Source organism: Zalophus californianus, chromosome 4 (assembly GCF_009762305.2).
Source record: "Zalophus californianus isolate mZalCal1 chromosome 4, mZalCal1.pri.v2, whole genome shotgun sequence".
NCBI classification, from domain to species: domain Eukaryota; kingdom Metazoa; phylum Chordata; class Mammalia; order Carnivora; family Otariidae; genus Zalophus; species Zalophus californianus.
Genome location: NC_045598.1, coordinates 33,689,181 through 33,790,166, shown reverse-complemented (window position 1 = coordinate 33,790,166; position 100,986 = coordinate 33,689,181). Strand labels below are relative to the sequence as shown.

The 100,986-nt window shown below is 43.5% G+C and overlaps 4 protein-coding genes and 1 pseudogene across 14 annotated transcripts; 2 read left to right on the top strand and 3 right to left on the bottom strand.

Moving 5' to 3' along the window:
• Positions 1-2,361: 2,361 nt before the first annotated feature.
• On the bottom strand, positions 2,362-29,115 carry FAM183A (family with sequence similarity 183 member A). 8 transcript variants are annotated; one of them, XM_035727324.1, is made up of 9 exons: positions 28,533-29,115; positions 28,224-28,359; positions 23,778-23,971; positions 19,873-19,999; positions 19,486-19,733; positions 16,597-16,656; positions 7,240-7,343; positions 4,427-4,469; positions 2,362-4,352 (listed from the first exon to the last, which is right to left on the bottom strand). In XM_035727324.1, exons 5-9 carry the CDS (start codon positions 19,709-19,711, stop codon positions 4,336-4,338), a joined length of 450 nt encoding a protein of 149 aa, XP_035583217.1. In that variant the 5' UTR covers positions 19,712-19,733; positions 19,873-19,999; positions 23,778-23,971; positions 28,224-28,359; positions 28,533-29,115; the 3' UTR covers positions 2,362-4,335. The 8 variants fall into 8 exon arrangements, 7 of the variants coding, with proteins under 7 accessions (XP_035583217.1, XP_035583218.1, XP_027472752.1 ...); XM_027616951.1 differs by lacking the exon at positions 4,427-4,469 and having other exon boundaries at positions 2,364-4,352; positions 23,778-23,837; positions 23,925-23,971; XR_004820038.1 differs by adding an exon at positions 5,058-5,337 and having other exon boundaries at positions 4,337-4,469.
• On the top strand, positions 19,824-79,343 carry LOC113935113 (peptidyl-prolyl cis-trans isomerase A-like). Of its 4 annotated transcripts, XM_027616893.2 has the most exons (5): positions 19,824-19,959; positions 27,935-28,054; positions 35,533-35,757; positions 37,883-37,957; positions 40,894-41,641. In XM_027616893.2, the coding sequence occupies exons 3-5, from the start codon at positions 35,732-35,734 to the stop codon at positions 41,639-41,641; spliced, it is 849 nt and encodes a 282-aa protein (XP_027472694.2). In that variant the 5' UTR covers positions 19,824-19,959; positions 27,935-28,054; positions 35,533-35,731. The 4 variants fall into 4 exon arrangements, with proteins under 4 accessions (XP_027472694.2, XP_027472711.2, XP_027472702.2 ...); XM_027616910.2 differs by lacking the exon at positions 37,883-37,957; XM_027616901.2 differs by lacking the exon at positions 27,935-28,054 and having other exon boundaries at positions 19,902-19,959.
• Positions 50,327-51,265, bottom strand: LOC113935108 (annotated as a pseudogene).
• Positions 66,959-67,903, bottom strand: LOC113935099 (olfactory receptor 2A12-like). Its single transcript, XM_027616870.1, has one exon. The coding sequence runs from the start codon at positions 67,901-67,903 to the stop codon at positions 66,959-66,961; it is 945 nt and encodes a 314-aa protein (XP_027472671.1).
• A 7,070-nt stretch (positions 79,344-86,413) lies between the features above and the next one.
• Positions 86,414-87,352, top strand: LOC113910202 (olfactory receptor 2A12-like). Its single transcript, XM_027572143.1, has one exon. It carries the CDS (start codon positions 86,414-86,416, stop codon positions 87,350-87,352), a length of 939 nt encoding a protein of 312 aa, XP_027427944.1.
• Positions 87,353-100,986: the final 13,634 nt, after the last annotated feature.

The following is a 100,986-nucleotide window of genomic DNA, read 5'->3' as shown; positions in this document are numbered from 1 at the left end:
TGCCTCCTCTCTGAGAAGTTGCTGCCATTCCTTCTCTTTCTTCTCTCTGGAAGCTTTTCTTCCAGCAATCTGAAATTCCATGATGACATTCCTTGGTGTGGGCCTGTTTTTATTCTTTGGTTAGGGTATTTGGAAGGATGCTGGATCTTCAGTTCTGGCAAATTTTATTAGATAGCTTCTCCCTGTTTTCTTTGTTCTAATTCTGGAGTTTCTGTTAGTCACATTTTGAATCCCTTCTGATCATCTCAGTTTGTATTTTAGTTCCACTTTAGGGAAAAGATTTCTTTGGTTCTTTTTTCTAATCATCTAGTGAATATTTATTTTGGCTTTCATTTTCCGTTTTATCCCCTAAGAGTTCTTCATTCTGTTATCTCAGAATGTGAATTATAATTTTGGTTTTTTAAGACTTTTCTTCTGTTCCTTTCATTCTGTTTCCTTGGGTTTCCCCCGGCCCCTCCCTGTGCATTATGATCCCCCTTTTTCATGTTGAGCTGTGTGGAAGTCAAGAGCCAGACTGCTGGGTTTAACACCCGTTTCTACTGCTTACCTGCTGTTTGACCCTGGGCGTGTTAATTTTTCTGTGCTATGTCGTCTCTGTCTACTAAATAGAGTTTCTGTCAGCATTAAGTGAGTGAACATACGTAAAATGCTTAGAACATTGCCTGCCATATGGTAAGAGCTTATACCTGCTTGGAATTATTTTGCCTGGGGGCTTTTCATAATGTCTGAGCCTCGGTGGTACATATTTGAGAGGTACTCAAATGCTGGCTGGAAGCTAGGCATAGGTGGGACATGGGTGGGCAGGCCACGTTGCATGGTGGGTTTTACTCTGTGTTGATAGGGTAGGAAGTTTGTTTACCTGCTCTCCCTTTCTCCATTCCAGTTTAGAAACCATACTTTAGGGAGGCTGGAAATACCTGAGAACTGTATATTTTTAAGCAGAAAATATTATTTATTTTCACATTGTTTCCTTTCTTGTAGCATCATTGGTATATAAAATTTCTCGTTCCATATAATTCTTTCTGGTACAAAAAGAATGAGTTTAGTTTTTGTAAACTAATTTCAATTAACAAAATTCTGAGCGAACAGGTTGTGTTCAGAAGACCAAAATGTTTTACCCTGACGTATTTTTGACAATCTACAATATTAGTGGATGGGGTAATGTATAGTAATTCAAATAAGGAGCCTCAGAATCAGTTCAAGACTTTGGATTATGTGTGGAACATATTGAGAGTTTTAAGAAAGGAGAACACAGCTTAACAGTTCACACTGGTAAGGCCAAAAGTAAGTCATTATTGCTAGTACCTTTAAAGAATTTGAAAACTTGTACCTACCTTTCTTCCTTTTCTTTTTTTTTTCTTGGATAGCAAATGGAATCACTTTCCTCAATTTCAGAGATATACTTCATAGAAGTCCTTTACGTCACCTCCTCTACCATATCAGCCCACAAAGTATCATCAGGGTGCAGGCAGAATTATCCCTCCCATTGCATTATATTGCAGTCCCATGCATTGAGACGTAGGTGGGGACCGGGCAGGTCCCAGCGCCAAATGCAGGCTGTTCTTGCTTGTGGGTGGATTTCAGCTCTCAAGGTAGCAGTTTCTTGGCAACACTGTTCACATTTCAGTGACCCAAGTATTGTTAACCATGAGTAATTGCAGAAAGTAGAAACTTTGCTGCTAGCTCTACAGGCCACAAATCTCTATCTAAATAACAGGCATAATGAGCGGTGAGCAACCGTCACTGCAGGTACGTGGGTGGTGGGTCACTACACATCTTACTCCTTTCACGCGCAGATGGCAAAGAGTGCCCTTGGGTGGCCTCTTCGTCTTCTAGCCATAAACCCACATTTTACAAAAGCAGACAATTGAAAGAGAATCCACCAAGAAAGATGAAAGTAGGACGAATAAATGCAGGCGATAAGGTTGGAAGTAAAATTTGAATAGGACACAAGTGGAGCCGTAGGAGAAAAGAGGTGACAAGGGAATGGCGACACTTGCTTTCTGGAGACTCGATATGCAGCCCCAAAGGGAGTGAGAGCGAGCTTATCAGCGTGATGAGGAAGATGACAAAAAGGCTGAAGATGTCCCCGAGGAGGTGACACCGGTAGGAAAGTTCACATTAAAGGGGCCTGCGGGGGTATTCTGTAACGTTGAAAGTACAGGTGATAAAATGGTGGAAGCGAATCCAAACAGGGGGAAGACAGTTTGCCAAGGCGCAGAGAGGAAGCTTGCTCCATGTCCTGCACAAGGAGAAAGGCAAGCACTGTTTGTTTTTTTATAAGCAAAACACTTGATTCTCAATGTGTTTAATGTTTTAAATTCTAGTCTACCAAATGCTAGTTTTATTATTTTTTTCATTTTATGCATTTAACAATAGGAGCTTTTAGTACTTTGATGAACTTTAAAAAATCTCTTCATCATCTTGGATATTGCATTTCGAGAAAAGCATAAAAGGCAGACAGTTGATATGCAGAGATGTCAGGCTAATTCTGATTCTAGTATAAATTAGAAAATAGATCAGGTCCCTGGTTCTTCTTCATCACAGAGTTGTTGGCTCTGAAAGTCGTCCCTGCTCCTGCAGGTCTGTTCCTTTAAATACAGCACATTCACTTCTTCAACATAAGAGAGTAAGCCGTTACTCTGTACACTGGCAGTCCTCATTTTGCTCAGTAGTGCAGGACCAGAAAAATGAGCTGCTTGCTGAAATCATGCAAGGGGATCTTAATAAATTTTGACAAAATGTTTTAAAGGTATGGGGGTAGGGAGGGTGCTCAGAGTTTCCTTGCCTTTTTCGGGTATGATACCTTCCCAGCACCTTGATGTGTTCACTAGCCTGGAAGCTCTCCAAACCCTGAGTTTAGGGGTTTTTAATGGAGGTTTCACTATGTAGGTATGATTGATTAAGTCACTAACCACTGTTGATGGTCCATCTTCTGTCCCTCTTCCCTCCCCAGAGGTGGGGGGTGGGGCTAAACCTCCAAGTTTCTCATCAAGATTTGGTCTTTCTGGTGAGCAGCCCCCATTCTGAAGCTATCTAGAGGCTGCTAAGAGTTGCCTTGTTAGAATAAAAGGTGCCCTTATCACCTCTAAGGAAATGACATGGGATTAAGAGCTTTGTGTCAGGAACTGGGGACAAAGTCATAGATTTGTGATAGCACAGGTCACCTCCTGGTCTTTGACCACAGATCCCTTATAGCAAAAGGGCACATTTCTAGATGCCCAATCATTCATCATATTGTATGAAAATGTCTCCCGGGGCAAGGTCACTCAGATTTGCAGACTTCCATTCGATCTTGTCAGGTTCCAAAAGCAGGAGTGATCACATCAATCAATCTATGGCTTCACCCTCTCAGGCGTAACTCAGGAACAGCCAAATGCAAGAGCTACATGGAGAAAGGTGTGGGTGGGCGCAGGGCTCCCGGGTGCTACGGGGCGCTCCCCACTCCCAGCACCTCCATGCGCTCACCAGCCCGGAGTTCTGTGCCTCTTTCTCCATGGGACCTTCCAATGGTACTACACGGGGGGCTTTTCTTCAGAGCCATTTCATTTTTCCAGAGAGGAACCTGCCAGCTTCGATCCCAGGGTAGAAACGCAATGTACATGTGGGCTAGGGGTTCAGCCTTCCTTTGACAGATTTTCATTGCTTGTAGCCTCATCCCTCACTCCTACCCTGTGTTTTATTCGCTGGCCCTGAGCCCTGGGCTTTCCCTGTTTCTCCAAGAGTAGACCTCCAGTGTGGGAGATGCTCCATGCCTGGCTGGTGTGTGGGGAGAGGATCTCCCTCCCAACGTCCATTTTCAGTTCCCTGCTTCACACCCCCTCCTCTCCAAGTCCTGAACCTTTCTCCAGGGTTCTGTGGTCTGAGGTGTCCCATTCAGTGTGATCTATTTGTGGTTTCCTCACCTTCCTCCATCAGCTTTCCATCTTTGAAATATGTCTTCAGTCTTCTTGGATGCTGACGTTCCTCTCCCATTCTCTCTGTTGTGTGCTCATACGTTTTTGTCTCTTTATTGTCCTTTATTGGGGTCTGGGGAGGCAGAGGGAATATTGTATGCATCTTAACCTGAAATTCTGCCACTAGTTTATAAGATCAAGAATTTGAAGCAGTAGACATGGACAGAAAGCAGAAATGTGAGACTCAGCTAGGAAGAGTCAGACTAAGGCTTGAAAGTAGTCTTTATTCATCCGAGCAGCGCACACGTTGGGTATTAAAGACAGGGCCGTGTCAGCACTGGAAGACTATTTGTGGCGATCGTCCTCTCCCAAGCTCCACATTTTAGCCTTGTACAGCGTGATATCATTGTAGACCCTGAAGTGGTTCAGCCTGCGGTCATCACGTTCCGGGTTGACCTAGAGAGGAGAACGCAGGCATCAGAAGGAAGTCTCATCGGAGGTGGGGCGCCTGGGTTCGACATCGGATGGACCTGGGCTCGAATGTGTGGCCTCCAGTGTGTCTCCTTGCACAACCTTGTTTGGGAAATGGAAATGACAGCATTTACATCAAAATAGTTGTAACCTAGGCAGAGTTGCTGCACTTCCCTTTCCCACACCTGCCTTGGACGCCACACCTCTGGACTCTTGGTCCCCCTGGAAGGAAGCTCCAGGACGGTGGCTGTTCTATGTTTCAGTAGCTGCTTATCTCTAACACCTAGAACAGTATCCAGCACACTAGGGGTTCAGGACACATTTGTGGAATGAAAGAATGGATGCTGTTGATGTGGTTACACAGAGAACTAAGAGCAAGCACTCTGACATAAATTGTATAGAAGCTCTAAGATGAACTTACACAATTAAAGGATACATCTTCATCAGATGTTACTAGGAGAGCAGAAGCTGAGAGGTATTTGAGTGTGGCTTCCCCAGTGTCCCAATATTGGGATTGGGGTTGTCTGCTTGTCCAGGGTGAGGTTCCGCTAGGGGGCAGGGAGCCCTAAGTTAAATTTGGGCTGATCAAGCCTCTTCTGCCCCCAATCATATCACGCTGAACCTCCGGCTTAATTAACTGTTATGGTTGCACGACACCTAGATCTAACTTTGGGGGCTATACTTTCTTACTCTGCCACCAGCGCCATCTGACAGCACTGTCCCTACATTTGTGACGATGAACAGGCTTGGCGTATTCGTAGAGCCTTTGCAACTCCACAGCGATGGCTGATCTGCTGGCACACACTGTCGCTTATCTGCAAGGCTTAGGAGGGTTGGAGCAGTGCAGGGCTGGCCAGGGCACCCTCACTGGCCCTTCCTGTTACGGCCATCTGAGCCTGCCATGAGATATGCTGGTCACAGATGCATTTCCACATGCACACTCTGTACCCATGGGAGCCAGGCCTTTCCTCTTTAAGAAAATGAAGAAGAGCGAGTTAAATTATTTGTGCTTTGTAATATTTTTTGAAGTTGCTTAATTATCTACTTTGGATAATTTGTCTTTCCCTTCACAACCCTCCAGCCCCGCCCCCGTTCACTGTACGTCAGTCCCCCACCCATCCTCCTCCGTCCCTTTGAGCATTGCTCTTGTTAGACTCAGTCGCCCTGTGAGGGTGGGGCGCTCCCCCTGGACCCACTTCCTGTGTCCCAGTCTCCCAGTCCCCTCTCTCCAGGGTGATGCCCCACATCTGAAGAGGAGCTGTTGAAAAGGAGCAGCTTCTTATTGAGCCCCTGCCTTCCTCCCTCCCTCCCTGCCTCCCTCCCCCCTTCCCTCCTTACTGAGCTATTTCTTCCAATCTCCCCGCAGTAGCCCTGCGGCAGAGCCCCATGCCCCAGCCTAGAGCTGTATAAATGGGTGAGAAGGCCAGGCCCCGCAGTGGAAAGCTAAGAACCGCAGGACGTGGGCAGTTCTGGGGAAGGGTGCACGCTCAGTAGAGGACGGCAACTGAGATCAGGCCAAGGGGCCAAGAGAAGCAGGTGCTTGCTCCCCGGCTGGGCTACGAGCTCTCTTGCCTAATCCTCCGCACTGGCATCACAGTAGTCCGCAGTGATTGAGCACTCACTATGCGCTGGGCACTGCCCTAAGCAGTTTAGACACATTGTCTCAGTTAATCCCCACGACACGCCTTCAAGTGTCAGTGTTATTATTCCCATTTTAAGGTGAGTAAATGGTTGTTGAGAGGTTCAGATTCCACAGCCAGAAGGTGGTGGAGCTGGGATTTGAACTCGGCTGACTGGCTCTAGAGCCACCATGTTACACTGATCCACGGAACTGAGCTGAATGGTGCAGGTGCCGAGGCATGCGGTGCTCCAGGAGCACACTGGGAAGGTGCCCGGCTCTGCCTGGTGGGGAGTGTGCACGTCCCTTCCTGGGGCTTGATGAAGAGGTGACTCCTGGGCAGTCCTGAAGGACGAGGAGGACCTCCCCAAGGAGTATAGGTTAGGGTCAGGAGGCAGGCTGCAGGAGCAGTCTACGTAAGGATACAGGGCGTGCAAGACCCTGGTGCCTTTGAGGGAATGCAGGAAGTTCTGCTTTAGCTGAGGAAGAGCGTCTCCAACTTCCCATCAGGTGCCAAATACCCAGATGGACTAAAAGCCAAGTGTTAAGAAGATACGACAACTTGGAGAAAAATCTAAAAGGAAAGCTAGTCACTTGGCAACTCTGGATATTGAAGGTTTTCCTAAGCAAAGCACAAACCCCAGAAACCGTGATGTAAAAGGCTGGCACATCTGACTCAAAAACTAAAACGGTCTATGTAATCAGAGACGTGGACAAATTAAAAGACAAATGTGGCAGGAAGTCCTTCAAATTGTCTTCGTACCAGAAGCCTATCTCATTGTGGGGTGATAACGTGCTGATGATCACATTTCCCAGGTTCCTCACAGCTACTGGTACGTTTCCAGTCCAATGAGGGGCGTGTTGTTACCAGCGTTCCCATTTTACAGATAAGGGGGTGGAACCCTGTGAGGCTACGTGACGTGCCCAAGACCACCCTCCTAGTAACTGGCAGAGCAAACTCGGGCCGGCAGTCGCCAGTGGGCTTTGTTTGGTCCACACCTACACAGTGTCTGCTACATGTTAGGCACTGTTCGAAGCACCTTACGAACACCACCTCATTCTGTAATATCTGGACTATCTCCATGTTACACTGAGGAAACAGAGTCACGGAAGAGCTCAGTGACTTACCCAGGGTCACACAGCTTATAAGTGGCAGCCAGCGCTCAGACCCAGGCAGTCGGGCTTCATACACTGTTCTCTTAACCACACACTGTGTTTCCTCTGTGCTTCCTAAGTAAAAGGAGCCACACTTACCAAGGGCTCTGAGTCCCATCCGATTTCCTGGCTTTCAGTCTGTGTCTCTGCGTATTTCTCCCTTGGCCCATGAGCAGCACGGTGGATAAGATTTAGAAACCTGGCTGGGAGATGACGCATGAGTTATGAAAGAGGCAGGCTTTGGGACCGACAGCTCCTGTGCCCTTTACTCAGGCCACAGTCTGCCTCAGAGACACAGCCCCGGGCCTCGGGGGCCTGCCAAGGCCTTGCAACCCTCATCTTTCAACAAATATTGGTTGAGCACAAACTGCCAGGCGTTCTTCTAGACCTCAGAGGTAGAACAGCGTGTGACAGACACGGTCTCCGCTCTCCTGGAGCTTGTGGTCTAGATGGGGTGACGGCAGGCACAATACCCAAGGGGACAAACAAATCCGAGAGTGATGCCAGGTGTGAAGGAGGAAGAGGCAAAGGGGCACAAAGAAGCAGGGGTGGAGGGCGGAGCAAGATGGCGGAGGAGTAGGAGACCTAGATTTCGTCTGGTCTCAGGAATTCAGCTGAATAGGGATCAAACCATTCTGAACACCTACGAACTCAACAGGAGATCGAAGAGGAGAGTAGCAACAACTCTCTGAACAGAGAAGCGGCCACTTACTGGAAGGTAGGACGTGCGGAGAAGTGAATCTGAGGCGATATTCGGGAGGATAGACGGTGGGGGAGGGGCCTCCGCCGGCCGCTTCTGGCAAGTGCTAGAGCCGCGGAGCACAAAATCGGACCTTTTAGAAGTCGGCTCCGCTGAGGGACGTCGCTCCAGTGGCTAAGCGGGGGGTGGAATCCTCCCGGGACAGTGTGGTCTCAGGACCCTTGGGGTCACAGAAAGACCGGGGATGCCTGAGTGCGGCAGAGCTCCCAGGTATCGGAGCGGGGAAGCCGGCTGCGGAGACGGAGCCGAGGCGCGGGCTCTCAGCTCGGGGTTGCCATAACGTGTGATCCGCGGCCCAGTCGGGCCACTGCTCCTCCAGCAGGGACCCAACAAGCGGCAGAGCCGGGGAGACTCCCCTTCCTTCCCGGGGAGGAGCGGCGCGGGAGCACACCGCAGGGATCTGCTGGGTTTGGAGACTCCACACGGGGTCGGGTGCCAGAGATAGAACTGCTCAGTCACAGGCCGGGTGAGCACGGAGTGCGGCTGGAGACCGGGGACACGAGAGTGACTGCTTTTCTCTGGGGGCTCACTGAGGAGCGGGGCCCCGAGTTCTCAGCTCCTCCGGGTGGAGATTGGGAGGCCACCATTTTTGCCCTGGTCCTCCAAGGCTGTACCGAGAGCTTGCAGGGAACAAAAGCTCCCGAGATCAAACCCGAGCAGCTTCCTTAGCCCGGACCGACAAGGGCGGGGCAATTCCGCCTCCGGCAAAGACATTTGGAAACCACGGCAACAGGCCCCTCCCCCAGAAGATCAGCACCAACAGCCAGCAAGCCAAGACCAAGTTTACCGATCAAGGAGAACGGGAGAACTCCAGCACTAGGGGAATACTGCACATAGAATTCATGGCTTTTTTTTTTTTACCATGATTCATTAGTTCATCAAAGTTAATTTTTGTTAACTGTTTTTTTTTTATTTTTCTTTTTCCCTTTTTCAACCAACATCTTATCAATCCTTTTTTAAAAAAAAAACATTTTTTAGTTTTCATTTTTAGAGTCATATTTTATCCCTTCATAGTAGTTACCCTTATTTTTGGCATATATATATAAGTTGTTCTCTCTTTAAAATTTTGAGATACAGTTTCTTCTAACAGATCAAAATATAACCTAAATCACTAGTGTATGGCTTTGTTCTAGTCTCCTGCCTGATCACATTCTCTCCCTTTTTCCTTTTTTTTTTCTTAAATTTTCTTTCTTTTTTCAAACAACTTCTTATCAAGTCCTTTTATAAAATCTTTTGTAATTTTCATCTTTACAGTCATCTTCCATCCCTTCATTGTATCAACCCTTATTTTGTACATATATGTCTTTCTTCCTTTAAAATTTTAGGAGGCACTTTTTTCGAACAGACCAAAATACGCCCAAAATCTAGTGTGTGGCACTGATCTATGCACTAGCCTGATCATATTTGATCATATTCTGCTTTTTCTGTATTGTTCTGTTTTTGTTTTTATCTCTTTTTTCTTTTTTTCTCTTTCTTTTTTCTTTCTTTCCCTTTCTTTTCCCCTGGTTTCAGGTCTTTTCTGATTTGTATACAGTATATTTGCTGGGGACGTTGTAAACTTGTTAGCATTTTGTTCTCTCATTCATCTATTCTCCTCTGGACAAAATGACAAGATGAAAAAAATCACCTCAGCAAAAAGAACAAGAGGTAGTACCGTCAGCCAGGGACCTACTCAATACGGACATTAGTACGATGTCGGACCTAGAGTTCAGAATCATGACTTTAAAGATACTAGCTGGGCTTGAAAAAAGCGTGGAAGTTATTAGAGAAACCCTTTCTGGAGAAATAAAAGAACTAAAATCTAACCAAGTCGAAATCAAAAAGGCTATTGATGAAGTGCAATCAAAAATGGGGGCACTAAATGCTAGGATAAATGAGGCAGAAGAGAGAATCAGTGATATAGAAGACCAAATGATGGAAAATAAAGAGGCTGAGAAAAAGAGAGAAACAACTACAGGATCACGAGGGCAGAATTCGAGAGATCAGCGATACCATAAGATGAAACAACATTAGAATAATTGGGATCCCAGAAGAAGAAGAGAGAGAGAAGGGGGCAGAAGGTATATTGGAGCAAATAATAGCAGAAAACTTCCATAATGTGAGGAAGGAAACTGGCATCAAAATCCAGGAGGCACAGAGAACCCCTCCCAAAATCAATAAAAATAGGTCAACACCCCGATATCTAATAGTAAAACTTACGAGTCTCAGAGACAAAGAGAAAATCCTGAAAGCAGCTCAGGAGAAGAGATATGTAACCTACAATGGTAGAAACATTAGATTGGCAACAGACCTATCCACAGAGACCTGGCAGGCCAGAAAGGACTGGCAAGATATCTTCAGAGCACTAAACGAGAAAAATATGCAGCCAAGAATACTATATCCAGCTAGGCTGTCATTGAAAATAGAAGGAGAGATAAAAAGCTTCCAGAACAAACAAAAACTAAAGGAATTTGCAAACACGAAACCAGCCCTCCAAGAAATATTGAAAGGGGTCCTCTAAGCAAAGAGAGAGCCTAAAAGCAGCAAAGATCAGAAAGGAACACAGACAACATACAGTTAACAGTCACCTTACAGGCAATACAATGGCACTAAATTCATACCTTTCAATAGTTACCCTGAATGTAAATGGGCTAAATGCCCCAATCAAAAGACACAGGCTATCAGATTGGATTAAAAAACAAGACCCATCAATATGCTGTCTGCAAGAGACTCATTTTAGACCCAAAGACACCCTCAGATTGAAAGTGAGGGGGTGGAAAACCATTTACCATGCTAATGGACACCAGAAGAAAGCTGGGGTGGCAATCCTTATATCAGACAAACTAGATTTTAAAACAAAGACTGTAATAAGAGATGAGGAAGGACACTATATCCTACTTAAAGGGTCTATCCAACAAGAAGATCTAACAATTGTAAATATCTATGCCCCGAACATGGGAGCAGCCAATTATATAAGGCAATTAATAACAAAAGCAAAGAAACACATTGACAACAATACAGTAATAGTGGGGGACTTTAACACCCCCCTGACTGAAATGGACAGATCATCTAAGCAAAAGATCAACAAGGAAATAAAGACTTTAAATGACACACTGGACCAAATGGACTTCATAGACATATTCAGAACATTCCATCCCAAAGCAACGGAATACACATTCTTCTCTAGTGCCCATGGAACATTCTCCAGAATTGATCACATCCTAGGTCACAAATCAGGTCTCAACCGGTACCAAAAGATTGGGATCATTCCCTGCATATTTTCAGACCCCAGTGCTTTGAAACTAGAACTCAATCACAAGAGGAAAGTCGGAAAGAACTCAAATGCATGGAGGCTAAAGAGCATCCTACTAAAGAATGAATGGGTCAACCAGGAAATTAAAGAAGAATTTAAAAAATTCATGGAAACCAATGAAAATGAAAACACAACTGTTCAAAATCTTTGGGATACAGCAAAGGCAGTCCTGAGAGGAAAGTATATAGCAATACAAGCCTTTCTCAAGAAACAAGAAAGGTCTCAAATACACAACCTAACCCTACACCTAAAGGAGCTGGAGAAAGAACAGCAAAGAAAGCCTAAACCCAGCAGGAGAAGAGAAATCATAAAGATCAGAGCAGAAATCAATGAACTAGAAACCAAAAGAACAGTAGAACAGATCAACAAAACTAGGAGCTGGTTCTTTGAAAGAATTAACAAGATTGATAAACTCCTGGCCAGACTGATCAAAAAGAAAAGAGAAATGACCCAAATCAACAAAATCATGACTGAAAGAGGAGAGATCACAACCAACACCAAAGAAATACAAACAATTATAAGAACATATTATGAGCAACTCTATGCCAGCAAATTAGATAACCTGGAAGAAAGGGGTGCATTCCTAGAGATGTATCAACTACCAAAATTGAACCAGGAAGAAATAGAAAACCTGAATAGACCTATAACCACTAAGGAAATTGAAGCAGTCATCAAAAATCTCCCAAGAAACAAAAGCCCAGGGCCAGATGGCTTCCCAGGGGAATTCTATCAGACATTTAAAGGAAGAATTAATACCTATTCTCCTGAAACTGTTCCAAAAAATAGAAATGGAAGGAAAACTTCCGAACTCATTTTATGAGGCCACCATTACCTTGATCCCAAAACCAGACAAAGACCCCATCAAAAAGGAGAATTACAGACCAATATCCTTGATGAACATGGATGCAAAAATTCTCACCAAAATACTAGCCAATAGGATCCAACAGTACATTAAAAGGATTATTCACCACGACCAAGTGGGATTTATCCCTGGGCTGCAAGGCTGGTTCAACATCCGCAAATCAATCAACGTGATACAATACATTAACAAAAGAAAGAACAAGAATCGTATGATCCTCTCAATAGATGCAGAAAAAGCATTTGACAAAGTACAGCATCCTTTCTTGATCAAAACTCTTCAGAGTATAGGGATAGAGGGTACATACCTCAATATCATAAAAGCCATCTATGAAAAACCTACAGCGAATATCATTCTCAATGGGGAAAGGCTGAGAGCTTTTCCCCTAAGGTCAGGAACGCGGCAGGGATGTCCACTCTCACCACTGCTATTCAACATAGTATTAGAAGTCCTAGCCACAGCAATCAGACAACAAAAAGAAATCAAAGGCATCCAAATCGGCAAAGAGGTAGTCAAACTCTCACTCTTTGCAGATGATATGATACTGTATGTGGAAAACCCAAAAGACTCCACCCCAAAACTGCTAGAACTCATACAGGAATTCAGTAAAGTAGCAGGATATAAAATCAATGCACAGAAATCAGTGGCATTCCTATACACCAACAACAAGACAGAAGAGAGACAAATCAAGGAGTCGATCCCATTTACAATTGCACCCAAAACCATTAGATACCTAGGAATAAATTTAACCAAAGAGGCAAAGGATCTGTACTCAGAAAACTATAAAATACTCATGAAAGAAATTGAAGAAGACACAAAGAAATGGAAAAACATTCCATGCTCATGGATTGGGAGAACCAACATTGTGAAGATGTCAATGCTACCTAGAGCAATCTACACATTCAATGCAATCCCCATCAAAATACCATCCACTTTTTTCAAAGACATGGAACAAATCATCCTAAAATTTGTATGGAACCAGAAGAGACCCCGAATAGCCAGAGGAATATTGAAAAAGAAAAGCAAAGCTGCCGGCATCACAATTCCGGACTTCCAGCTCTATTACAAAGCTGTCATCATCAAGACAGTATGGTACTGGCACAAAAACAGACACATAGATCAATGGAACAGAATCGAGAGGCCAGAAATGGACCCTCAACTTTATGGTCAACTCATCTTTGACAAAGCAGGAAAGAATGTCCAATGGAAAAAAGACAGTCTCTTCAACAAATGGTGTTGGGAAAATTGGACAGCCACATGCAGAAGAATGAAACTGGACCATTTCCTTACACCACACACAAAAATAGACTCAAAATGGTTGAAAGACCTAAACGTGAGACAGGAGTCCATCAAAATCCTAAAGGAGAACACAGGTAGCAACCTCTTCGACCTCAGCCGCAGCAACTTCTTCCTAGACACATCGGCAAAGGCACGGGAAGCCAGGGCAAAAATGAACTATTGGGATTTCATCAAGATAAAAAGCTTTTGCACAGCAAAAGAAACAGTCCACAAAACCAAAAGACAACCAACAGAATGGGAGAAAATATTTGCAAATGACTTATCAGATAAAGGGCAAGTATCCAAAATCTATAAAGAACTTATCAAACTCAACACCCAAAGAACAAATAATCCAATCAAGAAATGGGCAGAAGACATGAACAGACATTTTTCCAAAGAAGACATCCAAATGGCCAACAGGCACATGAAAAAGTGCTCAACATCGCTCGGCATCAGGGAAATCCAAATCAAAACCTCAATGAGATACCACCTCATCCCCATCAGAATGGCTAAAATTAACAAGTCAGGGAACGACAGATGTTGGCGGGGATGTGGAGAAAGGGGAACCCTCCTACACTGTTGGTGGGAATGCAAGCTGGTGCAACCACTCTGGAAAACAGTATGGAGGTTCCTCAAACAGTTGAAATTAGAGCTACCATTCGATCCAGCAATTGCACCACTGGGTATTTACCACAAAGATACAAATGTAGGGACCCGAAGGGGTACGTGCACCCCAATGTTTATAGCAGCAATGTCCACCATAGCCAAACTGTGGAAAGAGCCAAGATGTCCATCGACAGATGAATGGATAAAGAAGAGGTGGTATATATACACAATGGAATATTATGCAGCCATCAAAAGGAATGAGATCTTGCCATTTGCAACGACGTGGATGGAACTGGAGGGTGTTATGCTGAGTGAAATAACTCAATCAGAGAAAGACATGTATCCTATGACCTCACTGATATGAGGAATTCTTAATCTCAGGAAACAAACTGAGTGTTACTGGAGTGGTGGGGGGGTGGGAGGGATGGGGTGACTGGGTGATAGACATTGGGGAGGGTATGTGCTACGGTGAGCGCTGTAAATTGTGCAAGACTGTTGGATCACAGATCTGTACTTCTGAAACAAATAACGCAACACATTTTAAGAAAAAAGAAAAAGAAGAAGATAACAGGAGAGGAAGAATGAAGGGGAGTAAGTCGGAGGGGGAGACGAACCATGAGAGATGATGGACTCTGAAAAACAAACTGAGGGTTCTAGAGGGGAGGAGGGTGGGGGGATGGGTTAGCCTGGTGATGGGTATTAAGGAGGGCACATTCTGCGTGGAGCACTGGGTGTTATGAACAAACAATGAATCATGGAACACTACATCCAAAACTAATAATGTAATATATGGTGATTAACATAACAATAAAAAAATTAAAAAAAAAAAAAAGAAGCAGGGGTGGCTACTTGAGACCAGGATCTGGATGCCAAGCAGGAGCCAGCCCTGAGACCGAGGCAAGAGGACAAGCACAGTACAGGCAGCAAGAACAAAGGCCCTGAGGCACGAGCAAGCTGGGCCAACGTGGCTGTGGCAGAGTGAGGAGGAGGGTTGTAAGCAGGCCAAACCCTCTGTACTGCTACAGGTATGGCTGCCAACCCCACGCCTAACTGTAACTCCATAGTTTGAGGACTGACAAAGGTTTCATTTTAAATTTCCACCCTGGCACCTGGGTGGCTCAGTTGGTTAAGCGACTGCCTTCAGCTCAGGTCATGATCCTGGAGTCCCGGGATTGAGTCCCGCATCGGGCTCCCTGCTCAGCGGGGAGTCTGCTTCTCCCTCTGACCCTCCCCCCTCTCATGCTCTCTCTCTCTCTCTCATTCTCTCTCTCAAATAAATAAATAAAAAAAAATCTAAAAAATAATAAATAAATTTCCACCCTATCGTGTCTCAATTTGAGAGAGGCAGTTTGACAACGGGAAGAACCTGGGCTTCCTAGTCAGACATTCCTGGCCCTTCTGCTACTAGCCTGACGGGTGGTTTAACTTCTCTGGGCCTCACTCTGCTCATCTGGAAAATGGGGAGGCCAATATCCACCTCAGCAAGATGACTGAGAATGAAGGGGGACCTGGCCCTGGGCTGAGCTTATCCATAATATAAGCAGTTAGCAATACATTCCTGGCTTGCTTTCAGGTCCCTCGCTGCCTGTTACTCTCCTTATTACTGCAAGGCCCCAGCTCCTCTCCTTTCCTCTAGCTGGGCTGGTCTCTTCACCACAGATAACACCCTTACTTCCTCAGACGATGCTCTATGAGTCTATCCACTTGTCTGTCTCTGCTATGCTCTGAGATCCTCCCTCCTCCTGCCCACCCCACCTTCCTACCCTGTCATCCTATGTAAACCCTACATCTTTCCTCCATCAAATTCTACTCTAAGGGGGTGGGGGGAGGGAGGCGACCTTTCAGGAAGGGTAGGGCTTCCATCAAATAGCTCTCTTCCGTCGGTCCTGAGCGTGGCCCACCCACCTGGATACTAGAGCCGTCCCCAACCACCTGCCTTCTTGGGCCACACTGCTGTCTCTCATTTCTGTGCCTTTCCGTATAACTCAGAATGTCCTTCTGGTCTTCTGCACCTGACCTACTCCACCTCAGCCTGTTATCACCTCCTCCAAGAAGACTTCCCAGAACTCCACAGCCTCTCTAGGGCACCTGTTTTCTCTGTTGTTGCCATCCCAATTTTACTCTCTATTTACTCGTCTGTCTCCTTCACTGTGGTATGAGGTCTCCACCTCCCCCACCCCCCGCCCCATCAGAGTGACTGTCTCATGGTAATAATGAAAGTAATAGCATTTCCTGATCGCCATGTACGATACTGTTCTATACTCTGAGTACTTGCTTTCCTTTGTTTAATCCTCACAACAACGTGAGAGACAGGTTCAGGGAGGTTAAAACTTGCCCGAAGTCACACGGTTAATGAGTGGTAGAACCAGGATTTGAACTCCATTAAAATGACTTCAGAGCCTCTGCTTGTAACAGCAAAATGTTTGATGAATGAATATATGAATGCACTGTTAAGGCCATTAGGAGCATTTTTCTTGGCTTGACAGTCAATGAGCTGGCTGTATGGTTGGATATGTCAGTCTCCTGTGAGCTTCACGAGTGTGAGTCCAGTTTTCAGATGATCAAAGTGTTGCCCCAGGGTAACACTACCCTGACAGCTCTCTCCAGCCACCTGCCTATCTGTGCTCTCTCTCAGTGGTGTTCACAAAGCCTGGGACTTACCATCTGCGGGTTCCTCTAGGTTATCGTGCCAAGACATGGGCTTTCTGGTGATTGTGTGAACTAGAGAAAAACAGCATCATAGGTTCACGTTAAAACATTAATGCCCCACCCTCTTGAAGACTTACCCTAGCCAGACACCTGCTGAGCATTTTCTGAGTGTCTGCCACCTGTCAGGTATTGTGCTGGGCACTTGGGAATAAGGCTCTCAAGGACCTCACAATCCAGAGTGACACTGTCCAGGACAGTGGCCACCAGCCACATGTGGCTACTTGAATTTGAATAGTTAAAATTAAATACACTTAGAAATCCATTCCATAGGCACACTAGCCACATTTCAAGTGCTCAGCAACCACATGGGGCTAATGGCCCCCATTTTGGACAGCACAGATACAAAACATTTCATTGTTGCAGAATGTTCTCTCAAACAGCTGGTCAGTGAGGATGCAGACAAACCAGGCAGCCAAACAAGGTTAGACACATGGTGATATATCCCCTGAAGGCTATGTGATAACAGAAGTGCAGAATCCACAGACGTCCATTCAACTCATAATTACTGATGCCCAGGAGACAGGGCTGTAAACAGAGGAGGTTCCTGTACTCCCTGAGCTTCCATTTGCGGTGACAGACAATAAACGAATAAATACTTGGGCAAAAGTAAGTGAGCTGTAGAACAATAAATCATGTTACATGGGTAGAGAGTTGATGGTGGGGTGGGAGTGGGGGTGACAGGTCCCTAAGGGCATTAGAGCAGAGTTCCAAATAAAGTGAGGGAATCCAAGAGTGAGCTTGGTGGGTTTGAGAAACATCGAGAAGGCCAGAGTAATTCCATGGAGTGAGCTAGGTGGAGGCTAGTAGGAAATGAGCAGAGGCCAGAAGGAACCAGTGGTCTCCAAGACTCCTCAGACTCCTACCAGTAAAAAATCTTCTGAGCACACACCTATAAATGTGTATTTATATGGTCTCTATGTACCATGAGTAGTATAATTTCTTTCTTTATACCTAAAAGTAAACATAAATACAAATTCTAGCAGAAATACGAGTTCTAATTCTAATACTTCCTCACTTTACCCCAATGGTTCACACTAATCATGTGCCCAAGGGACAGGAGCTGGGAGACCTAGAAAGCCTGAACATTGCCTGAAGGGATTATTTAAATTGTGGTAATGGACCAAGTTTAAACAGAATTGACTGTTAATTTGTTTTCCTGAAATTGGTTGGGAGCTCCAGAGGAAAACCAGGTTAGTTATGAGCAAAACGAAGACATTACATTTTCTGTGCCCTCACCACTACCCCCCCCCCCACACGCACACACACATACACACAGGGTAGCTCTGTGAGATGGGTATGCTACTTAGCTTGACTGTTGTAAGCATTTCACTGTATATGTATATCAAAACATCATGTTGTACATCTTAAATATATACAATTTTTATCTAGAAAGGGACGTTACATTTTCTTGTAGAGAAAATGCTGAGCTGCAGTGGACTACAGTTAATTAGGCCCAGAAATTGGGAGAGAAGTTCTGGAAGAAGAAACAATGATATTGAAGGTAACAAGATGGGGAAAGGTGTGATATATTTAGGAAATCCATTTATTTAGACATGGTGGGAGAGAAGGGAGCTCGTGCCTGGTGCAGAGTAAGCACTAAAATATTTATTAAAGGAGCAGTGTGTGGCTGGAGAGGGGAGTCCCGATGAGGCTAGGTGGGCGGCAGAGCCAGATCCACGGGGGTCTTATGTACTGAGCAGTTTAAACCTCAGTTCAGAAGCTGTGGGCCACTGAGGGTTACAGAGGGACTGGTGAGATCGTACTCACTTTTAGCAAAGCTCCAGCCAGCAGTGGTGTAAGGGACAGTGGGCTTGGAGGAAGAGGGTAGTTAGGAGCCCATCAGATCAGTACAGACCGAAGTGAGCAGGGCCCTGCTGAGGCTTGGCAGGGATGCTGCAGAGAGACGTGGACTCAGGCCCTATTTAGAGGTGGGGGGGAAGTAAGTGAGGAGAGGTGGAGATGCCTCCACATGCACCATAGTCTTTCACTGAGGTCCGAACACTGGAAGGGTCGGTGAGAAAAATGTTAATAACCAGGACTGTGACCACTTTGATGTGTGCCGTGAGGAAGAGACTGAGGATGACTGCTAGGCTTCTAACTTGGGAGAGAAAACAATTGCAGTACCTTCCGCTCAAACAAGATACTCTGGAATAGCAGCAGGTGGGGGAGAGGTGCAAGATGCCCCCAGTTTTCCAACTGGTGAGTTTAAGGTATCCATGGGTTGTCCAGGGGAAGAGAGCTGGGCGGTGGTTGGGGTGTGGGTCTGGGGCAGCTGATTTGAGACCCGGTGGCCTTCAGGGGCAGCTGATGCTACAGGACCAGATGCAACTACCCAGGGAATGTGCCAGGTGAGGAGTGGGGGCAGGGCCGTTTTATCAGGAGGGCACTATGAGCCCTGAGTCCACCACCCCTGAACTTTCCAAACATCTAAGACAGTATGAGAAGCCTGGAAAAACAAACAAACAGCTAGCTTATTAACAAACACAACTAGCTTATTAACAACAAACCAAAACACAAACAGCAAAACAAAACACAAAACCCCACAAAATATAATTATTTCGAAAGCAAAATTTTAAAAAGTATTTCAAACTTTTGACAAAAGTACTATTTAATCGCGATATGTGTGCATTTTAATATATTAAAGTATTTGATGGGATGTGGAGCGAGACCTTCCGCACCTCCCGCCGAGTCAGAGGCCTGAAATCTAGGGAGGGGGGCGAGGTCAGAGAAGGCGTCTCCTACTGTGCTCCGGCCATGCATCCCCGCCCCGCACCCCCACGGCCCCCCCTTCCCGGGGAGCGCCCACCCTGTCCCCTACCTCCGCCCCGGGGCGCCCCTCACCCTTGCGGAGGGGATTCGCGTGATACTGTGTGTAGAGTTTCTGGGTTCGAAGCTCTTTGAGGTATAATTCCCGCAGGATCTGGTTCTGGTGGACCTCATCTGGGATCACCTTCTCCTTTTGGCGTCCGGCCATGGCTTTGGCGGTGCCGGGTGCGGTCCTGCTCCTTCTCACTGCCCTCCGGACGCTGGCCCGGTTGGGGAGATGGGGGACAGGGCGGAGCGCCATCTCCAGGCAACGGCGTCCCACGCTGTCTCCCGGCAACAGCGTCCCGGATTACAGCCTCGCTTCGACCCCCTCCGGGGCCGCCCATCCCTCCCCCACTTCCAGAACCTTATTTCTTACCCCGCTTCCTTCGGAAGCCCGAAGCCTGAAGCCGGAGGACTCACCTTCCCCAGCCTCTCCAGATCCTGGTTACTAGGACGGCCCCTGCATACCACCAGGAGAGGGCACACGTCCAGCAGCTGACCCAGGAGGTAATGGACTGGATTGGACCTCACCTTGGACAGTCATTTCCTAAGAAAGATTTGGGAAGGAGTCAGAAACCTCTCCCATTTTATTTTATTTTATTTTTTATCTCTCCCTCTGATTTCATCTTTTTTTAATTATTATTTTTTTTAATTTAATTTTATTATGTTATGTTAATCACCATACATTACATCATTAGTTTTTGATGTAGTGTTCCACGCTTCATTGTTTTCATATAACACCCAGTGCTCCATGCAGTACATGCCCTCCTTAATACCCATCACCAGGCTAACCCATCCCCCCACCCTCCTCCCCTCTAGAACCCTCAGTTTGTTTCTCAGAGTCCATCGTCTCTCATGGTTCATCTCCCCTCTGATTTCCCGCCCTTCATTTTTTCCCTTCCTACTATCTTCTTTTTTTTTTTTTTAACAACATATAATGTATTATTTGTTTCAGAGGTACAGGTCTGTGATTCATCAGTCTTACACAATTCACAGCGTTCACCATAGCACATACCCTCTGCAATGGCTATCACCCAGCCACCCCATCCCTCCCACCCGCCCCCACTCCAGCAACCCTCAGTTTGTTTCCCAAGATTACGAATTCCTCATATCAGTGAGATCATATGATACATGTCTTTCTCTGACTTATTTCGCTTAGCAAAATACCCTCTAGTTCTGTCCACGTTGTTGCAAATGGCAAGATTTCGGTTTTTTTTTTCTGATGGCTGCATAATATTCCATTGTGTGTATATATATATATATATATATATATATATATATATATATATATATATATACATCACATCTTCTTTATCCATTCATCTGTTGATCGACATCTTGGCTCTTTCCATAGTTTGGCTATTGTGGACATTGCTGCTATAAACATTGGGGTGCATGTACCCCTTCGGATCCCTACATTTGTATCTTTGGGGTAAATACCCATTAGTGAGATTGCTGGGTCATAGAGTAGCTCTATTTTCAACTTTTTGAGGACCTCCATACTGTTTTCCAGAGTGGCTGCACCAGCCTGCATTCCCACCAACAGTGCAGGACAGTTCCCCTTTATCTGCTTCCTTGCCAACATCTGTCGTTTCCTGACTTGTTAATTTTAGCCATTCTGACTGGTGGGAGGTGGTATCTCATTGAGGTTTTGATTTGGATTTCTGTAACACGAGCGATGTTGAGCACTTTTTCATGTGTCTGTTGGCCATTTGGAGGTCTTCTTTGGAAAAAATATCTGTTCATATCTTCTGCCCATTTCTTGATTGGATTATTTGTAATTTGGATGTTGAGTTTGATAAATTCTTTATAGATTTTGGATACTAGCTCTTTATCCGATATGTCATTTGCAAATATCTTCTCCCATTCTGTCGGTTGTCTTTTGGTTTTGTTGACTGTTTCCTTTGCTGTGCAAAAGCTTTTTATCTTGATGAAGCCCCAATAGTTCATTTTTGCCCTTGCTTCCCTTTCCTTTGGCAATGTTTCTAGGAAGAAGTTGCTCCGGCTGAGGTCGAAGAGGTTGCTGCCTGTGTTCTCCTCTAGGATTTTGATGAACTCCTGTCTCACATTTAGGTTTTTCATCCATTTTGAGGCTATTTTTGTGGGTAGTGTAAGGAAATGGTCCAGTTTCATTCTTCTGCATGTGACTGTCCAATTTTCCCAACACCATTTGTTGAAGAGACTGTCTTTTTTCCATTGGACATTCTTTCCTGCTTTGTCAAAGATGAGTTGACCATAGAGTTGAGGGTCCATTTCTGGGCTCTCGATTCTGTTCCATTGATCTATGTGTCTGTTTTTGTGCCAGTACCATACTGTCTTGATGATGACAGTTTTGTAATAGAGCTTGAAGTCCGGAATTGTGATGCCGCCAGCTTTGCTTTTCTTTTTCAACATTCCTCTGGCTATTTGGGGTCTTTTCTGGTTCCATACAAATTTTAGGATTATTTGTTCCATTTCTTTGAAAAAAGTGGATGGTATTTTAATAGGAATTGCATTAAATATGTAGATTGCTCTAGGTAGCATTGACATCTTCACATTATTTGTTTTTCCAATCCATGAGCATGGAACGTTTTTCAATTTCTTTGTGTCTTCCTCAACTTCTTTCATGAGTATTCTATAGCTTTCTGAGTATAGATTCTTTGCCTTTTTGGTTAGATTTATTCCTAGGTATCTTATGGTTTTGGGTGCAGTTGTAAATGGGACCGACTCCTTAATTTCTCTTTCTTCTGTCTTGTTGGTGTATAGAAATGCCACTGATTTCTGTGCATTGATTTTATATCCTGCCACTTTACTGAATTCCTGTATGAGTTCTAGCAGTTTAGGGGTGGAGTCCTTTGGGTTTTCCACATAAAGTATCATATCATCTGCAAAGAGTGAGAGTTTGACTTCTTCTTTGGCGATTCGGATGCCTTTCGTTTCTTTTTGTTGTCTGATTGCTGTGGCTGGGACTTCTAGTACTATGTTGAATAGCACTGGAGATAGTGAGACCTCTTCCATTTTAAAGCAGATGACTAGAATCGAAACTCTCAATGTCTGTCTCATAAAACAGAGGACGTTTCAAATCTGACAAGTTATTCTGGCCCTTATCACCTGTGGGATAATATAGACAGAAGAACCCCTTTCCTAATATAAGTAACTTGGAGACTTTGGTAAAATACACATAGCATAAAATTTACCATCAGAAGCATTTTTAAGGATACAATTCAGTAGTGTTAAGTATATTCACACTGTGTGAGACCAATTTCCAGAATTTTTTGATATTCATTAAACAACTTTCCATGGCCCCCCTCCCCCATAGCCTCTGGCAACTACCGGTTTACTTTCTCTATGAATTTGACCACTCTAGATACCTCATATAATACAGTTTGACTCCAAAGCCCATGCTCTTTTCCACTAAGTACTTCATTGATTCATCTATCCGTTCATTCATTCAGGACATAGCATAGTTGAGGATGTGTGAACCCAGCTAGCTACTTAATGCCTCCTTGTTTTAGCTCCTACTGCTCCTTCTCCTTGGCCTGGAAGGCTCTTTTCCTTGTGTCTGCCTGGGGAACACCCATTTATAAGAAGCTCATGTACACGTGAGCTGCTTTCAAAAAGCTGCTGGACTCTATAGCCTCTAGTCCAACTTCTGTCTGTGGCATGCTCTACTCCAAATCTATAGTTACTGGAATACTTTACTAAAATTCTTTGTTTATATGTAAGTTACTTGAGAACAAGAAATATATCGGGTCCATCTCTGCATGACCAGTACCTGGCATAGTATGGACAGATATGGGTGTTTGGTAAATGTTTGCTGGCTGATTGGATGTCTGCTCAGTTAGTACTGTGATTTTCTCCTGCTTACATCATTACATAAACCCTTATGTGATTCAGAAACACAAACAGATTTATCACATCAGGGCTGAGGTAGAGAAGCACCTTTGTTACTTATTGTGAGCCATACCTGAGTCCCTTTTTCTAGCAAGGCTCAAACAGCCTCTGAAGTCTTCACTATCTTCCTAAACCTAAATAGAAATGAACCATCATTCTGCTTAGGAGCCACCTTGTTAGCTCTGGGACAACTAGCAAAGGCCGTGTTGGTCCCTTAACTGACCTTTCTTCAGCCTGGGCCCAGTGGTCCAGGAACCCTCCCTCCATACAGGCCTAGGGTTAGGAGAAGGCTCAGAAGGAAGGGAGGCGGGTGTCACTGCAGCTTCATCTTCTCTCCACTCCAGCCCCACATTATTATGTTTCTCAGGTGCCCTCACATGGGTTTTGAACACATCACAGCCCAGCCCAGGAGAGGCCAGCCCAGTGACTCTCTGGGGCTAGCTTCTGCTTACCTGGGGGACATTCCGGGCCATCAGTGTGCTTCTAAACTCTTGAGACTCTGTATTGAAAAACTGTAGAGTTGAAAAACATGATGGCCTGGTCCTCCAGCTTCTCAGCCAGTGTCTGGGGTTGCAGATTTTTCTTGAAATCTATGTTACCTCTCAATTGGGAGCAGTTGTTGAGACTCAACTAACAGGGAAATCAACTAGAAAAATATAATAGAAAATACCATTCACGTTAACAATAAACAACTATCTAGGAATTAACCTAACAAAGGATGCATGAAAATTTTATGGAGAAAAAAATTAAAACTATCCATATCATGGATACATGATATGTCTTAACTAATACGGAGATCAGCATTGTATGCTGGTGAGCTGCTGTGCAGAACTTAGAGCCACAAACTAGATGCGCTACAGCAGTGAGGGCGGATCTTAAAACAGCGGTGATTGAAAAAAACTATAAAAGCCTAAGGTTTATAATATAATACTCTTCCCTAAAACTACAAACAGACCAACTCTATATGGTACAAGATCGATTCTGCATGGTACAGAGTTAGTGTCTATTTGGGTAAGGAGATCAGAGAGGCAAAATACAGAGTAAAAAAATAAAACAAGATTTTTCCTTCTGGGCTTGCCCTCCTGCTGCAGACATTTAAGCACAGGGCCTGGGTATTGAGCAGTGCTGGACTTTTATTCCTTGAAAGAAGGGAGTCGAAGGAGATGAGCCCTACAGTTGCTCCGGATTTCTGCCTGGAGACACTTTCTGAAATATGCATGGACGAGGAACCCGAGCTAAGCAGGTGATACCTCCTGGTTGAGGTGGCTGAAAATTTGTGGAGCCCCGAGAATTGGAGGGAGGGGTGGGAGAGAGAGCGAAAGAGCACCAGAAATGTGCATGGAAACCCCTTGAGTCTTGCCTGATACTATGAAGGGAAAAACTCGGTGAAGGAATGGCTTGGGAAGCTGTGAGCTTAGCAACACCCAGAATTCATACAGGGCTGAGAGAAAGGTGAGTTCTGACCAGACAGGATAGAGAGTCCTCGTTGAAGGTGTTGGGTAGAGGCCCCCAAATTTTACACCTTAGTAATAGGACTAAGCAAACCTTAGAGAAAAGGTTGCTCTAGCCTTTCCTTAATGAAGCTTCAAAACAAGGCTCGGAAAGTATCAGATGGATCCACAAGTGGCCATTCGGCCTCCCGGAAAAATTTCCAACACCTTTCAAAGAAAGACAACAAAATCCAGCACTCAACAATGTAACATTCACAAAGGACAGCCTCAGTTAAAACTATTAGAAGAGCAGACAGTTGGAGAAGTGGGGAAATGTGGCCCATTGCCAGGAGAAAAAGCAATGTAGAAGTTTGAAAACTTAGGGGTGCCTGGGTGGCTCAGTCGGTTAAACGTCTGCCTTTGGCTCAAGTCATGATCTGAGGGCCCTGGGATCGAGCCCCTGGTCGGGCTCCCTGCTCGGCCAGGAGCCTGCTTCTCCCTCTCCCTCTGCCCCCCTCCCCCCCGCTTATGATCTCTCTCTCTCTCTCTGTCAAATAAATAAATAAAATCTTTTAAAAAAAAAAGAAGTTTGAAAACTTAGATGAAATGGGTAACTTCTGTGAAGGATAGATTTCCAGAACTGACAAAAAAAGAAAAAAAAAGAAGAAATAGAAAATCTGCATATCTTTACATCTATTTTTTTAAAAATTCAATTTGTAATTGAAAAACTTCCCACAATATACCCTCCAGGCCCAGATGGCTTCTCTGGTCAATCTGTCAAACATATAATGAAGAAGATACCGCTCCTACCCAAACTCTTTCAGAAAACAGGAGTGGAAGAAACATTTCCCAACTCATTTTTTTTTGGTTTTTATTTTTTAATTAAAAGAAAAAAGTTTTTTAAAAGTAAGCTCTACACCCACCAATGTGGGGGCTCGAACTCATGACCCTGAGATCAAGAGTCACATGCTTTGCTGACTGAGCCAGCCAGGTGTCCCATTTCCTAACTCATTTTGAGGTCAGCATTACATCAACACTAAAACCAGACAAATGATTACAAAAAAGAAAACTAAAGATAAATAACCCTCATGAACATCTATGTAAAAATCCTTAACTAAGTATTAGAAAATTATATCTAGCAATATATAAAAAGATTAGTATACATGGGGTTTGTCCAAGAGCTGTAAGGTTGGGTTGGTATTTGGAAATATCAATTCACCATATTAACAAATAAAGAGACAATATGATCGTCTCTACATTTGGTAGATGGGGAGGGGAGGTAAAAGGGGAGAGCTGTTGGGTCCTTTGTGGGAGCCCCCTGCACCCTCTGCCTGACACTACAACCAGTGAGAACTCACAGTTACAAGTTAGGGATTCTTGATAAGCACTCATGTTTAAAAATCCTAACAGAAACTTTTTATCGTGAAACATCACACATACACAAAAAAAGGGCTTTCCCGCAGAATGGGTAGCTTATACTGATTTACCACAAGAACATACGTGTAACCATCACAGAGGCCGACACTAGAACACTAACAGCACCCCAAGAGGTCTTTCTCATACCCTCACCCAAACCCTGTCTTCCCCTTTCTCCTCAAAGGTAACCCCTATCCTGACTCTTAACACCACAGATCATTTTGCCCGTTTTTTTCACTTTGTGTAAATGGAATCAGACAGTATGCATGCTTTTGCATTTGACTTCTTTTGCTCAACATTGTTTGTGAAATTCATCTATGCTGTTGTGTGTGGTTGTAGTTTCATTCCTGTGTACTGTTCACTTTTGTGACTATAACAGTTTGTTTATTCATTTTACTACTAATGGACACCGGTCTGTTTCAATATGGACTATTACAAATCATGCTGTATGCACATTTTTTGTAGATGTCTCTTGGTGCCCATGTACAAACATTTTGTTGGCTATATGCTTGGGAGTGCATCTCATTATGGTTTTAATCTGTATTTTTCTATTGACTAATGAGGTTGGCCAACTTCTTTTGTATGCTTATTGGTCGTTTGGATATCCTCTTTTGGGAAGTTCCTGTTACAAATCTTTTTCTATTTTTCTTTTGTATTGCTTGTCTTTTCTTTATCAATTTGTTGGAGTTCTTTATATATTATGGATATAATAAGCCCTTTGAGAGCTGTAACATGTCCTGCAAATTTATTTTCCCACTGTATGATTTGCCCCTTAATGGTATTGTTTTGATAACTTGAAAGACACTTTATAGTATCTTCTTCAAATTTAAATGTGGTCAAATATATCAGTTTTTCCCTTTAAGATTAGTGCTTTCTAAATGACACTGAAGACATTTTTTCTAATTGATGGTGTGATGATATTTTCTTGTATTACCTTCAAATCAGTACTGCCCAATAAAAATAGGAAGCAAGTCACACAAGCAATTTAAAATTTTCTAAAGAGCAAAAAGAAACAGATTCAGTTAATTTAAAAGATATTTTATTTAATCCAATATGTCTAAATTATCATTTCAACATTTCAATATAAATGCTGTTGAGATATCTTATTGTTTTTTCATACTGTGTTTAAAATCCAGTGCAAATTTTATACTGAATAACACATCTCAAGTGCTCAGTAGCCATGCGAGACCGGGGCAATTCTACATGATTTGTTTTTACTCTTTACAGTTAGATGTATGTTTTACCTGAAGCTGAGTGTAGTTATGAGTTTGGAATTGTTATGTAGTTTTGAGTGTAGTTATGTGCTAGGAATCTAGCTTAATTTATTTCCGTCAAAGTATCCAATGGACCAAGAACCAATTTATTGAAAAGACAGCCCATCCCCGTGGTTCTGCTATGATACTTTTGTCTTAAGTCAAGTGCCCACATATGTGGGGACCTGTGTCTGGACCCTTCTATGCCACTTGTCTCTTTGTCTATGTTAGCACTACTGCTACACTATCTTAATTACTATAATTTTTGTGACAAATCCTGGTATCTGGTAGGAAAATTGTTCCCACCAGTTCTTAAGAGAGTCTTGGCTATTCTTGGCCCTTTTGCATGTCCACCCAAATTATAATGAGTTTGTCAAGTTTCCTAAAAATATGTTAGGATTTTGATGATGATTCCACTGAATCTATGTATCGGTTTGAAGAGAGCACTTTTTTAAAAAAGTATATCATCCTATCATCTGAGTAGGATCTGGATGTGTCCTTGCCTCCTAGGCTCAGCTACCTGCCATTTTCTGGGGTACAGAAGTTCAACCTTCAGAGCTTTGATGAGAACATAATGGAAAGCCCCCCATCTTCTTGCAAGAGGCATTTCTCAAAGGCAGAAAGTCGCTGGTAAGTTTCTACAATTCTAGGATGCAGAAAAATAGAGTCTTGGAGGAACCAGACCAAAACCTTGAATCCCCATATGTCTATAATAGGGGCCTTCTGCTCTGTGTGTGAGTTCTTAGGGGTCACCCATTCTTGCACTCACTTTAATCCAGCACAGATCAATAGGACTTACCTGCCTAGAGATCAGATTAGATGTTTTCCACTCACTCTTCTCTACTTTGTGTCACTGATCTTGCTGTTTGCTCTGTGGTCACAGACCAAGTTCCATGGAGAAGCCAGTTATAAATGTAGAAGCTCATTCAGGCTGGCTAATTGGGAAAGAGGAAAGAAACAGATTTTCTAGAAAAAGGGTCTTGTTAAAGGTGTCTCTGGCATCTGAAGGGGATTTACAAGAATAAAGACAAAATATAGATAATAGATAACCAGGTTATGGCTGAAAACACCATCATGGAAAAGGGGTCCTGTAACTAACAGAGCTTACCTTCCAACCTGAATGTTGGTTGGCATTCTCTTGAATTCCCAACACTCACCAGGTCAGGCTCCTGGAGATCACAGTTCTGGCAATGCTGGATGGCATCAGAACTGTCCCACTCACAGGGAAATAATCTCTCCGGGATAAGATTTGTGAATCACAGAGGTCTAGTTGGGGTTGGCTGGAATGTTGGTGAGGACCAGACTCCAAAGATCTAGAAAGAAGGGTTGGAAGGAGGAGTAGGAGCAAAGACAAAGGACTAATAGGAAAGAGGAGCGAGATGAACAGAGCGGCAAATGGATGGTCTGGAAGGAATAGAGGAAGATTTTGACAGGGAAATCTGTAAGGTAGGGTGGCAAGAAGGGATAGCTCTAGTCAGAGGAGGGAAAGAGGTAGGGCAGTAAGCTGAGAGAGGTAGACGGTGCTGGGGAGCAGTCTGAGAGCCTTAAGAGTTAGACAGGAGAGGAAGGTGGGTTGGAAAACGAGAGCATGAGGGGAGACTGGGCAGGTGGAGTCTGGGGCTGAGATGAGGAAATCCGGGGCAGCTTTCTTATCATTTTTCCAAATGGCATTTCTCTAGTTACTCATCTTGGCAAAAAGGAGTAACTGGACATAAGCTCAGACCTACCCCAGCATTTATCTCCCACACCAGCCCTCGCATCATCCCATGGCTGAATGCCCATTATGAAATATGTGTGCCCCTCCCTTCTGGGCAGTCAGCCGGTCTGCCAGCCAGGGAAATGGCGCCAGGTGCTAAGTTGGAGAGTGATCACAGGCAATAGCAAAGAGAAGAAATGGGGCTGTAATATTAGTCCTTATTCCTTGAGATAACATGTAGTTTTGTCCCTCACTAGGCAAAGATTGATCAAAGGGCTGCGATACAGTTAGAGGCTTGGGACCAAGAGAATGGATCTGAAGCAGGTGTGGGCAAAGTGGGGAGAAGTCTGTTCCTCCAGCTATTTAACTTACTACATTTTCCAAAGCCTTTTACATCATTTATGTAACTCCACGAATATGAGGTGATCAGAGATATTACATCCATTTTACCAATAAGGATACTGTAGGCCAGACAGGGAACTAGATAGGCAGGCCGTGGGTGACATAAGGGCTTAGGGGGCATGCAGGAGGGTGCACAAAATGGCACAGAGCACTGTCAGCGTGACCCTCTCCCATGTTTCTGGACAGGATCTGGTAGGAACAGAACTTTACAGTGTAGCTTTCTTCTTTGGTCCCTGGGGTCCCTTGGTTTGTTGCCTGACCCTTACCTGGAGGCAGAAATAGGACCAAAGCCAGTAAGTCCTGAGTACCTAGTAACTAGATTTGGACTTCCTTGCTTACTATCTGCGATGCCCATCTGCATGTCAGGTGATTTAGGAGACTACTGTACCCTTCCCCTTGTCTGATGATGTAGCAGTTCTCTCTGCTTACCATTCTTGATTTCTTTGACCATCACCCAAATCTCTCCTGTACTCTTAACACCATAATATTCTGACTTTTCTTCCTTAGCCCAACACCCATATCCTTGTGTACTTCACAAAACTGTTGTATTCTTTGGAAGTCCAGCTACATGACTGGAAAACTTCCTGTTTCCTTAGACTGTTCCTCTGTTTCCTGTCCCTGGTATCTCCTGGCTTTAACTGTAACCTGGATTCTCCTTGAAGACACTGCTCCTCTCGCATATGTCTCAGATAAGGTCTGTTCCTCCCAAACTCTACAGTTCTTCAGGGTGCGGATGTGCCATTAGCATCACCTCAAGTACTTACCTCTCTTTATTTTTTACATCTGGACATTATATTTTTTACAACTGACTCCTCCAAACCATTATTCCTCTCTTCTAATTAGAAAATCTCAATAAATAAATAAATAAATAAATAAATAAATAAATAAGAAAATCTCTTGCTCCTTAGAAGTTTTGCTACTTACCATTTCCCTGGCACTGTCAACTTCAGGGCACTGTCACCTTCAGATCTCCTGGTTACTCTTTTTTTTTTTTCCTATGAAAACTTTGCGCTTGTCTCAAAGTCTTAGTCTTGAGTCCATCATCTTTTTTTTTTAAAGATTTTACTTATTTGACAGAGAGAGAGTGAACAAGAGAGAACGCAAGCAGGGTGAGGGGCAGAGGGAGACGGAAAAGCAGACTCCCTGCTCAGCGTGGAGTCTGACGTGATGCTCAATCCCAGAACCCTGGGATCATGACCTGAGCAGAAGGCAGATGCTCAACCAACTGAGCCACCCAGGTGCCCCTTGAGTCTATCATCTTGAGTGACTTCAGTGTCCAAGTAGATGATCCCATTCAATGTTCTGGCTTCTCCTTTCTTTGATTTCTTTATCAATAATGTCCACCACCTACATTCTACTTCAGTTGCTTATGGCCTTACCTGGTCTTTTCCATTACCCAAGAATTATCCTACTTCTGAAATCATGTATTCAGACATTCCATTTTCTGACCACTACTTCCTGAACTTACAGTGTAATCATTCATTTGTTTCCACTTCACTGGGGCCTACAACCACTGACTCTTACTTTCTTCTTATTAATTCCGATTCCCCTGTTATCTTTATTTCTCTCCTCACACACTTCAGAATCTATGATTCATAATTTCAATGATTTTCTTACCATAGTTCTAAACTCTCTTGCCGTATCTTTTTATTGTGCTTTCCTGGGGGGGAAAAGCCCAATCTGGGTGATTCCAACAGTTTGGCTTCCTTGTGTTGTTGAATGCTGCTGGAAAAAAATTTTCATACAACCTGAAAGATTGATACTAAATAATACCCATAATATTCAATACCTATGAGAATGTTCATGGTGATATTGTTTATTAGAGTAAAAGAAAAATGGAAAACCACCTCAATGCTTATAAATAAGGACTTAGGTAAATTATGGTGCAGCCACACCATAGAATATGAAAAGGAAATGTCCAGATGTAAAAAATAAAGAGAGGTAAGTACTTGGGGTGATGCTAATGGCAGTCTAGGATGGTGTGGGGTGTGGATTATTGATTTGTTACCTGCCAGGGTCTTGGGTTTTGCTGCTTATCTTGATGGAACTAAAACAACTATCTATCATCACAAAGAAATGGCAAGGTCTCTGACTGGGATCCGAATTAAAAAAAAAAAAGTTTCTCTTGAGATATTGAAATCCTGTTCCTACCTCTTGCCCGGGTTTTGAGTCCAAAATGTGAACTATGTGATGTAGAAACCCAAAGCCACAAATTAAACTGGTTTCAGGTCAATGTTACCTCTGAGGTGTTAGATACAAAGTTTATCAGTCTGTAGGAACACTGCCATAGCCCAGGCCACAAGGAAAGCCCCACTGAAGACGAGTTCACAATCCAAAATTACAAAACACATGAGCAAACAGTTCACATGAGGATGGTCAGCAGAAATAACAAAGGGCATAGTTACACAAACACTTCACCAATAATTTCATGTAATTAAAGGCATAAAATAAGGACTTGATCTTCTAAAAAAAAATGCAAGATACTAAAGAACAGATGGCAAAACAAACAAACAAATAATAGAACAAACCCCAGAATGAAAAAATATAGTCATTGAGTGAAACTGTGAACATTAAAGATAAAGAGATCTTAAAAGCAGTAAAGGAGAATAGACAGGTTATCCATAAAAGAATTAAACTCAAAGCAGAAATCTTAAACAATGAAAAACAGAAGACAGTGCAATGTTATTTTCTAAGTGCCAAGAGGAAATAACTATTAATCTAGACTTTTTATACCCAGCCAAATTATCATTCAAGACTGAGTGCTAAATAAAGACATGTCCATCATTTAAGACCAAGTGCTGAATAAAGAGAATTTACCACTAATAAACTCTTATTTAAGAAAAAAAAAAAAAAAAACAACAAAGGATAAGAAATTTTGATCCCAGGAAGTAGGAAATGCAAGAAGTAAGGCCAGCGCAGGGGACCACAAACTAGGATTGGTAAGTAGGAAGCCTTCCACTAGTGACTGCAAAACTTGTTGCAGCATGCTTGCAGATTGCTGGCAGTCCCCCTGGCTGTAGGAGTTAGAAGAACAGAAGCACACTAGAAACAGAAAGGAAAGCCCCTTCCTCCTGGGTGAACCGCTTGGTGCCATCTACTGACACTGTTTAACATTACAACCTGTCAGCTGGTAAAGGAGAAATGTTTCAGGATCCAGGTGCAGTAGCCCACAATGCGGAGTGATTTTGAGCCAACAGGCAATACACTGGTAACTGGCATGGCAATGAAGGAACAAAGAAACTGGTAAACATAGGCAAATCTAAACAAGCACCATGTGACTAAAATAAGAATAGCAAAAACGAATTTGGGAGATGCAGAGGAAGTCTGGCAGGCTGGTCTAGGGGTGCTCCTAACTGTACTTGCTGAGGGTCTGCTGCACCCTAGCTCTCCCTCAAAGCTGTTGATTTTGGTGGTGAGGATGCTCTGGGAGGGGCCCTGGAAAGCCATCAGGTAACAGGACCTTCACCATAAGTGAAGCAAAACCAGAGAGATCTCCAAGGAGAAATGGACAAATCCACAATCATTTTTGGAAATCTCAATACTCTTTTCTCAATCATCAGTAAGACAAGTAGATGCAAAATCCAGATATATAGCAGACTTCAACAACATTAGCAAACAACTTGAGCTAATTGACATTTATAAAACACTCCATCCAACAACAGCAGAATAAACATTTCTTTCAAGCACACAGGGGATATTTGACCAATACAGTATATACTCTGGGCTAGTAAACAAGTCTCAGTAAACTGAAAAGTATTCAAGTCATAGAGAGTGTGTCCTCTGGCCACAGTGAAATTAAATTAGGAATCGGTAACAAAGATTTCTAGAGAATCTACAAATATCTGGAAACTAAATAACAGACTTCTAAATAACCCATGGACCAAAGAAGAAATAAACAAGGAAAATTAGAAGTATTTTGAACTGGATGAAAATGAAAACACAACATACCAACATTTTCTCTTTAATGGAGAAAATTTTCAAGGCACTATCAGTAGAAGCAATGAGAACGGATACTGGCCAGAAAAATCAGACGGCCAGCATACTCTGTGAAACCAATTTTAGCAATCACTCCTAAGGAATCAGTCCAAGAATGAAGAATTCTGCATGTGTAAAGATGTTTATTTCAGTATTGTTGATAAAAGAAAGTTTTGTCAAACTGTGTATGTTATCGTGCATTCACCTGAGATATGTTGGATGTGGCACAACTTGGAACAATGCATGGGATATAACATGAAGTGGGGGAAAAAAAGCAATTTACAAAAGGACCAGCATACAATGAATACAGATCCTGTACTTGGTAAGATAATGGAAGAAAGAATACCATGAAAAAGAAGATGCCATTGATTTTAGAGAAGTGGGATTATGGCTGATTCCTATTCTTTATCTTCCCAACTTTCAGCAGTGCAGTCATAACATGATGTTGACTGGGGTTTTTCCTGTTACATTAAAAGTTTGGCTAAAGTTCCACTTTCTCAAAGAGCCTCAATGAGTTGCTAGACGTAAAGCAGTCCTGTGATCATCACCCAGCATCACACACTGGTAGACTACATGGAAAGACTTGAAACATAAAAGGGAGATTCATTACATAGGAGAGCACGTGTAGGCTTTGTGCTAGGAGAGAGTAATGTACGAGGGGAGTGGGTACTCCCAGGCCCCTCACGGATCATGTGGGGAAAGCTCTAAGAGAATGGGTCAGAGGGGCCACAGAGAGAGATCTGTGCTGAGCTGTAGCAACTCTAGGCCTCCTCCCTACCCTGACCCCAGACTGCAGTTGGACAGGTGCACCATGAGCGACTGGGAGATTGACATGGGTCCCGTCCCTGGAGTTTGGAGGATGAGTGAGACTGGTGCCTCCTTCCCAGCTGGGGAGTACTTAAGGCAAGAGGCAGACCAGAGAGGTCCCTAAAGGCAGGAAGAGGAGCTGGCAGCAGTAATGCCTGCACTGCCATTTGGGGTTGCAAGGATGTGTGTGTTTACCATGGGCCAGTTGGATGCTGCATGTACATCCTGCCAGTTGAGATGATGCTATAAAACTTGACCTTGCTCCTTAGTCTCTGCCTTTGTGGATGTTATACTCTAAGGGACAAGCAGATAGTAATCAAAGAATCATACACATAAATATAAATCTAGTTGTTAGAAGTACTAACGTGGAAGGTACATGGTGTTACAAGAACACTTAACAGGGACATTAGTCTAGTTAGAGAGGTCTGGGAAGCTTTCCTCAAGGAAGTTATGTATGAGATCCCAAAGTAGGAGTTAACAAGAGGAACTTTAGGGGGAGGGTTGAGGGCATTTCCAGGAGGAGAGAACAACATACACCAACTTCCTAACACCAGCAGGAGCATGGCGCATGCAAGCAACAGAAGGAAGGCCAGTTGGGCAGAAAGCGAAGGGGAGCATGTGGAGAGGTGCAGAATCAAACTGTGGGCCTTGGAATTCGTTCTCTATCTTAAGAGCCCTGGAAAGTTATTAAACTATTTAAAGCTGGGGATGATCTTCCAAGACTCATATTTTGAATGGATCTTTCTGGCTACAGTGTGGAGAACAAATCATCAGGTGAATATGTGCAGATATAGACCTCTTTCATTAATTTTCCCTAGAATATAGTGGGGCATTTTGATCTTCAGAGAATTTCTTTTGAGATTCAGAAAGGTTTCTGATATACTTTCGGATACTGCCTCTGATCCATTTAGTGTTTTCTTCTTTAGAAATTCTTTAATACTTGCAGTGGATCTTTGCAACTCACCTTCATTCAGTAATCATTGTAATTTTGTTTCTTTCCCCCTGTATTCTGTGACTATTTACATTTTTGTGCAGGGTCCATTGTTCCATTTACTATTTCCAGTTCAGGCTATTTTTGACTACTGTGTTCAATTCATTTTATGAGACTTAATGCCTTCTTATCTCAGTCTGTTATCTTCACATGGCCTGCTTTGTCCTCTTGCACCTGACTGAAATCACAGAACAGCTATTTTAAAATATTTCTCTTTTCTTCTTTTTTCAAATAAAGGCGTATTCTCTGAAGCTCCAGGACGCTGCTCTTTTCTCATGAGCTGCAGATACCCTATCACAGCGCTGGCCTCCTGGGAAGCATCAAGCGTCAAGAACTCATGGAACTCATGGCCTTGATGGACTGACGGACTGGTGGAGCTAGTGAGGTTGGAGCATGATCACGGGATGATGACGATACTGATGTTGGTGGTGGAGAGATGCTGAGTTGGGTGATAATACTGAGGTCAGTAATGCACTAGGGAAAGGGTGATAATTTGGGAGTGATGGCAAATAAACACAAGGTGAACACTAGTGGGGTGATGTGGTTGTGGTGATGTAAAGTCTGATGGATGTGACAGGTGATGGTGGTGGTGAAGGTGAAGGTGCAAGCACATGTTTATGTACACACTTGGGGTAAAGTCGGGTAAAAGAAAGCAAGTTTCTTCAGAGGCCCCTGAGGGACACTGGGTCACTTGTGATCTTCCTGAGTAGCTGCTGCCGTTCGCCCAGATGTCTAACAAGCTGAAGTTCTTAATGATGCTCCTTCCATATCCTTAGACATGGAATTTAACAAGCCCCCCCAGGACTTCTCACTTCAGAGCAACTCCGCTGTGGCTTAGTTGGGCCATAGCCAGCCAGCACCTCTTGGGGTAAAGGGACCCAGGAATGGCTCCCATTAACTGGGGAACAAACTTGGAGACTCACAGCAGGGGTGGGGGGAGGAGGAAAAGTGATCAAGACGTTTACTTCTGGCTTAATTGAGCTGAGAAAAGTGTAGCTCTGTATAACCTACAGTTCTTGTATCCTCCTGGGAAGCGTCAAGCTAATGCAGAGCTGGCGGGGATGCTCAAAGCTTGGGGCCGGGGATGACGCTTGGGAAGCCACATGTGCAGTCCCAAGGCAGGCTCCCGATTCAGCTGGTGGATGCTGCCTGAGAAATTTTTCTCCGCCTTGAACTAGCCTTGACGCGTAAGTCGGTCATCGAAGATCAGCGCTATTAGGAGCCTCGAAGCTGACAGTGATAGCCCAATTACACCAGAAACCCCGAAGGTGCTTTTACTGTCATTTGTAACTTCCCTTTATTTTTCTCTAGTTATACAAATGACCATTAATACAGTTATTATAAACATTGAACCAATACAGATAAGTAAAAGTCCCCTTTGATTCTCTCTTCAAGGCTAGTCCCCTTAAATCTGCAAAAATCAAAACACACAGTAAAGATATAGTCTTAACAATTTTATTATAATAATTTTGACAATTTTGGTGAACTGGATAAGTGAACTAAAAGATGCATTAAAGGAATAAAGAAGAATATATGACCACATGCATAGTTGCAGAAGGAAAACATTTACTAAAAACTCTAATACTTCTTTTCTCCAAGCTTTATGGAAGTGTGACTGACAAACATTGTATAGGTTTAAAGGGTACCATGCGATGTTCTGATAATATGCATACGTTGTAAAATGATTACCACAGTCAAGCTAGTTCTCTTCTAGTTCAATCAAGCGCTTCTAGTTTCTTAACGTGACTGAGATGATTTGAGATCTTTCTTATTTTTAAATAAGCACCTTTTTTTGGTCTTTTTTTTTTGCATTCTATGAATTTTTGGCATGTTGTGTTTTTGTGTTCATTCATGTCAAATATCTTCTTTCCCCTGTGATTTCCCCTATGATTTCTCCTTTGACCTATTGGTTATGTAAGAGCATGTTACTGAATTTCCACATATTGAAACTGAATCCCAGTAGTATACAAAAACTTCACACCTCTGTGCCTTCGTTCCCTCCTCAGAGCCCTTACCAGGCATGCAGGACTCCCAAGAACAACAATGGAGAGTGAATGTAACAGGAGGGTAGACAGGGTCAAGTAGTCATGGCTGCCTTCCTGAGGGAGGTGGATCTGAAATTTAGGGCTGACTTGAAGACCTAAAGGGAGAGAGGATCTTCATAAGGTGCAAATGAGGGAGAATAATAAATGTACAGATGACTTACTGTATACCAGGCACAGTCTTAAAAGCTTTATACTTGTTTAACTCATTTTGTCTTCCCTACAATCTTCCCTATGAAGCAGGTTCTAGTTTACTGATAAAAGGCCTGGAGGCCTGGAAAGGTTTTTGAAACTTGCCCAAAGTCACAGCTGGTAACTCTGAAACCAGGGATCCAACCCATGCATTCTGGTGCTAACTCAGAGGAAATATACAGCCCGGGAGGACGTGGACCTCTGGGGAGCAGTCAGGGCTCCGGTCAGAGGGTTCACTGTACCCGACCTTGAGTCCCAGGTGTTGGAGTTTAGACTTGATGCTCAGTTCCTGGGGATTTCAAAGGCACAGGGAGTTCATTGGAAGTCATCGGATTTGTCTCCCTGGGAACCAGGGCCCCCAGGAGCACAGTTTCAAAGGAGAGCTCCTCAGACCCGGGACCCATCCCTCATGCAGAACCCGACAACAGGTAAGAGTGGTGGGAGTGGGGACAGTGGCCTGTGGCTTGAGTGTCTTCTCCTCTGAGTCATCCCTTCTTTGCCTGCTCTGGTTTGCTCTACTGTCTACAAATCTGCACATCTGCCAGTTCCTTCGTGCCTGTGCTCCTTGCTCTGTCCTTTCCTTTGTCTGCCTCTTCTTCTCCAACTCTCTGACTTGCTCTCCATCCAACTACCTTTCTTTTCCCCTTTGTCTCTATCTGACTTAGTGTGCACATCTCCCTTAAGACGTCTGGCCTTCAGTTGCCAATGAAGAGAAGGAGGGACTGCTGCTGGGGAGGCTGAGGCAGCCGGGCTCTCCCATGTCCCTGTCCTAATCAGGGGGACCCTTGGAAGTGGGCAAGACAAAGGATGCAGATGGAAGGTGGAGAAGGTTGATAGGACAGCACTAGGATATGGGAGAGAAGGAGGGGGTTGCTGCAAGGAGATCTCAGGGGGGCAGGGATGTGGACCACCTTGGGACCTGCTCCAAAAATCTCTTATTGAGGAGGGGGGAGCAAGGCAGATGCCTCTCGCCAAGATACCTATAGTTCAGAGGATGCTCTCTGTCATAGTTGTCAGGAAGTGTGGGGCTGATTGTGCTTCTGGAGCTTATCCCCCATTCGAATACCCTCTGTTTTTCTTCTATGCACCCAGTGCTCTTTCCCACATACATTCTGCATCAGTAGAATGAGCAGACAAATGCCATGGTGAAAATGCTCTTTTATTTAGATTGCTCCTAGAAAATGCTCTAGGACTGAGTGAGTGGGTGGGACTGGGGCTTGGGAGTCACAGTAAGAGGCTGCTACAGTGCTCCAGGTATTAGGCATCAGGAAGAAGTCAAGTTAGATAATAAAGAGGACAGAGAAGATGGGAAAGTCCTTAACTCTTCCAGGGAGAATGGACCTCAGCAGCCCTCCTGCTCCACCTCTCTCTTAGTCTAGGGGTACTTCTGTAGACAGACTTCAGCATCCTCCTTAACTTCAATTTCTGCAGGGAAAACATCACCAGTTGCTTAGATTTATTTCTTTACCATCACAATATATCTTCCCACAAGCCACAATTTGTCCACACACCTCCTTATTAAGGCACGGGTCACAGGTGTAAATTCTACATTCCAAAGGAAATTTGGAATTTGCCCCACTGGAGAGGACAGGCATCAATCACCTCTATTTATCCTGCCAACATAGCTTCTAAGATGGAGTCTAAGACTGGCATCCCTGCTTTAACAATTTAATAAATATTAATTGCGTTCCTACCAAGTGCTTGGCACAATGGTGGACGCTGGAGATATACTAGTGAACAAAACAAAGTCTCTGCTCTTACAACCTACTTGGGGGCAACAGACAATCATCAGATGAGATCAGATAAGTTTTTGAGAAGTGAGAAGTACAATAATGAAAAGTAAAGCTGACTAAAATATGCATTTTTGACTTAGTATAACCTCACCTAAATTGCCATTTCCCAAACAATGCAAAATCTAACAACGGTTTACATCCGTTTTCTTTTCCTGCTCTTTGGATGGTTTTTGTCATATACTCAGCTTCTACGTGTATATTTAAAGTTCCAGTAATGTGTTGCTATTTTTGTTGCTTTAAACGATATTCTGTGATATTTGCCCACACATTTGTGATTTCTGGTGTTCAATTTTTTTCTCTCAATTACATGTTTCCATCAGGGATCATTTTCCTTTAGCCTAAAGCAGCTCTTTAATATTTCTTTTACTGTGAGTCTTTTAGTAATTTATCTGTTTTTTTGGAGAGCAAACAGCTTTCATTTCTTAAGGATATATTTATTGAGTATAGTATCCTAGCATGGTAGTTTCTTTCCCTCCCTCCCTCCCTCGTTTCCTTCTTTTCCTTTCCTTCTCTCCCTCTGTCTCCGTCTCATGTATTACCCACCTCTGGTCCATGGAAACACACGACTTTGACTTTTCATGGAGTATAATTTATTTCCAAATAATCGTTGTTTTCTGGATTGAATCATATATCTAATAACTATGTCTTTAAAATTCCAGAGTACCTATCAAGCTATTCAGGTAGTCCCACTGAAGCCCATTTTGATAAGAGCTTCAAAGGAGGGGCAGAAATCTTCATTTGTATGAAACTCACAACAGATGCTAGATCCTCAAATGTCCAATTATTTTCTTGACCACTTGGAAATCCTTTATAAGCTACATGAACTGTGCAAGTTCATGAATTGCAGGACACAGTTTTGGACACTCCTTTTGCAAGTTCTACATTTTGAAATGAGAAATTTATTAACTGTGGTCTCAGAATAAGCTGGGATTAAGTAATACAATATACATGCTGTTTCATATAAAATGGAAATTCTTTAAAAAAATCTGGCCCCCAGTTTTGTGGGTGTCCTAATATGCACTTACTTTGCTACTGATATTTGGCGCTTTTTTTTTAAAGATTTATTTATTTATTTTAGAGAGAGAGAGAGTGTGTGTGAGCAGGGGTTGGGGGAGGGGCAGAGTGAGAGGGAGAGAGAATCTCAGGTGGACTCCTTGCTGAGCTGAGCATGGAGCCCAATACAGGGCTTCATCTCAAGACCCTGAGATCATGACTTAAGCTGAAACCAAGAGTTGGATGCTTGACTGACTGAGCCACCCAGGTGCCCCGATATTTGGCATTTCTAATAAAAGAGTAGCATCAGGGTTTGAATCTGGAGACTTTATTTTATGAATTATTATGGCTCTATTCTTTCTCTATACCAGGAGAAGGAGGCAAGACTTGCTCTGGGGAAACCATAGCTCTCTTACTGAGTTTATTCTTTTAGGATTCTCTCGTAACAAAGAAATAAATGTTATTCTATTCAGTGTCTTCCTCTTCCTCTACCTCATCACCCTTTTGGGCAATGGGCTCGTTATCACCTTGATACACATGGATTCCCACCTCCACACACCCATGTGCTTTTTCTTCAGTGTCCTATGCATTATGGATATGGGCTGTGTCACCACCACAGTGCCCCAGATGCTGGTACACCTGGTTTCCAAGAAGAAGACCATCTCCTACATTGGAAGCGTGACCCAGATGTACATCTTCTTGATGCTAGGAATCACTGAGTCTTGGCTTTTTGCAATCATGGCTTATGACAGGTATGTGGCCATTTGCCATCCCCTGAGGTATAAAGTCATCATGAGTACTTTGCTATGTGGGTCAATGGTGGCCTTCTGTGGGTTCTGGGGTATCAGCTGTGCCCTGATATACACTGTCTCTGTCATGATTCTTCCCTATTGTGGTCCCAATGAGATCAATCACTTCTTCTGTGAAGTACCTGCAGTCTTAAAGTTAGCCTGTGCAGATACATCTCTCAATTATCAGGTAGACTTCATCTTGGGCTTCATCCTTCTGTTGGTTCCACTCTCCCTAATCATCATCGTGTATATCAATATTTTTGCTGCCATCTTGGGGATTTGCTCAGCCCAAGGGCGGCTCAAGGCCTTTTCCACCTGTGCTTCCCACATCACTGTGGTCACTATGTTCTCCATACCATGTATGGTTATGTACATGAGACCTGGTTCTGAGTCTTCCCCAGAAGAGGACAAGAAGTTGGCTCTATTCTACAATATCATCTCTGCTTTCCTCAACCCCATCATCTATAGTCTTAGGAACAAAGATGTGAAGAGAGCTTTCCGTAAAGTGACAGGCTGGGGCAAAGCACCAGAATGAAGTCACAGAAGCATGGGCACCAGCAACAAACCCGGGACACAGCCTACATGACTTTTCCATCCAAATTCTTTCCAACATCCAGTGGGCACATATGATATATTAATGGATTAGACTCAATAAGATCATATATGAGAACACCCAGAAGGTTATGGCAGTAGGTTTCCTTCAAGCATAAAGACACCAGACAGGGGACTCCATGAAGGCACACCTATATTCAATTCATTTCTGTATCACCAGTTTACAAGACCTGGCATAGAATTGGCATCAATATTCATGTTTTCTACTATTGAATGAACATGAACGTGAGTGCTTGAGCTCTGGACTCATGAAATAAGTTCAAATTGATGGGCATAAGATGACTTCCAGCCTCCTAGGTCAGTGACACCATTGTAGCTCAGTCAGGGATTTGACAGGTTCTGAAGATAGAATAATTTAAGAAAATCAATGGTGATCATATAAAATAGGGTTCAGAAAAATAATACAGATCACTCTTCATTCAGTACGATTAGAAAGTATGAATTTAGGGCACATAAGCCCTCATGCCACTAAAGGAAGGAGCTGTGTCTCAGTAAAGTGATATTTGAAGGGGGAAGTAAAATCTCCTAGCATTTGGGAAGATCTCCCACCCAGACACTTTCATAATGTATTCTCAACTTTACTGAAGTACATTGACATATACATATATACTTGTGAAAACATCACCATAATCAAGATCATTCTCATCACCCTCCTCCAAAGTTTACTTGTGACTCTTCGCAGTCCCCTTGTATTAGTTGCCTATCAGTGTGTAACAAATTACCCCCAATTTTTGTGGCTTAAAACAACAAACATTTATGTTTTTGCAGTTTTTGTGGGTTAAGAATCTGAGTGAAGTTTAGCTGGATCCTCTGGATTGGGGTGGGGGGGTGTCTCACAAGGCTGCAATCAAGGCACCAGCTACAGAAATCCTAACACTTGAATGGGGAAGGATCTTTTTCCAAGCTCACCTGATTGTCACCAGGATTTAGTTCCTGGCTCTTGGATTGAGAGTCTCATTTTCTTCCTGACAGTTGTACAGAGCATTTATCAGTTTCTCCCCTGTGGGCCTTTCCTTTGAGCAGCTCACCACCTGGCAGTTGGCTTCATCAGAGAGGTTGTGAGCAGGAAGGAGCAAGGGTGTTTTGTAAACTAAATTTGAAAGTGATTTCCCATCACTTTTGGGGGTATTCATGAGAAGCACACTACTAGGTTCAGCCCAAACTCAAGGGGAAGGGATTACCCAAGGGCATGATTACCTGAGTGCTGGGGTTATTGATTCAAGCACAGCTTCTCTCTTGAGATTTAGACCCTTGCTTACCAAGGAGTGGTCTGGGGATTAGCATCACCAGCATCATTCAGGAGTTAAGAAATGCAGAAGCCATTCCTCCTCCCACTTGGTTTAGCAAGAGTGGCCAGGAGGCAATCTCAACTTCTAATTCATCAGAACCATAGATCTCCTCCGTAATGAAATTTTTCCTTTGAGCACAAATTCAAAATTGTAGAGAAAGGAAGCAAAAATTTCTCTGGAGAGCTATTTCATATACTGGTGAGAGGGACAACTCCTGTTGCATCTCCTGGCTCCTGGATCCGTGCCTTCTCTTTCAGAGGAAGAGGGTACCATATAGTGACTACTGGTGTAAGTCATAAAGTGCATCCTATAGGACAGCAGTACAATCTTACAAAATGTTGTCTCCCAGATGGCATAATAATCGAAACTTAAATCAGTAATTCCACAACCCTGTTAGGCCCAGGAGTTTCCGAGTATTTGGGCACGATGGGAGACCACTGAATTCTGTGAGTGAGTTGACTGTCACACTTTTTTTTGGAGATAAAGTGTGTCTCCTGATTGGAGGTGATGCTGCATGGGATATTATGGCAATGGATAACGCACTCTGTAAGACCATTAATGGTGAGTTGTCAGAGATGTTTCAGGCAGGAAACCTGAATATGTGTCTATCCCTGGAACTACAGACTGCAGCCCCTTCATGATGGAAAGTGTCTAATGTAATTAGGTGTCACCAGGTAACTGGCAGCTCCCTCAGGGAATGGTACCACATCAAAGGCTCAGCATCTGTCTCTGCAGCTGGGGTCTGGCACATAGCAGTGGCAATGGCCAACTTAGCCATGGTGAGGCTGACTCCATGTGGCTGAGTCCTCACATAGCCTCTGCCATGCTGCAATGGCTGCTGTGTAGAGCAAGCACTTGTGTGGTTCGGGAAAGAGGCTGACCAATCTACAGGTGGATCATCTAGTCCAGCTGATTATAGAGAGACACCCCCACCTCGCCCCCGTAGTGGATGCTCACTGTGCATATTTATGTAGCACATGATTATCTTCATATTCTGGGTCTGAGAGAGGCACATCTACATGATGTCCTCTAGACCCCATGTCATTAATCCTCCAATCTTTTTCTTTCCAAGTTTCTGGCCACCCTTCCATCCCATTAGCAACTGCCCACAAAATAGTAGATAGCCACACTTGAGGGCATCTCTCATTCCATATATACCAGTCAGATATACCGTCTAAAATTCTACTCATGGAAACAATTTTCTTTTACCATACTCAGTGCTGCCTTAAACTAGGCCTTTCCCTCCTCTGTTAACTAGATATAGGGCATTCCCCATGTGGGTTGAGGGAGAGGCAGCAAAGTAGAAGCAAGAACCATGGGAGACTTGCTGAGTACTTATGAAGCTCACCACCTAGACCTCAGATTGTATATATAATTTCCATTTTAGAATAGAATTCTTTGTGTGTCCAATTGGATGGTTCCATGGATATGATAACACAGTTTATGATGGGCTATTTTGTTTGCCTAGTCATGTGGTGACCCATAGTTAAGCTTTCAGTTTCTACCAGAACATAGGAGCTATTAAAAAAAATTCTTATTTTGAAATAATTTACAATTCACAAGAAGCTGCAAAAAATAGTAAATTGAGCTCTTGGGTACCCTTGATCCAGCTGTCCCACAATGATGATGTCTATAACTATAGTACATTATCATATCCAGTAAACTGACATCAGCACAATGCTAATAAGTAAACTACAGACATTATTAGAATTTCGCCATTTATTACCTGTACTCATTTTTGGTGATATATGGTCTTATGAAATTTTATTAAATTCATAGTTTCATGTAACCACAATAAGGATACAAAACTGTTCCATGACCACAGAGAAATCTGGCACGGATGGTCACTGGTCTCTTCTTCTGGCCCTTTAATTTTGAAAATGTTACACAAATGGAATCATGCAGTATGTAATTTTTAAGGCCCTAATAATTTTTAAAACCCAGCCTAATGCCTTTGAGATCCATCTGGATTGTTGCACGCATCAATGGTTTGTTCCTTTATATTGCTGAGTAGTATTCTCTCGAATGGAGATACCAGAGTTTATCCATTCACCTGTTGAAGCACATTTGCATTGTTTCTAATTCTGGGCTATTATGATTAAATTTGCTATGAGTATTTGTGTAAAGTTAAAAATAATAGGTTATTTTTCCCTAGAATAAATTCCCAGGAATGTGATTGCTGGGGTCATATGATATGTGTATGCTTAGAACAATATTCTTACTCAAATCACAATGACATACCACCTCATACTTATTGGGATGACTATAATTTAAAAAACTACATTAACAAGTATTGATGAGGATGTGGAGAAATCAGAACTCTTACACATTGCTGATAAGAATGCAAAATGGTACTGTTGCTTTGGGAAGTAGTATGACAGTTCTTTAAAATGTTAAACATAGAGTTATCATATGATCTGTCAATTCCACTCCCAGATATATATCTAAGAGAAATGAAAACATATATGTTTAACAAAAACCGGTATATGAATATTCCTAGCAGCATTCTTCACTGTAGCCAAAAAGTGGAATCAACTCAAATGTCTATCAGCTGAATGGGTAAATAAAATGTGGTCTGTCCATACAATGAAATACTATTTTGCAGTAAAAAGGGATGAGCATTGGCATACATGTGCCCCTTCTTTTCACTACATCTGTATCTTTGGGGTAAATACCTAGTAGTGCAATTCCTGGGTCATAGGGTAGCTCTATTCTTAACATCTTGAGGAACCTCAACACTACATCAAAAACTAATGATGTACTATACAGTGGCTAACTGAACATAATGAACAGTTGATACAAGCTAAATGGATGATCCTTGAAATCAGTGAGAAAAGCCAGTCAGAAAAGTCTGCATATTATACAGTTCCATTTATATAACATGTCTAGAACAGGCAAATATACAGACAAAAAGTAAATTAATAGTAGTTGGGTAGACCAGGGGATAAGAGCGGGAGATAAGGAGTGATTGTTAATGGGTATGGGGTTTCTTTTGGAGGTGATGAAAATGTTCTTAAATTGGATTGTGGTGATAGTTACACAATCCTGTGAATATAATAAAAACCATTGAATTTGCATAGTTCAAGTGCATGAGTTTTATGGTATGTAAATTCTATCTCAATACAGATGTTTTTTAAAAAAGCACATACCAAAATGTTTTACAGAAATGCTGTACAATTTTACATTCCCACTAGCTATGTATGAGAGATCCATTTACTCTGCATCCTTTCCAGCATTGAATGTGGTCAGTATTTTTTATGTAAGTCAATATAACAGACTCAGTTGTGTAATAGTGGAGTGACAGATCCCCATGGCTGTAATTTGCATGTGATTAATAGCTTGTGATATTGGGGAGTGCTTGGGTGGCTCAGTCTGTTAAGCGTCTGCCTTCGGCTCAGGTCATGATCTCAGAGTCCTGGGATTGAGCCCCCGCTCTGCACTCAGCAGGGAGTCTGCGTCTCCTTCACCCTCTACCCCTCCCCCTGCTGGTGCTCTCTGTCTCTCTCTCTCTAAAATAAATAAATAAAGTCTTAAAAAATAAACCTGGAATATGGCTGGCTGCTTAGAAATTTTTTTTTTTCTGCAATGCTCTAGCATTTGGGAAAGTTCTGGCTTTCCCAGAACTTTGGGAAGGTTCTGGCTGCCATACAATCAGGATCTGGAACTGATCACTAGTACTTGGTTGTGCAAAATATGAATGTGTTTGAAAAAAAAAGTGGGTATGAACCAATGAGATTTTCCACTTATAGTAATATTATTCCCCTATTTGTTGGTTGACTTGAGCTAATTCTAGTGATGATAATGAGCACTGTAGCAGAACAGACCAAGATTAGGATTGAGTGGCAACCACCACGTACAAAACTTTGTAGGAAGTGGTGAAGAGGTCTTTAGGTGGACATTTACAGCTCTACACATATTTATTACAAAATGAGAGGGCACCTGGGTGGCTCAGTCGGTTAAGCATCTGCCTTTGGCTCAGGTCATGATCCCGGAGTCCCAGGATGGAGTCCCGCTTTGGGGGGGGGGGGGTCCCTGCTCAGCGGGGAGTCTGCTACTCCCTCTGACCCTCCCCCCTCTCATGCTCTCTGTCTGTCTCTCTCTCTCAAATAAATAAATCTTTAAAAAAATGAGAAAGACTGAAAATACTGAGCTAGTCATTCCACTCAAGAGGATAGGCTAGAGTAAACAGAAAGAAAGCAGGAGGGAAATCATAAAGACAAAAGCGGAAATCGATTTGTAAAAGGTTAACAAAGCCAAAATCTGTGTCTTTGAAAATGCAAAACAGATGCTCCTCTGGCAAAATTGTTCAAAGAATAAACGGAGAAGAAAGATACATTTAAAGAATTTAAAGGGGATACAGAGCTACATATCGGCAAACTTAAAAAAAAAACCCAACTTGATGACAGTAAACTTGAAAACCTGGATAAAATGGACAAGTTTCAAGAAAAATGTAAATTGCCGATATTGACTGAAGCAGAAGTAGGAAATGGAAATAGGAAGTCACCAGACACTACTTGGGGGAGGGGTTAGTTTGCATGTCACAACTGCAGACACAGACCTCTGCACAGAGAGATAAGAGATACTCTCCATGGAACTCACTGAGGTGGGTCCGTGGGGAAGCTTGTTCCAGAAATGGAAGAGGTTTGCCCTGTGTGGAAAAAAATGAGTTGTCTGTAACAATGCTAGAGACTCTATCAAGGCACACTGTGTGTCCGTGTTCACTGGGATGTCCTGGGCGTCCACGATGTCATCCCTGCTGTGTGGGTGTGAGGGAGGGGCTTCATTGAGTGGATGGGGTCCTTGAAAGCCACTACTTGCCAGATGTCTGGATATATCGTGCTTGGGGGTGAGATTAAATTGGAGCGAGAGGGGAGCAAGAGGATGAGTTGAAAACAGACAAGTAAGCTGCCCTGGTTAGTTTATTAATTCGTTAATTTGAAAAGGTGGGGAGTTTGTGTGTGTGTGTGTGTACAGAAGTAGGACTCAGTGGCCCTCTCTCCTACTCTAAGCTTTAATGTCTGACTTCAAGGACAAAAAGGTATTTACGACTGTTAATATTGTGATCACAACATGCTGTTCACCAGTTGTTTCTTGCCTTTATGCATGCGGTATCATGCTGTGAGCATTCACATCATTAAATATTCTTATAAAATACACTTTCAATGGCTACTTAGTACACCTTTATGTGGCCATACCATAATATATTTTAATCACTCATGCACAATTACAGAATGTTTTCAGTTGGTTCCAACTTTTTCCTATTTAGGTAACAGAATAAATGCTTGTGTTACTTTTCCTGTCCTTTTGATGTCTATTTCCTAAAATGTCCTGAAAGTAGAAGTATTGGGTAGGAAGTTATGAACATATTTAGGGTTCTTGATACATAAAGCCAGATCACCTTACAAAAAGATGGATTCCTACCCTCATGAGCAACGTATGAAAGCACATGTTTCATTGTGTTCTAGCCACCTCTGACTCTATTGTTTAAAAAGTCTTGGAGCACCTGGGTGGCTCAGTCATTAAACGTCTGCCTTCGGCTCAGGTCATGATCCCAGGGTCCTGGGATTGAGCCCTGCATCGGGCTCCCTGCTCAGCGGGAAGCCTGCTTCTCCCTCTCCCACTGCCCCTGCTTGCGTTCTTGCTCTCGCTATCTCTCTCTCTCTGTCAAATAAATAAATAAAATCTTAAAAAAAAAAAAACCTCTTTGCCAGTTTCAAAGAAAAAGTGTTCTCGTTGATATTTTCATTTGCATTTCTTTAGTGTCCACTGTGGTAGGATTTTCCCATATGTTTATCGATGATTTGAACGTCTGTTTTTTATGAACTGTTCAGATCTGTTGCCAGTTTTCTGGGGTGTTTGTATTTTTCTTACCAATTTGTAAGAGCTTTTTCTATGTTATTATCCACATGTCTGTAAGTATATTGCATTGAAATGCTCTCTTTTGTTATCTGCCTTTTAATTTTGCTTCATTGTTGATGCAACACTCTGGCTTCTGCGTGGAGGCGTGGGGCAATATCTTTGAGGACACTGAAACCCGCTCCCTTGGCACGGACCCTGGTTTCCTGTGGGGGGCACAGGCATCCATGTTGAATTTTTCTGGCCAACCCAGTTGATTTTTTTTTTTTTTGCAAGGAGTTTCATAGCTGTTGTATATCAGCAAATGGTTGGGAAAGAACAACCCAAAGGTGTTGGCTGTTAGCTTGTGGAACATGTCCCTAGAACCCTGTGGCTATTGCTTTGTTGGGTGCTGGAATTCCTGTGGCAGCAAATAGGCAAAGCCTGTAAATATGGGTGATCCCAAGAACATTACCCTGAAGATGGGTGAAACTTGGGAAAAAAGCGGTCTATGTTTGTAAAGATTCTATGAGGAGTAAGAGTTTCATGGATGGTCTCTCCAAGCAAGAGGGAGCAGAGCAGAAACTACCCATGGAGATTTTAATCTCTCTCTGGACTGCCTAAATTTTGCATCCATCTGGGGGGAACATTATGCCGATGTTCCCCTAATTTTGTTCATCCTCAGGTGGACAGAGTCTCTCTTCCTTGACATCACCCAAGGCAGTTTGTAGGTTTCCAAAATGGACTTTATTAGTAACAAGGGGAAAAGGAAATTCAAGAGGTATGAAGATACAAAAGCACAGAAGCAAATGGCTACAAAGTGGTACTGTAAGATAATTTTGGGTACACAATTTGTGGATGGGGAGAGAAGGGTTCACTTCCTTGTTCTAGAGTCTCTCCCCCTAAGACTCTCCACTTCTCGGTTTTTGAGATTTTACCCCTACTTCCACTCCCTTCTTTTTTTTTTTCTTTAGTCTCTAGGGTTCCAGTCACTTCCATAGCCCGGAAGAGGATCATGGCTAATTCAAGGCTGACAATTCATCCTGAGAAATAAATTTTAAAGATTAAAACTAGTATCTGTTGAAAGCTATTGCCAGTCTTGTACTAAACATGTTTCATATAGTATCTCATTTGATAGTCACAGCTTCCCTGTGAGGAAGAGATATAAACCTTAGAGTAAGTTAAATGACTTGCAAAATGTCACATATCTATTAATTGTTCAAATCAAGTCTCTCATCCTGCTCTGTCTGGCACTGAGGTCCCGGCTCTTGACCAGTGTACTCTACCTTCACAATCCCCTCTGTCCCAAACCACATCACTAGAGATACTGCTGTTGTCTGAGTGCCCAGTTCCCTCCCACTGGGCCAGGGTGATGGCGTGACTTTATGGAGTGCAGCCTCCCAGGTCTCCTGGAAGAGTCTTTGGCAGGGTTGTGGGTGTGAGTCCTGCTTTGTTGGGCTCCCCAGGTCCTCCGCTTTAAAGTCTCACTCTGGGGTCCTGCTCCATCCCAAGTTTGAGGAAAGCCTTTTTCATGTCCTTGTTCCTCAGACTGTAGATGACAGGGTTGAGGAAGGCTGTGGCAATGTTATAAAAAGGGGCCATTTTCTTGCCACTGTTTGACAAGGAGTCAGAGCCAGGGCTCATGTACATGATGATGCATGGAATGGCGAAAATGGTGACCACAGTTATGTGGGAGGCACAGGTAGAGAAGGTCTTGATCCATCCCTGGGCTGAGCGGATCTTCATGATGGTGGCAAAGATGTTGGCATAAACGATGATAACCAGGGTCGGGGGACCACGATGACATTGAAGCCCGTGATGAAGTCTACCAAGTCATTGAGGGATGTGTCTGCACAGACCAGCTTCAGGACAGCAGAGACCTCGCAGAAGTAGTGGTCAATTTCATTAGGGCCACAGTAGGGCAGGCGCACAACAAAGAAGGTATAGCACAGGCCACCCACCACACCGTACGCTGCACAGATGCCCACCATGAGGAGGCACATCCAGTGGCTCATGATGACCTTGTACTGGAGAGGGTGGCAGATGGCCATGTACCTGTCAACAGACATGATGGAGAAGAGCCAGGACTCAGTGACCCCAAAGAGGAGGAAGATGTACATCTGGGCCACACACCTAGCAAAAGAGATGGCCCTCTTCTTGCTGAGGATATGCCCGAGCATCTGGGGCACAGTGGTGGTCATGTATCACATGTCCAGCATGGAGAGGACACTGATGAAAAAGTACATGGGTGTGTGCAGGCGGGAGTCCTGGTCTTTGAGGACCAGGATAAGGAGGCTGTTGCTCACAAGGATGAGCAGGTAAAAGATGAGAAAGAAGGTGAAGAGCAGAGGGTTGGTCCTGGGGTTAGGGGCAAAGCCCAATAGAATGAATTCTGTCACGGTGGACTGGTTGAGTTCCTGCATTGTGATCTGCCTGTTTGAAGAGTTTTGAGGATATGTAATTGATTGGGTGTCTACACACAGGGGTGTGTAAGGAATTTGCACACTCGTTTCATGTTTGGCTCTTTTCTTTTTTTATTTTATTATGTTATGTTAGTCACCATACAATACATCATTTGTTTTTGATGTAGTGTTCCACGATTCATTGTTTTCGTATAACACCCAGTGCTCCGTGCAGTACGTGCCCTCCTTAATACCCATCACCGGGCTAACCCATCCCCCCAAACCCCCTCGCCTCAAAAACCCTCAGTTTGTTTCTCAGAGTCCATAGTCTCTCATGGTTCGTCTCCCCCTCCGATTTCCACCCCTCCATTTTTTCCTTCCTTCTCCTAATGTCCTCCACGCTATCCCTTATGTTCCACAAATAAGTGAAACCATATGGTAACTGACTTTCTCTGCTTGACTTATTTCACTTAGCATAATCTCCTCCAGTCCCATCCATGTTGATGTAAAAGTTGGGTATTCATTCTTTCTGATGGCCATGTTTGGTTCTTAAGAGGAAGCTTGGATTGGCAGATGGAGGCACTGTGAGATATGTCCCCATAGTAGCTTGGTGGTATTGGGATTGAGTTCAGGATTTAGTTGAGGGTCATGGTGATGAAAATGGTGAATGCCAAATCAGTGAGGCGCCGTACACTGTGCTCCGCTCTGGCCTCTAGGTATGTTTTTCCTTTTCCTGACACAGCTTTGCTATTCTGTTATTCACCCCATTTTCTGTTTTCCCTTGGAAGTATAGAGATTGCAAATTCTTGGTTTCAGATTAGGATCAGAGGAGGACTATTAAACTCATTATTTGGGTCAAGGTTTATCTTTTTTTAAAAATCACTGTTAGGATTAGGACTAAGGTTAGAGTGGGGGGGTTAAAGTCAATGCCATGCAGAATAAAAATTAGAGTTGCTATTTAAGATCTAGCTTTTTCTGGTGAATGAGCTTTTTCTGGTGAATGAGCTTTTTCATTGGTATTCTTTAATTATGTCATTCATTCAACAGATTTTTACCAAATGCTTACTATAATGTTGTCTTCCAAAATGTGAGGGATATTTTATAGTCAAGGAAAGATCATGGGTAAAGTGAGTATAGTCCCATAAACAATTTTTAGAGTTAGCAAAATGAAAAGAATAACCCCAGCACATCACGCAAAGAGGATATAATCCTAAAGATGTGCATATTGTATAATTAATCTTCATTTATCATACCTTCTTAATGAGAAACTCCTCAAAGACTCCTTCCTTCACACTGTCCATATGGTGCCAATAAGTTGGTTTTGCTTTGTTGGAGACCATGAACATACTGAGATTTAAAATTTTTCCCTGTGGCTGGTCCACCTTTCAGTATTCATTGCCTTTCTGGTTTTATGATTCAGAAAAATTTATATTTTGTTCTGAGCATATTAAAATTTCTAGTGACTATAGGAAACTGTGCAGAAGTAAATCCACAAAACCCAGAGTTTTGTGAAAGGGAAATTTGTGGGGAGCAGTTACAATTTGTCAGGAAGGGTTTCCTAAGCGCATGCACTCTGCCCAGGTGGGTACCCCAGCCTACTTCCTTATCCATTGCTGACTTGTACACGCTTTGTTCCCATGGCTTTGTAGATTGCTCTCAACTTTCTGGTTTGTGAACTCTCACAGAGACATTTAATATCATATCTCCAAAAACTCTTTTGATATTATAGAGTATCTCTTACAAAGAGCCAGCATCATGCTTAATGCTAAAACTATAGCATAGAGATTACTTAATAGCCACCTGCCGGCCAAATATAACCCACAGATATATTTTGAATAGTTTTTAAAAGTTGACTTAATTGCCAATCTTATTTATTTTATTTTTTAAAGATTTTATTTATTCATTTGTGAGAGAGACAGAGAGAGAACAAGCGGGGGGAGAGGCAGAGGGAGAGGGAGAAGCAGGCTCCCTGCTGAGCAAGGAGCCCGATGTTGGACTCGATCCCAGGACGCTAGGATCATGACCTGAGCCAAAGGCAGACGCTTAACCATCTGAGCCACCCAGGTGCCTAAATTGCCAATATTTTAAAAAGTGGAGCTTACACATAAAAAACTAGATTTTCAGCATCACAAACTAGCGTTGGCAATAATGGGCCATATTCCTCCAGCCAGTACGCGGTGAGCATATGATTCCTCTTTGGATGGAGTGTGAACTCCCCAGTTCACGATATTCCTTGTGGTCCCTTATTTTTCGTAGACTAATTTTACTCAGTTAAACTGCCCATGCTTGCCCTCCACCCCAGGCATTTGAATTTATGATCCCTGTTCTAATGGTGTACACTCAAAGTGAGTGCTACTTTTACTGCTGGTATATAACATTATTCAGAAAGCTGTAGCCAAAGAAATAGTTTAAGGCAAGGAAATAAAATTATAAAGATCAAAAACTTATAATGATTTGCAAATGTCATATTTGTCTTATCTGGAAATTCAAGAGAATCACCTGATACAGTTCTAGAACTAGTGAAAGAGTTTGGTTCAGTTGGCTTAATATGAAAATACTGGGGACCCGGGAGCACGTGCAGCACTAGCAGCTGGGTCCTGACATCGCTGGTGCTGCATCTCCCAGGCATTGACCCGGCCCTGCTGCCCGGCAATTCTCCCCAAGCGCGGCTCCTCGAAATGTCCCTGCTCCCGCTTAGCCCCATGCAACCAAATTAAATTTAAAAAAAGGGGACGGGAGATTCAAAGAACAATATGCATAGTAAGATCCCATGTGTACAGAAATGTGTATGCACACAAATTTTTAAAAATGTATTTTACATCAAATTTTAGATGCATAGAAAATGCCTGCAAGTATACACAGACTTGTCAGCATTTATTATCATTGAGGACTGAGATTTGTGATAGTGGTGAGTGAGACCCTAGGAATGAATGAGACACATTTCCTTTTTCTTTTAACATTTCAGAACTATTTGCTTTTTATCTACAATGAATATATATTTTTAATTATTAAAAGACTGAAAGTACCCAAAAAGTAGAAATGTTCTATACTAATAAAATTTTAAAAAATTAAAAAAAAGAAATGTTCTATACTAGACAAAAAGTTAGAAATATGTTGGAAAAAAAGATTTATAAAAGCAGCAAATAAACAAAAATACACAAATACCCAGGAATGAGCCTCACAAGAAATGTTCACGACCTATGAAAGCAATACAAATGAAAACAAAACAAACAGAAGATTCTGAAGAACTTTCTTGAAAGACATAAAGGTAGCTTTGATTAAGTTCAGGGATACACCATATCCATGTCTCTGGAAAGAAAAACTAAAATTGGCAAAACAAAAACAACAAACCAACCACACCAAAAAAAACCCACAAAAAACAAAACAAACAAAAAACCCAAAACATCTCTAAACTTATATATTTAATGCAATCTAATTAAAACTCAATAGAATGATTTTGTAAGAACTTGATAATGTGATTGAAACACCCATGAAAGAATAAATGGATGGGAATAGTTAAGGAAATACTGAAGGGGAAAAAAATAACAATGAAATGGAAGTAGAGTTGTCAGATTTAGCAAGTAAAAATAAATCTGAAATTCAAATTTAACTGGGCATCCTGCATTTTATCTGTGACTCTAAGAGGAAGACACTCTTCCAAAGGAGCAAGCATAATACTATAATGTACTATTAATACCATAAAAATGTGTGTGAACTCGGAGATAGACACACAGATTGATGGGACAGAACAGAGAGCTTGGAAACAGAACCTAGCCCGTGATGAAGAGGCTATTATAAATCAGAGAGCAGGAAGCTGTTTAACAAATGTTGCTCAATTACTTAATGATCTGGGTAGAAAAAGGTCTTTTATGCTGCCTACCTACCAAGATACATTCTAACTATGTTAAACAGTTAAATGCAAAAAATAAAAACTACAAAGCAACCTAGGGGAAAATATATGGGTGAATGTTTATTATGATGAGACAAAGAAAGACCTTTGAAGCATAATCTGAATGTTCGGAGTCCTTCAGCCTCATGGTGATGACCCTTAATATGTACACAAGGCAACATAACTCCTCATCCCATCTGCTGGGAGAAGTCTGATTTTTTTTCCCCTTCTTCTTAGATGTGTAGTAGTTTGGGGGGTTCCTTATGTATCCCTGGTTACTTTGTTCTCAAAATTTTTGCTCTCACTGAACTCTTGGCCCCCACTGCCTTCCTTGGGTGGGTCCTGACGTCTTCCATGGCTCATCCCCATTCTCTTCCTCCTTTACGTCCCAAATGTCCCCCACACGAAGCCGTCGTAAGCCTTGTCCTGAAGGTATGGTAAGACAAAGATGTCTTACAATGAAGCACAATTTGAAATTGAATATTTAATTCCATAAAGTCCCTAAACCATCCCTGCAGCAGTTTTTTTTTTTCTCTCTAGTCCCGAGATGGCTGTTACTGGGGTCTGGACTCCTTCCTGGAACCTCGTCCCATCTCCCCTTGTCTCCCTGGTCTAGGACTCCTTCCTCTGGTCACCTGAGCAGCCAGCCACAGACTCCACCTCCCTATCTCCTTGCTTCGTGCATCAGAACCACCTAGAAGGCTTGTCAGAGCTGCTGTGGTTCATACCCAGGGTTTCTGGGTTCAGGAAGTCTGGAGTGGATCCTGAGAATTTGCAGTTATAACAAGTTCCCAGGTAATGCACATGCTGCCTGCTGGTGGGACCACACTTTGAGAACCACTGATCTACTTAATTGTGCCGAGAAAGTTGGCTATCTTTCTTTCAATTTCTCTGTGTCCGTATTTTGCCCAAGCTGCTCACATTCTCCCTGCTTAAAAGCCAATTTTTTCCTTTTATATAAACATAAAAACAAAACAGTAAAGGAAAAAGATGAAAATTTTGGCAATATAATTTTCTCTAAGTTAAAAAAAAACAGTGATATTTGTGATATATGTGGAAGACAAGGGATTCATGTCTTTGGAATATATCTTCTAAAATATAAAGAAAAACTCTGACAACTGAGAATCAGATGTGAATAGTTAACTCACAAGAGATTCAAGTGACCAGTGAACCCACAGAAAAGTTTAACTGTCCTGATAGTTAAAGATCACAAGTTAAAACCTCAATGAGCACACCTGGGCTCCGGGAGTCGCTTGCTGTTCTTGTGTAACCCATGCAAATTACTCCACCTCTCTGAAACTTAGCAACCTCGTCTGTACTGAGGGCACTCTGCGAGGTGGCTGGAGGTTGGATGAAGATAGTCCTGAGTTCATGCTGGCGAACAAAGTAGGTGGCAGATAAATGTCAAAAACACCTGAGGGACTGTTGGTGTCTCTGCCTGAGCCAGCACAGGAGGTGGGTGGGGCATAAAACACAGACACATCTCTGCTTCCTAAACCACCATGAGAGTCCAGAGAAAGCTCCAGCCGATGAGAGGAGGAAGCCGACTGGCCCTGGGGAGGGTGCTCTGAGCTCCGGCCACTCACTTCCCCCAGGTACCTAAGGGCTCCCTCCTGAGAGGCCAGCCCCCAGCTGCAGGTCTTCAGCAGATGGGCACAAGACTGGAATGAGTCTGCCCACTCCTCACAGCCTACATCCAGCCCTGTTCCCCCACCCCCTGCCTGCCATCCAGCTAGGGCCGAAAAGGCCATTGCTCATTATTAATAATAAAAGAGACCAGAATTCTTAACATGCACACAGGCCTTCACATTAGGCCCCAGCCAACTTCCCTAGTCATTGCCCCTCTGCATCCTGTAAGAGCCCAGCTCTCCTGCTCACTGGACCACTAGTCTGCTGCAGGGCTTTGGGAAGTCACCCAGCCTCCTGCCTCTCGTGATCTCGCCTGTTAAAGGAGGGTGGCACATAATCTGTAATAACTCCTCCAGGGCAGATACGCAACGCTTTTCTACTTATACCTAGATTTGGAGGCAACCAGTGGCGACTTGGAGGCAATAGGGGGTGGGGCTGGTGACCTAGGGTGGGTGCCAGTGTCCCATAGTCCCACACCTCGTAGGTGCCTAGGCTGCACTGTGCTTACATGTCTCCACGGAGGACACTCAAGTCTGAGCCAGGAGTGGAGGCATGTGTGACTGAGGGGACACTGTCCTCTAGATGGGCTGCTACCAAGAACAGAATTGAAAATGGATGTTGGACCATTGGGCTCTTGGGGAACAGGATGTAGAATTACGCATTTTCCGGTTTTGTCAAAGACGCACTTCTGCAGGAGCTCAGAACCCACTCCATTCATACCCTCCTCACCCAGACACATGTGGCTCCTGGTGGTTCCTCTTACTAGTTACAGACTTGAAGCTCAATTTGAGAACAACTAGTACAATCCTCTCATTTTACCAAAGCTCAGAGGGGAACCACCCCCTAAGGGTCACCCAGCCAGAGTGTCTCAAGTATGATAAGCACCCGCATGGCTTGATCCCTAGTCTGGGCTCTGGCCCTGCCCAGTGCTGCTCTCAGAGATTAGCCATGAGCCAGGAATGGGACTTAGGTACAGAGGGAACCTGATGCTGCAAACTACATTTTCTCCCAGCTCCTGAGACAAGGAGGTCCTTAGGCAAGGGCCACGGCGATGAGAGGCTGCCCGGGTCTTACCTCCAGCTTGTGTCTGCTGACTGAGGACAGAGGAAACAGGGAAGATGTGGGTGACAGGCCCCAAGGACTCCTTGGCCTTTGATGAATTTGTGTCTTTGTCCAGAATACAGCCTGGGGACTGGTTTCTTCTCTCACTTTCCTTGGCTGGTTTGCTGTGTGTCTCGGGGTCAGTTGCTTGGCTTCTCTGAACCTCTGGTTCTGACACTCCCACAACCAGGTTTGATGATGACCTGTTGCTGGTGAGAAGACAGAAATGGGTGGTGTGATTGCAAGGCCCTGGTAGGGGGTGAGCCTCTAGTCCCCAGTTTGTCCACGGCTTGAGGCTGGGGGTGCCAGCCTTGCTCCCTTTTAGGATGTAACAGAAATCAGAGGAAATCCACGTGCTTTTTCACATGGACCTTTATATTGATCTCCTCTCATATTTGCTTTCCTGCAGCACAGTTAGGAGATGAAAGACTCAAGAGTTTTGAATTTTCGCTGTTACGATTTACTGCCATGACTCAGAGCTGGTAATTGTTTCTTATCAGCAAAAATGGTGGTTGATGACAGTAATATTTAATTCTGAAATGTAAGTTCTGAAGATATATATGATCTCTCCTCCCTTTTCCTTTCTCCAGCCCTTTCCCCATCACACACACACACACCCCCTCCCTCAATATCAACACTGACCTGCAGGGGCTAAGAATGACCCAGAGAAACTTGACCCAGAGAGCAACAAAAGCTGAGAAAATGATGGAAAAAGGGGCAGAGGCCCTGGAAGGGAAAAAGAGAGTCCAATACAAGTGACAAGGAGGCCGAGAGGCACAGAGACCCAGAATGCGAGGGGCACAGGCCAGAGATGGAAAAGCATCCTTGGAGCTGAAGGAGGAAGAAGGTGGAAGAAGGGTCATTCTTCCCGTTGTGTTGGAAGAAGAGAAAGGACTAAAGGAAAGAGCCGTGGAGCGTGGAGACCCAGTGGGAGAGGGTCAGAGGGACAGAACACGGAAGGGGAAAGAGGTGGGACCCGGAGGAGAAGACAGGCCCAGGTCTGTCTGCGGTGCTGGGAAGTGGGGGAGCCACAGGAGGGCTGTCCTGGGCCTCTGCTCCGGCCAGAGCCAGCAGAGGCCAGGCAGGGAAGGAAAGGGATGGAGGCCACAGGGCAGGGGTGGGAGAGAGGAGAAAGAAGAAGCTGGAAGAGGAGAGCAAGCAGTTGGGTGACTGGACCGGACAGAGTGGACAGAGGGTGGAGGCTGAGGGGGCGGGGAGGGGGAGGGGGAGGGGGGATGGGCCGAGGGCCAGGTTCTACCGCGAGACCCAGGGAAACCCTGGTTAGGGGGGGATTGGTGTGATTCACAGAGGCAGCTGGGGCAGAGAAGAGGGGAACCAGGGGCGGTAGAGAGGGGCCTCACCACAGGCTCCTGCAGAGGCCCAGCAGAGCAATCCCCGGAGGAGTCAAGAGGGCAGCAAGGCCGAGCGAGCCGCAGACCCAATCAGAAGACCAGAGCCAGAGCTGCCGGCCGCAGGGGGAGGAGAGACACAGAAACTTGGAGGCAGAGAAGCAGGGCAGTAGCTGAAACAGAGCCAGAAGAGACCGATGGACAGGAAAGGAAAGCAAGAAAGAGAAAGGCAGAGATAGGCAGCTGTGCTCCCACTCACACGGACGTGAGGAGAGAGACGCGCGGCCGGTGAGCAGGACTGCGGCCCACGCTGGGCTCCGCCTCGACCTCCCTGCAAAGGCTCGCTTGTCCGCAGCATGGTTGGGCCGTTGCTGTCCTGAGCTCTACAGGGAAGGGGGTTGTGGGCAGGGCTCCCTCAGGCTCTGGGGGCACTCCCGAGTGGCATGTGGCCCCAGGGCCCTTGTCAAGACAGTGCCAGTAGCCCCTGCCCAGGGTCCTGCTGAGGAGCCTCACTCCCCAAGGACCTCAGGCCGTGCCCTCCTGGAGGCCTAGGTCCAGCGTGGGGAGATGAAGCTCAGCTGGGGGTGGCATTGCCGGCGCTGGGGAGGGGGTGTGCAGGGCTCAGACAGGGCGCTGAGGGCAGGTCTTTTCTCAGCTCTTCCTCCTTCCCCATGGAAAAAAAAATGAGGCACCCTGGGAGGTCTAGGATGAAGGCCAAGAAATTGTCTTCTTCCCTACCAAGTGGTGTCCCCAGGGCTGTTTCACACATTAGGTACCGCAGGCAAAGTGCCTAAGGTCCTTGGGCTTTCATAATCTACAGACACGTAGGAGACCCTAAAGAAAAGAATATTGGCTGGAAAATAGGGATCTCACAAAGTAAAAATTAGTAAATATTAATATTTAAATGACTTTTAAAATAACATTTTATCAGTTAGCGTGAACCCATTCAACTTTTTCATGGTTATATAGTGATACATTAATTATGCCTACTGTGGGACACGGGTACACTTTCCTGTGTCTTATACAGGACCATACCCATGGAGGTCTTAAACTGCCCAGTGGCTCTCAGGCCTCAGCCCTTTGAGTGTATGTTCTGGCATTTCAGATCACTTACAAGCTTTCCTCTTGGTGGAGAGAAGAGCAAGAGAGAAAGGGTCAGAACTGTAGCAAAAAGGACTAAAGACAGGTAACAGGAAGAACTTACACCCTGCAGTTTTGAGGTAGCAGCAAAGACCTTGGACCCCCCGCTTTTGGTGTTTCTGGCCAAAGGGTGGGCAGGAGATCAGTTCTGCCTGAAGGGCAAAAGAAAGGTCAGGCTCCATCCTTTCTGGGCATGAGAAGGCAGTTGCTCACAAATGGCCCAGGGTGCTGGCATAGCATTTGGAACTTGGCCCAATATGTCCCCCAGGAGCCAGACTGGGGTTGGCTTCATTACATAGGTATGATTTAGTTGGGAGCTCCATAAGGGAGAAGCCACTGTGAGCTGAGCCCCAGAACCTGGTTTCTGGGACAGGAGACCTCCTCAGGCTGGGCCACTTGGTTCATACTAGCCTGCCTCATGGATGCCGTAGGGTGTGGGAAGCCAGGGCTGGGAGCCCTGGAGCCTCACTCTACCCTGTACTCCCCAATGAAGTCCCCTCCTTCTCCAACTGTTGCCACATCGAGGGATGGGTGCTTCCTCCCCAGTGACAGGGTCTCTCTCCTGTTCCCTGATCTCCTGAGTCAAACTCCCACAGGGAGCCGCCCGCAGCACTGACCAGGCCTCAGAGGCCTCTTGCTCTCGTTGAGGGGAGCTCAGGATTTGGTGGTGTCTATGGCCAGCTAAAGCTGACTTCAGCTTCCTCTGTGACCCTTGGGGCTGAAGGCCTTTGCCTGTCCCACAGGGAAGCTCCCACCCTGAGATCTCCTCACACTTCGGAGGGCTGTTTCTTTTCTGACATTTCCTTGGCCCCACCTGGAACACCCTCTCCCTGGCTGCCCACCCCAAGCACTCAGGACTGTAGGTGTGTGACCCACCTCCTTCCTCATGTGGCTGGGTGACGATGCCAACACCAAATCCCAATGTAGGTTTGCCCCCCATACCACCAAGCAGATCTCCCATACCAGTTGGTGTCCTACAATTCACCTGAATTCTGACATAGTCCTACAAGACTGTCCTCCACTCTCCCACTTCACATGCCAACCGGCAGTCCAAGCTGTCATCTGTGCATCTGACCACTCCTTGGGTTCAATTAATTCGCTAAATGGCTTATGGAACTCAGAGAAATATTTATTTACTAGAAGACTGGTCATTGTAAAAGGATGTAACTCAGGCGTAGCCAGATGGCAGAGACCCACAGGATGAGGTATGTGGGAGGGGGCACGGGGCGTCCCAGCACATCCAGGTGGTCACCAACTCAGAGGCTCTCTGAATCCATCCTTTCAGGGTTTTATGGAGGCTTTATTACATAAGGTATGATTGATTAAGTCACTGGCCATTGGTGACTGAACTCCATCTCCAGCCCCTCTCATCTTCCCAGAGGTTGAGGATGGGACTGAAACTTCTCTAATCCATGGTTGGCTCCACTGGCAGTCCAAAAGTCACCTCATTGACACAAGAGAAGACAACAAAAGAGCCTTTATGGTTCTCATTACTTAAGAAATTCCAAGGTTCTTAGGAGCTCTGTGCCAGGAGCCAGAAGACTAAATATATATCCCTTATTATAAATCACAGTATTACCCAGGCTCTGTAGGCAATACACACAGCTGCTAAAGTCATCTTACTGCCCTTCAGCTCTGACTTGCTTCCTCCCGGGCTCAAGAACCTTCAAAGGTTCTCATCTGTGGAAAAAGTTATGCAAGATGACCAACTGTTCTTTCCTGTCTGATCTCCATATATGTGCCTCCCAGGTAGGCAGCTCTCTAAGAGAGCCCCCAGGGACCCCTACCTCCTGGTAATCACACATCTGTGTAATCCCCGGCACTTGAGGGTGGATGGGACCTGGCATTTTCCTTTGAATGAACAAAACAGGGCAAAAGCAATGAGATATTACTTCTGAGATTTGGTAATAAAAGACTGACTTCTATGTTGCTTGAATTCTCTCTCACGGACTCTTCTCAATTTCTTGCTCTGATGAAGTAAGTTGGCTTGTCGTGAGCTGCCCTATGGAGAAGTCCATGTGGCAAGGAGCAGAGGGTGGTCGCTGGCTGACAGAAAACAAAGAGCTGAGGCCATCGGAGCAACAGCCAATGAGGAACAGTCATGAGACTCCGTGATAGGTAGCTGCTGGCCCAAGATTCAGCAGAGCAAGAGTACTCCCATAGAGCTAACTAAGCCAATGGGGTGTTTGTTTGGATCATTGTTGCTATCGTTTTTAATGTTCTGGGTTTTTTGGATATATGAGAAAACACTTTCTCTTTTCCCTCAAGCTGTCTCTAACGCTCAATTTAGTAGATCTAGGTTTTTTGAACTGCAGTGAAACATTTTTAACTGATACCTGATTTTTACTAACTCACCAGAATTCAGACACTTAAATTAGTCTCTTATTAGCCTACATTCAATAATTGTGTCTTCTATTTAATCAGGATATACTTGGTCAAATTGATTGTTTAACAAAGATTATATTTAAGAGTTATTACCTTTTAATCAGGCATGCTGAGATGATACTATTTAGTAGCAAGGGTTGAGTTGACTTTACTTATGAATTCAATCTCTTTAAAGCTCTCTCAGAAAAACTGACCTGGGATCTGGCTTACAAGGTCCCAACCTTATAGATGGTAAGAAATATCACCCACTGGCCAGGAGGAAACTTAAGTAAATGTTGGAGCCTCGATAGGAGAGGAATTCACTGAAATTTATAGATACTCTGGGTAAAATATGAAAGACAGACTTTCTTGGGATTGGTTTTCTAACTTCAGCATAATGAATAATGAAGCATTTAAAAAGTCCAATTTGAGATTCCATATGGATACTTCCAGGCAGAAGTTAATTCTGTGGCTTTAGAAGTGGCTCAATACTGCATGTCTCTAGATTTGCAAGGCAAACTAGAGATGGTCCATATGACTAACATTCCTACAACACTGATACAGTGAGGCCAGACATAATGAGACCAGTTTTTTTTAAATCAAGAATAATTTTTGAAGATTATTTAAGATCACAAGGGTGGGTGTTGTAAGAAAAAAATCATCTAACACTCGCAGGAAGGCAACAGGGATTTCTTGGTGCCCTCTTGGTACAGTGTTAGATGTTATCAAGCAGATCCTCTGAGGATTATCTGACTTTCTAAGGGTGTACTATTTTAATTGACTTTCTATGGCCTTGGGTATTTTATAACTCTGTGGGTGTAACTGTTAAGTTCTAGAAAACTGGTAGCAAGACAAAAGATTTCTGTCTATAATAATGCAAATAATTCCTATTCATAGAAATGCAAATGAAATTTGTCCAGTAGAGCATATAAAATTCTGTAAGCCAAATTCTCTTTTGAACCAATCTTAACATCTTATTCGTTCCTTCCTGAATTAATGAGCTCAGTGAAATCTTTGACACATGTTCACTTAAGAAAAACCATAAAGGAAAAGATTCATAAGTTTATTAAAAGTTCTATTTATTAAAAGTCATTATTCTATTCATCAAAAGAAAAGAAGACTCTTCAGCAGTGAAAACAAATCAACATGATAAATGTTAAAACCTATTATTAAGTGAATAAATCAAGGTACAGAAGAATACATATTATATAATTCAGTTTAAAAATCATTATACAGCCATAAAAAAGGATAAGAACTTGCCATTTTTGACAACACAGAAGGACCACCTAGAGGGCATTACTGCTAAGTGAAATAAGTCAGACTGAGAAAGACGAATACCATCTGATTTCACTCATATGTGAAATCTAAAAAACAAAAGAAAAACAAATAAACAAAAAAGTAGAATCAGACCTATAAATAAAGAAGACAAACTGGTGATTGCCGGAGGGTAGGGAGGTGGGAGGATGGGCAAAATGGGTGAAGGGGAGTGAGAGATACTGGCTTCCAGTTATGGAATGAATAAGTCGGGAATAAAAGTCAAAGCACAGGGAGTGTAGTCAATGATACTGTAATAGCGTTGTATGGGGACAGGCAGTAGCTGCCCTGTGGTGAGCATAACATAATGTATAGAGATGTTGACTCACTATGTTGTGCACCTGAAACTACATTGTGTGTCGACTATACTAAAAAAAAATAATAATAATAATAAATAAACTCAAGTGAGAATCTGGCCAACAAATAGAGTGCTTAAAACACTTAAGAAATCATGAAAACCCATAGTAGTTTAATAACTGTATTATATTTCCTTTAAAGTATTAATAAAAACAATTAAAAATCTTTTAAACCCTAAAATATAGATGCTGAAATGTTAACAGTAATTATCTCCAAGGCTAAGGTAATGGATAATTTTCATTTTCTTCTTTTTGTTTGCATCAGTGTTCTAAAATTTAAGAATAAACATGTACTACTTTTGCAATAAAGAAAACAAGCAATGAACTGAGAGAAGACATTCTCAATGCATGTATTAAAGAAGACCCAAAATATATAATAAACTGCAAATCAAAAAAAGGCAAATGATATCTCATATTCATTGACTACTTACAGTTTGTTTCACACTATGACAAATGCTTTTCATGCATTATCTCATTTAATCCTTCCAACAGCCTCCTGAGGTCTATACTGTTTTCTTCCTGTTAACAGATGAGGAGACTGAGACTCAGAGAAGTTACATACTTGCCCATCACCACTGAATTTGTAAATTGTAGGGCTGGGATTAGAACACAGGTGTCTGACTTTTCAGCTTAGTTCACTACACAATACTACCAAGAATCTTATGAAAAAATGCTAAATTCACTAGCAACCAGGGAATTGCAAATGAAACAAAAAAAGATGCTACCACCTTCCATCTATAAGAGAGATAGCAATTTTAGAATGCTTGAGATAGAGAAATAATATCAAGTGTTCATGAGAACTAGAGGGGCATATCAGTATCATTACTTGGAAGAACAATTTAGGAGTATCTAGTAAATTTGAAATTTCTTTGATTTCGCAATCTGCCAAGTCCATTGCTACACCTAAATCCAAGGGAAAAACTTGTATATGGAGAAATGTTCGAAGACATTTGTTGCAGAATTGTTTAAATAGTGAAAATTGGAAATAAATGTTTGAAAATAAAGAATTAGATAAATGAGGGGCACCTGGATGCCTGAGTCAGGTAAGCATCTGACTCTTGATCTTAGCTCAAGTCTTGATCTCAGGGTCGTGAGTTCAAGCCCTGCACTGGGCTCCATGCCAGGTGTGGAGCCTACTTAAAAAGAAAAAAGTGAAGGTTTGGGCAAAAAAAGCAACTTTATGGGGTGCCTGGGTGGCTCCACCAGTTAAGAGTCCGACTCTTGATTTCGGCTCAGGTCATGATCTCAAGGTCATGAGACTGAGCCCTGGAATAGGCTCCATGCTCAGCAGGGAGTCTGCTTGAGATTACTCTCCCTTTTCCTCTGCCCTTCTCCCCATCCCTCTCTAAAAACAAAAAAACAAAACAAAACAAAAGATTCCCTCTCTCCCTCTCCTTTGGCCCCTTTCCCATCCCGCATATGCTCGCTCTCTCTCTCTCTCTCAAAAAAAAAAAAAATTAGATAAATGAGGTGTGGTATATTCAAATGCTCTCTAAAGAGATTGTGTTAGGCCTATGTATATCAAGTGGGTAGAAGTCAGAAACATGATGCTGAGTTACAATTTTTTCAGAATAATGTGGATATCATGCCACCATTATAAATTTTCAAACTCATACAAGAACAATTCTATGGGTGCAATTGTCTGTAAGCAAAAGTTTAAAAACACATGGAATGACTTCAGTTTAATGGTAGTGGTTGATTCCTAGGAGCTGTGAATATTCAAAGGGCACTTCAATGGCACGTGTAATTATTTAGTCCGTTTTAAAAAAGAAAAAAGGCTCAGACTAAATATGGCAAAATATTAAGTGTTTATTTGTGGTATGGAAAAATGGGGTCTTTGTATTATGATTTCTCTCTCTCTGTGGGTATCTGTCTCTGTCTTTCTCTCCCTTTCTCTCTCTATAGAGATAGATAAATGCATACAGATATATAGATATACATATACACATACCTTTTTCTTTTATGAAATATATATAGTATTTATTTCCCAAAATAAAAGTGAGATTTAAGTAGTAGAATCAGGGAAGGGTTAGTATCACAAGCTGAGTCCAAACCAAATCAATTATTAGATACATTGTTATAGAGATGTGTCTAAAATAGTTCTAGCTTAGAGTTTATAGCTCCTAGTGCAAAAAGCAATACGAATTATTACTTGTCAGTGCATGTAAAGACTGTGCTCCTGCTTGATCTACTCATTACGGCATTTTCACCCCCAAATCCCTTACACTGTAGGAAAGCATGTGTACATGTTACACATTTGGCTGTGATCAGATTGAACTGACATAAACTTCTAGAAGTAAGGCGAGAACCCAGGAAAAGAAATAAAGCAATGACCTTGAACCATGACATAGTCACTGTAGAAGAAAGCCATTGCTCTTAACACTCAACTGAGTCACTGGGATGGTGGTAGCCAATGGAGAGGCCTTCAGTTTAGGGGTAGCCATACAGCCACCCCTAACCTGGTTGCTCACAACCCCAGAAAGGCTCAGGTTGGTTAAAACCTACTTGTATGATACCAGATGAATCCCATCAAGTCTGTCCATGACTCTGGACAACTCTGAAACATCCTGGGTCACTGAGCAGGTCTGTTACCAAGTACATTCAGGAAGGCTCTTTTAACATCTTTGTTCCGGAAGCTGTAGATGATGGGGTTGAGGAAGGCAGAGACAACGTTGTAGAACAGGGCTAGTTTCTTGTCCTGCTCTGGGTCATACCAGGAGCTGGGCCTCATGTACATGATCATGGCTGGCCCATAGAACATGATGACCACAGTGATGTGGGAAGCACATGTGGAGAAAGGCTTAAGCCTCCCCTGGGACGAGTGGATTCTTAAGATGGAGGCAAAGATACGGACATAGGAGGCCAGGATGAGGGAGAACGGGACCAAGAGCAGGATGAAACCCAAGATGAAATCCAAACGGTCATTGAAGGAAGTATCTGCACAAGCCAATTTCAGGACGGCAGGGACCTCACAGAAGAAGTGGTTTATCCTTTGGGGGCCACAATAAGGCAGATGCACGGTGAAGACAGTGTAGATCAGGGCCCCAACTATGCTAATGAACCAACAGCCTGTGACCATCTTGATACAAATGGGACGGCTCATGAGTAGGGGATAATGAAGGGGGAAGCAAATGGCCACATACCTGTCATAGGCCATAATGGCATAGAGGACACACTCAGCAATGCCCAGGACCAAGAAGATAAACATCTGGGCTGCACAAGCCCCCCAGGAGATGGTTTTCTTTGGACACACCATATTAACCAACATCTGGGGCACGGTGGTAGTGACATAACTCATGTCCACCAAGGAGAGGACACTGAGAAAGAAGTACATGGGCGTGTGGAGGTGTGAGTCCAGGTAGATCAGGGTGACGATGAGTCCATTTCCCAGAAGAGTGATGAGGTAGAGGAGAAGGAAGAAGGAGAACAGGGCTATTCTGACCTGTGACTCACTGGAGAATCCCAGGAGGATGAACTCAGACACAGAGGTGTGGTTCTCCTTGACAAGGCTCTGCATGGTGGTCTGCTGTTCTGTGTTTGGCCTTTAGGGGAGGGAGGACAGAGTTGACATTAGCTGAGCACCTTGCACGGTAGCTCACATGGATTTCGTCAAACCTGTTGAGTAGGATGCAAAGTGAAGGAAAGATAAGACAGCTGTGGCGCTGGGAAATAAGTCAGGAGATCTGGATTCATACCCGTAATAGAACATAGGATGCCTGACTGCTCACAGGTCCTTCTCTGGAAACCACCCTCACCCAGAGAAGGCAAGGCATTCAGTAGCCATGTTTGTAGCAGGGGACCCAGCCAACCCCTGGCCACTGCTGAATTGTACGTCAGGTGTACACCTGTTCCAGTCTGGAGGATAATTCTCTGCTGAGAATTCAAAATGACAACACTGTCAATGTCTATGTCAGTGGGCTGTGGGTACCTGAGGTGCCAACAACCTGGAGCCAGCGTGGTGGTAACAAAGTCACAGAGGAGCTGGCGCAATAGAGAAGAAAAATGGCGGCCTTACAGAAATGATACAGAGCAGACATGCAGGGCAACAGAGGAGACCTCAGAGCCGCAAGCCACAGAGAGCATGACTCTGATTCCTGACTTGATACATATACATATTGTATATATGTACATGATATATGATACAATATTACAAAGACCCCATTTTTCCATACCCAGATCCCCCTTTGTTTCTTGTGCTCAGATACCTGTGGAATTTGCTATCGAATCCTTACAGTTACTACCCCAAGACTACATTTTTAATTCAGCTCTTCCTGAATGTCCCATGGTTGTCACTTACCCAGCTGTGTGACCTTGGGCAAGTCCATTCACTTCCATTGGCCTCAGTCATCTCACTTGTTAGAGATGAAGCGTCTATGGTACAGAGTAATGGCAAGGAGCATATGAGATTCTGTATGTCAAGACATTTGGCAAAATATAAAATGCTAGACAAGTAAAGTGGTTAGTATAAGTGGAATGAGTCTGGAAATCAGAAGAGCAAAGGATTGGTCCCAACTATGTCCCTGATTTGCTGTGTGATCTTGGGTAACTCCATACCCCTCTGTGACCTTCACAGCCCCATTTTTAAGTGAGTCTGTTGGACTTGCCTGCTCTAAAGAAAACTGCCAGCTCTGCTATTCTTTGATCCCAGGAATACCGGGCTGAAGACCTGTGATCACATCAGTGCCATGAGCATCAAGGAGAAGGCTGAGCTAGGCAGTCAGCTGAACAGGACTGCGCTGGCAAGAGATTCCTTCTAGGAGTTGGAGACGTGAGACCAGAGCAGAGGAGAATACATAGAGCATAGACTTAGTGTCAACACACCTGAATCTTGTAGCCTCTTTACCTGCTCCTAAGTCACTTAGCCCCTCAGAGTCCCATGTTCTTCATGAGTAATACCTCCTCCATAGTGGAGATCATGCAAAATATACCTGGCCTATTGACAGTGCTCCCCAAAGTGTAGGGATTTAGATAATGGGCAGCTGAGTGGAAGGAGGGGTAGAGGGAGGAGAGAGGAGCTATCCTGGCATTTTCAAGCATCTGAGGCTCCAGAAGACAGGGTTGAAAACATGATTGTGAGGACTGATTGCCACAGGGTGCTGGTGGGGATCTGGAAGATAGAATCATTGTTTGAGGCTGTTTGGGCAAAAGAAAATGGTGTGGTATTTTTGTGCAGAGCTTTAGGGAACACCAGTAATTGGATGAAGAAGAAAGAGGTCCTAGATCAGGAGTGCTTGTGAAGCAAAAAGGAGAGCCAGGGAAGCTCAGAGTCTTAGACATTGAGGGGAAACTTTCAAGAGATAAGGACTGGTCAGCAGTGTCAGTGGCTGGCCCCAGAATGATGAGGGCTGCAAAGGAGGAGGAGATCACATCTTTCTTTCCACCTGTCCACACCCCGGACTGGGCTTCTTCAGGGGCTTCTTAGTGATCTCCTTCCCAGTCCACCCACCAGCCACCAGTACTGTTTCATCTGTCATGCTCTCCTTCTCATGCCTCCTTAGACTGGAATTTAAGGGCTCTTCCATCTGCCTCTACCCAATTTTCAAGTCTGTGATTCACCAATACCTCACTGAGACTTCAGAGCCATGATGTTAACAGTATGGCCACCAAAAGGATCGTAGTCTGGGCAGTTGGGGTCCCCTCCTGTCTGAGCCACAGATCTTTCAAGCCACCCGGCTTTCTCAGTATCGTCCAAGGAGAGCTGCACTGTCCTTCCCTTGAGCTGTTTATCTGCTGGGAATGCCTTCCATAACCCTTTCTGCTTCTCCACATCCCACCCACCTCCAAGGCTCAGCTTGGGGTTTCCTCCTCCTTACTTAACCAGTCTAGCCCTGTCCATTTTGTGTATTGTCCTCCCAGCCAGTCTGTAGGCAGAGGGTATGTCTCTTTTAGATCTCTCCACACTATCTAGCAGGGACTGGAAGACTGCTTTGGGCATCTCTTCTAGTGCTGGGTCCCTGGCTGCATAGCCTGCCAGGCTCTAATCACTGTGCCTACTGCCTCTCTCTAAGCACCCGTAAAGAAACAATTAGATCAAGCACTTGGGCTAGGAAAATGCCATATTCATAACTGCTCTCCTTTCTCCACTTGCCATCACTTCCCTGTTCCTTCCCAGCCTCCAGCCTCCGCTCTTTGGGTGCACAAAAGGAAAGAGGATCCCTTGTCAGTGGCCCCAGCACCCATTCTGGGCATAGGGCTGGTAGAGTGCTCCTGAGAGGTACCTGTGCAAGTTGAGGAAGTGCCATGGAGATTCTGCTCCTCTTCACTGAGGGCAGGTCCCCCCTTACCTCCTTCCCCAGTGAGTGGGGCAAAGAAGACTGGGCTCCTTTGCTATTCTTGGAGGTGCCCAGGGAAGGAACCCCCCCCCCAAGCCCCTCTCTCAATCCCATGTAGGAATGATCAGTACTTTGTTCTTCTGCTTGAGTAGCCTCCTTCCCTCCTGTGGTACCAGCAACCTGCTTTCTCTTATTCTCCTACAGTGTAGAACCATTCATCCCTTTGCCTTAGCACAGTGGCCTTGCAGGGGAGACAGCATGCCTCTCTTAAGTCATTGGATGCAGAGCAGCCCTGGAGAGAGGCTTCCAGCTGGCAGACAAGGAGGTCCTCTTTGTATCAGAATGGGATGAGAGAGTGGATTTCTGATGCCTGAAAAGTCTTGAGGATTCTCTGTCCACGCAGGTAAATGCAGCACAGAGCCCCTGGGCTGGATGAAAGCCTAGGCCAGGGAGTTTAATGCCACAAGACACTTCAGGCTTAGTCCCTGGAGCTAGTGAGCTGGGCATCCTTCTTAAGTTTCCACTAGGGATTGAAACTTCTTCCCACTGATATTTAAGAGGAGGGAGGAGTGCTACAGCTGAGCTGCCATGTCTCTGTGTGACACAGTGATTGTACAAGTAACATGTGCTTTGTTTCCTTCCGAAGCACGCATATGTGTCTCTACGTTCTCAGCATCGTACCCATGATTGTGTGCCTAAAGCTTGGATATGGATAGCATAAATGTTGCTAATACTAGTGTCCATATAACTGCCATTATCCAAGGCCACAGACCTCATTGTGGTGTAAATGCTACCAAACATATTGCATTAGCAATAACTGCCTACTACTGGCACTTACTTTGATCAGATGGTACACTGGGCAGGACACATAATATAATCCGTCCTCACAACAAGGTCAGTAAGCCATTTGGTAGTCAGGAGTTTAAGAGAATTAAGTTTGTCGTTCATACGTCCTAGCAGATAAATATATAGTCTGAATTTGATCCTAGATCTGCCAGATTCCAGATCATTCTCCCGCAGTGTCTCTATGGCCAAGGTGCAATACTGATTTATAGGGTGTGTACACTCAGGCTGTAGATGTAGGAGACAGGTGGTCAAAGACCAGCAGAGATGCACAGTCTTTCTCAGACTGACTTGGAAGACACTCTCCCCAACTAAGTGCTCTCTTGGGTCTTTCTGGAATTCCAGGAGAGAAAGGCAGAAGACTGGCTTGGTTTCATTAACTGCTGCAGGGCAAGACTCACTGGAAAGGAGACTACCCTTGGGTGGGAGGCAATAACCAACTATGAGAGATGGTGTAGTCCAGTGAGGTGGAATTCAGATTCTGAGGGGTGTGGTAATGAAGGTGAAGTGCAGGGCAAGGTAAAGTCCAGTTTGGGCACTGGGGGATTTGAGGCCAATGGGGAATACTTTTACCTTGCTAGAAGTCAGTGATGAGGAATCCAGGTCAAGTGATACTTAGAGGTTGAAGGGTGTCTGTCTAGAAACCTGGATGGGACCTGAAGGGGCAGAACTGGATGAGACCTGGGAACTTGGAGAGGTCCTGAAAATAGCAAGTCATCCTCAATGATAGGTTCTCAAGGCCAAGACCAAAGAAGTCTTGGTAATATATTTAGAGCATGAAGTTGGACAAGCCAGCAGCTGAGCAAAACTGGATGTTATCTCGGATGTACTGCTTAAGTTCCTAGAGACATTAGCACATTCATCCAGACAACATGGATTTTCAGGGCTGACAAGTCTCAGTTACAGTGCGTGGCTCCAACTGTGGGGAGACAGGACAGGCAAGTATAGGATTGGGTAGGGTGATCTCATATACTAGTTTTCATGGAACAGTTCTGGTTTATTCCTGTTGTAGATCAATTAACTCTTGTCACTATTTTAAACACTCCCTTTTACTCTCAAAATGTGTCTGATTTTGGACTTGATATGGTCTCCTAGATTAGGGTCCATGGGCCTTGTGGCTGCCTGACATGGGGCAGCCTTACCCAGGGCACAGGAAGCAGATGATGCACAGTACAGTTCTAGATTTTGATATATTTTCTCTCATAACTGTTTATCTCTACAATATTCCCCTCCCCAGGCTTAGGTTCTGAAGTTCCAGAAGACACAGAGCCAGTGTTTGTTGTGCAACACAGGGGAAAAAAGGCCAGACAGATTGGTGGTGGAATGTTGTCCCTACCCCTTCTTGGCCATGTGACCTTGGGAAAATCACTTCCCCTCTCTGGGCCTCATTTTCATCACATTTAGAACAGAAAACAATGCTATGAGGACTAAGGAGGTACATGTAAGGTGCTGAGCACAAGTTCTGGTCCACAGAAGGGACCTAGTCGGCAGATTCCATGCCGACAGCAGTAAGTGAGCAGTATTAAGGGTCAGGCTAGTTCTTCTAGCCGAGGGCCAGGACACCCTGTAGCAGGGGCAGGAGCCCGGATGCCCGCCTGCAGAGTGGAGGCCTCTGCCCAGGTCATACTTCTCAAGCAAGAGGGGGGGGACTGTGCTTGTGGAGTGGTCATTTCCTTCCTCCCGAAAAGAGGATGAACCTTTTGAATCTGGCATCTCTGATACAGGAAGCAGAGATTTAATGCCCCAGAGGGGACGGCACATCCATAAATGACTGAGCAGGTAAGGGAGCTTTTCTACTGAGCCAGGCAGTGTGGTGCCAACTGCTTAGTCATTGTCTCATTCAATCCCGATCATGCTTCAAATCCCAGTAGGGTCCTTACTCGTAACTCAGGCAAGTTATTTCACCTTTTGAAGCCTCAGTTCTTTAAACTGTAAAATTCGGATAATAATATGAACTTCGCATGTTTATTCTGAGGCCTAAGCGAGATGAAGTATTTAAGCATCTGACACCAGGAATATAGTGTGTGGTGGAGGGATGGGAGAAGTTGTGGTCGTCTTCATGGTCATGATCATCACCATTCCTCTGAGGCCAACAGCTGGGAAGCTGGCACCCAGACCCGTGCCCCTCTGGTGCCCCTTCCTTCCAGCACACTTCCCTGTCTCTCCACTTAGTCTCTCTTCTTTTTATTAAGTTCAGTTAGCGAACCTCATTAGTTTTTGTTGTATTGTTCAACAATTCCTTAGTTGCGTATAACACCCAGTGCTCATCAGATCACGTGCCCTTCTTAATGCCCATCACCCAGTTACCCTATCCCCCCACCCCCTTCTGCAACTCTCAATTTGTTTCCTGGAGTCCAGAATCTCTCATGGCTTGTCTCCCTCTCTGATTTCTTCCCATTCACCCTTCCCTCCCTTCCCCTATGGTCCTCTGCCCTATTCCTTATATTCCACATATTAGTGAAACCATATGATAATTCTTTCTCTGCTTGACTTATTTCACTTAGCATAATACCCTCCTGGTCCGTCCATGTCGATGCAAATGGTAGATATTCATCCTTTCTGATGGCTGAGTAATATTCCATTGTATATACGAACCACATCTTCTGTATCCATTCGTCTGCTGAAGGGCATCTCAGCTCCTTCCACAGTTTGGCTATTGTGGACATTGCTGCTATGAACATTGGGGTGCATGTGCCCCTTCTTTTCTCTACATCTGTACTTTTGGGGTAAATACCCAGTGGTGCAATTGCTGGGTTGTAGAGTAGCTCTATTTTTAACATCTTGAGGAACCCCCACGCTGTTTTCCAGAGTGGCTGCACCAGCTTGCATTACCACCAACAGCGTAGGAGGTTTCCCCTTTCTCCACATCCTCGCCAACATTTGTTGTTCCCTGTCTTGTTAATTTTGGCCATTCTAACTGACGTGAGGTGGTATCTCATTGTGATTTTGACTTGCGCTTCCCTGATGGAGCATTTTTTCATGTGTCTGTTAGGCATTTGTATGTCTTCTTTGGAGAATTGTCTGTTCATGTCTTCTGACCATTTCTTGACTGAATTATTTGTTTTTTTAGGTATAGAGTTTGAAAAGTTCTTTATAGATCTTGGATACCAGCCCTTAAACTGTTCTGTCATTTCCAAATATCTTCTCCCATTCCGTGGGTTGCCTTTTGGTTTTGTTGACTGTTTCCTTTGCTGTGCAGAAGCTTTTTATCTTGATGAAGTCCCAATAGTTCATTTTTGCTTTTGTTTCCCTTGCCTTTAGAGACGTATATTGAAGGAAGTTGCTGTGGCCAAGGTCGAAGAGGCTACTGCCTGTGTTCTTCTCCAGGATTTTGAGGGATTCCTCTCTCACACTGAGGTCTTTCACCCACTTTGAGTTTATTTTTGTGAATGGTGTTAGAGAATGGTTGAGTTTCATTCTTCTGCATGTGGCTGTCCAATTTTCCCAGCACCATTTAAACCAAGGAAGATGTAGGGCGCCTGGGTGGCTCAGTTGGTTGGGCAACTGCCTTCGGCTCAGGTCATGATCCTGGAGTTCCAGGATCAAGTCCTGCACTGGGCTCCCTGCTCAGCAGGGAGTCTGCTTCTCCCTCTGACCCTCCCTCCTCTCATGTGCTCTCTCTCTCTCTCATTCTCTCTCTCAAATAAATAAATAAAATCTTAAAAAAATAAATAAACCTAGGAAGATGTAGAGGGAGACTATATCATACTTTAAGGGTCTATCCAATGAGAAGAACTAACAAATGTAAATATCTATGCCCCCAACATGGGAGCAGCCAATTATATAAACGAATTAATATCCAAAGTAAAGAAACATATTGATAATAATACATTAATAGCAGGAGACTTCAACACCCCACTCACAGCAATGGACAGATCATCTAAGCAGAAGATCAACAAAGAAACGAGGGCTTTGAATGACACACTGGACCTGATGGACTTCAAAGATATATACAAAACGTTCCATCCTAAACCAACAGAACACACATTCTTCTCGAGTGCACATGAACTTTCTCCAGAATAGATCATATACTGGGTCACAAATCAGGTCTCAACTGATACCAAAAGATTGAGATCATTCCCTACATATTTTTAAACCACAATGCTTTGAAACTGGAACTCAACCTCAAGAAGAAATTTGGAAGGAACTCAAACACTTGGAGGTTAAAGAGCATCTTACTAAAGAATGAATAGTTCAACCAGGAAATTAAAGAAGAACTTAAACAATTCATGCAAACTAATGAAAATGAAAACACATTGGTTCAAAACCTATGGGATACTGCAAAGACGGTCCTAAGAGGGAAGTACATAGCAGTCCAAGCCTCTCTCAAAAAATTGGAAAAATCCCAAATACACAAGCTAAACTTACACCTAAAGGACCTGGAAAAAGAACAGTAAATAAACCAAGCAGGAGAAGAGAAATAATAAAGATTAGAGCAGAAATCAATGAAATAGAAACCAGAGGAACAGTAGAACAGCTCAACAAAACTAGAAGTTTGTTCTTAGAAAGAATAAGATCGATAAACCTCTGGCTAGACATATCCAAAAGAAAAGGAAAGGATTCAAATTAATAAAATCATGAATGAAAGGGGAAAGATCACGACTAATACCATAGAAATACAGGTAATTGTTAGAACATATTATGAGCAACTATATGCCAACAAATGGCATTTTAAACATTGAATGGGGCATTAAAACCTTTTCACAAAGAAAACTCCAGAACTAGATGGATTCACTTGTGAAGTCTACCAATGCTTTAAGGAAGGAACCTGGAGAAATGGATGCATTTCTGGAAACTTATAAACTAACAAGACTGAAACAGGAAGAAGTAGAACATCTGAACAGACCAATAACCAATAAGGAAATTGAAGCAGTAATCAAAAACCTCCCAAAAAACAAAGGCCAGGGCCACATGTCTTCCCAGGGGAATTCTACCAAACACTCTAGTGACCTGACGTTTGGCCATGGCCTTTCAAAACATATTTTTGGATTGCATTTGTTAAAATCTTGTGAACAGGGGTGCCTGGGGGGCTCAGTCGGTCGAGTGTCTGCCTTCGGCTCAGGTCATGATCCCAGAGTTCCTGGGATCGAGCCCCAAGTCAGGCTCCCTGCTTAGTGGGAAGTCTGCTTCTCCCTCTCCCTCGGCTCCTCCCTCCCCCTTGTGCTCTCTCTCTCTCAAATAAAGCAAATCTTGAAAAAAAGTTTTGTGAAGAATTTTTGCATCTGTGCTCCTGAGGGATGTGGTCTATAGTTTTCTTGTAATATTTGTGTTTGGCTTTCGTATCAGGTTGATGCTGGCCTTACCTTGAGTTGCCAACTATTCCCTCCTCTTGTATTTTCTAGAAGAATTAGTGCAGACTTAGAATTATTCCTTCCTTAAAGCATTGGTAGACTTCACAAGTGAATCCATCTAGGTCTGGAGTTTTCTTTATGAAAAGGTTTTAATGCCACAATCAATGTTTAAAATAGATATGTGATTATCAGCTCTCCTATTTCTTTTCAAATGAGCTTTAGTTTGTTAATGTCTTTCATTGAATTTGTCCATTTTATGTAAGTTATCTAATTTATTGGAATAAAGTTGTTCATAATATCTATGAAATCCCTTTAGTATCTACGGAATCTATACTGATGTTACCTTTCTTATTCCTGGCATTGGAAATCTGTGTTTTATCTTCTCTTTCCTGACCAGATCTGGGTAGACTATTATAAATATTATTCATCTTCTCAAAAAAAAAACCCCACCCCAATCACTATGAGATTTCTTAGCTTTTATCATCATATTATCAAATTTATTAGTCTTTGTAATCCCACCCAGTGCTTTTTTCATCTAACATAATTTTCATATCTAGAAGTTACATTTCTATCTTTCACATTTCTCCTTAATATGCTGTTTTTCCTGTAGCTTCTTAAACATATGGAATATAGATATAATTTTTTAATGTCTGTGCCTACTTATTCCATCATCTGTGTTGTTCCTCAGTTGGTTTTAACTGGGTGAAATTTCTCATGATGGGTCGTATCTTTTCACTTCATTGTATTCCTGGTAACTTTTCACTGGATGCCAGGCATTTTGAATCTTACCTTATTGAGTGTCAGATATTTTTGAATTCCTGATAAATATTCTTAGGCTGTTTTTCTAGACTGTAGTTAAGTTACTTATAAACAGTTTGACTCTCTTGAATTTGGCTCTTAAGTTTTGTTGGGCAAGACGAGAACAGCATTTAGTCCAGCTAGTGAGAACAGGAAATATCGCTGGCCCTGGGCGAGCTCTGAGAATTGTTCCACCTAACCCTTCCTCTTGCCTTCCCTCTTCCCCATCCTGGTGCTTTCTTCACACACATCCACTCATCAGTGCTCATCTGAGACTTGCATGACCTCCAGAGCTCTCTTCCCCAGTACTCTGCTCTGTGAACTCCAGCAACCTTGGCCTGTGTCTTACTCAGTTTGGGCAGCTATAACTGAGCACCATAGACTGGGTGGTTTAAACAACAAACATTTACTTTTCATAGTTCTGGAGGCTGAAAGTCCAAGATCAGGGTGCCAGCATGGTCAGGTTCTTGGTGAGAACTCTCTTGCTGGTGTATAGATGACTATCTTCTCGTTGCATCCTCACATGGTGGAGGGAAAATATCTCTTGTCTCTTCCTCTTTTATAAGGGCATTAATCTCATCATGAGCGCTCCACCCTCATCACCTAGTTACTTCCCAAAGACCCCACCTCCAAATACTACCCCATTAGGGGTTAGGATTTCAATATATCATCCTCAAGGGGACCCAAACATTCAGTTCCTGGCAGCCACCTAGATTCTCAACTCTGTCTCCTCCGCCCAGGGAAACCACTAGCCTCCTCTGTGTCCTCACTTCCTGTGGCAGCCTGGTCACTTTGTGAGCAGTAAGCTGGGACAACTACAGGGCTCAATTCATTGGTTTCTCATTTCTCACAAATCACTGTCTTTTGTTGCCTGACGTCCAATATCTTGGAAAACATTATTCCATGCAATTTGTCTAGGTTTTTAGTTATTACAGATGGGACAATAATTCTGGTCTCTGTTACTTCATCCTGATTGGGAACAAAAGTCTGAAACTGGCCTTGCAGACGCCACCGACCCGGAGCCGCCTTCGCCGCCCAGCCATGGTCAACCCCACCATGTTCTTCGATATCGCCATGGACGGCGAGCCCTTGGGCCGCGTCTCCTTCAAGCTATTTGCAGACAAAGTTCCAAAGACAGCAGAGAACTTCCGTGCCCTGAGCACTGGGGAGAAAGGATTTGGTTATAAAGATTCCTGCTTTCACAGGATTATTCCGGGATTTATGTGCGGGGCGGGGGGGGACTTCACACGCCACAACGGCACTGGAGGCAAGTCCATCTATGGGGAGAAGTTTGATGATGAGAATTTCATCCTGAAGCACACGGGTCCTGGCATCCTGTCCATGGCCAACGCTGGACCCAACACGAACGGTTCCCAGTTCTTCATCTGCACTGCCAAGACTGAGTGGTTGGATGGCAAGCACGTGGTCTTCGGCAAGGTCAAAGAGGGCATGAACATCGTGGAGGCCATGGAGCGCTTTGGGTCCAGGAACAGCAAGACCAGCAAGAAGATCACCATTGCTGACTGTGGACAGATCTAGGAAATCCGACTCGTGTTTTATCTTAACTACCAGACCATTCCTTGTGTAGCTCGGGAGAGCACCCCTCCACCCCCACCTGCTCGAGATACCCCAGAATCTCTGTGCTCTTGCTGCAGTTCTGCGGGCTCCTTGGTTCCTTCTCCCCAGGACTAGCTGGATGGCAGAGTTCAGTTGATGATGATGAAATAAAACCTAAACCACAAAAAAAAAAAAAAAAAAGAAAGAAGTCTGAAACTGGTGTCTTTTTATTTTGTAACTCTAATTGTATTTTGCAGCTGGATAACGTTAGTGAGAGAACCCCTGTGATTCTCTGAGCTTTTTCCTTATGGTCTCAAGATGACTTGCCCAACTGCAGACATGACATTTGTATTCATGGGGTTTTGGGAGAAGAGGATGTATGACTGTCATTCTATCCCTTTTGTTAGGAAAAGAAATTTTTTCACAAACCCTCCTCAGCTGAGTTTCCCTGGGTCTCCCTGAACAGGACCAAATTTTGTGACTGCCCTCGCTGAAAAGGATTGTGGGAAAGGAAGAAATGGCACTATAATTTGGGCTTGGACCATTCATGAGGTATTGACTGACTCAAACAAATGTTGTCAGCAAGAATATAGTTCTTTTAGCAAAGAAGGAGGAAATGGACAGTCAACCAAGTAGTATCTGTCACAATGAAATTGTATGTAAAGTGTGATTTGAGATGAGAGAGAAACATCTGGAAGCCATAAGTGAAATTTTCTCTGTAGTATGGAAGGAACTTTTTCTTCTCTCTTCTATTTTCTTCTTTCTACCTTTCTCTGTTTATGAATTTTCCCTGATGAACATGGGTTACTTTTGTAACTCAGAAAACAGGGATGGTTCCATCAGGGATTGTCCTGGATATAAAGGAATCCAGAGTGGAATGTCCTCTTGACTGAGAACAGGATTTTTTATTTCTCACTCAGCTTCTACCATCTTGTAGCTCACGTGGAGACCTCAGAAACAACTTTGGACTGTGAGAAAGGCTGGGGTCCAAATTGGGGAATCAGAAAAGCTGAGGGCAGACCCCATCCCCAGACTAGAGACTTGGGTGGTCCTGGCTTGTCATCCTCCCTCACCCCCAAGCAGACTGTGCTAGAGGCACCTAAATTGGGATCTCAGCTGCCTCCAACAGCTGCTTGACTTTGAATAAGTCATTTTGCCTCATTGATAGAGTGGAAAGAACTTACTTCTTGGAGGATTACATGAAATGATACCTGTGAAATGCTGGGCACATAAAAGGTACTCAATAAATGCTGGTCCCCTTTTCCTTCCCTATTCCCCTGGAGACTATGTATCTGGCAGAAGCCCCTGAAGAGCCTGCTATCCCCAAAAGTGCTGCTCTAGGGTCTAGAGTGCATTAACCAACCACCTTCTATTCCACATGTGACTCTGTCCTTCCCCCCACCCCAAGATGCCTCATGGCTCCCTGCCTCTGGTCTGCCTCATGTCTGATCACGACACTAGGTTCAGCATTGGTTAGGAGCACAGCCTGTGGTCAGACAAAACTACGTGCAGAATCCCAGCTCCACACAGGCTCCTGAATGCTCTGAGTTTCCATTTCTAGATTTCTAAAGTGGTGATAATAATGCTGCAAAGATATAAAGCATCTACACACGTACATAAAAGCCCAACAAAACCCAATAGCAAGTATTATTATGATCTAGGGAGAACAGCTGCATTTTACAGAGAGGATGCTGAGGCTCTGGGAAGCTATGTGGCTTGGCTAGGTCACAGTGACGACATCTGTCTGATTACAAATCCCTGGGTCTTCACCAGTGCACCAGTTTCTTCCCCAGAGGCTGTTCACTGGAGCCCTTAGGTGCTGAGCAGAAGGGCGGGGCGCTCCCTGTGCTGTCATTATGAAGGCTTTGCTGGGGGTGCTGCCTGGCATTAGAGATGTTGGGTAGGGCAGGGTTCCAGCTTGGGGAAAATGGGCTGCTCAGAGCATCAGGGCTTATCAAGAGCAAGGAAGGCAGCCCAGACAGCCCCAAAGACCCTCATAAGTAAAGGTAGGGCAGGTAAAGGCTAATGCATTGTAATGCAGACTGGGGATTCTGGGGGGGGCGGGTGGTGTGGTAAGAAGCAGGAGGGTGGAGGGGCAAAGAGGTATTTTAGAGAACACAACCTTGATGTCAGAAGTACTTGCTTTTAGTTCAGTACAAGAAATGATTTTGTGAAGGGCAGTCAAGGCTACCTAAGCTGCCTTGCGAGATAGTGAGCCTCCTGTCCTTGGGAGTATGTGAACAGGAGTTGGAGCATCCTTTGCCAGGGAGGCTGCAGAGAAAATGCAATGTCCTGGCAGGGATTAGATTTCCAAGATTGCTTCCAGTCCCAAAGTTTGGTGAATCACCCACCACCTAAACACAGGATCTCAGCTGGACTGGCATTTCCCTCCTTGGCTCGGAGGGGAGGACCAGGGTTAGGAGTGCTATGGGCAACGTCTTACTCTGAAGGCGGCATCTGCCTGCAGTGCTTGGGGAGGCTGTATGTTTCTGGTATCCATTCTCCGTGTGCTCTGGCAAGAGGGGGTGAATGAAAGTGGAAGCCTCCCCAGCACAGCTGCCAGGGGCCCCTGAGGCCAGGCTCAAGGTTCCTCTCTGACCTGCAGATTCTGTCTTCACTTTCCATCCCTTCCCTGTCTAGTCATACTCTTTCCTGTCTTCATGGTCCTCTGTCTCCTTGTCTGTCCATCTGTGTACACAGATCCTTCCTGGTCTGCTTCCGGGGCTCTGGTCTATGCCCTAGTCCATCTTTGCTGCCCTTAGATGGGGAGCAGACGCCTCCTTACACCTGCTCTGTCTTTGGTCTCCCAGCATTCTCTGGATCCCACCAGGCTCCTGTGGCTCATTCCACCAATCCCCTGGGGCAGCAGACCCCAGGCCCTCAGAGAACGCCCTGGTTACGCTTGTGCCCCACAAGCAATGCTCTCCTGGAGGCTTCCAGGGGTTGCTGGATGCAGCAGCAGGAGGATGTGTGGGGAAGGGCCAGCCGGCATTGCCTGCCTGGCCTCTGACCTCCCATCAGGGTGCGCATTCCCCTCCTGCACCTTGCTGGGAGGACAGAGACCATGGAGAGGACAACAGAGGGGACACATGGGCTCAGGCAGGGTCACCATATGGGCTGTGTCACTGTGTGCAGAGCAGGCAGCAGCAGCCTTAGGAGCCTGCCTGGCGTCGTTGCCTCCCTGCATCTGCTTGGCCTGGAGGGCTGCCTGCCCCAGCTTCACTCCCCCTGCTTTTTGGCCATGATTCCTGCTCTTCCTGTTCCCTTTCATTTCAGCTTCTACCCCGGAGGAGGCAGAAAACGAGAGAGCAAGTGAGAGAGTAGGTGATGGGGAGAGAACAGGAGGACCTGTTTCCAGGTAGATCAGTCCAACTCCATTCTTGTCCGAGATGCTCAGGGAGGCAGCATCACCTGGTGGTTATGAGCCCAGGCTCTGGAGTCAGCTACAGCTGTGACCCTGGGCAAGTTGTGTCTCCGCTCTCCCCACCAGTAGCATGGGCACAGCAATAACGCCCACTTGCAGGGTGGCTACGCGCAGGGCTCTTGCTCAGCTTGCGCACATTCTGGTACAGCTTTTCCTGTTTCCTAAGGCAGGTATGTGTTCTGATCAGAGGGTGCCCATATGTATTATTAAATCCTTCAACTATCACCCCGATTACAATGCACATAAAGCATGTGTTACAGCGTCTGGCCCATAGCGAATTGCTAAAACACCAACAATAATATTTTAGTATATTAAATTATTAAATAGTAATAATTATTACTTTATTAAATTATTATCGTATTTAAAATAGTGTTTTTGTTTTATTATTATTATTTATTGGCTAGGACAGGAGTTGAGAGAAATGACAGAGATTTGTAACCCTTGGTGCCAGCTCTCTCAATCTTTTTCCCTCAACCTACTTGTGCCCTGATTTTTCCCAAGGTACTCATGATTTCCAGACACAGATACTTTTCTCCAGATCTCTGATAAACTGAAAAGGAAAGTGTAGGGACAGAGACAATGTCTGTAATCTCTTCTTTCTCTCTTTTTTTTTTCTGGTTCCCAGGGTCTCTCAGTCTGTAGATCATTCAGCAAGCAGTTACTGGGGCTCATTATGTGCCAGGCTCAGTATTAAGTAATGAGGGTACAGTGGGAAACCGTGACATTGTGCACGGTGAAGCTGAGATGCTAGTAGGCTGTGTCTGACCTGCAGAATCCCAGTTTGGTTGGGCTCACCTTGAGCTAACACGGAGGCCATGTTGCTGAGCAGCTGGTAGCCAGGAGTTCTGGGTCCTAGTCTGAACTCTGGGATAAGCTCCCACTGTGACCTGGGATCTGTCTCCTTCCTATGTCTCCTCTCTGCACATGGCATATTGGGTCACTGGGATGCTTTCTGTTTCAGCCCTTGCAGTGGTCAAAGATCCCTCCAAAGTGTCAGCCCACCAACTTGCCTTGGAGCCTGGTGACCAAAAGTGAGTCTGACTTTAAGGAGTGAAGCCAGGGTATTGGTCTAACTCTCTTAGACTTTTTTCCTGTAGACAAGGGAGCTGCTGAAGGATGGAAAGAGTGGCCCAGTAGGAGTTTTGTTTTTAGAAAGAGCACTCTGGAAGCTAGTGCAGAGACTGGGCTGGGTAAGGACCCAGCTGGAGGACGGAGATGAAACCAGGTGAGAGAGAGAAGCCAAGTGTCTGACTCAGACACTGGCAGTGAGATTAGAGAGGGACAGGTGGGTGTAAAAGGCATTTTGAAGGTGGCAGCAATAAAACTTGGAGTCAGATAGGATGTGGGGAGATGGGAAAGGAGCTGAGGAGATTTTCCCAAGTTTCTGATTGGTATGACTTTGTTCACCTTAGAGATACCATCAATTAATCTGTGTGTTGTGTGTGTGTGTGTGTGTGTGTGCGCGCACGTGTGCATGCATGGGCACATCTATACCCATATATCATATAGTTAAATTAAGCTCAACACAAAATTCTTTGCCCTCGTATTTGCCTTTTCCCCTAAGAATCAAAAACAGAAAACATTTCAGTAAATTGAGGACTCATATTAGTTGAGTTCTGGTTAGCTGTGGTTTTGCTACACAGAGAAAACCTTATTGTTGCTACAAAATGAAAGATATTCTATTTCTCCTATATACTCCATCTCCGAGCCTCAGTTTCTCATCTGTGAGGTGGGGACAATGATCCCTATCTTATACATCTCAGAGAGTCATCATGAGCCTCAAAGAGAGAATGAATGTCAAGGTATATTGTAAGCTACATCTCAAAAGCCAAATTCTATATTTTTGGCCCAAAGAGAGGCACAGAGGCCAAGCTCATCATAGTAGATAATAATGTCTCCCTTTGTTTTCCCTCACATGGCGCTTCTGGTTATAATCCCTGAGAGTCAGGCAATTTTTTTCCCAGGGAAAAAAAATGCTTTACCCTCAAGAGAGTTAAGGGAAGGATGATGGGGAACCAGGGGTTCAGTGAGCCTGAATTTCTGACCCAAGATCCTGGTTATGGAACAGCATCCTTGGGCACACTTTGCTGGTTTATAGACCGCTTGTTCCAGTTGCCCTCAGCCTCCCTGAATGGATCAACCACGTTAAACACTCTTTAACATAAGACTATTCAAGAGTCAGTCCATCCATTGGCTGTGTGTGAAAAATTAAAAGTAGAAATGGCAGCACGTTTTCCCACTCTTGGAATATTCCCACTTTGGGTCCTTGGGAAAATTCCTCTCAGGAAGAATGTGACTTGCAAGGTAGATATTTTTATTCCTATCTTACAGGTGAGGAAACTGAGGCTTAGGAAGTAAGCTAGCAGCCCAAGGTCACATAGCAAGTAAAGCCAGAGTTAGGACTGAAGCAGAACACACTGTCTGTCTCTAAACCCCATGCTCTTCCCCCCACTGGGGAGAGAATGTGACTTAAAAAGACCCTTCAGTGAAAGGTAGGGATTTATAAAAAAAAAATAGTTATTTTCCAGCTATCTGACTATTGGATAGCTATTGGATAATGTCTCTGAAGGTTCTGGAACAGTTCCTAGCATATGGGAGGTTAAGAGTGTATGCAGTCCTTTGGCCAAAGTCAAGAAACCATCTGATATGTTCAGTGTAGACACGGGTTCTTGTGCAGATTCATTCATGATGCTCCAAAGGAGAACAAGCAGATTGGAGAACAAGTAGGTTGGGTCAGATAAATTGGTGCCAGGAGAATGAAAATACTGACAGCATCAAGATTGCTCCCATTCCCTAAATACCAATGATACACATGACATCTCTTCGGTGAAGCTGTCCTTGCCCTGTTCTCCATGAAGAAGCTGAGGTTCAGGGAGGTTAAGTTGAGAAAGAACTGAGAGCCAGTAAGAAGCTAAAAGAAAGAATGAAATACTGGCCGTTATGGGGAGAAGCAACAGAGGGTGGGCATCTGGGAGAGTGAAAATTGATTACAGGTGGGGCACTTTTCAGGAAGTTTGCTTGCATAGCTCAGACCTGAATCTCAGTCCTCTGTGTGGAACACCACCCAGAAATACAGTTAACATTCACTGTGCACCTATCCCATGGTTGGCCTTCTGTGTGATGCTCTTCATGCCAAAGCATCATTCCTTGATATCATATATCATAGATACAGTATTCTTACAGCAAACTTGTAGCTAAAAGACAATTATTCTCATTTTGTACTCAAGGGAATAGTCTCAAAGGGGTACATGGGTGGGGTAAAGGGCTTGCTCAAGGTCATTCACTCAGTAAATTATAGAGCCAGCACTTAGAACTCAGTCTTCCTTCTAACACACCATGGCCTGAGAGGGGGCCCGCCGGTAGCAGAGAGATGGCCCGGCCTGAGTGGAAAATAAATTAAGGTCTTCAAAAGGACAAAGTAAGTTCTCTCACTGTAATTTGCCAAATCGCATAGAGGTTGTATGCCAATATTTATCTCTAAATGCCTGGCTGCCTTACTAAGGAGAAGAGGATGCTAAGGGGAAGTAAAGATCAGCTAGCCCAGTGCTTTCATTTTACACCTGAGGAATCTGAGGCTGAAATGGGTAGTTACCGGTGAGTCAGAGACAGAGTCTGGACCAGATGTGGAAGCCCTTTCCTCTTCACAGATTTCTTGAGAGTAGTGGCAGTGGCCAAGAGCAGGTAAAATGGGCTGTCTTGTTGAGGGGGATCATGGTGTCTCATCATAACTGGACAATGACACTGTTACTCCAACCCCATCAGAGACCCTCACCCTGGTGCATAGCTTGGCTAGTCTTCTGACTGAATCAGTTCCTTTCTTTTTCATTTAGAAGTAGAACAGGATGCAAGAGCCTAACCAGTCTTCTGTGACTGAATTCATCCTTCTGGGCTTTTCCTTCAACTCCAGGACAACTCCTCTGCTCTTCTCAGCCTTCCTGATGACCTATCTCTTGATTATTCTGGGCAATGGCTTAATCACCATCCTTATCTGCCTGAACTCACACCTCCACACACCCATGTACTTCTTTATTGGCATCCTTTCCATGTTGGATCTGGGCTATACCACAACAACTGTGCCCCAGATGTTGGCACATCTAGCCAGCCAGAAGAAGACCATCTCTTTTGCCAGCTGTGTGGCCCAAATGTACATTTTCTTGGTGCTAGGCATCACTGAGTCATGGCTCTTCGCCATGATGTCTATAGACAGGTATGTGGCCATCTGCCACCCACTCAGGTACAAGGTCATCATGAGCCCATGGCTATGCGGGGTAATGGTCACTTTCTGTGGACTCTGGGGTGTCATCTCTGCTCTTATCTACACTGTCTTTGCCATGCGTCTGCCATACTGTGGCCCCAACAAGATCAACCACTTCTTCTGTGAAGTCCCTGCAGTCTTAAAGCTGGCTTGTGCAGATACCTCAGTCAATGACTGGGTAGACTTCATCCTTGGCTTTAGTGTCATCCTGGTCCCCCTCTCCCTTATCCTTGTCATTTATGTCCACATCTTCATTGCCATCTTGAGGATCTGTTCAGCCCAGGGGCGACTGAAGGCCTTCTCCACCTGTGCCTCCCATATCACTGTGGTCACCGTGTTCTGTGTGCCAGCCATGGTCATGTATATGAAGCCTAGCTCTGAGGCCTCCCCAGAGGATGACAAGAAGTTGGCCCTGTTCTATAACGTCATCTCTGCTTTCCTCAACCCCATCATCTACAGCCTCCGGAACAAGGACGTGAAGAGGGCTTTCCTCAAGGTGGCAGGCTGGGGCAGGGCCCCAGAATGAGACCCTGGAAGGATAGCTGGGGGACAGAGAAACAAGGCTCATGATGCACAGCCAATGCTCCAAACACTCATTCCCATGACCCAGCAGCACCAGGACACTCACAGCCCCCAACCCCAAATGTCAACTCTACACAACCCTTGGGGGACAGCCCATGATTTAATTGACAGACTGGTCATCATGAAATATCTTGTAGACACGTCAGTCTTTCAGCTTTCTTTTGTTTTAGAGTCTCAGGAGGTAACAAAAGAAGATGTGTGCGCCATTAAAGTCTTTTACTGAGACAAAAGGAATGGGCTTTGCGGTATGACTTGTGGCTGAATCTTGAGAAAGGTTCATTCTTCTCTGGAAACCACACACATGGTGTTAGGTTAGCTGGAGGGAAGGGCAAGGGCACTGACATTGGGGGATTCCTGGCCCTGGGAGAAGGAATGAGTGAACATCATTGCAGTGACTTAGGGGTGTGGTGTGCTTGCTTTGGACACACAGATTGGAGACAAGCTGGAATGGCTGGAGGCCAGCTGTGATCAGCCACACTGACCTCCCCATAAGATCCATCTCAAGTCACTCTGTTCCACCTTCTCTCCTTCCAAGTAAACTGGCCTCTTTTTGCCTCAAATGTGCCATACTCTTTTCCATTTCAGGGCTTCCACATATGGCTTTTGTTCTCTCCTCACCCTTAATCCCACCCCACCCCACCTCCATCCTACCCCGTTATGACATTGACTTCTGTTCATCGCCCAGGTCTTGGCTTAAAAACTGCAGCTCCTCAAAGAAGCCTTTTCTTGAGCTCCCAGAGTGAGCCTTCCAAAGCACCCTGTCCTGTCTCTCATAATAAAGGCATGTGGTTCAACATCTGAGTTCTCTGCTGGATAGCAACTTCCATGAGGTGGAACCCTGATTGTTCAGTTGACCCCTAGGATCCAGCCCCATGCTGCCCACATTCCGGCTTTCAACAGATATTTTATGAGTGAAGGGATAGACACTTCACAGGAAAGGCCAGAGAGGGCAGATGAAGTCAGTAAGTGGGAGAGTTGATGAATTAAGACCAGCAAAATGTAGGAAATCATGGCAGGTACAAAAAGGGGAGGAGATAAAAAGGATTAAATGTTGTTCAGTTATAATCATATGGAAAAAAGTTTGCTTTTTATTGTTAATAAACATGAATTGAATAAGTGGGATAACATTTTTCACCTATCAAATCAGCAAAATTTAGAAAAATGGTGATATTCAATGCTAGGAAGGATGCGGTGAGACTGACACCCACAGGTATTGCTGAAAAGAATACCCTTGGTCTTAACTTTCTAGAGCAGTGCTCTCCACATAGTAGGCACTCAATAAATCTGTTATATGAAGAGTATAATACCAATAATTATGGCTCTATTTATTAAACACTTATGTACCAACACAGTTGTTAAAATTTTACATATATTAATTCATTTAATAAAAACACCAATAATTAAAAAGCATGTAACAATATGTATCATGAACCTTTACAATATTTATATGGGTCCAGAAATTTCACTTCTATGACTTTGTCTTAAGAACAAAATGAGAAATGCAGACCAAGTTTTATGTACAAATATGTTCATCAGAGAGTTATTAGAAGCAGCTATAAATATGATACATCAACTTTATTAAATACTATACAATCAATACTGTGCATCATGTTTTGAAACAATATTTAATTACATTGAAAAGTATGATGTAATGTTAGGTAGGAAAAAATCAAGATATAAAGTTATGTATGTAAAATTAATCCAAGTTTTATAAAATATTCATACATTCATTTTTATTTTATTTTTTAAAAGATTTTATTTATTTCTTTGACAGAGAGAGAGAGAGAGAGAGCACAAGTAGGGGGACTGGGAGAGGGAGAAGCAGGCTCCCGCAGAGCAGGGAGCCTGATACGGGGTTCCATCCCAGGACCCTGGGATCATGACCTGAACTGAAGGCAGTCGCTTAACCAACTGAGCCGTCCAGGCGCCCCATGAATGCATACATGTTAACATGTTAACATGGAGTATCTCCAGGTAGTAAGATAATGTGATTTTTATTCTATTTCTTACTTTCTCTACTTTCTAAAATTTCTAAAAATCAGTATATATTGTCTTTATAGGAGAAAGAAATTAAGATTACTTGAGAAATACTTGTCCTGTCAGAGAAAAGAAAGTTAGTCATGATGATGGTGTCAAACGTTCGTTGATGCTTACTGTCTGGTGCCCAAATGCTAGGTCCTATGGGTGCAGGCATGATAAGCTAAGCCCCAGTCTAGTGGTGAGAGACAAGTACAAGACAAGGTTGCTATAAGGTACTAACTGTGCTGCTGGAAACATGTTCAAAACTCTGAGGGAGTGATGAAGAGGTGCTAGGCTTCACAGATGAGGTCATATTTCTGCTAGGGGCTGGCAGCATAAGTAGAAGCTTGATACGTGAGGAAGAGAGCAAGGAGCAGGGGTGGGGGGATCCCAGACCCCAGGATGCTGAAAGCCTAGAGACATGGAGCCTATAGAGAATGGGCAGGATGGCTGGGACACAGGCCCAGTCGGGGCAGAGCAGATACAACAGATAGGGCCTGCCATGCAGTGGTAAAGAACTTCAGGTATTCCCCTGCTCTAGATGACTGTATTTACCAAAGACTGTTACCTGGAACTCTGGTCCTATCAAACAGTCTGCGATGAAAAGATTTCTTGCCCATATAGCCTCAGAAACACTGTTGTGCTCTTCATGCTTCACAGGGCGCAGGTTAAGAGGTTAAAGACTCTGAGAAGACTGATAGTAATAAACCAATAGATAAACGAACAATTAATAACAAAGAAAACACTGGGGCACCTGGGTGGCTCAATCAGTTAAGTGCCCAACTCTTGATTTTGGCTGGGGTCCTGATCTCAGCCCTGCCTCGGGCTCCATGCTTAACGCGGAATCTGCTTGTTCCTCTCCCTCTGTTCCTCCCCCCGCCCATCACCCCCTCTCACGCTGTCTCTCCCTAATAAATGAATGAATGAATGAATGAATGAATGAATGAATAAATAAGTAGAGTGTTAAGGGAAAAAAAAACAACAAGGAAACCACCTATGCTAATTCTTTTAACACAATATTTACCAAACTTTTTGGGTCACAGAACTTTTTCTTCCTAAAGAAACTAGAATTTTCCAAAAATGTACTTTGAGAAGTGCTATTGCATGAATGGGTGGATTTGAGGAGGGAAACACAGAAAAATGTAAAGTAATTAAAATATGCCTCAAATGTCTCCCCTCAGAGTTAACTATTCTTAATATCTTTGTGTATTGCTTTATGTATCTATGTGCCATTTGTCACAATTGAGATCATATACAAACGTTGTTCTATGGCTTTTCATCATGACCTATATGTCTCTTACACGGACATTTTCCATAATTTTATTTTATTGTGCTTCAGTTTCTGTATTTTCTTTTGACCTAATTTCTAGTTTACTAATTTTTCTATTCAGCTGGGTCTAGACTGCTGTGAAACCCAGGAATGAATTTTTAATTACAATCATATTTTTAATTCTAAAATTTTAATTTTATTCTTTTTTAGTTTCCAAGTCTCTGCTGAAATTCTCCATCTTATTTAATCACAGTTATTTTTAAGTCTGTGTCTGATATACTCCAAGATCTAGATGTCCTATAGGTCCATTTCTTATTGCCTCTGTTTTTCTCTTAATTTTGAGTGAGTTCTTACCTTTTTGTTTGGTAATTTTTCACTGAATTCCAGACGCTAAGTATAAAAAACCTTGGAGAGATAATTTGAGGCTCTGGATGATTCCGTATCCTTTCAGAGTGGATTTACTTTTTGCTCTGGAAGGCAGTCTGGGCAGTGGAAAATCACCTTAAGTTATTCAGGGGTTGAACTGACTCAAAGCTGAGCTTCAGTCTTTGTATTTATTGGTATATTTCTGGACTGACTTTTACTCACAGTGCCCTGGGAGTCCCAAACTGAAAGTCTGTGATGTTTGCCAGGGCCCTCCTCCTTAGGCCACCTTAAGTCCAATTTTTGTCCTTCCATTCCCGGAGCTCATCTTCTCGATCTCAGCGTGGCCTATTTTTTTTTTCACAGAATATCATGAGCATTCCCCTATGACACGCATAGCACTGAAAATGGTTGCATTAGAGTGGATGACTAACCGTCCTCCTATTTTTGCTGTATTTTTCTAAGGTGGGGTATAATGATCATCTCTGTACGTACATCCTTAGCTGAATTTTTAATTTTTTTTCTGGGTATCTTAGACAGTTTGGGCTGGAATAAGTTTCCACTTGTCTTTTCTTCTAGGAAGTTTATGGTTTCAGGTCTTATGTTCAAAACTTTGACCCATTTTGAGCCTTTTCATTTTTGAATGTTTTTTTTTTTTTTAATTCCAGTTAGTTGGCATACAGTGTAACATTAGTTTCAGGTGTACAATATAGTGGTTCAATACTTAGTACAACGTCCAGTGCTCATCACAGCAAGTGCACTCCTTAACCCCCATCACCTATCTCACCCACCCCCTCACCCACTTCCTTCCCCTCTGGTAACCATCAGTTTGCTCTCCAAAGTTAAGAGTCTGTTTCTTGGTTTGCTTCTCTCTCTTTTTTCCCATCTTTAGTGGTATTTTTGATAAATGAAAGTTTTTAATTTTGCTGAAATCCAGTTTATTAATTTTTATTTTGTGACACAGTTTTTTTTGTCATGAATTTAATTTATTCAATGCATATAGAAATATTCAGACTTTCTGTTTCTTCTCATGCCCATTTTGGTAAGCTGTATTTTTCAAGGAATTTGTCCGTTTTATCTAGCTGTTGAATTTATTGGCATAAAGTTGGTCAGAACATACCCTTATTAACTCTTCATATCTGCGAGACCTGTTTGATATCTTCTCTTTCCTCCTGGTAGTGATAATTTGTGTTTTCTTTTTTTTCTTCGTCAACTAACTAGAGATCTATCCGTTTTATTGAACATTTCTTTTTTTTAAGATTTTATTTATTTGTTCGACAGAGAGAGTCACAGCGAGAGAGGGAACACAAGCAGGGGGAGTGGGAGAGGGAGAAGCAGGCTTCCCGCTGAGCAGGGAGCCCCATGCGGGGCTTGATCCCAGGACCCTGGAATCATGACCTGAGCCGAAGGCAGACGCTTAATGGCTGAGCCACCCAGGCGCCCCTTTATTGAATATTTCAAAGAATTATCTTTTGGTTTCATTGATTTTCTTTATAGTTTGTCCATTTCTATCTCATTTTTTTTTCAATTTATTTAGGTGGAACCTGCGATTTTTTTAAAAGGACCTTTCTTTTTTTTTTCTAACTTAAGTACTTAAAGCTATAAATTTTCTAAGAATTGCTTTAGCTGCAGCCACAGATTTTACTATGTTGTTTTTTCATTATCAGTTAGTTCAAAATATTTTATTTCCTTTGTGATTTCTTCCTTGATACATGAGTTATTTAGAAATGTGTTTTTTAACTTCCAATATTTGGGGCTTTTCTAGGTATATTCTTTTTTTGATTTCTAGTTTAATTCCATTGTGTTCAAATAACATACTCTGTAAGATTTCAATATTTTGAAATTTTATGGCCCAATATAAGGTCTATATTGGTGAACATTCCATATGCCTTTTAAATGAATGCTGTTTTGGGCTATAATGATTAATAAATGACAATTAGATTAAGAGGGTTGACATTGTTGTTCAGATCTACATCCTTACGATTTTTTGTCTAATTGTTCCATCAAATACTATGACAAGAATATTACAATTGCCACAGTATTACAATTGTAATGGCCATTACAATTATGAAATTGCCTGATTTTCACTTTAATTCTGTCAGTTTTTGCTTCATGTATTAGGCACATGCACATTTATGATTGTGCATTTAAGATGCATGTGTATTACACTGTGTGGAAGTTTTATCTCACTAATATTTAAAATAATCTTAATAGGACTCAGGGCCAAAAAGAGTGACACATAAAAGAGAGTCTATGAAAAAAATTATTTGGAAAAAGATTGAAATAGAAATGAACTTATCTATAGCTTGCTTCAATTTGGTTTTTCAAGATTTTCCCCAGCCCATTATGAGAACTAATACCAAGATCTAAGAATGATTGCATTGATGTGAGTTTGGATATAGCCAGAGTTATAACATCAAAACCTTCAACTGACGTGAAGCATTCTTTTCTGGTGTGGCACAGTATGCTTCAGCTTGAAAGACTGGACTCTAGATGATCTTCTCTGTGGTATTCAGCTCTATTTGATGCCTCTTGCTTAAAATTTTATCATCTCCTTGGCTCCCAGGCAAATGTTATGGAACTGAATGAGTAGTTCCTTAGAGGCCAACCTAACCCTGGGCAGGCAAGCTGAGGTCCCCTCATGGAGAGGACAGAGGTGTAAATGGCTCTGAAAATGAAATGCCTGGAAGGACAAAGCTTCTCACCCTTATGTCTGGGTAAAATTGCTCAATACAGAACAACTGAAGCTCTTGGGGCCATAATGGGGGTTTCTAGATTCATGTCCAACATCAGAGAAAGAAGGAATATGTGCAATGGGGAGAAGAGCTACAATGAAGAGAAATTCTTCTTTTTTTTAAAGATTTTATTTATTTGAGAGAGAGAGAGAGAGAGCAAGCATAAGCTGGGGGGGTTAGGAGTAGAGGGAGAGAGAGAAGCAGACTCTCCACTGAGCAGGGAGCCTAACATGGGCTCAATCCCAGGACCCTGAGATCATGACCTGAGCCGAAGGCAGATGCTCAACTGACTGAGCCACCCAGGCACCCCCAATGGAGGGAAATTCTAAAATCCTATTCTATTTAGTGAAGTTAATTCTAATTCCATTTGAATATTAGGATTCAGTATAGTAAATCTTAGCCCTCTATAATGTTAAAGGTAACCAACATACATCTGTGTCCTTCTGCTTGACTGACATCCCAACTTAATATCTCAGAGGCAGCTCTTAACATGTTCCAAAGGAAACTCATCACCATTCACTTCAAACATGTTCGCCTCATAAGTTTCCTTTCCTTTCCCTTCCCTTTCCTTCCTTCCTTCCTTCCTTCCTTCCTTCCTTCCTTCCTTCCTTCCTTCCCTCCTCCTTCCTCCCTTTCTTCCTCTCTTTCTCTCTTTCTTTTCAGTTTCAGAGGTAGAATTTAGTGATTCACAGTTGCATATAACACCCAGTGCTCATTACATCAAGTGCCCTCCTTAATGCCCATCACCCAATTACCCCACTTCCCCACTGACCTCTCCTCCAGCAATCCTCAGTTTGTTTCGTAGAATTTAGCATCTCTTATGGTTTGCCTCCCTCTCAATTTTCATCTTATTTTTCCTTCCCCTCTCCTATGTTCATCTGTTTTGTTTCTTAAATTCCACATATGAGTGAAATCATGTGGTATTTGTCTTTCTCTGATGGACTTATTTCGCTTAGCATAATACCCTCTAGTTCCATCCACATCATTGCAAATGGCAAGATTTCATTCTTTTTGATGGCTGAATAATATTCCATTCTCTCTCTCTCTCTCTCTCTCTCTCTCTATATATATATATATATATACACATACACATACATACATCTTCTTTATCTTCTTTATTATTCATCTGTCAATGGACATCTGGGTTCTTTCCATATTTTGGCTAGTGTGGACATTGCTGCTATAATTATTGGGGTGCTTGTGCCCCTTCAAATCACGTTTGAATCCTTTTGCTGGGTCATAGAATAGCTCAATTTTTTAACTTTTTGAGGAACCTCCATACTGTTCTCCAGAGTGGCTGCACCAGTTTGCATTCCCACCAACAGTGAAAGAGGGTTCCCCTTTCTCTGCATCACCAACATCTGTTGTTTCCTGAGTTGTTAATTTTAGCCATTCTGACCAGTGTCAGGTGGTATCTCACTGTGATTTTGATTTGTATTTCCCCAATGCTGAGTGATGTTGAGCATTTTTCATGTGTCTGTTGGCCATTTGTATGTCTTCTTTGGAGAAATGTCTGTCCATGTCTTCTGCCCATTTCTTGACTGGATTTTTTGGTTTTTGGGTGTTGAGTTTGATAAGTTCTTTATAGATTTTGGATACTAGTCCTTTATCTGATAAGACATTTGCAAATATCTTCTCCCATTCCGTAGGTTGCCTTTTAGTTTTGTTGACTATTTCCTTTGCTGTGCAAAAGCTTTTTATTTTGATGAAGTCCCAGTAGTTCATTTTTGCTTTTGTTTCTCTTGCCTTTTGGAGACATGTCTAGCAAGAAGTTGCTGTGGCTGAGGTCAAAGAGGTTGATGCCTCTGTTCTTCTCTAGGATTTTGATGGTTTCCTGTCTCACTTTTAGATATTTCATCCATTTTGAGTTTATTTTTGTGTATGGTATAAGAAAGTGGTCCAGTTTCATTCTTCTGCATCTCCAATTTTCCCAACACCGTTTGTTGAAGAGACTGTCTTTTTTCCATTGGATGTTCTTTTCTGCTTTTTTGAAGATTAATTGACCATAGAGTTGAGGGTCCATTTCTGGGTTCTTTATTCTGTTCCATTGATCCATGTGTCTGTTTTTGTGCCAGTACCATACTGTCTTGATGATGACAGCTTTGTAATAGATCTTGAAGTCTGGAATTGTGATGCCTCCAGCTTTGGTTTTCTTTTTCAACATTATTTTGGCTGTTCAGGGTCTTTTTTGGTTCCATACAAATTTTAGGATTGTTTTTTCCAACTCTATGAAAAATGCTGATGGCATTTTGATAAGGATTGCATTGAATGTGTAGATTGTTTTAGGTAGCATAGACATTTTAACAATATTTGTTCTTCCAATCTATGAGCTTGGAATGTTTCTTCATTTCTTTGTGTCTTCCTCAATTTTTTTTCATAAATGTTCTATAGTTTTCAGAATACAGATCCTTTACCTCTTTGGTTAGATTTATTCCTAGATAGCTTATGGTTTTTGGTGCAACTCTAAATGGGATCGATTCCTTCATTTTTCTTTCTTCTGCAGTGTTAGTGTATAGAAATGCAACTGACTTCTGTGCATTGATTTTATATCCTGTGACTTTGCTGAATTCCTGTATCAGTTCTAGTAATTTTTGGGTGGAGTCTTTTGGGTGTTCTACATAGAGTATCATGTTGTCTGTGAAGAGTGAAAGTTTGATTTCTTCTTTGCCAATTTGAATGCCTTTTATTTGTTTTTGTTGTCTGATTGCTGAGGCTAGGATTTCCAGTACTATGTTGAACAACAGTGATGAGAATGGACATCGCTGTCATGTTCCTGACCTTAGGGGGAAAGCTCTGTTTTTCCCTGTTGAGGATGATATTCACTGTGGGTTTTTTGTATATGATTTTTATGATATTGAAGTATGTTCCTTCTATTCCTACACTGTGTAGAGTTTTTATCAAGAAAGGATGCTGTATTTTGTCAAATGCTTTTTCAATAAATGGCATCATCATCCACCCAACAGCCCAAAGCAACTGATGTTCCACATCCAGTTAGTCACTGCTAAATCCCTTTGATTCTCTTCAATCTGTCTCCTTCTTTTCATCCTTACTATTCCTGGCCAATAAAGTCTAATAATCTCTCAGGTGGATTCTTTTAATGGACTCCAACTAGTCTTCCTCCTTCCAGTCTTATTAGCCAAACTGGCTATTAATCTTTCAAAAACACTAATCTGACTACTCAATGGTATGCTGGTAAATATTTAACAACCAGTTCTCTGGAGAAAGTAAAAAGCTCTGATTTGTTGTGTTTGCCAATTTCTTTGGTGTAAATATTTCCACCATGACCAATTTCATGCTACCAGTGTGATATCACTGAACACAGAGTTGGAAAAAAGTGAGAGCAATTGGCTTTCATGAGCCACTGAGTCAGCTCCAGAATGCCACTAAACCATGTCACTTTCTTTATTAATAAATTTCAATGGATCTTTGGGAGGGTATGTGCTACGGTGAGCGCTGTGAATTGTGCAAGACTGTTGAATCACAGATCTGTACTTCTGAAACAAATAACGCAACATATTTTAAGAAAAAAGAAAAAGAAGAAGATAGCAGGAGAGGAAGAATGAAGGGGAGTAAGTCAGAGGGGGAGACGAACCAGGAGAGATGATGGACTCTGAAAAACAAACTGAGGGTTCTAGAGGGGAGGAGGGTGGGGGGGGGATGGGTTAGCCTGGTGATGGGTATTAAAGAGGGCACATTCTGCATGGAGCACTGGGTGTTATGCACAAACAATGAATCATGGAACACTACACCAAAACAAATGATGTAATATATGGTGATTAACATAACAATAAAAAATTTAAAAAAATTTCAATGGATCTTTGATGCCCTCAGGTTATACTATAAACTCTTCAGGCTGGTCTATAAGACTCCATGATCTGGTCCTGATCATTTCTCCAGACCCATCTCCCTCATCTCTCCATTCCTACCCAACCCACCTTGCTCAAATACACACTTTGTGCTTTAATCAGTGGAGACAAAGATGGGAAGAGATTTTCCTGCACTTCAGAAAGGAGAGCTAAAAGTGAATGGGTAAGGCATAGAAATATGAAGAGGCCAAGGTCAGGTGTTCAATCAGCTCAGCCTTCAGTGGGACACACCAATCACTGGACAGGTGAGACATTACCTAATGAGATCAAAATACCTGACTCCTAGTCCTAGTGTCTATGTGACTTTCCACAGTTAGTTCTGGACACTGTGTCTCAGTTTCCCCACATCTAAAATGCGGGTTTGGGAAGGCAATATTTAGGAGCTTTCCAGTTTAGGGCACCTGGGTGGCTCAGTCAATTAAGCGTCTGCCTTCAGCTCAGGTCATGATCTCAGAGTCCTGGGATCAAGCCCCGCATCGGGCTCCCTGCTCAGCAGGGAGTCTGTTTCTCCCTCTACCCCTCCCCCCTGCTCGTGATCTCTCTCTCTCTCAAATAAATAAATAAAATCTTTTTAAGAAAAAAGAGCTTTCCAGTTTAGACATTCTTTTTCTTTTCTTTTTTTTTAAGATTTTATTTATTTATTTGACAGAGAGAGAGACACAGTGAGAGAGGGAACACAAGCAGGGGGAGCGGGAGAGGGAGAAGCAGGCTTCCCGCCAAGCAGGGAGCCTGATGTGGGGCTCGATCCCAGGACCCTGGGATCATGACCTGAGCTGAAGGCAGACGCTTAACAACTGAGCCACCCAGGTGCCCCTAGACATTCTTTTTCTATCAAAGACCTAAATAAAGTTCAAATAAGACCAGCAGAGCAGCTAGAACTTGAGTCCTGATGTTGGCTTCCTAGCTGCACTCACGTAGGGGCCCCAATTATGGAGGCCTGAGTTAAAGTACCAGTTTCCACACCCCTCCTGTAGTTCTAGTTCCCCCAAATCTTAGGTGTCCTTTGGAACACATATAGCCCTTCTCTGTATCCTGATTGCTCACTCCGTGCTGAACCTTCCTGTGAGTAATGGGATCCCTCAGGATTGGAAGTCTGCTGAGGTGACACTGGGATCTATTTGGCTACACCCTTGGGACTCCTTGATCCATGATACCCATGGGCCTCATTAAAACACCAACCAGGTATTTCCCAGGGAGGTCCTGAGATGCAGCAGCTTCTGGAGAGTGGCTAAAATAGGACCCTCTTATAGACTAGTATATAATACTGGAGCTGTCCAAAGCAGTGGTGGGACATGGGTGTGAAGGAGGAGTGTGTACTAAATTTGGTATCAGAGTGGGAGGATAGTTAAAGGGTGTGAAGGACAAGACTAGGAGCCTGGGAAAGCTACTCCCACCAGATCCCTGTCAGCCAGAGCTCTGGCACAGGCTAGTCATCTACAGGTAGTACAGAAGCAGCAGAGCCCAGTGACACGAGGTCCTTGGCGAGAGACCCATCTGGGTTGTGTCCTTTAACACTGTGCAACATCGGGAGAGTTACTCTCTCTGAGTCTCAATTTCCGTTTTTCCTAATAATTCAGAATTTTTGAAAAAGCCTTGTTGTGAGATTGAAATAATATAGCAGTAATAGCTACACTTTTTTTGAGCGCTAACTACTCTGCAGGCACAGTGTTAAGCAACTTTACATGTAATATTTCAATTAATCACTGGAACAATCCTTTGAGATGAATGTATTATTATTACTGGTTTCTAGAAGAGGACATAGACATACAAAGTTTAGATAACTTTCCCAAGGTCATTCTGCTAATTACCCATGGAGTCAGGATTAGAACCTGAGTCTGATTCTAGTGCCATGCTCTTAACAAGTATCCTGTCTTGGATGTAAAGTAACTGGTCTGTGGTGTTTGGTGAAAATAGGCTCCATTCCCTGCCTCATTCCCCACTTTAATGCCATTTCAAGTGGCACGGACTAAGACTGTCAAAGAGGCACATTTGAGGAGGATAATACCAAGGAGTGTTCATGCGTTATTGATTTCATTTCTCCTATTTTTCATTTAACTTTGTGCATTTCAGCTAACAAATTGCCAAGAAGAGGATTTTAGTTGTGTTGGGAGTGGGTATCCTGGGTGGAAGTCCTCAGAGAAGAAGACCTGGATAGTAGTTTTGAAAGAGAAAGTGATGGAGAAACCATTGGGTTGAGAGTCCATCCTTGCAACAAACTCTTAAACCATTGGCATAACTTCACAAAGTCATTAATCCAATGTATATTAACCCCTACTCATTCCCTGTGCTAAGAACTGGAGATAGAAAGGTAAGACATGGTTCTCCAATTAAGGAATTCCACAAACCAGTGTGTGTACCAGCCCATGTCTGGGGAGTAACAGAAGCACATTAAAGGTGTTATCATAGCCCAGAAGTATGGTGAGAATCACAGGTGAACCTTGGTGGAAATCACAGAACAATTCCCTGATTAGGATTTCACCAAGAGGAGAAAACAGAGAAGAACATTTCAACTGGGCAGTCATTTGATGGTAGTAGTAGCAATAATAACAGATGTTTACTGCTATAGTGTTACATATACCTAAGATAACACTTAATCTTCACAAAAACCTTCAAGGTAGATGTTATTCTCCCAATTTTACAAATGACGAAATGCAAACATTTTTTTAAAAGATTTTATTCTTAAGTAATCTCTACACCAACATGGGGCTTGAACTCACAACCCTGAGATTAAGAGTCGCATGTTCTACCAACTGAGCCAGCCAGGCGCCCCTTATAAATGATGAAATGAAGGTTTAGTGAGGTAAATGACTCTCATGGTTGTGCTGTTGTGGCATAGTTGGATTCAAACCTAATTTTCTTGGACCCCAGAGCCTCTCCTTCCTCCTTGGTACACACCGCCTCATGGAAAACAGCTTTGTGAAAGGACCTGGAATATTTGGAGGATGGTGAACAAGTTGGTTTGTCTTCAGCTAGAGTCAGTAAACCCTGCCTGTAAAGGGCCAGTAAATATTTTAGGCTTTGAGGGACACATATGGTCTTTATCACAGCTTCTCCACTCTTGTCATAGCATTCTCAGTATCTTCCACTCTTCCTTAAATAACATGGTTTCACAGGTCCTTTCCTGAAAGACTCTTTTCTCATGCTTTCATGGGTCCTTTACTGAAAAGCTCTTTTCTCTATGTAGACAAGCTCTAGGTAGTCATTTTCCCTTTTAAATTGCAGGTCCAAAAGTTGAAAACTGCTCTGCACACCCTTGGACTCTACCTAATTAATAGCAGGTATTGACTTTGTGGCCTTGTGGGATGACTGTAGATGATGTCTGTCT

What these genes read in the sequence shown, in the direction of transcription:
- FAM183A (XM_027616944.1), bottom strand. Translation starts at nt 19,711, where the DNA reads ATGGCGCTCCGCCCTGTCCCCCATCTCCCCAACCGGGCCAGCGTCCGG. An exon ending in CCTAGAGGAACCCGCAGATG is followed by an intron (nt 7,344 to 16,596) that starts GTAAGTCCCAGG and finishes GTCATCTCCCAG; the next exon opens with CCAGGTTTCTAAATCTTATC. An exon ending in GATGGGACTCAGAGCCCTTG is followed by an intron (nt 4,353 to 7,239) that starts GTAAGTGTGGCT and finishes TCTCCTCTCTAG; the next exon opens with GTCAACCCGGAACGTGATGA.
- LOC113935113 (XM_027616893.2), top strand. Translation starts at nt 35,732, where the DNA reads ATGCTGAGTTGGGTGATAATACTGAG. An exon ending in AGTTGGGTGATAATACTGAG is followed by an intron (nt 35,758 to 37,882) that starts GTCAGTAATGCA and finishes CCTGGGAACCAG; the next exon opens with GGCCCCCAGGAGCACAGTTT. An exon ending in CATGCAGAACCCGACAACAG is followed by an intron (nt 37,958 to 40,893) that starts GTAAGAGTGGTG and finishes CTTTTTCTTCAG; the next exon opens with TGTCCTATGCATTATGGATA.
- LOC113935099 (XM_027616870.1), bottom strand. Translation starts at nt 67,903, where the DNA reads ATGCAGAGCCTTGTCAAGGAGAACCACACCTCTGTGTCTGAGTTCATC.
- LOC113910202 (XM_027572143.1), top strand. Translation starts at nt 86,414, where the DNA reads ATGCAAGAGCCTAACCAGTCTTCTGTGACTGAATTCATCCTTCTGGGC.